Here is a 135567-nt window from a genome sequence, read left to right as displayed (position 1 = left end):
CAAAACAAATATTTTCTCCTCTTTTTAGTCTTTCTGAACTGTCTCTACCCCTAAGGAGAATTAACTTAGCCCTCATCTGTGTTCCCACAGCAGTTAAGGAACAAGTACTTTGTACTTCTCTGATATCACAGATATCAGATATCTCAGATATCAGCTATCTATCTTCTCATATATGTCTCATATATCTTCTAATATTGAATTATGGCTATTGGTCTGACTATCTCTCCTACTAGACTGTAAGTTCCTCAAGGCCAGAAGGACTTATTAATTCATGGTTATTGTCCCAGCATGCACGATTAGCACATAGTAGATGTTCTTTTTTTAAGTTTTTTATTTTTTTGAGACAGGATCTCACTTTGTCTCCCAGGCTGGAGCACAGTGGCACAATCATGGCTCACTCCAGCCTCAACTTCTTGGGTTCAAGCAGTCCTTATGTCTCAGCCTCCTGAGTAGCTGCAACCATAGATGCCCACCACCGTGCCTAGCTAATTAAAAAAAATTTTTTGTAGGGATAGGGTCTCCTATGTTGCCTAGGCTGGTCTCAAATGCCTGGCTTCAAGCAATCCTCCCACCTTGACCTCCCAAAGTGTTGGGATTATAGGTGTGAACCACCACACCTGGCCAGTAGATGTTCTTTAAATGCTCATTGAGTTGAAATGAACTATGTTAACCATAGTTGCGTATGACCTTGAACTTTTATATGTGCCGTCTGCACACAACCTCATGAGCTTTACGACTCATTTGATTAATGTTATGATTATGAAAATGTGCCTTTGAATAATTCATGGAAGAATTTAATTTTAAGTATATTTGTATTATGCATGCTGGGTATAAATACTTTAATATTTTAATTAAAAATATTATGTTATATTTGTGTTTATAAAAGTTTAAGCTTAAAAAATAAGGCAAATCGGCCGGGCGCGGTGGCTCAAGCCTGTAATCCCAGCACTTTGGGAGGCCGAGACAGGCGGATCATGAGGTCAGGAGATCGAGACCATCCTGGCTAACACGGTGAAACCCTGTCTCTACTAAAAATACAAAAAACTAGCCGGGCGAGGTGGCAGCGCCTGTAGTCGCAGCTACTCGGGAGGCTGAGGCAGGAGAATGGCGTGAACCCGGGAGGCGGAGCTTGCAGTGAGCTGAGATCCGGCCACTGCATTCCAGCCTGGGTGACAGAGCGAGACTCCGTCTCAAAAAAAAAAAAAAAAAAAAAAAAAATAAGGCAAGTAGGGCACATTTAAGAAACCTAGTGAAGCTATTACTCAGGAAATTCTGCTTTAATATGTTTTCTTTAAGAAGAAAGTGAAAATGGCTGGGTGTGGTGGCTCATGCTTGTAATCCTAACACTCTGGTGGGTCAAGGCAGTAAGATTGCTTGAGCACAGGAGTTTGAGACCAGCCTGGGCAACATAGTGAGACCTCATCTCCGTAAAAACCTTAAAAAGACTGGATGTGGTGGCTCATGCCTATAATTCCAGCACTTTGGGAGGCCGAGATGGGCAGATCATGAGGTCAGGAGATTGAGACCATCCTGGCTAACACAGTGAAACCCTGTCTCTACTAAAAATACAAAAAAATTAGCTGGGTGTGGTGGCATGTGCCTGTGGTCCCAGCTACTCCAGAGGCTGAGGCAGGAGAATTGCTTGAACCCGGGAGGCGGAGGTTGCAGTGAGCCGATATTGCGCCACTATGCTCCAGCCTAAGAGACAGAGTGAGACTCTGTCTCAAAAAAACAAACAAACAAACAAAAACCCAAAAACAAAAGACAAAAACAAAACCAACGAAACAAATAAAAACTCAGAAAACTAAAGTGAAACTTGAGAAGTACTGGAGAGCAGGATCGGGCTTCTTTTTGTTGTACAAAGCCCTGGACCAGGAGCTGGGAGACCCGGGTTCTTGTCCAAGCATTGCCACTACCTTTGGGAAAATTCTGACAAATCACTTACTCTCTCTGGGTCTCTGTTTCCTCATCTGGACACTAAAAAGATTGAGCTACAACTGAAAGGGTTGAGTGTTTTTCAAAATGAGAGTTGTTTATTTCTGCTATGCTTTCTGAAGGCTAAAGAAAGCCCCCAAAATACAAAAATAGCCAGCCATGGCAGTGTGCGCCTGTAAGCCCAGCTACTTGGGAGGCTGAGGCAGGAGAATCGCTTGAACCCCGGAGTCAGAGGTTGTGGTGAGCCAAGATTGCGCCATTGCACTCCAGCCTGGGCAACAAGAGCAGAACTCTGCAAAAGAAAAAAAAAAAGGCCGGGCGCGGTGGCTCAAGCCTGTAATCCCAGCACTTTGGGAGGCCGAGACGGGCGGATCACGAGGTCAGGAGATCGAGACCATCCCGGCTAACACGGTGAAACCCCGTCTCTGCTAAAAATACAAAAACTAGCCGGGCGAGGTGGCCGGCGCCTGTAGTCCCAGCTACTCGGGAGGCTGAGGCAGGAGAATGGCGTAAACCCGGGAGGCGGAGCTTGTAGTGAGCTGAGATCTGGCCACTGCACTCCAGTCCGGGCGACAGAGCGAGACTCTGCCTCAAAAAAAAAAAAGAAAAAAAAAAGAAAAAAAAAAAAGCCCCCCAAATCAAACAAAATAACAAAGATAAGAAAGGGGAATTGTAGAATCAATTTGGTGAGTAACCACCAAAATTCAAAACAAAACATCAAGGTGCATCATAATAAATATATTTTGTAGATTTTATGTGTTTGTTTGAGACAGAGCCTTTCTCTCTTGCCCAGGCAGGAGTGCAGTGGCACGATCACAGCTCACTGTAGCTTTGAACTCCTGGGTTCAAGTGCTCTTCCCACCTCAACCTCCCAAGTAGCTGGGACTACCGATGCACGCTGCTGAGCCTGGCTTATTATTATTATTTTTTGTAGAGACAGGATCTCCCTTTGTTGTGCAGACTTGTCTCAACTCCAGGCTTCAAGCAATTCTCCTGACTCAGCCTCTCAAAGTGCTGGGATTACAGGTATAAGCCACTGCGCCTGGCCTGTTTCATAACATTTTTGTTTCATTACTATGTGTGTTTGTGTGAATGTGTGTGTATGTATGTACACATGTGTGTGTCATGTCAATAAATAAAATGTATTTATTTTGGATCAAACTAAACAAATGTCAAAACCCAGTGAGCTAGATGATCTCAAATGCATCTTCTGGTTCTGAGATTCCCTTAAAATGCTCAGAAATTATCCATGTGCTCTGTGATTGCTGACACTCATTACCTCTTGAGTCTCATCTTTTACCTTCCCTTTAGTGTCTCCTCAATAACCATACTGGCTTCCTTGATGGTCCTTAAGCATCTAAGAAGGCTACCACCTCTAAGCCTCAGCAATTGCTATTCCCTCTGGAGCAACTCCTCCCCTTCATCTTTACATGGCTTGCTCCCTTACCTCATTCACCCTGCACTCAAATATCTCCATGAAGCCTTCCCTTCTGACTCTATGTAAAATTGCGCCTTCATGGCCAGGCGTGGTGGCTCATGCTTGTAATCCCAGAACTTTGGGAGGCCCAGGTGGTGGATCATCTAAGGTCAGGAGTTCGAGACCAGCCTGGCCAACATAGTGAAATCCCGTCTATACTAAAAGTACAAAATTAGCTGGGTGTGGTGGCATGCGCCTGTAGTCCCAGCTAATTCAGAGGCTGAGGCAGGAGAATCGCTTGAACCAAGGAGGTGGAGGTTGCAGTGAGCCAAGAAGAGTGAAACGCCGTGTCAAAAAAAAAAAAATTGCACCTTCATGCCCTTCTTTGCTTTATTTTTCTCCTTAGCACTTATCATCATGTAATGTAGTATGTATTTTGCCTATTAATTTTGTTCACTGTCTGCCTCCACCAAGATACTGTGAGCTCCATGAGTCTAATTTTTATTTTGGTTTGTTTTATTCACAAATGTATCCACCTGGAATATAGTAGACACACAAGAAAATTTGTTGAAAATAAATTTAAAGTTTCCATAAGTTTCCTTCTAGAAGACAAAATCAGGATAACTGACCTTTAAATTAAAAAGATAATGATATTTTATTTCAGACATGAAGACTAAAGATTTTGGATGAGAATTAAAGAAAAAAAAATGTAGGCTGGGGTGCAGTGGCTTAGGCCTGTAATCCCAGCACTTTAGGAGGCTGAGGCAGGTGGATCATTTGAAACCAGAAGTTTAAGACCAGCCTGGCCAACATGACAAAACCGCATCTCTGCTAAAAATACAAAAATTAGCTGGGCCTGGTTGTGTGCACCTGTAGTCCCAGCTGCTTGGGAGGCTGAGGCACAAAACTCACTTGAACCCAGAAGGCAGAGTTTGCAGTGAGCCGAGATTTTGCCACTGCGCTGCAGCCTGGGTGACAGAGAAAGACTCTGTCCCCGTGCCCAAAAAATAAAATAAAATAAATAAATATGTAAAAATTTCTGATTTATGGAGAGTGAAGAATGGGTGTTATCAGCTACAATTTTGTACACTGTTTATTAACTGAATGTTTTATAACTTTTTTTTCTACCTACCAAGGGTTACTTTTAATAATAAATTTGATGTCAGAACTGGATATTTTCCTAATGGCTCTACCTGAGAATCATGAGCTAGACTATTGAGGGTCCATATGGAGTGATTAATATCTTCACTATCCTTAATCCCTCCATTCTCACAATCGGGCTGATTAAACTGGAACCAAAGTTGCGATTTGAACTGATTAGCTTGTCTCATCTATCTAATGGGACTGCTTGAGAAGGAAAATTTTCCAGAGTTTATGAATAGAGTGAACTGATATGTAATTTCATAAAATTAGATGTCATTTTGGAATATATGTTCATGCCATTCTTTTTTTTTTTTTTTTTTTTGAGATGGGGTCTCAGTCTGTGGTGCAGGCTAGAGTGCAGCAGTGAGATCATGGCTCACTGCAGCCTCAACCTCCCCAGGCTCAGGTGATTCTGTCACCTCAGCCTCCTGAGTAGCTGGGACCACAGGTACACACCACCATGCCTGGCTAATTTTTTATATTTTTGATACAGACAGGATGTCACCGTGTTGCCCAGGCTAGTCTCGAACTCCTGGGCTCAAGCGATCCGCCTGCCTCTGAAACTGGAGGAGTTCCCTTATCCACCTCACAGGGCATGCGACAGGAATGTGGCTCACTTCTTCAGTGCCCGGCTGCTCAAATCCCTAGGGGAAGCATGTAGATGGGTAGGTACTGGGGAGTGTTTTTGGGCTCCAACCCCACAGGAGCATCTAAGATTGAGTATTTACAGCTTCTGAAGCCCCAGTGGGCATGTGTTACACTGTGCTCTTTCAGTTTTGCTGTCTGCAGGTGGCTTGTGTTGAGCAGCTCAATTAGACTCTTTGCCTTATCACAAGGGCTTTTCTGTATCCCAGGTTCTTGCCCTAGTGTACTGGAAAAATCGGATCACATGTGGGCTTGGAGGATGAATGCGAAGTTTTATTGAGTGGGGGAAGTAGCTCTCAGTGAGATGGATGGGGAACCAGAAGAAGGATGGAGTGGGAAGGTGGTCTTCCCCTGGAGCTGGGCCACCTAGCGGCTGGGCTCTCCTCCGACCACCTCTGACCGAATTCTACATTGTCCTGATGTCGATGGCTGTCAGTGTCTGCTGGTGTCTGTCGGTGTGTTCTTCTGCTCCTCTGCTCCTCTCAACATCCAGCCCCTTGTGTGTGTGCCTGCTGTGGTCTTGGGTTTTTATGGGCACGGGATGGGGGGTATGGTGGGCCAGAGTGGTCTTGGAAAATTCAACATCTGGGCGCGAAAACAGGAGTACCTGTTCTCACTTAGGTCTGTAGGTACAGACCCGAGGGTGGAGCCCTTGCCAGGGACCCCACCTTTCTCTACCCAGCACTTCCCTGCCCCTCTCCTGTATCACCTCGGCCTCCCAAAGTGCTGGGATTATAGGTGTGAACCACCTTGCCTGGCCATGCCATTCTTAACACTTTAAAATGTCATCATTTATGTCTTCACAATTATTTTCTGAGTAGGACAGGCTATCAGAAGTGAATTAGAAGGGGTAAAGGGAATCAGAAGTCAATTTACACTTTAAAAATGTAATAATAATTTTCTAACTTGTGTAGCCATTATTTTATTTTGTCGTATTTGCAGTGAGGGGCATCTGAGTGGTTGTATTTTCTCTATATACTCTTCTATACTTAAAACATAAAACCCAGGATGGGCATGGTGGGTCACGCCTGTAATCCCAGCACTTTGAGAGGCCAAGGAGGGAGGACAACTTGAGATCAACCTGGGCATCATAACAAGACCTTCCCTTAACAACAACAACAAAAAAACCCTGTTGCTATTGCGTTAGTGAAGTCCTTTGTCATCTCTCAATTGGACCAATCGTCAATTCCACTCCCTACAATCCAGTTGTTACCCCCACAATAGGGGAGTTTGGATGCTTGGGGAGTGATAGGCCAATGACCACAACCAAGGAGGATTTAGCAAGGGGATTTTCTTACTTGCAACAAGTAAGGAAAGCACTGGGGATAGCTCCCAAAGCAGTGTCTCTCCAGGCTGGGGATTGGGTCAGGTTTTACAGGCATAAGGTAAGGAGATGGGATCTGACTGAATCTGGCAATAAGGTGGTGCTGGGAGGCATGATCTGACTAGATCCTTCCACAGGGTGACACCAAGGCTTGATCCGATTGGATCCTGCCATGTGGTTTCCAGTTCTCAATTCAGTCCCTGCTTCTTGATTTGAGCACTTAGGTTCTCCATGTGGCTGCCTGCTTTCTTCATGTGGGCATGTTCAGGTTACAGTGGCGTGAGGGTCCATGGCAACTGAAAAACAACTCACAACTTTGAACCAGGCCCGGCACGGTGACTCATGCCTGTAATCCCAAAACTCTGGGAGGTCGAGGCAGGCAGATTCCTTGAGTCCAGGAGTCGGAGACCAGCCTGGGCAACGTGGAGAAACCCTGTCTCTACTAAAAGTACAAAAAATTAGCCAGGTGTGGTGTGGGCTCCTGAGGTCCCAGCTACTCAGGGGGCTGAGGTGGGAGAATCACTTGAACCCAGGAGGGAGAGGTTGCTGTGAGCTGAGATCCTGCCACTGCATTCCAGTCTGGGTGACAGAGTGAGATCCCGTCTCGAAAAAAAAAAAAAAAGGGCAGGGTGCAGTGGCTCATGCCTGTAATCTCAGCACTTTGGGAGACGGAGGTGGGTGGATCACCTGAGACCAGGAGTTTGAGAACAGACTGGCCAACGTGACGAAACCTTGTCTCTACTAAAAATACAAAAAATTAGCAGGGGGTGGTAGTGGGTGCCTGTAATCCCAGCTACTCGGGAAGCTGAGGCAGGAGAATTGCTTGAACCTGCGAGTCGGAGGCTGCAGTGAGCCGAGATTGTGCCATTGCACTCCAGCCAGGGCAACAAGAGCAAAACTCTGTCTCAAAAAAAAAAAAAAGTGGTTGAACCAGAACCAGAATGGTCTGGTGCAGCTACACAATGAGCTCCTATAAACATCCAGCTGTTTAAATGACCTGAACAAATATGGAAAGAGGGAAAAAAATACCTTGAATTGACAGAGTTTAAATCTATAATGACTGGAAAAAAGGTCTTAAATAGCTAAATGTCTTAAATAACTCTAACCACTTATGTCATCAAGTGGAATGGGGGCTGTAGGTAAAAACGAAGTTGAGTTGTAGAAAGATAAAGTTACAGTTCAGTTGCGTGCCTGAGGCAGCAGATTGAAGCTATCTTGCTTGCTACAAGAGGAAGAACTGATCCAAATGATAACTGACATGTAATAGTGATTTAAATATATGTACACTCCAATAAACTGTGCCCATTCATTCAGACAACATGCATGTGAATGTCAGAACTTTTGTGAGAACTATATATGAAAAATAGTAAATAAAAAATTATACAGCATAGATATCTGCATTTAAAAAAATATCATCTCTCTGCAATGCTACTTCTAGTATCAGCTGTGGTATTCTTATAATAGGATCTATCTGCCTCTGTCACTTCAGAAGTCGTTCAGACTGGCCACATTTTGGCCAATTCTGCCTCCTATATATCTTTCAAATCTGTCTCCTTTTTGCCTTCTCCAGTACTGTTGCCCTGAGTCTGACCTTTATTGTCTCTTGCTAGAGTTGTTGCAAACTCAGTTCCCCTGGTCTTCCCCACTTCCAAAATATCCATTGAAGCACATGAAGAATCTTTCTAACATATAAACAATCTAATCATTAACTTCTAGCTCAAAATATTTCAACCCTCTCCACCCCTTGTACGTACACACATATTGCTTAAAGAATAAAATTGATTAAGGTGGTGTAAAAGATGGTTTGGTCACCACTAAACTTTCTTTCATCTTCTACTTATTAAAGTTTGCTCTTACATTATAACACAGTACATGGCTCCTAGGATGCCATCGTCTATCTTGATACATGCACTTGGCATTCATCAGGATTAGATTAGGTTGTGAGTGACAGAAAAAAATAAAATAAAAGTGGCTTAAACAAGAAGGAAATTTTTTTCTCTTTCATGTAAAAAGAAGTATAAAGTTGAGCCCTCCAGGACTAATAAAGCAGCTGTCTATATTGCTAGACTCTGTCTATATTGCTGCACTGCTGTGTTCTACAAGTGGCTTTTACCTCAAAATTGCTGCTTAAACATCAGCCATTGTATCCACATTCTAGCAAGACAGGGAAGGAGGGGATGATGTGCACATCATCTTTATGATTCTTAGTGAATCTCAGGACTTTTATAAAAACTCTCTAAAAAAGGGAGTCTCTCTTGTGGTTGGATCTAGGGTTGTGAGGCTAAAGAATGCAACCTCCTTGGCATGACGGAAGGAAAGCCTGCCTGAGAATGGAACCAACCTAGAGGAAGCACTGCTCTTAAACCCAGGAAAAAAACTGGGTTCTTGTGACATCGTTTCATCCTCTGCATCAAAATATAGCCAAAGCAAGAAGTACTGTTGGATTTTTAACATTACATGAGTGGTTATAAATTGAGGCCTTGACACAGAAAGACAAGTATCACATGTTCTCACTTATTTGTGGGATCTAAAAATCAAAACAATTGAAGTCATGGAGACAGAGAATAGAGGATGGTTACCAGAGGCTGGAAGGGTAGTAAGGGGGCAGTGATGGTGGGGAGGTGGGGATGGTTAATGGAAACCAAAAAAATAGGGGCCTGGTGCGGTGGCTCACACCTGTAATCCCAGCACTTTGGGAGGCTGAGGTGGACAGATCACTTGAGGTCAGGAGTTCAAGACCAACTTGGCCAATATGGTGAAACCCTGTCTATACTAAAAACACAAAAATTAGCTGGGCGTGGTGGCACATGCCTGTAGTCCCAGCTACTTGGGAGGCTGAGGTAGGAGAATCACTTGAACCCGGGAGGCAGAGATTGCAGTGAGCTGAGATCACGCCGCTGCACTCCAGCCTGGGTGACAGAGCAAGACTCCATCTCCAAAAAAAAAGTAGTAAGAAAGAATGAATAAGACCAGTATTGGATAGCACAACACGAGGACTATAGTTAATTACAATTTAATTGTACATTTAAAAATAACTAAAAATATAACTGGATTGTTTATAACACAAAGGATAAATGCCTGAGGGGATGGTTGGATACTCAATTTTCTATGCTGTGATTATTACGCATTGTATGCCTATACCAAAATATCTGATGTACCCTATAAACATATACACCTACTATGCACCCACAAAAATTAAAAATAAAAAAAAATTTTAGAAGATGAAAAAAATAAGTCTGAGCACTATGGCTCACACCTTTAATTCTGGCACTTTGGGAGGCTGAGGTGGGCAGATTGCTTGAGTTCAGGAATTCAAGACCAGCCTGGCCAGCATAGCAAAACTCTGTCTCTACAAAATATACAAAAATTAGCTGGGAGTGATGGTGTGTGCCGGTAGTCCCAGCTACTCAGTAGGCTGAGGTGGGAGGATTGTTTGGAGCCCAGGAGGTTGTGGCTGCAGTGAGCCATGATCACACCACTGCACTCTAGCGTGGGTGTGTGGGTGACACAGCGAGATCCTATCTTCAAAAAAAAAAAAAAAAAAAGCTGACAAAAAATTTAGGCATTAGTACCTAAAGTGGATAAGGAAGGAAGTGGGCTGGGCACGGTGGCTCACGCCTGTAATCCCAGCACTTTGGGAGGCCAAGGTGGGCGGATCACCTGAGGTCGGGAGTTTGAGACCAGCCTGACCAACATGGAGAAACCCATTCTCTACTAATACAAAATTAGCCGGGCGTGGTGGCAGGTGCCTGTAATCCCAGCTACTCGGGAGGGTGAGGTAGGAGAATTGCTTGAACCTGGGAGGTTGAGTTTGTGGTGAGCTGAGATCCAGCCATTGCAATCCAACCTGGGCAGCAAGAGCGAAACTCCATCAAAAAAAAAAAGGAAGGAAGTGAAGATAGGAAAACCCTGATAGACTGAAAGTGGTAGTGTCAATGTGTCAATGGATCGGCACTCTTTTTGAGACCGAGTTGTGGCATTGGGCTACTTGAGCAAAGGAGCTGCGTGGACAACAAGGAGGCTGAGATCTCAGATTTGTGATTTTGGAAGTAGTACCATTTCTGGTGATGACAATTCCAGGATGTCACTCTAGAAAGTGAGTACCTCAGATGGTGTAGATGAAAAATGTCTATGAAGATGAGGATGTCAAGAAACTGAGAGGCCAGTAGGTTTTATAGTTTCATGTAAATGCCCTTCAGTGTAAATCAATGGCATCATGTCTGAGCATAATTTAGCAAGAGAGATAAGAGGCTGGGGCCTAGCTAGCTCTCTTCTGGTTTGGTCTTTCCTAGGGATAGATCTTGGCATATGCTAGGGGTGTAGACCACTCAGTCAAACTTCCATAAATACTATTTGTCTTACTTTGGATGAGGATTGTGAGTTCAATGTTATTCTCAGCGCCCGGCACCTGGAGTATAATCCCAGCACTCAAAAAGGTAGGGTCCTAAATTTTTATTTTTATGTATTTATTTATTTATTTATTTATTTTTGAGAAGGAGTCTCACTCTCATCACCCAGGCTGGAGTACAGTGGCACAATCTTGGCTCACTACAACCTCTACCTCCTGGGCTCAAGCGATTCTCGTGCTTCAGCCTCCCAAGTAGGTGGGATTACAGGTGCCCGCCACCCCACCCAGCTAATTTTTGTCTTTTTAGTAGAGATGGGGTTTCCCCATGTTGGCCAGGCTGGTCTCAAAACTCCTAACCTCAAGTGATCCACCCTGCTTTGCCTCTCAAAGTGTTGGGATTATAGGCGGGAGCCACTGCGACTGGCAGGGTCCTAAATTTTAATAGTAAGCTGGGTTGGAGAGAGGATTGACAACCTCATTTGAAGGCTGGCATAGAAGGGCATAAAGGCAGGCAAAGGAAGCACCCTTGGGCAGGGCCTAGCCCCTCCTCAGGAAGTACTTTGGGATTCACTATAGCACACAGATGACATAGACCTTAAAGTTTTATATAGTGGAGGATTACTTCAGTAACTTACCCTGAGAAAATTTTAAATCAGGTAAAACTAAATACCTATGTCCATCACTCAACATGAAAACACATGTAGGGCTGGGCGAGGTGGCTCACTCCTGTAATCCCAACACTTTGGATGGCCGAGCGGGCAGATCACCTGAGGTCAGGAGTTTGAGACCAGTCTGGGCAACATGGTAAAACCCCATCTCTGCTTAAAATACAAAAATTAGCCAGGCATGGTGGCATATGCCTGTTATCCCAGCTACTAGGGAGGCTGAGGCAGGAGAATTGCTTGAACCAGGGAGGCAGAGATTGCAGTGAGCTGAGATCGTGCCACTGCACTCCAGCCTGGGCGATTGAGGGAGATTCTATCTTAAAAAAAAAAAAAAAAAGGAAAATACATGTAGGTAACCCAGTGAATTAACTTGCATAATTGATAAGCAAGTTAAACTTTGGTTGGTGTCTGTCCTTCAAAAGTAAGGATTTATTTTTAGAACAATTAACTTTTTGTTGGTCTGAGACAGAGTCTCACTCTGTTGCCCAGGCTGGAGTTCAGTGGCATGATCTCAGCTCGCTGCAGGCTCTGCCTCCCAGGTTTAAGCGATTCTCCTGCCTCTGCCTCCTGAGTAGCTGGGGTTACAGGCATGTGCCATCAGACCTGGCTAATTTTAGTATTTTTAGTAGAGATGGGGTTTCACTATGTTGGTCAGGCTGGTTTCGAACTCCTGACCTCAAGTGATCCACCTGCCTCAGCTTCCCAAAGTGCTGGGATTAGAGGTGTGAGCCACCACACCCTGCCCAATTGACTTTTTAGATGCATTTCCTGTCTGAAAACAGAGATCAGATCAGTGATGGCAGAAACATTAATAGTGATTCACATTTGAGATGATAGTTGTTTTTTGTTGGTTTGTTTTTGTTTTGCGTTATGTCTAGGGGTCTGTAATCTATTCAATTAAAATGAGTATCATGTCATTAAGGTGCAAATTAAAAACTAGTGGGGACAGAACATAGTGTGTTTACCTCACTGAAAATTGCTACCTGATTTATCAAAAGACACTCTCTACCTATCAAAAGGTTATTCACACAAAAAAATACATAAATGGCCATTAATCACTAAAAAAAAGCCCAACCTCACTAGTAATCAAATAGAGGCAAATTAAATAAATGACATGTAATTTTTACCTATCAAATGGACAGTTTTGCTGCGGGCGACTAACTTGATGATTCATCTCTCTAATTTTTCCTTACCTCATGTTTCCCACCACTGAAAATTAAATGACTTAAAGGCTAGAGTATAAATTATCGCAGTGAATTTCAAGATCATTAAAGAAAGCCATTTTGTTTGAATTTTGGAACTGTGAAAGTTTTGAAATTTTCCTCTGATCCCAAACCTAAAACACTCAGAAAATTTTACTTTACAAAGATGCTAAAAAATCAATATTATTGAGGGAGAGGAAAGAGAAAGAATTGGCTCTCTTCCAATTCTAAGCCCTCTCAGACACCAGTTATTTCTGATTGGAAATCTACCAAAGAGTGTTTGGGATCTATTCACCTTATCAGAGCTAAATGCTTGGACTCTGACTATTCCTTAAGAAATGGCTTAGCTCTTACTACATTTTCTATCAAGCAACATTTCATTAGTAATAGGCAGCCTGAATGTAGCCTTCATTCTTCAATAATGCATCCATGGAGTTACTGAAGAAGAATGCCATCTATTTTTATTAAAAAACATACAGACATGGTATATTATAAAAGAGTCACTATTATTGTCCTCCTGAGAGTTTAATATATTGAACTGTATTTCCCTACCATCCTAAAGATCTCAAAATGGAGAAGAAAAATTTTTTTTTTTTCCGAACCACTTCCTTTCTTCAGGTCTCTTCAAATGATGGTATCTGGCCACTAGTTCTTTGAAGTCTTGTGTGGTTATCCTTGCAGCTAGCTCCTCTTGTCCTCCAAAGCTTTTGGGAACAGTAGTGGGGAATGCATCATGGCCAGCCGCTATACCCTTACCTGACCACATCACGCCACACAGGTGCATAAATTCTCTTCTCAGTGTCACCATTGTTAGCATTTTGCTCTTCTCTTCAACTATACCTCTCCCTACCCACACAATACAATTTTTGGAGCTGTAGGAGAACTTACAGATGATGCAGTTTAGTGACAGCCTATCATTTTAATTTTTGTCAAAGAATAACAAAATATAATGGAAATCACAACTGAATCCCCTGCACAATGGAGAACATATTCCAAAGTAAGGGTTCAGACACAAAGATTTCAAAGGAGACATCTCAAACTGTCCATTCAACTCATAAACCCATAACTATATACAGAACATAAAAAATCACCTAGATTGGGTGCAGTGGCTCAGGTCTGTAATCCCAGCACTTTGAAAGGCTGAGGCAGGTGGATTGATTGAGCTCAGGAGTTCAAGACCAGCCTGGGCAACATGGTGAAAACTGGTCTCTACAAAAAATACAAAAATTAGTCGGGTGTGGTGGTGAGTGCCTGTAATCCCAGCTACTCAGGAGGCTGAGGTAGGAGGATGGCTTGAGCCTGGGAGGTGGAGGTTACAGTGAGCTAAAATCGCACCACTATACTCCAGCCTAAGTGACAGAGTGAGACTCTGCGTCAAAATAAATAAATAAATAATCACTTATAAAAAGTAATGGGTTGCAATATAAAAAGGCATGAGGCCAGGCGTGGTGGCTCACACCTATAATCCCAGCACTTTGGGAGTCTGAGGCAGGTGGATCACCTGAGGTCAGGAGTTCGAGACCAGCCTGGCCAATATGGCGAAACCCCGTCTCTACTAAAAATACAAAAAAGTTAGCTGGGCATGGTGGGGGGGCGCCTATAATCCCAGCTACTGGGGAGGTTGAGGCGGGAGAATTGCTTGAGCCTGGGAGACGGAGGTTGCGGTGAGCAGAGATTGCACCACTTCACTCCAGCCTGAGTGAAAGAGCGAAACTCCATCTCAAACAAACAAACAAACAAACAAAAAGGCATGGGTTGCCGGTGATGAGGAGGAAATTTTGCAGAGAGCTGGTAGTGTTCTGCATGTTCTTTCTCTCCTCCCCAAGGGTACATGCTTCCCATCTCAAGTCCAGGGAAAGAGCCTCAATGGGACCACTCACCAAGGTCAATATGTACCCCCTGCAGTCGCGGGGCGTGTTTAGCTCCACTTAGGAGATCTAAAAAGTGAGCACCTTGCTGGTTATCCCTCCTAATGGAGGAGCCAAGAAGAGATTGCCTACGTGTTGGAACTAACCTGCATTTTTTGTTCGTTGGGCAAAGGATGAGTGAGTGTTTTCTATGGATAGAAGAAAGTCGTGCATGTAAAAGAGCCAGCATGGAACTGACTAAAATTCTGAAAGCATTTCCTAGAGCTGTACCACTGGATTCCTGTGGATGACTGCAGATAGGGATGCAAGCAACCAGCCAGAATACAGGACAGAAAATATCTCCTTCTGCTGGGCGTGGGGGCTCACGCCTGTAATCCCAGCACTTTAGGAGGCCGAGGTGGGTGGATCGCCTGAAGTCATGAGTTTGAGACTAGCCTGACCAATATGGTGAAACCCCATCTCTACTAAAAGTACAAAACACTTTGGTAGGCTGAGGCGGGCAGATCACGAAGTCAAGAGATGGAGACCATCCTGGCCAACGCAGTGAAACCCCATCTCTAAAATACAAAAATTAGCTAGGTGTGGTGGCGCATGCCTGTAGTCCCAGCTACTCAGGAGCCTGAGACAGCAGAAACGCTTGAACCTGGGAGGTGGAGGTTGCAGTGAGCCGAGATCGCGCTACTGCACTCCAGCCTTGTTACAGAGTGAAATTTTGTCTCAAAAAAAAAAAAAAAAAAAAAAGAACTGGTCATGGTGGCGGGCGCCTGTAGTCCTAGCTACTTGGGAGGATGAGGCAGGAGAATCACTTGAACCCCAGAGGCGGAGGTTGCAGTGAGCAAAAATCCCGCCACTGCACTCCAGCCTGGGTGACAGAGCGACACTCCGTCTCAAAAAAAAAAAAAAAGAAAATTTATCCTTCTTGGCCGAGCGGTGGCTCATGCCTGTAATCCCAGCACTTTAGGGGGCTGAGGTGGGCGGATGGTGATGTCAGGAGATTGAGACAGTCCTGGCTAACACAGTGAAACCTCATCTGTATTCAAAATAAAAAAACTAAAAATAAAATTAGCTGGGCATGGTGGCATGTGCCTGTAGTCCCAGCTACTTGGGAGCCTGAGGCAGGAGAATTACTTGAACCCAGGAGGCAAAGGCTGCAGTGAGCCGAGATGATGCCATTGCACTCCAGCCTGGGCGACAGAGAGAGACTCCATCTCAAAAAAAAGAAAAAAAAAAAAAGTCTCCTTCTTTCTTGATAAACTTTCAGTTTGGTGTACGACATTCTCCAATAGTTTCCCACCAAAAGAATACATAGCAAGTCATTTTTTGAGAACTTTTGTGCTCACAAAAAGTCTTTATTTTACTCTTATATTTACTTAACACTTTTCCTGGCCATAGTGTTATGATTGAAAATAATTTTTATCTGAATTTTGAAGACATCCTTGTATTGTCTCCTAGATTCCCGTGTTGTGATTGAAAATTTCAATGCCATTCTCATTCTTACATGTTTGTTTGTAATCTACTTGCTTTTTTTCCTCTCTGGAAGCTTTTAGGATCCTTTTAAAATTTTTCATAAAATTTTACAATGTGTGCCTTTCCTTTTTATTGTGGGCTCTTTTATCATGGAGACTCTCACTTTTAAATTCTGGGATGTCTTGTATTGTTTTTTCTTTGAGAATTTCCTTTTATTTCTTTTTTTTTTCCTTGAGACAGGGTCTCACTCTGTTGCCCAGGCTGAGTGCAGTGGTGTGATTATAGCTCAATCTCCTGGGCTCAAGCAATCCTCCCACCTCAGCCTCCTGAGTAGCTGAAATCACAGGTGTGCACCACCACACCTGGGTAATTTTTTTTTTTTTTTTTTTTGTAGAGATGGGGCTTCTGCATGTTGGCCAGGCTGGTCTTAAACTCCTGGGCTCAAGTGATCCTCTTGCCTCAGCCTCCCAAAGTGCTGGGATTACATGTGTGAGCCACCATGACTCCATGACTGGACCCATTTCTTATTCTTTTTTTTTTTTTTTTTTTGAGACGGAGTCTGGCACTGTCACCTAGGCTGGAGTGCAATGGTGCGATCTCAGCTCACTGCAACCTCCGCCTCCCGGGTTCAAGCAATTCTGCCTCAGCCTCCTGAGTAGCTGGGATTACAGGCACCTGCTACTATGCCCGGCCAATTTTTGTATTTTTAGTAGAGACGGGGTTTCACCATGTTAGTCAGGCTGGTCTCGAACTCCTGACCTCAGGTGATCCACTGGTCTTGGCCTCCCTAAGTGCTGGGATTACAGGGGTGAGCCACCACGTCTGGCCCCATTTCTTATTCTTTTCTCTAAATGCCTAAAAGTTGGATGTAATATTTTTTGGATATATATTCTGATTTTCTTATTATCTCCTATTTTCTTTTTTTCTTTTTTTAAATAGAATTACTTTATTAATCTTAGAAATCAGTAATTCCAAGGGGTTTCTTAACCCTGGCTCATGCTATCAGCAGTACATTGACTTCTCTCTTCTCTCTGGGAAACTAGTGATGAATGCTGCTTCTCCTCCACAGACCTTCCAAAAAGAAAAGAGCAACTTTGGTAGATGATTATGTTGTATCTCCCATTTTCTGTCTCTCTGTGTTCTTGTTTTACTTTTTGATAGAGTTCCTCAACTTTATCTTCCAATCTTTCAGTTGAATTTTTAATTTTTGCTGTCATGCTTTAATTTCCAAGAGTTTGTGGGTTTTTTTTTTTTTTTTTTTTTTGATAGGGTCTGGGTCTGTCACCCAGATAGGAGTTCAGTGGCACCATCACAGCTCTCTGCAGCTTCAAGCTCTTGGGCTTAAATGATCCACCCACCTCAGCCTCCCAGAGTAGCTGGGACTACAGGTGTGTGCCACCATGCCTGGCTGATTTATTGTTATTATTTTTTTAGAGATGGGTCTTTCTATGTTGCCCAGGCTGGTCTTTAACTCCTGGGCTCAAGCAATCTTCCCACTTTGGCCTCACAAAGTGCGGGGATTACAGATGTAAAACACCACACCCAGCCAGTTTTTTGTTGTTTTTGTTGTTGCTCTCTGATTATTTTCTTTTACACTATGCTCTTCTTGTTTCATGATATTAATTATTGTCTTCGAAGTTTTCCTTTAGTTCCTGCTTAGTCTATGTTTGCTCTGAGTTCGTTTTGCTCTTTCTGGTGGATGGTTTTGGCTTCTGACTTTCCGCAGAAGGCTTCAGCTTCCTCAATTCCATGGTCAGTTGCCATGTGTTTGATGACTTTTCTCTTCCAAAATGTGGTTGACATCCTTGTCTACTGTTGTCTTTTCTCCTGTTGTCCTTGTGGGCTTAAGTCTCCCCCCCCCCTTTTTTTTTTTAATTTGTTTACTGTTACTCACTGAGGTTTTGGAAAGGAACAAATATAAATACATATGCTCAGTACATTATGTTTCAAAATGACTTTTATTTGATGTGTGATGAACTTAGATCTAAGGGAGTGAGGTGAATTGCCCAAGTACCAAACTCTAGTGTGTGGCAAAGCTAAGCTAGTACTTAGTGCTTCTGATTTCAAGTTCAGGGTTATTATTATCAATTTCTGCTTTCCCACTCCTCCCTTTCTACCACTAGCACTTATAACTATCAGGTAGTCTTCCTATGTATTGTTTATTTGCTCATTTCCCCACCCCATGTTCCATGCTATATGTTATATAGTACTGAGACAGTGCCTGACACAGAGTGTACACTCAGAATTTAATGATTGAATGAATGAATGAAAAGGTAAGTGACCTGTACCTTAGATTTCCCCTCACTTAGGATTTTGCTTTTGAGAAAAACAGCTTCTCCAGGTGATGGCTGGTGGAAGAAGTACAGACATTTTTTCTTGTGGTTTTGGAAGATTATGCCTAATCTTCTTAATTGAAAAGCAGAGGCCGGGCGTGGTGGCTCAAGCTTGTAATCCCAGCACTTTGGGAGGCCGAGATGGGCGGATCACGAGGTCAGGAGATCGAGACCATCCTGGCTAACACGGTGAAACCCCGTCTCTACTAAAAAATACAAAAAAGCTAGCCGGATGAGGTGGCGGGCGCCTGTAGTCCCAGCTACTCGGGAGGCTGAGGCAGGAGAATGGCGTAAACCCGGGAGGCAGAGCTTGCAGTGAGCTGAGATCCGGCCACTGCACTCCAGCCTGGGCGACAGAGCGAGACTCCGTCTCAAAAAAAAAAAAAAGAAAAAGAAAAAAAGAAAAGCAGAAATTGAAATAACTTAATTGAAAAAAAGTTTTGAACAGTTTCTCAAAAAGTTTCATAAACCTAAGGGTGATTAACAGAATGAAATTAAATATATACACCTATTATATACCCACAAAAATAAGAAAAAAAGAATATAAGATTTGAAGACAGAGGTGGGTTTTAGTACTTGGGTTCAAATCCCAGTTACCTCACAATTTGTGCAACCTCTTCCTCCTTTTCAAGTATAAGAAGGTAAAGTATCTGATTTGTAAAGCCCTAGATCAGTGCATTCTCTCTATTTCTGTCTTTTCCCCTCTCATAATTATTCTCCCCTTTTGGAGTTCTGTGGTGTCTGTTTTTAAAGAAAGGAGGTGGCTGGGCATGTTGGCTCACACCTGTGATCCCAACACTTTGGGAGGCCAGGGTGAACAGGATCACTTGAGGTCAGGAGTTTGAGACCAGCCTGGCCAACATGTCGAAACCCTGTCTCTATTAAAACTACAAAATTAGCTGGGTGTGGTGGTGCATGCCCGTAATCCCAGCTACTCGGGAGGCGGAGGCTTGAAAATCACTCGAACCTGGGAGACAGAGGTTGTAGTGAGCCGAGATCAGGCCACTCCACTCCAGCCTGGGCAACAGAGCGAGACTCCATCTCAGAAAAAAAAAAAAAGTCAGGTGTGGTGGCCCACGCCCGCAATCCTAGCACTTTGGGAAGTTGAGGCCAGCAGACCACTTGAGGTCAGGAGTTCAAAACCAGCTTGGCCAACATGGTGAAAACCCTGTCTCTATTAAAAATATAAAAGAATTAGCCAGGCATGGTGGTGGGTGCCTGTAATCCCAGCTACTCGGGAGGCTGAGGCAGGAGGATCGCTTGAGCCAGGGAAGTGGAGGTTACAGTGAGCTGAGATTGAGCCACAGCACTCTTGCCTGGGCGACAGGTAAGAAAAAAAAAAAAAAAAAAGAAAGCAAGGAGGCTTTTCTTTGTTTGTCTGAATGGGTAAGTGCTAATTACATTTTGCAAAACTTCTATGAGTCTACTTCTCCAAAGTTTAGAAAGATCATAATTGTCTTGGTGTTTTTCCCTAATCTTCAGAGTATGCTGACTATAACGCTTAACGGTGCTTTCATTTTTATTCATACCAGAAAAATTCAGACCTTTAGTGTTTTTGACTAAAGACCATGGGAAGATGGTATAGGAAGTAATTACATTTTACTTTTAGCCCTTGTTTCCAACTGGTCCATTTCTTCTTGATAACTTAATAAAGCTAAGAATAAAGTTCTTTCAGTTTATTGAATAACTATTTTTTCTTTTAAGAGTCAAAGTCTTACTCCATCACCCAGGCTGGAGGGCAGTAGCGCATTCACAGCTCACTGCAACTTTGAACTCCTGGGCTCAAGCCATCCTCCTGCCTCGGCCCCACAAAATACTGGGATTAAAGGCATGAACCACCATGCTTGGCCTAAAAAACTATTTTTTTCTGTCCTACAGAAATTATTATAGTTAGTTGAGGTTTTGTTCTGGGAAATACCAGACTATGGTAGAGCTCCCAAAAAGTTTCTCAAAGTTTCATAAACCTAAGAATCTGTTCCATTGGGTTGCTTTTGGCCTTCAAATGTTTGAATTCATACAGAGCTGTCTAAAGCAGAGAAGTAGGTGACTTAATTTTCCTTCTGCTATTGCAGAAGGATACACATGGAGGCAGTACAGTCTAATGGAGTCTGAGATTTCGAGTCAGCCTGGCATTCACCAGCAGGATCTGTTGCGGATTAGCTGTATGATTATGTCCACTGATGCAAGCTGTTAAATCTATACCTCTGTTTTTGCCTATATAAAACAATGTTTTGTGAATTAATAAAAGAATATTGTACATTTTGAAGGGCTAAATTAATTTTATATTAGTAAATATTAATAAATCACTTCTGAGTGGCAGACGCTTGCTATATATCTCCATCCAGATGTCTTAGAGGTACCCAAACACAAAAAGTTCAATGTAAAATTTGTTATTTTCCATTTTAGATCTGCTCCTCTCCCTACAGTCTCTTTTTTTTTTTTTTTTTGAGATGCAGTCTCGCTTATCATCTAGGCTGGAGTGCAGTGGCACGATCTCGGCTCACCACAACCTCTTTCTCTGGGATTCAAGCCATTCTCTTGCCTCAGCCCCCCGAGTAGTTGGGCTTACAGGTACCTACCACCACACCCAGCTAATTTTTGTATTTTTAGTAGAGATGGGATTTCACCATGTTGGCCAGGCTGGTTTCTAACTCCTGACCTCAAGTAATTCATCCACCTCGGCCTCCCAAAGTGCTGGGATTACAGGTGTGAGCCACTGCAGTCTTTAAAAGGAATAATTCATCCTTCATGCAGTTGCCTTAGTCAGAAGCCAGAGACTTAGCCTAGATGCCTCCATCCTCTCTACCCATGACATCAGTCAGCAGTAAACTGTGTTGATTCTACTTCCTACATATGTTCAAACTGTGTCCCCTTCACTTCATTCTTAATTCAGGCTCTCATCATCTTTTGCCTGGACTATTACAGTTGCCTCCTAATTAGTGTTTCTGCCCCCTCCTGTGTATCACACACATTAGTGACAGAATGATCATGGCATTCCCATGCTTCCAGGTGCTGCAGCTCCTCAGGAGGCATCAAGTGCTCTATTGCATGTGCCTGCGACTTCTATGACCTCTTCTTTCACTGCATCTCCATGTGCCCTCTGTGAGCCAGCCACATCCCGTGTGTTTGAAGTTCCTCTCCTTTTGGCCTGTAATGTCCTTTCTATCTCCTTGGCTGTCTACCAAATTCCTACCTTTTTTTTTTTTTTTTTTTTTTTCCCTGAGATGGAGTCTCGTTCTGTTGCCCAGGCTGGAGGGCAGTGACACGATCTTGGCTCACTGCAAACTCCACCTCCTGGATTCAGGCAATTCTGTCTCAGCCTCCTGAGTAGCTGGAATTACAGGCACCTGCCACCACTCCCGGCTAATTGTTGTATTTTTAGTAGAGACAGGGTTTCGCCATATTGGTCAGGCTGGTCTCGAACTCCTGACCAGGTGATTTGCTCACCTTGGTCTCTCAAAGTGCTGGGATTACAGGTGTGAGCCACCAAGTCCGGCCTCAAATTTCTACTTTTTAAGGAGCTGCCTTTGCCATCTTGTCAGTAAAGTCATTCTTGATCCCCTTTCACTCACTCTATACTGTCTCTTGCCAGTCCGCCTCAAGAGCTTCTTCTCCTTCTCCTTCTTCTTTTTTTGAGACAGAGTCTCACTCTGTCACCCAGGCCGGAGTGAGATGTCATGATCTCAGCTCACTGCAAACTCTGCCTTCTGGGTTCAAGTGATTCTCATGCCTCACCCTCTCGAGTAGCTGGGATTACAGGTGTGTGCCACCATGCTTGGCTAATTTTTGTATTTTTAGTAGAGATGGGATTTCACCATGTTGGCCAGGCTGGTCTCGAAATCCTGGCCTCACATGATCCATTTTATTAAACTTAGGCTCCCAAAGTGCAGGATTACAGGTATGAGCCACTGCACGCAGCCAAAGATTCTTCTTTTCTACTTCCATAGCACCTTCTATTCAACTCTACCTGGAGACTGTACATGTCTGCATTTAAGAGCCCAGACTCTGGAGTTAGCAAATGTGGGTTTGAATCTATCACTTATTAACTATGTAAATTTTTTTCTTTTTTTTGAGAGAGTCTCACTCTGTTGCTCAGGCTGGAATGCAGTGGTGCAGTCTCAGCTCACTGCAACCTCCACCTCCTGGGTTCAAACAGTTCTCTGCCTCAGCCTCCCAAGTAGCTGGGATTACAGGCACCTGCCACCATGCCCAGCTAATTTTTGTATTTTTAGTAGAGACCAGGTTTCGCCATCTTGGCCAGGCTGGTCTTGAACTCCTGACTTAGTGATCTACCCACCTCGGCCTCCCAAGGTGCTGGAATTACAGGCATGAGCTGCCATGCCCAGCCTTAAATTTTTTTCTTAAAAAAAATTTTTTTTTTACTGCTCACCATCCCCCATTATATGAATGACCTCTTTAAGCCTCAATTTCCTGTTCTATAAATGGAGATAATATTTGACACATGGTAAGTACTTAATATAGTAATAATAATAAGCATTTTTATTATTGTATTATTTAACTTTATTTTAATTGGCAATTTGTATGTATGGCTTCCTCTGCTGTCCATGCACATCTGAAGTCAGAACTTTGTTAACTAATTATTTAACAACATTAACTAAGTCCTTATTATGATGTGCATATGTAATACATATGTGCACTTACGTGACCCTCTCAATGTTCTATCTGGGTCTAAGTTTGCTTGACTCCTAAATTCTTGCTATTTTACTATACAGCCTTCTGGTTTTAATATTAACCTCTTGTTTTCTTTTTTCCTTTTCCTTTTTTTTTTGAGACAGAGTCTCACTCCCATCATCCAGGCTGGAGTGCAGTAACATGATCTTGGCTCACTGTCACCTCTGCCTCCCTGTTCAAGCAATTCTCCTGCCTCATCTGGGATTACAGGTAAGTGCCACCGTATCCGGCTAATTTTTTTTTTTTGGTATGTTTAGTAGAGATGAGGTTTCACCATGTTGGCCAGGCTGGTCTCGAACTCCTGACCTCAGGTGATCCACCCACCTTGGCCTCCCAAAGTGCTGAGATTACATGCATGAGCCATTGTGCCCAGTCAATATTAACCTCTTTAGAGTCTTCTTACAATTCTGTGGTTCCATAAAAGTTAACCAACAATAGTTTCATGCTTATACAAGGCAATTATTTCTTTTTCTTTTTTCTTTTTTTTGAGACGGAGTCTCGCTCTGTCGCCCAGGCTGGAGTGCAGTTGCGGGATCTTGGCTCACTACAAGCTCTGCCTCCCGTGTTCACGCCATTCTCCTGCCTCAGCCTCCCCGGAGTAGCTGGGACTACAGGCGCCCGCCACCGCGCCAGGCTAATTTTTTGTATTTTTTGTAGAGATGGGGTTTCACCGTGTTAGCCAGGATGGTCTCGATCTCCTGACCTTGTGATCTGCTCACCTCAGCCTCCCAAAGTGCTGGGATTACAGGCGTGAGCCACCGTGCCCGGCCACAAGGCAATTATTTCTAAATATTACTTTATTGCTTGACATAATGTAGAAAGGGGATCAATCCAGTTAGAATTCAGGGACCTAACCATTGAGTTGGTTACAGGACTGTCTACAATATGTTAGCGAGTAATCAGGATTTAACCATAGATTTGAATATGTTTGGCTTCATCTGCATGATCATCATGATCATGATTCTAAACAGTCAATCAAATATCTTAGTTCAATCAACTTGTTAATTTATTTTAAAAAATGCAACTAGTTAAGTGACTCGGGTAGCTAGCTAGCACAGGTGATTTATTTTCCCCGTGTGTGTGTGTGTGTGATTATTATGGATAATTTCATCTTCTTCCTAGAAATTTTGTAGTTTTTATTAACTCAAATATTTGTATTCATATACTTTATTAGCCTTCATCTTACTTAAATGAGCGATACACACTTAATTTGAAACACCGCAACATTTATCTGTCTCTTTTTTTTTTCTGACAGGGTCTTGCTCTGTCACCCAAGCTGGAGTACAGTGGTACAATCTTGACCTCCTGGGTCCTAAGTGATCCTCCCACCTCAGCCTCCCAACTAGCTGGGACTACAGGTGCACAACACTGCGCTTGGCTAATCTGTGTGTGTGCATGTGTGTAAAATTGTAGGCTGGTCTTGAACTCCTGGGCTCAATGATCCTCCTGCCTTGGCCTCCAAAAGTGCTAATTACAGGTGAGTCACAGTGCCTGGTCATCTCTGTCTCTTAAAATGTTATAATTTCTTTTTTTTTTTTTTTTTACTTGTATTTATTTATTTGTTTTAGAGATGGGTGTGGTCTCACTATGTTGCCCAGGCTGGTCTTGAACTCCTGAGCTCAAGTGATCCTCTGGCCTTAGCCTCCCAGAGTGCTAGGATTACAGGTGTGAGCCACTATGCATGGCCTGTTATAATTTCTAGTTTCAGAATTCCTGAAAAACAGTTTTGGTATCCCTATTACCTTTTGATTATTCTTTTTTTTTTCTTTTCTTTCCTTTTTCTTTTTTTTTTTTTTTTTTTGAATTTCCGCTCTTGTTTCCCAGGCTGGAGTGCAATGTCGTGATTTGGGCTCACTGCAACCTCCGCCTCCCAGGTTCAAGCGATTCTGCTGCCTCAGCCTCTCCGGTAGCTGAGATTACAGGCATGTACCACCAAGCCCAGCTAATTCTTTATTTTTAGTAGAAATGGGATTTCACCATGTTGGTCAGACTGGTCTCAAACTCCAGATCTCGGGCAATCCACCCACTTCGGCCTCCCAAAGTGCTGGGATTACAGGTGTGAACCACAGCACCCGGCCCCTTTTCATTATTCTTAAGTAAAATTTCAATACCTTATATTTACTTGAATAATATTAAGGACAAACTTCTAAAATAATAATCATTATCGTCACTCATGTTTCATATATCCATTTCCTGCACTGAGATCCATTAAGCGTTTTGGCCTCCACAATAACCTCTCTTCCTCTTGCATCCTGTAAATAGGGTATTTTCTAGGTTTGGTTCTGTTCTCTATTTACATTCTCATCCCGAGGGAATTTAATTCAGTTTAATCTTTTTAGCCACCGCTTCTAGGCAAAAAAACCAAAAAGCAAAACAAAAAAATCTTTCTCTCTACTATTGTCTTTTCCATGTAACAGGCCCAGACTTGACTCCCTGAAAGCTCAGCTGCTCCTTCAACTACAACATGCTTGAAAATCAAACTTGTTTTCTTCTTTACAAACGGACTCCTCCTGATTTCTCTTTCTCTGTCAATAGTACCATAAGTCTCTCAGTCACTCTCAAAACTTTCGGGTTTTATATAACACATTTTCTTTTCTTTTCTTTTCTTTTTTTTGAGATGGAGTTTCGTTCTTGTTGCCCATGTTAGAGTGCAATGGCACAGTCTGGCCTCACCGCAACCTCTGCCTCCCAGGTTCAAGTGATTCTCCTGCCTCAGCCTCCTGAGTAGCTGGGATTACAGGCATATGTCACCACACCCAGCTAATTTTGTATTTTTAGTAGAGACGGGGTTTCTCCATGTTGGTCAGGCTGGTCTCAAACTCCCAACCTCAGGTGATCTGCCCGCCTCGGTCTCCCAAAGTGCTGGGATTACAGGCATGAGCCACCACGCCCAGCCCACATTTTCTTTATTTATTCATCTTTTGATTGACATTCAGGCTGTTTCCGCATCTTGGCTTTTGTGAACAGTGCTGCAATGAATATAGGACTGCTAATATCTTTTGAGATCCAGAATTCAATTCTTTTGGATCCCAGAAGAGGGATTGCTTGATCATATGTTAGTTTTATTTTTAATTTTTTGAGAAACCTTCATACTGTTTTTTACAATGGCTGCACCATTTTGCATTTCTACCAACAGTGTCCAAACGTCCTAATTTCTCTACGTCTTGCCAGTACTTGCCATCTTTTATTTGACAATAGCCTTCCTGACCGTTGTGAGGTGGTATCTCACTGTGGTTTTGATGTGCATATTTCACATATTGGCCATTTGTGTGTCTTTTTAGGAGAAATGTCTATTCAAGTCCTTAATTTAAAAAAAAAAAAAAGGAAATTCAGCAACATGCAATAACATGGATGAAACCTGAAGACTAAGTGAAATAAGCTACTCACAGCTATTTCACGTACTAAGTGAAATATGCTAAGTGACATAAGCTACTCATAGAAAGACAAATACTTCATAATTCTACTTATATGAGGTATCTAAAAGAGTCCAATTCATAGAACCAAAGATTGGAATGGTGGTTGCCAGGGGTGGGGGTGGGGGATGTGGGAAGAGAAAATGGGGATTTACCAATTAATGGGCATAAAGTTTCAGATAAGCAAGATGAATACATTCTAGAGTTCTGCACGACATTGTGATATAATCAACAATAATGTCTTATACACTTCAAAAATATTAACAGGGCTGGGCATGGTGGTTCATGCCTGTAATCCCAGCACTTCGGGAGGCCGAGGCGAGTGCATCACCTGAGGTCAGGAGTTAGAGACCAGTCTACCAACATGGTGAAACCCTGTCTCTACCAATAATACAAAAATTAGCTGGCCCTGGTGGCACACACCTATAATCCCAGCTACTTGGGAGGCTGAGGCAGGAGACTGGCTTGAACCTGGGAGGCAGAAGTTGCAGTGAGCCAAGACCGCGCCATTGCACTCCAAAAGCAAAACTCCATCTCCAAAGAAAAAAAAAAATTAACAGAATAGGTCTTGCATCAAGTGTTCTTATCACAATACAGCAAAACAAAATAACCTCTTCAGGTTACTTTTCATCTCTTTCCTTTCCTTGGCAAGCAATCACCAAGTTCTATAGTTATTTCCTTTGTTTTGGTTCCGTCTTTGGTACTCCTGTCATCACTACTAAAGTGCACCCTGTTACCACTTGTGGTGCTGTAATAATTACCTTCTAATGGCCCTCTGTACATTCAGAATCCTTTCTAATTTATTCTACCTGAGCAACCTTCTTAGTACTCTACTGCTTAAAAAGCCTCTTAATGACTGTCCACTGTTTCATAGAAGGAAATGGAAACTTCTTGACTTACAAAGCTCAAGACTCGTAATAATCAAATTTCAATGTGCCTTTCTTTCCTTCTCTTTTCCTGTTTCCTATCATGAAACCCCCAGCCAGGCCGTTTTGCCTGTTCTTTCATGTTATACTCCACTTTTTTACCTGGCTTCCAAATTCTCCCTTACTCATAGCCTATCTAGGACCTAATCATAATTTAAAGCTCAGGGAAAGAGGTTTTTTTTTCTTCTTCTTCTTCCAAGTAAGCTTTCTTTGATTTAATTCAGAGCCATCTCATCTCGTTTGAAATTCCTGTATAATTTATCATACTAACATTTAGTGCCTTACTTTGTCAGTTAACTTTTAATGCATATGCCTTATTTCTTTAATACATTGCTAATTTCTTTTCTTTTCTTTTTTTCTTTCTTTTCTTTCTTTTTTTTTTTTGGAGACAGAGTCTCGCTCTGTTGCCCAGGCTGGAGTACAGTGGCATTATCTTGGCTCACTGCAACCTACACCTCCCAGGTTCAAGTGATTCTCCTGCCTCAGCCTCCCAAGTAGGTGGGATTACAGGCACGCACCACCACATCCGGCTAATTTTGTATTTTTAGTAGAGATGAGATTTCATCATGTTGGCCAGGCTGGTCTCAAACTCCTGACCTCAGGTGATCCACCCAGTGTGGGCCACCATGCCTGGCTGATACTGCTAATTTCTTGATGCCAAGAACACATATACCTATATATCCATTAATACATACAAGAGTGTCTTGAGCCCAAGGGTCATATATGTTAAACTAAAAATTGGGACATATGGTCTGTGAAAATTTGTCTGTACACAGGACTGCCATTTGAACTTTGAGTACTCATGACTCATGGGAAACCCACCCAAATTTCTTGATCAGTTTATAAGTCCTTTGTGTTGGTGTATTTAAGTTTGTTTTCTAACTAATGTGCCTTGCAGCACAGTAAAGGCGATGTTATTTGGCATATATGAATGAAAAGTTTAACTTTTTAAAATCTTATCTGATTTAACACAAAAACAAGTAAATCAAAGCATGGAAATCAAATACATTAAACCTCAGAATATTCTTAGCTGATTTATTTTGACAAATGTTTAAATTATTTAGCTATTCTGAATTTGATTTTAATGATTCATAACACACTGTAGTGCATTAGTAAATGTCTTAAGGAGTGTTTTGTAAAAGTAAGCAGCATCTCAGTAATGATATCACTATAACTCTGCCATTTAATTTTTGCTGACAAGTGGCTGAGCCTGTGAGGATAATTGTAAGAAACATTAAGGAACAAGGCATATGCAGTTGATACAGGATGGCGCTGTATTTGCCTTTTCAATTCTTTGTGCCACTATAGTTTTTCAATACTTTTCGAAACTGCTAGCAGTTCAATAAGACTTTTAGTTCATTCTTGAGCTTAAAATATCATCTTCATATGCACTCAATACTATATGCCCAAATTTCTCAAGTGCTTACTTACTTACTTTTTGCCAGCAGCACTTTTAAAGGGTGTTCCATTATATCCTAAATGTCCAAACCCTTTCTCTTTTTACTTCTGCCTGGAAAATGTTCAAAAGCACTTCAATTTTTAGGGACTGGGCATGGTGGCTTACACCTATAATCCAAGCATTTTGGGAGGCTGGAGCGGGTGGATCATTTGAGGTTAGGAGTTCGAGACCACCCTGGCCAACATGCTGAAACCCCGTCTCTACTAAAAATACAAAAATTAGCCAGGCATGGTGGTGGGTGCCTGTAATCCCGGCTACTTGGGAGGCTGAGGCAGGAGAACCGGTTAAACCTGAGAGGCAGAAGTTGCAGTGAGCCTAGATCTTGCCACCATACCTCAGAATGGGTGACAGAGCGAGACTCAGTCTCAAACAAAACAAAACAAAAAAGCACTTCAGGTTTTTTTGGTTTTGTTTTGTTTTTTTAGACGGAGTTTCACTCTCGTCACCCAGGCTGGAGTGCAGTGGCGTGATCTCGGCTCACTGCAACCTCTGCCTCCCAGGTTCAAGTGATTTTTGTAGCTGGGATTACAGGCACCCACTACAATGCCTGCCTAATTTTTGTATTTTTGTAGAGACGGGGTTTCACCATGTTGGCCAGGCTGGTCTTAACCACCTGAACTCAGGTGGGCCACTCACCTCAGCCTCCCAAAGTGCTGGGATTACAGGCATGAGCCACTGTGCCCAGCCAGAACTTCAGTATTTTAACAAGAATACAGTAATCTACAATGTACATTTTACATGGAATAACTCTAGATAATGTGAATAGTTTCCTTAGGCATTTTTCCTCAATTTTTTTCCCTTTGACATTCTTAACAGAGGCTACTTAGTTATTCCTCAATGAGAAGGAGATTAACATAAAGAGGGCTACAGTAAGGCATTCCCAGAATTTGTTGACTTTGAGAGCATACCCAAAGAAATCAGTGTATTCATTAACTCTTTTTTTTTTTTTTTTTTTTTGCTGGGGGACAGAGTCTCACTCTGTCGCCCAGGCTAGGGTGCAGTGGCATGATTTAGGCTTACTACAAGCTCTGCCTCCCGGGTTCACACCATTCTCCTGCCTCAGCCTCCTGAGTAGCTGGGTCTATAGGCACCCGCCACCACGCCTGGCTAATTTTTTGTATTTTTTAGTAGAGACGGGGTTTCACCATGTTAGCCAGGATGGTCTCGATCTCCTGACCTCGTGATCTGCCCACCTCAGCCTCCCAAAGTGCTGGGATTACGGGCGTTCATTAACTAACTCTTATAGTGGATAGCAGCTGCAGGAAATATCCACTCTAAGATATGTATTGCTAACAAACACTAGGACTACGCTGTAATCCTAGGGCTGGTAAATAACTCAGAAAGTTGTAACCTTCAGCATTATCCAAGTGAGGAAGACACTATATTTTACAGCTATAAATACTCTGTTTAGGCTGGGTGCAGTGGCTCGCGCCTGTAATCCCAGCACTTTGGGAGGCCACGACGGATGTATCACCTGAGATGAGAAGTTCGAGACCAGCCTGGCCAACATGGCAAAACCCTGTCTCTATTAAAACTACAAAATTGGGCTGGAAGCAGTGGCTCATGCCTGTAATCCCAGCACTTTGGGAGGCCAAAGCGGGTGGATCACGAGGTCAAGAGATCAAGACAATCCTAGCCAACATGGTAAAACCCAGTCTCTACTAAAAATACAAAAAATAGCTGGGCGTAGTGGCACACGCCTGTACTCCCAGCTACTTGGGAGGCTGGGGCAGAAGAATTGCTTGAACCCGGGAGGTGGAGGTTGCAGTGAGCCGAGGTCGTGCCACTGCACTCCAGCTTGGGACGGAGCAAGACTTTGTCTCAAAAAAAAAAAAAAAAAAAAACCGCTACAAAATTGGCCAGATTGCTTACACCTGCAATCGCTGCACTTTGGGAGGCCAAGGTGGGTAGATCACCTGAGGTCAGGAGTTTGAGACCAGCCTGGCCAACATGATGAAACCCTGTCTCTACTAAAAATATAAAAAATTAGCCGGACATGGTGATGGGCACCTGTAATCCTAGCTACCTGGGGGGGCTGAGGCAGGAGAATTGCTTGAACAGATCTGCCCCCTCAAGTGATCAAGTCAACAAATTAAGGGTTCAGTCCCACTTCATCTGCCATCACTTCAGATGTCAATTGCAAGCTGAGGGCCTCCCTTCTCTTGAATGACCAGCTATAAATCGGGAGTTCCCATGATCCCCTCCTCAGGTTCTATAATTTGCTAGAACAGCTCACAGAACTCAGGAAGACCGTTTCCTTATATTTACTGATCTAGTATAAAAAACACAACTCAGGAGCAGCCAAACAAAAGAAATGCATAGGTGAGGTATGAGGAAAAGGCATAGAGGAAATCACGGGCGGATCACGAGGTCAGAAGTTCGAGACCATCCTGGCTAACATGGTGAAACCTCGTCTCTACTAAAAAATACAAAAAGCTAGCCGGGCGAGGTGGCTGGCGCCTGTAGTCCCAGCTACTCCAGAGTATCTGGGATTACGGGCATGCACCACAACAGTCAGCTAATTTTTTTTTTTTTTTTTGAGATGGAGTTTCACTCTTGTTGCCCAGGCTAGAGTGCAGTGGCTCAATCTCAGCTCACTGCAACCTCTGCCTCTGGGGTTCAAGTCCCCAGATCACTTGATATGCCTTTTCCTCTTGATCTGAGGAGTGGTTACATGGTATTGTGATTGTTGGCAGATCACTTGAGGTCAGGAATTCGAGACCAGCTTGGCCAACATGGTGAAACTCTGTCTCTATTAATAATAAATTAGCTGGGCATGGTGGTGCATGCCTGTAATCCCAGCTATTTGGGAGGCTGAGAAAGAAGAATGGATGGAATCTGGGAGGTAGAGGTTGCAGTGAACCAAGATCATGCCACTGCACTCCAGCCTGGGCAACAGAGCGAGACTCTTTCCAAACAAGCAAACAAACAAAAGATATGAGTCATCTGGCAGATATACGTATTGTAATTTATTTTTTTTTTTCTGAGATGGAGTTTTGCTCTGTCACCCCGGCTGGAGTGCAGTGGTACGATCTCAGCTCACTGCAACCTCTGCCTCCCAGGTTCAAGCAATTCTCCTGCCTCAGCCTCCTGAGTAGCTGGGATTACAGGTGCCCATCACCACACCCAGCTAATGTTTGTTTTTTTTTTTAGACGGAGTCTCGCTCTGTCGCCCAGGCTGGAGTGCAGTGGCCGGATCTCGGCTCACTGCAAGCTCCGCCTCCCGGGTTCACGCCATTCTCCTGCCTCAGCCTCCCGAGCAGCTGGGACTACAGGCACTCACCACCACGCCCGGCTAGTTTTTTGTATTTTTTAGTAGAGACGGAGTTTCACCATGTTAGCCAGGATGGTCTCGATCTCCTGACCTCGTGATCCACCCGTCTCAGCCTCCCAAAGTGCTGGGATTACAGGCTTGAGCCACCGCGCCCGGCCAAATATTTGTATTTTTAATAGAGAAGGTGTTTCACCATATTGGCCAGGCTGGTCTCGAACTCTGACCTCGTGATTCGCCCACCTCAGACTCCCAAAGTGCTGGGATTACAGGCGTGAGCCACTGTGTCTGGCCTAATATTTTTAAATAAATAAATCTGTTGCTGGATTTTAAAAATTGTTTTAATGGTTCAACACCTTTATATTATAGATTAAGTAAATGCAAAATTCCATTTCAGGCAGTAATGTCAATTAGACACCCTGAATGACCCTTCAGACTAAACAAAATATAAGGCACATAAAATAATTTAAAATGCATTACTGAGCTGATATGAAAGTAATAATGTTATCAGCAGAACATATCCAAGTTACAGAGCACCAAAGTATGTTACTGGCAGCAAATCCATAAGGGTCTGCAGCAACCTCAATTCTTTCATACTAAGAATAATTCACCTGATGGGCATAAAGCAGAGTGAGAGAGCACTTTGGGAGGCCGAGACGGGCGATCACGAGGTCATGAGATGGAGACCATCCTGGCTAACACGGTGAAACCCCGTCTCTACTAAAAAATACAAAAAACTAGCCGGGCGAGGCAGCGGGCGCCTGTAGTCCCAGCTACTCGGGAGGCTGAGGCAGGAGAATGGCGTAAACCCGGGAGGCGGAGCTTGCAGTGAGCTGAGATCCGGCCACTGCACTCCAGCGCGGGCGACAGAGCGAGACTCCGTCTCAAAAAAAAAAAAAAAGCAGCGTGAGAGATCCAGGCAAATTTTAGAGCAGGAATTAAAGTTTATTAAAAAGGTTTAGGGCAGCAATGAAAAGAAGTAAAGTACACTTGGAAGAGGGCCCAGTGAGGGACCAGAGAGAGTGAAGTGCACAATCTGACCTTTTGACTTGGGGGTTTATGCGTTGGCATGCTTCCAGGGTCTTGCATTATTACTTCTCCCCTGATTTTTCCCTTGGGGTGGGCCGTCCACATGTGCAGTGACCCATCCACATGTGCAGTGTGGCCCACTAGCACTTGGGAGGTGAGCATGTGCAGTGTGTTTACTGGAGTTGCATGCATGCTCATTTGAGGCATTCTTCCCTTACCAGTCAAGTGTTCCTATAAGGTCATATACCAGTTAAACTCCACCATTTTGCCTCTTAGTGCACATGTGTGAGCCTACTTGTCCAACTCCTGAGATCTTATCAGGAAACTGCCGATCACCAGCTTCAGGTTTGTCTATATATTGGGAGACCGCCTTTCCCTGGTACTGGCTGCAACCAAGAGAGAAAGTTAACAACTACCTGACCATCGATGGTTGCCTAACATTCCTGGTAGGGAAAGATGCCCTCTCCTGCCCTGCTCATATCTGACTACTTACTTACTGTAACAATAACTGCAGAGTCCACCAAACAAACGAAAGCTCAGAGACCTTGAGAGGTAATACGCTAAAGACAGTATTTGCCCTGCAGATTTCTGCTAAATCTTGAAGAATGTGAGTCTTCTGCTTTGAAGACCTCTTGGAGCTACTTCTTTTTTTTTTTTTTGAGACGGAGTCTCACTGTGTCACCCAGGCTAGAGTGCAGTGGCGCAATATCAGCTCATTGCAAGCTCTACCTCCCGGGTTCATGCCATTCTGCCTCAGCCTCCCGAGTAGCTGGGACTACAGGCATCCGCCACCATGCCTGGCTAAAGAAAAGAAAAGAAGCTGGCTAAAACCCACCAAAACCAAGATGGCCACAAGAGTGAGCTCTGGTCGTCCTCACTGCTACACTCCCACCAGTGCCGTAACAGTATACGAATGCCATGACAACATCAGGAAGTTACCCTATATGGTCTAAAAAGGGGAGGCATGAATAATCTACCCCTTGTTTAGCATATCATCAAGAAATAGCCATAAAAAAGGGCAATCAGCAGCCCTCAGGGCTGCTCTGTCTGTAGAGTAACCATTCTTTTACTCGTTTACTTTCTTAATAAACTTGCTTTCACTTTACAGACAGCTCGCCCTGAGTTCTGTATTGTGTGAGAGCCAAGAACCCTCTCTTGGGGTCTGGATCGGGACCCCTTTTCTGTAACATTCTGAATAAAACTGAAGCTCCAGAGATCTATACCTGAAGTATAAAGAAAAATGAAAAAATAAATTCCACTGTGCAAAAGACATCAGAAAACAAAGTTGCCTATCTGTAACAGCCCAAGGGGTTCCCCTTGCCGGCTGCCTAGACAGAGCTGATTCATCGAGACAGGGGAATTGCAGTAGAGAGATTGGAGTTTTATTAGTACTCAAATCAGTCTCCCCAAGCATTCATGGAGCAGAGTTTGGAGACGGAGTCTCGTTCTGTTGCCCAGGATGGAGTGCAGCGGCACAATCTCAGCTCACTGCAAGCTCCACCTCCCGGGTTCACGCCATTCTCCTGCCTCAGCCTCCCAAGTAGCTGGGACTACAGGCGCCCGCCACCATGCCCAGCTAGTTTTTTGTATTTTTAGTAGAAACAGGTTTTCACCGTGTTAGCCAGGATGGTCTCGATCTCCTGACCTCGTGATCCACCTGCCTCGTCCTCCCAAAGTGTTGGGATTACAGGCGTGAGCCACCGCGGCCAGCGGAGCAGGGTTTTTAAGGAAAACTTTGTGGGTTGGGGAAAGCAGTGGGCCAGGAGTGCTGATTGGTCAGGGATGAAATAATAGGGAGTCAAAGCTGTCTTCTTATATTGAGTCCATTCCTGGGTGGGGACCACAAGATCAGAAAAGCCCGTTGATCAATCTGGGTGGTGCCAGCCGATCCAACAAGTGCAGGGTCTGCAAAATATCTCAAGCACTGATCTTAGGAGTAGCTGAGGGAGGATCAGAGTCTTGTAGCCTCCAGCGACATGACTCCTAAACCATAATTTCTAATCTTGTGGCTAATGTTATTACTATAAAGGCAATCTGGTCCCCAGGCAAGAAGGAAGTCTGCTATGAGAAAGGGGTGTTATTGTCTTTGTTTTAAACTATAAACTATAGGCCCAGGTGTGGGTTGCTCACGCCTGTAATCCCAGCACTTTGAGAGGCCAAAGTGGGTGGATCACCTGAGGTCAGGAGTTCAAGACCGCCAGGCCAACATGGTGAAACTCTGACTCTACTGAAAATACAAAAAGCTGGCCTCATGCAATGGCTCGCGCCTGTAATCCCAGCACTTTGGGAGGCTGACGTGGGCGGATCAAGAGGTCAGGAGTTTGAGACCAATCTGGCCATCATAGCGAAACTCTGTCTCTACTAAAAATACAAAAAATTAGCCGGGTATGGTGGCCTGTAATCCCAGCTACTTGGGAGCCTGAGGCAGGAGAAGCGCGTGATCCCGGGAGCAGAGGTTGCAGTGAGTGGAGATGACACCGTTGCACTCCAGCCCGCGCGACAGTACGTGACTCCATCTCAAAAAACAAAACAAAACTAAACAAAAAATTAACCAGGCAGGGGTTCCCTCTTTCGGCTTTGGAGCCCCCTCCCTCTGTCTCTGTACAGGGGAGCTTCTTCCTTCTGTCTTCTCCCTTTCTTCTTGCCTATTAAACTGTCAACTCCTTAAAACTAAAAAAAAAAAAAAAAAAAAAAAAAAAAAATTAGCCAAGCATCTGAGTGGGTGCCTGCAATCCCAGCTACTTAGGAGGCTGAGGGAGGAGAATTGCTTGAGCCTGGGAGGTGGAGTTTGCAGTGAGCTGAGGTCGCGCCATTGTGCTCCAGCCTGGGCAATGAGAGTGAAATTCCATTACAAAAACAAACACAGAAACAAAAAAGCTGTAAACTACAAACTAAGTTTCTTTCAAAGTTAGTTCACTGTACACCCAGGAATGTACAAGAACAACTTGGAGGTTAGACTCAAGATGGAGTCTGTTAAGTTAGATCTCTTTCACTGTCTCAGTCCTGCAAGTTGGTGGATTCTTGCACAGTTATCCCCAAGACCCAGGGCTTATATACAATAATAGGGAATGTGCCAAAAGGCAGGACATACAGTAAGTATGTGAAACTATAAATCCTAACAGGCATTCTCAGAACTGGAGTTAATCATAAATCAACATGGATTAGCATATGGAGTTGATTTAGCTTCCACAAATCTGTACTTTGTGGGGGAGAAGAAGCAAGCTAGAATTAAATTACTAGACAACAAAAGTATATAAGCTGGGAGAGTCATAAAGTATTCTAAGGTTCTTGCATTGTTTGGGAAAAGGATAAAACTTTTGATTAATTTTAGAATTTGCTAAGTTTGTATGTTAGAATAGCTATGACTACTATGAAAGAATAGGCATAGTGTACAAAACTTCCAAACAAGTATAAGAGAAAAAACTCAGCCAATTCAAAAGAAGGAAGAGAGAGAGACAGAAAGAAACATTAAGACAAGTTGAAAACCACATAGTAATTTGGTATAAATAAATCCAAATATGTCAGTAATCATCCTATATGTAAATAGACTAAACTGTCCAATGAAAAGGCAAAGATTAAAGTAGATTCAGCAGTTCAAGTAACAGAAAGGAAAAAAAAAAGAAAAGGCAAAGAGACTAAAAATAAAACGCAGCTGGGCATGGTAGCCCACGCTTGTAATCCCAGCACTTTGGGAGGCTGAGGTGGGTGGATCACTTGAGGTCAGGAGTTTGAGACCAGCCTGGCCAACATGGTGAAACCTTGCCTCCACTAAAAATACAAAATTTGCCGGGCATGGAGGCATACACCTGTAATCCCAGCTACTTGGGAGGCTGAGGCAGGAGAATTGCTTGAACCCGGGAGGCAGAGGTTGCAGTGAGCTGAGATTGCCATTGCATTCCAGCCTGGGCAACAAGAGCAAAACTCTGTCTCAGAAACAAAAACAAAACAAACAAAACAAAATCCAGCTATGTGCTATTTCAAGATATATATAAATATCATTATTATACAGAAATGTTGAAAAGCAATGAATAGAAAAAAAAATACGCCAGGCCAATACCAGCTAAAATGAAGCTGGAAAAGCTCTATTAGCATCAGAAAAAGTAGACTTTCACACAAAATGTATTAGGAGAGATAAAGCATGTCATGTCATAATAATAAAATAATTCAACAGAGATGTGTAACAAAAACTACTCTGTACCTAATAATAAAAATTTAAAACATATGAAGTAAATATTGACAATTGTATAAGGAGAAACTAAGTTTCTATTTCTTCCTATAATGGAAGAATAGGTTGGTTCTCAAATTTTAGTCTATCTCATGATCCCATGATGGGCTTGTTAAAACAAATTGCTAGCCGGGCACGGTGGCTCATGCCTATAATCCCAGCACTTTGGGAAGCTGAGGTGGGTGGATCACCTGAGGTTGGGAGTTCGAGACCAGCCGGACCAACATGGACAAACCCCGTCTCTACTAAAAAGTACAAAATTAGCCGGGTGTGGTGGCGGGCGTCTGTAATCCCAGCTACTAGGGAGACCAAGGCAGGAGAATCGCTTGAACCTGGGAGGCACAGGTTGCGGTGAGCCGAGATCGCACCATTGCATTCCAGCCTGGGCAACAAGAGCGAAACTCCATCTCAACAACAACAACAAAACAAAAACAAAAACAAAAACAAAACAGATTGCTAGGCTCAATTCCAGAGCTTCTGAGTAATAAGTCTAGGGTGGGGCCTGAGAATTTCCACTTCTCACAAGCACCTGAGAGAAGCACCTAGTTCTCAGGTGCTGCTGATGTTTCTGGTTCAGGCCCATGCTTTGAGAACCACTGGTTTCACAAATGTTTCAGAAATTGATAGATCAAATAGACAAAAAAATTAGTAGGAGACTGAATATTTGTTTAAATGGACATATTAAAACACTGAAGGCCGGGCACGGTGACTCATGCCTGTAATCCCAACACTTTGGGATGCCAAGGCCAACGGATCACTTGAGGTCAGGAGTTTGAGCCCAGCCTGGCCAACATGGTGAAACCCCATCTCTAGTAAAAATACAAAAATGAAGCGTGGTGGCGGGTGCCTGTAATTCCAGCTACTCGGGAGGCTAAGGCAGGAGAATCACTTGAACCTGGGAGAAGGAGGCTGCAGTAAGCTGAGATCACACCACTGCACTCCAGCCTGGGCGACAGAGTGAGGCTCCATCTCAAAAAACAAAACAAAACAAACAAACAAAGAACTAACCAAACAAACAAAAAACACATCGAGAATAAACACTCTGCCAGGCATGGTGGCTCACGCCTATAATCCCAGCACTTTGGGAGGCCAAGGCGGGTGGATCACCTGAGGTTGGGAGTTTGAGACCAATCTGACCAACATGGAGAAACCCCGTCTCTACTAAAAATACGAAATTAGTTGGGTGTGGTGATACATGCCTGTAATCCCAGCTACTCAGGAGGCTGAGGCAGGAGAATCGCTTGAATCTGGGAGGCGGAGGTTGCAGTGAGTCGAGATGGTACTATTGCACTCCAGCCTGGGCAACAAGAGCGAAATTCCGTTTCAAAAAAAAAGAAAAAACTAAACTAAACTAAACATGCTTTTACACACAGATGAAAAACATTTATCAAAATTGACCATGTACTAGGTCTTAAAATGTATCTCAATATTTTCAAAGTATTGAAAGTATCAGGTCAGGTCAGGCATGGTGGCTCAGACTTGCAATCCCAATGATTTGAGAGTCCAGGAGTTCTAGACCAGCCTGGGCAACATGGATAAAATCAGTCTCTACAAAAAATTTAAAAATTAGCCAGGTGTGGTGGCGCTCGCCTGTAGTCCCAGCTACTCTGGAATCTGAGGCAGGAGCATCCTGTGAGCCCACGAGTGTGAGGCTGCAGTGAGTTATGACTATACCACTGCACTCCAGTTTAGGTGACAGAGCGAGACCCTACCTCTGGGAAAAAAAAAGTATCATATAGCCTACATTATCATACAATTAAGTTAGAAATCAACTATAGAAAATAATTAAAAACTTGGCCAGGAGCAGTGGTCCACGCTTGTAATTCTAACACTTTGGGAGGCTGAGGCATGCGGATCACCTGAGGTCAGGAGTTCGAGACGAGACTGGCCAATATGGTGAAACCCCATCTCTACTAAAAATACAAAAATTAACTGGGCGTGGTTGCTTATGCCTGTAGTCCCAGCTACTCAGGAGACTGAGGAGAGAGAATTGCTTGAACCCAGGCGGCAGAGGTTGCAGTGAGCTGAGATCACGCCACTGCACTCCAGCCTGGTGACAGAACGAGACTCCGTCTCAAAAAAAATAAAAATAAAAATAAAAAAAAATAAAAGCTCTTATTATGCTTGGAAATTAAGGGATGTGTCTTTCCAACTCACGAGTCAAAGGAGAAATTATAATGGAAACTAGAAAATATGTAGAGATGAATGCGGGTGAAGCCATTATCAAAACTGGTGAGAGGCAGCTCAAAATTAATGAGTTTAGAATACAATTTAAGGAGTTAGGGAAAAAGCAACATAAACCCAAATAATGTAGAAGGAAGGAAATAATATAAATTGGAGCAAAAATTACTGAAGTAGGGTAAGGGTCAGTGGCTGAAACCTGAAATCTCAGCACTTTGGGAGGCTGAGACTGCCGATAGCTTGACCCCATGAGTTTGAGACCAGCCTAGGCAACCCAATCTGTACAACAGGTACAAAAAACAGCCAGGTGAGGCGGCTCGTGCCTTTGGTCCTAGCTGCTTGGGAGGCTGAGGCAGGAGGATCACCTGAGCCTGGGAGTTTGAGGCTGCAGTGAGCCATGTTCACACCACTGCACTCCAGCCTAGGGGAGACCCTATCTCAAAAATAAATAAATAAATACATAAATACATAAATAAATAAATTATAAAGAGGATTAAAAAGAGTTCCCAGAGGAAGGAATCCCTTTGCTTAGTGTTGAAGGACAAGACTTCGCCTTAATCTAAGGGAAAGGTATAGCTGTGCAAAATGGCATCTTGTAGTTCATGAGCTGTAAGTAACTTGGTCTGGCTAAAGGGATAGTTGTTGTAAGTGGGTGCAGAAGAGTGAAGAAAGGAAAAGGCGGTGAGAGAGGCACTGAAATTAATACATTAAAATTCATGCAAGATGTGTATGAAAAGATAAAAAGAAATATTTTTGTGAGGTCACTTTACCATTTAGCTTCTTTTGAGTGCTAACATGATTCTCAAGATACTTATGGGACTGTTCTCCATAGATGGGCAGGAAATGTTCTGTGGGCAGCAGAATACAATATAAGTAATCAAATAACAAGATAATTTCAGATAATTTCTGTATTAGTTTATTAGGGTTGCCATAACAAGATACAACAGACTGAGTGGCTTAAACATATTTATTTTCTCACAGTCTTGGACGTTAGAAGTCTGAAATCAAGATGGTGGCAGAACTGGTTTTATTTGTTGAGACAGTTTCGCTCTTGTGGCCCACACTGGAGCTCAATGGTGCGGTCTCCGCTCACCGCAACCTCCGCCTCCCAGGTTCAAGCGATGCTCCTGCCTTGGCCTCCCGAATAGCTAGAACTACAGGCATGCGCCACCACGCCCGGCTAATTTTGTATTTTTAGTAGAGACGGAGTTTCTCCATCTTGGTCAGGCTGGTCTTGAATTCCTGACCTCAGGTGATCCGTCCGCCTCGGCTTTCTGAAGTGCTGGGATTACAGGTGTGAGCCACCGCGCCAAGAACTGGTTTCTTTTGAAGCCAGAACTGGTTTCTTTTGAAGCATCTCTCGTGGCTTGTAGAGGGCTCTCTCTCTGTGTCTTCACACGGTCTTCCCGCTGTAACTATCTGTGTTTTAATTCCCTCTTGTTATAAGGATGCTAGTTATATTGGATTAGGGCCTACCCTAATGTCTTCATTATAACTTAATACCTCTAAAGACCTCATCACTGCAATCACATTCTGAGGCACTGGAGGTTAGGACTTCAACATATGAATTTTGGTAGAACTCATTATAGCCTTCCGTCTACCTCTCCTCCAAATTCATACGCTCACCCTGTTCTAATGGCCCCAGAAATCTTAACTCATTTCAGCATCAAGTCTAAGCACAAAATATCATCTAAATCAGGTATGGGTGAGACTCATAAGAGTTATGATTTGTCCTGAGGCAAAATTCCTTTTCAGCTGTGAATCTATAAAACCAGACAAGTTATCTGCTTCCAAAATACAATGGTGGAATAGGCATAGCATAGACTTTCCCATTCCAAAAGTCAGAAATAAAAAATAAATCCCAGTTGGGAGTGATGGCTCATGCCTATAATCCCAGCACTTTGGGTGGCTGAGGCAGGTGGATCACCTGAGGTCAGGAGTTCGAGACCAGCCTGGCCAATATGGCAAAACCCCATCTCTACTAAAAATGCAAACATTAACCAGACGTGGTAGCTTATGCCTGTAGTCTCAGCTACTCAGGAGGCTGAGGAAGGAGAATTGCTTGAACCCGGGAGGTGGAGGTTGCAGTGAGCCAAGATCATACCACTGCACTCCAGCCTGTGTGACAGAGCGAGGCTCCATCTCCAACAAACAAACAAACAAACAAACAAACAACAAACAAAGACTTTAAGGCTCCAGAATAATCTTCTTTGGCTTGATGCTTTGTCCTTGGCCCATCAGGGTGGTGATCCATCCCCTCAGCCCTGGATGACTGCAATATATGAATTTCTGGGTGGGAAGTGGTACACAGTTCAGTCCCCAACAATTCCTACAATGAAAATGTAACCTATCAATTTAATAGGGAGAGACTGGGAACCAGTGGATTAAGTCAAGGACATCTTATCTAAGGAAGCAACACTGGACCTAAGACAATGCTTAGATCTGAAGGCAGAATATTCCGGGCAGAGGAAATGAGGCAATAGAAATAAAAGGAAAGAGAAAGCACAGTGCATAGGCTGAAGAGTTAGGCAGGGCATTCAAGCTAGAGCAAGGAGCCTAAATTTCATGCTAAATACAGCAGGCAGGCATTGTAGGCTTATAAGCAGGGGAGAGTGACCTTATTTCATAGAGATATTGGGTAATGGATTGCAGGGAGGCAAGAATAGAATAAGTAAGAAGATATACCAGTCTGTTGCAGCATATAGGCCACAGAGTTCGGTGGTTTGGCCTATGGTCTTGAAGACAGAGAAAAGGGAATGGATTTCAGATATATTTTGAAAATGAAAATAAAAGACTGGGCTGGGCACGGTGGCTCATGCCTGTAATCCCAGCACTTTGGGAGGCTGAGGCTGGTGGATCACCTGAGGTCAGGAGTTTGAGATCAGCCTGACCAATATGGTGAAACCCTATCTCTATTAAAAATACAAAAATTAGCCAGGTGTGGCAGCGTGTGACTGTAGTCCCAGCTACTAGGGAGGCCGAGACAAGAGAATTGCTTGAACACAGGAGGCAGAGGTTGCAGTGAGCCGAGATGGTGCCACTGTACTCCAGCCTGGTGGACAGAGCGAGACTCTGTCTCAACAAAAAAAAAAAAAAAAAAAAAAGAAGAAAGAAAAGACTGGCTATTGGATTGAATGAGAGAGAGAGAAGAGAAAAGGAGAAACCCTGTATGATCCCTAGATTCTTTTATTTTTATTTTTTTATTTTTATTTTATTTTATTTTATTTTGAGATGGAGTCTCGCTTTGTCGTCCAGGCTGGAGTGCAGTGGCCGGATCTCAGCTCACTGCAAGCTCCGCCTCCCGGATTTACGCCATTCTCCTGCCTCAGCCTCCCGAGTAGCTGGGACTACAGGCGCCCGCCACCTCGCCCGGCTAGCTTTTTTTTGTATTTTTTAGTAGAGACGGGGTTTCACCGTGTTAGCCAGGATGGTCTCGATCGCCTGACCTCGTGATCCACCCGTCTCGGCCTCCCAAAGTGCTGGGATTACAGGCTTGAGCCACCGCGCCCGGCCCTCTTTTATTTTTAAAATTAATTTTTTTTCCCCTAGAAATGAAGTCGCCGGGCGCGGTGGCTCAAGCCTGTAATCCCAGCACTTTGGGAGGCTGAGACGGGCGGATCACGAGGTCAGGAGATCGAGACCATCCTGGCGAACACGGTGAAACCCCGTCTCTACTAAAAAATACAAAACCTAGCCGGGCGAGGTGGCAGGCGCCTGTGGTCCCAGCTACTCGGGAGGCTGAGGCAGGAGAATGGCCTAAACCCGGGAGGCGGAGCTTGCAGTGAGCTGAGATCCGGCCACTACACTCCAGCCTGGGCGACAGAGCAAGACTCCTTCTAAAAGAAAAAAAAAAGAAAAAAGAAATGAAGTCTTACTTTATTGCCCAGGCTTGTTTCAAACTCCTGGCCTCAAGTGATCCTCCCAGCTCAGCCTCCCAAAGTGCTGGGATTACAGGCATGAGCCACCATGCCTGGCAGATACCTAGTTTCTTAGTTTGAGAACAGATAGATTGAAGTGCTTTATATTGCAATGGGTGTGAGGAAAGTAAGAAATGGAGGAACAGAAAGACTTTTGTTTCGGCCATGTTTGAGATGCCTTTAAGACTTCCTAGTGGATATGGCAAGTCAGCAATTATATATACAAATCTGAAGCTCAGGGGAAGCCTGTGCTGGAGTTAAAAGTCAGGGAGTCATTAGCCTATGGTTGGTATTTTAAACCACTGCATTAGACAATAAGGGACTGCTATGGTTAATGACACAGTTTAAAAGTTCTCAAGATGCTTTTTTTGTTTTTCTCTTTTGTGTTTTTATTTTTTGTACAACCTGTATTTGTTTCCTTTTCATTTTCCTTCCAGTACTTATTTTAGAAGTTAGATGACCTCAGGAAAAGGGATTCAGGCAATGGTACCTGGAAAAGAGGTGCAGTGAAGAGAAATCTTTCAGGACTGTAAGTAAAAATAAGTGGAGAGGTGGCGGTGGCTCAAGCCTGTAATCCCAGCACTTTGGGAGGCCGAGACGGGCGGATCACGAGGGAGATCGAGACCATCCTGGCTAACACGTGAAACCCCGTCTCTACTAAAAAAATACAAAATAGCCGGGCGAATGGCGGGCGCCTGTACCCAGCTACTCGGGAGGCTGAGGAGAGAATGGCGTAAACCCGGGAGGCGGAGCTTGCAGTGAGCTGAGATCTGGCCACTGCAGCCTGGGCGACAGACCCAGACTCCGTCTCAAAAAAAAAAAAAAAAAAAAAAAGAAAATAAGTAGCTGGCTGGGACAAGGGATGATCAGGAAAAAGCTCATTTTGGAGCCTTTACTCCTCAATTAAATAATAAGGTTAGGCTGGGCACGGTGGCTCATGCTTTTTTGGGGGTTTTGGGGAACGGAGTCTTACTGTGTTACCCAGGCTGGAGTACAGTGGTGTAATCTTGGCTCACTGCAACCTCTGCCTCCCGGCTCAAGCTTTTTTTTTCTTTCTTTCTTTTTTTTTTTTTTTTTTTTTGAGACAGAGTCAGTCTCGCTCTGTCACCTGGGCTGGAGCGCAGCAGTGCGATCTCAGCTCACTGCAACCTCTGCCTCCTGGGTTCAAGCAATTCTCCTGCCTCAGCCTCCCGAGTAGCTGGGATTACAGGCGCCCACCATGACACCCTGCTAATTTTTGTATTTTTAGTAGCAACAGGGTTTCACCATGTTGGTCAGGTTGGTCTTGAACTCCTGACCTTAGGTGATCCACCCGCCTTGGCCTCCCAAAGTGCTGGGATTACAGGTGTGAGCCACCACACCCGGCCTAGCTCAAGCTCTTTTAATCCCAGCACTTTCAGAGGCCAAGGCGGGAGGACCACTTGAACCCAGGAGTTCAAGACCAGCCTGGGCAACATGGAGAAACTCCATCTCTACAAAAAATATAAGAAATTAGCTGAGCATGGTGATACACACCTGTGGTCCAAGTTACTTGGGAGGCTGAGGTGGGAGGATCACTTGAGCTTGGGGAAGTTGAGGCTGCAGTGAGCCATGATCACACCACTGCAATCCAGCCTGGGTGAGAGAGTGAGACCTTGTCTAAACAAACAAACAAACAAAAAAACAAACAAACGAGCCGGGCGCGATGGCTGACACCTGTAATCCCAGCACTTTGGGAGGCCGAGGTGGGCAGATCACTAGGTCAGGAGTTCAAGACCAACCCGGCCAACATGGTGAAACCCCATCTCTAGGAAAAATACAAAAATCAGCTGGGCGTGGTGGCAGGCGCCTGTAATCCCAGCTACTCTGGAGGCTGAGGCAGGAGAATAGCTTGAACTGGGGAAGCTGTGGCTGCAGTGAGCCTAGATCACGCTACTGCACTTCAGCCTAGGCGACAGAGCAAGACTCTGTCTCAAAAAAAAAGGGCAGTTAGGGTTGTGCAAAGAAAGTACTTTCCCCTCTATTAAATTGTAAACAATATGAATACAAGAATCAAGTCTTAATTACTCCTACATTCTTCCTGCCATCTAGCATGGGGCCCTGAACATAGTAGGTGTTCTAAAATGTTTTTGGAGGGAAAGAAGGAAGGAAGGAAAGGTGGATGGAAGAGTAAAAGTATCTTTCACATACTGAATATCAGAGATCACATCTAGAAATGTGGTCTGCACATAATTTGCATTCAACCAATATATAGTTGATTGATTTGTAATGGGTCCTATAATAAGATAATGGTAATAATGTGAATTATCTAAACAAAGTTGCCATCTAAGCAGATAGTATTATTGATTCACTCTGCTTAATGACAGGTAATTCTGACATTTTCATTTGTTTGGTACCTTGTGTACTTTAGGCCATTCAAATCGAAGACAGATTGACACTGACTAGTATTCTTCGAATACTTGTGAAAGAGAAAATAAAGAGGCTTAGCTGAGATAAAGCAGCTATTGTCCTTGTGAGCCTCAAGAATAGTAGCAATAAATGTATTTAATAGGATGCTACAAACAGAATTTTTAAAAATAAAGCTTTTTAAGTAAGGATTTTAAAATGAACTTTATAGATTATATTTGGAAAGTTCCCATTGAATGTTTATAGAAATGACTTTAGTTTAACTCCCACCAGGCCCCACCTCTAACATTGGGATCACATTTCAACATGAGATTCAGAGGGGACAAACATCCAAAACCGTCACTTAGAACTACAGTCTTATTATTTTTTTAAGTGAATGGTAATCTTAATATGGATGTGACTATCATAGCTTTTCTTATTCAGTATGTTGTATTTGGTGAGATCTAAAAAGTATATCTCTTTATAATTATTTTCACAAGCAATGAGTAAAAGATACTGGGAAAGAGGCTCATACATGCTTGTCAATTAAATTGGAAAGACAGCTTGGTGCTTTTAATGTCAGTATCAGTTATTATTCTAAAGATCTTGGACAATTTACTTAATCTTTTCTGAATTTTAGCTTACTCACCTGAAAAATAGTATTAATTATGCCTGAGAGCAATTTGCAAAGCATTTGTGGCAGACCATTGATGGCTTCAACTATATCCTCCAACCCATATGCTCTTTTCCCATGTGATGGTGACACCCTGTTCCTTTGAAAGGTGGGGTCTATATTCACTTCCTTTGAGTCTGGGTGGGTTTGGGACTATGGTGGTAATGAGACTACATGACTTTTTTGGCTAGGTCATAAAAGGAGATACTGAGAAAGAATAGGAAAATAAACAGTGTTTGTTTTGTTTTGTTTTTGTGAAACTGGTCTGGCACTTACAACTGAGTCATATTATTATTATTATTATTATTTTTTAGATGGAGTCTCATTCTGTCACGCAGGCTGGAGTGCAGTGGCACGATCTCAGCTCACTGTAACCTCTGCCCCCTGGGTTCAAGCAATTGTCCTGCTTCAGCCTCCCCAGTAGCTACCACGTCCGGCTTTTTGTATTTTTAGTAGAGATGGAGTTTTGCCATGTTGGCCAGGCTGGTCTTGAACTCCTGACCTAGGTGATCCACCTGCCTCGGCCTTCCAAAATGCTGGGATTACAGGCATGAGCTATCACGCCCAGCCTTCATATTATTCTTTTATAGGACATAATCTAACAGAATATCATTCTCAGATGAGATTATCCTGAGACCATGATAAAACAAAATAAAGCAAGGCTAGCTCATAATCTTCTCTAAGCACAAAAACAATGTCATTGTGCCACCCATAAAATACCAACTCTGGACTTTTTGACAAAATGAGTGACTGCTAGTTCTTTACCAATTACAGTTTTTTCCTCACCCAAGTCTGCCCTCCATATAGATGTCTTGAGATGCCAGTAAGAACTGCATCCAAACAGCCTCCAATCTAGAGTGAACTCCTGCTTCCTTAAATCCTTCTTTGAATCACTCAACAAGCTAATAGCCTATATATATTTAGTTCTTTCTAACTCGCTGTTACTGAGAATCTATGGTTCCCCCATCACATGAATTCTCTCTCACAGCAAGGAGTAATAAGTTCAACTTGTTGAACTACATATACATTTACAGTGGTCTTTGGTTGGAGGATACTGAATATAAGCTCTGGCTTTTTTCTCTTAGGGCACTTGCTTGGGGTAAGAACTGGCTGCCAGCTGCTAGGTAAGCAGACCAATTATTCTGAAATCACCTGGCTATGAGGAAGCCCAAATTAGCAAATTAGCCCACAAACAGAGACCACATAGAAAGCCCCTGAAACTAAATGGAGAGAGAGAGAGAGAGAGAGATGCTGGTCAGGTTCTCGATGCTCCAGCCCAAACCTCCCAGTCTACCCCTTGCCTTCTCACTTCAGCTACCTTCTGACAGCAACCACAAGAGACATCTCAAGCCAGAACCACTTGGCCCACACCTTCCTAAATTCCTGACCCACAGAAACCTCAAGCGATAGTAAAATGATTGCTGTTTGAAGCCTCTATGATTTGGGGTGATTTGATACATACAATAGAAAATATAAATTATCTGGCACACAGTAGGCGCTCAATAAGTGGCAGCTGTTATTTTGTAATTGTAAGAAGTAAAGTTACTATGTGCAAAACCCCCAACACCTAAATTATTTTTCCAGTAAATTTCCATCGACATAAACTTGTGGATCGGTGCCCGTAGATCCACTCAATGTATTTTAATCCTGATACCAAAATAAGGTAGACTGATCAATACTCCTCAGTAGGGATGAGCTCATTTTGGAGCAATGCTAGAGTAGTACTACTGTTGCCACTTTTTGAGGAGGATTTTGTATTTAACAAATACATATAATTTTGTCCATAACTTTATAATCCATGTCAGTGGTTAATTATATTTTCTGGCCCCATTGTCTCCTGGGGGTGACATGTTGAGCTTTATATGTTTTTTTTTTTTTTTTTTTGAGATGGAGTTTTGCTCTCGTTGCCCAGTCTGGAGTGTAATGGCACAATCTCAGCTCACTGCAACCTCTGCCTTCTGGGTTCAAGCAATTCTCCTGCCTCAGCTACTGCCCAAGTAGCTGGAATTACAGTCATGTGCCACCATGCCAGGCTAATTTTTTTTGTATTTAGTAGAGATGGGGTTTCACCATGTTGGTGGGGCTGGTCTTGAACTCCTGACTTCAGGTGATCCACCTGCCTTGGCCTCTCAAAGTGCTGGGATTACAGGCATGAGCCACCGGGCCCAGCTGAGCCTGTTTTAAATTAATATTAATGTGATCTATTGAAAAATGCCTTAATTGTATATTTTTTAAATTGCAAAGGCAGTATATGCTCATAGTACGAGCACAAAATGAAGATACATATGGCAATCTCTCAATCCCTTATTCATTCCCTGACCCCATCCCCAACCACTCACATGATTTAACCATCATCAATAACCTGTTATGTATTCTTCCAAATCCTTTTTCTTGCTCATATAAACACAGAAAACATAAATATATGTCTATCAGTGTATTAATATATGTATGTATATATAAAGATATTTAGTTGGTAGCTTTTATTAAAATGGAATCACATTATACAATTACCCTAAAATTTGCTTTCTTCACTTGACAGTGCACCCTGATTTCTATAAATCAGTGTATATACCTTTGCATTTGTTTCCTGTGGCCACCGTAATAAATCACCAATTTAGTGGCTTAAAACAACGTAGATTTATTCTCTTACAGTTCTGGAGGTCAGAAGTCTGAAATCAGTTTCACCAGCCTATAGTCAAGGCTAAGGTTGTCAGGGCTACTTCCTTCTGGAGCCTCTGAGCTTCCGGTGGCTGCGTGTATTCCTTGGGTTGTGTTAGCCTTTCTCTGTCTTCAAAGTGCATCACTTCAACCTCTGCTTCCATTATATCATTTTCTTTTCTTTCTGTTTCCCTCCTATTTTTTTTTCAGGACAGAGTCTTGCTATGTTACCCAGGCTGGAGTGCAATGGCATGATCTCGGCTCACTGCAACCTCTGCCTCCCAGGTTCAAGCAATTCTCCTGCCTCAGCCTTCTGAGTAGCTGCGGTTACAGGTGTGCATCACCATGCCCGGGTAATTTTTGTATTTTTATAGAGATGGGATTTCGCCGTGTTGGCAAAGCTGATGTCGAACTCCTGACCTTGTGATCCACCCGCTTCGGCCTTCCAAAGTGCTGGGATTACAGGCGTGATCCTCCATGCCCGGCCTGTTTCCCTCCTATGACAATATGATTACATTATGGCCCACAGGATAATCTCTCCATCTCACGTTGTGTTACTTTTTTTTGAGACGAAGTCTCATTGTGTCGCCCAGGCTGGAGTACAGTGGCATCATCTCGGCTCACTGCAACCTCCGCCCTCTGAATTCAAGTGATTCTCCTGCTTCAGCCTCCCGAGTAGCTGGGATTACATGCGCCTGCCACTGTGCCCGGCTAATTTTGTTTGTTTGTTTGTTTTAGACGGGGTTTCACCATCTTGGCCAGGCTGGTATTGAACTCCTGATCTCGTGATCCACCCGCCTCGGCCTCCCAAAATGCTGGGATTACAGGAGTGAGTCACCGCGACTGGCCACACAGTGTGTAACTTAATCACATCTGCAAAGTCCATTTTGCTACTCAAGGCAACATTCACAGGTTCTAGGATTAGGACCTGGATATTTTGGGGGACATTATTCAGCTTGCTACAATGTATAAATCCATCTTTTAATCTTATGTATTTATACAAAAGCATCCATTTTTACATAATAGGGACTCTTTTGGCGGGGCGTGGTGGCTCACACCTGTAATCACGGCAGTTTGGGAGGCCGAGCAAGTGGATCATGAGGTCAGGAGATCGAGACCATCCTGGCCAACAACAAACCCTGTCTCTACTAAAAATACAATAATTAGCCAGACATGGGCACGTGCCTGTAGTCCCAGCTACTTGGGAGGCTGAGGCAGGAGAATCGTTTGAACCAGGGAGTTGGTGGTTGCAGTGAGCCGAGATAGGGCCACTGTATTCCAGCCTGAGGACAGAGAGACTCCATCAAAAAAAAAAAAAAAAAAAAAAAAAAGGGACTCTATTATATGTGCCAGAGATTTTTATTTTTTATTTTTTAGACGGTCTCACTATGTTGCCCAGGCTGGTCTGAAACTCCTGAGCTCAAACAATCCTCCTGCCTTAGCCTCCTGAAGTGCTGGGATTACAGGCATGAGCTACCGCACCTGGCCCCGCACCCTCTTTTAAAGTTACTTGTGTTGATGTGTATCTTGTATTTTTCTTCATATTCACATAATCAAACATAGTAGTCCTCCCTTATGTTTCAAGACCCCCGGTGGATGTCTGAAACTGCAGATAGTATTCAGTCCTATACAGTATATATTTTTTTCCTATACATACCTATAATAAAATTTAATTTATAAAATTGGCACAGTAAGAAATTAACAACTCATAATAAAATAGAACAATTATAACAATATACTGTAATAAAAGTTATGTGAATGTGGTCGCTCTCTCAAAATATCTTAACTACAGTCATCTATTTTCAGAGGGTAATTGGATGTGGTACCTAAAACCGTGGAAATCAAAACCTCAGGTAAGGGGGTAACTACTGCATATATTGCAAATAAAAAACAAATCAAATTTGGTTAAGGAGAGACTTTATTTGAAGGGATTATTGCAAATGGGGATGGGTGGGGACTATGGGGAAGGGTTCCTGCAGTAGGAGGAAAGGGTCTATTCTCTACCGGCAGGAAGTGGAATGAAAAGATGGCTCCGTTGGATAGTAGATCATGGAATGTTTCACCCTGAGGCCAGCTTCTCAGGAGGGGCTACTAAGGAGGGGTTACCTGGGCTCAGGGTCAGGGTGGGTGAAAGTTCAGAGGTATGAGGAAGAGAAATTCAACCAAAATCTTTGATTAAAAAAAAAGGTGGGAGGTTTATTTTCTTCTTTCTCTTTCTCTCTCTGTCTCTTTCTTTCTTTCTTTCTTTTTTTTTTGAGACCAAGTTTCGCTCTTTTTGCCCAGGCTGGAGTGCAATGGTGCGATCTCGGCTCACCGCAACCTCTGCCTCCCAGGTTCAAACGATTCTCCTGCCTCAGCCTCCCGAGTAGCTGGGATTACAGGTGTGCGCCACCACTCCAGCTAATTTTGTATTTTTAGTAGAGATGGAGTTTCTCCATGTTGGTCAGGATGGTCTTGAACTCCCGACTTCAGGTGATCCACCTGCCTCGGCCTCCCGAAGTACTGGGATTATAGGCGTGAGCCACTGCGCATGGCCTCTGTCTTTTTCTTTTTTTTTTTTTTGAGACAGTCTTACTCTGTTGCCCAGGCTGAAGTGCAGTGGCACCATTTTGGCTCACTGCAACCTCTGCCTCCCAGGTTCAAGCGGTTCTCCTGCCTCAGCCTCCCAAGTAGCTGGGATTACAGGCACATACCAAAACGCCTGGCTAATTTTTGTAGTTTTAGTAGAGACAGGATTTCGCCATGTTGGCCAGGCTGGTCTCGAACTCCTGACCTCAGGTAATCCGCCCGCCTCGGTCTCCCAAAGCACTGGGATTACAGGCGTGAGCCACCGCGCCCAGTGTAGGAAGGTTTAATAATTGTCATTATTTTCTAGGAGCACAGGGCTCAGGTAGAATTCAACGTTGTCAATGTGCAGGGTTAAATGAGTTGTTTACTTTACAAAAGTGAGATCTTAAATGTGCTTCTAATGTCCTCTTGTTTCATGATATGCTTGTATTATAATAATTAGTCCTCTACGGATAACCATGTTCTTAGTTTCAAAGGTTTTTTTGAGGTTCCTGCAGCTGCTAAACTTGGGGTTCCTGAAGCCATATTTCATTTTCGAAAGCTGTTCTTTATTCTTAGACTCCTTTTACAGAATTGCCAGCTTGTCTGCATAGCCTGTCTATTTGAACATAACGTTATTTCGCCTCACCCCAATCCCCAAAGCAGGTGGCCAGGAAAAAAAAAAAAAAGGTCCCAACACCTTTTCTTTTGTTTTCTGGATTTCCTCCTTTCCGGAAGCAGGGGGTCAGTGACGGGAACTTTTCGACCCCAGCTTAGTGTCTCTTAATCCCTCTTTGGCCCGTGGAAGCCTCGGAAGGCGTGGCCAGGGCAGGACATCCCAGCCGAGCGTGGGGGGTTGGCACCGTCTCCCCCCCTGGCACGGCGGAGACAATTGAATACGGAAAGACAAAACCAACACACCGCGAGGAAGGAGACACGCCTCCATCCACGCCACAAAGGCACGTTTCCAAGATCTTTTTAGGATCTCACCCATGTTTTGTAGGAAAAGCGACACAGACCTGAAGCGCCTTCAGGTTTTTTTTTTTTTTTTTTTTTTTGAGACGACGTCTCACTCAGTTGCCCAGGCTGGAGTGCAAAGGCGCGATCTCGGCTCACAACCTCCGCCTCCCGGGTTCAAACGTTTCTCCTGCCTCAGCCTCTCGAGTGGCTGGGACTACAGGCACCCGTCACCCTGCCCGGCTAATTTATGTATTTTTAGTAGAGACGGGGTTTCACCATGTTTTCCAGGCTGGTCTCGAACTCCTGACCTCAGGTGATCCACCCGCCTCGGCCTCCCAAAGCGCTGGGATTACAGGCGTTCCAAAGCGCCCTGCCAGCCTTCAGCTATTTTAATGAAGCGATCTTGTACAAATCAGCCAGAGGGAGGGAGAGTGGGAGGGAGGAGGAGGGGTCAGCCAGTCCTTCCAGTTAGCTCACTCACTAGTTAGCTCACTCACTGTCCCGGCTCACTCACCGCTTCTTAGCTTAGGAATCACCTACAATAACCTAGTGTCACCGTATCTTGTGATTTCAAACAAGGAACCCTAAAAACCTGAAAGACACATTGGGTGTCGCTCAACAATGAGGCTCAGCTGCCAGTACGAAAAAAAAAATTGCCCTTTCTCCTCCTGCCACCCTGAAGGTGCCAGGTTGTAATCTGCAAATGTATTGTTTGGCCCTTAGGGCTTGACAGTTCATGATTGGTCGCTGAAGGAGCCGGGCGGAGGAGCGAGAGGGACGCGGGCGGAGGAGCGAGAGGGACGCGAGCGGGCGAGCGAGGGAGGGAGCGCAGGGCCAGAGCGGAGCCCCAGCCGACCGCACAGGCGCCGCCTCCCGTCTTCCGGGACCCAGCACTTCGGGGGTTTTGGGCGCTGGAGACGCGTAAGGGCGCCCATGGAGGCAGACTCGCCGGCGAGTCCCGGCGCCCCAGAGCCCCTCGCGGAGGGAGCAGGGGGCGAGTTCTACAGCCTGCTGCGCAGGATAAAAGGCAAACTCTTCACTTGGTGAGTGGAAGGCGCGCGCTGCAGCTCCGCTGGGGCGCGGGGGCGGCTGCGGGCCCGACGCGCACGTGGACACTGAGCACAAGCTCTGAGGCTCCCAGCAGGGAGGCAGAGGGGAAGACCACACGGACTTCGGTTCGGGGCTCAACACGTGCGCCAGGAATGGTGCGTTTTACCTGGCCTCGGGAAGCACTTGGTGCGTCTCCCTCGGCTCCCGTTTCGAAATCGTGGCAATGTATTTTAGAGGATTTGGGGGGAAATCCACACTGTTGGCACTGTTAGGTCGGTCCTCTGGGGCGTTCCGCCGGGGAGGGACGAGGTCCCTGGGGATGCTGTGAAGGAGGAGTGCCCACCTCGGGCTGGGCAGGTGGGTGAGCGCCACTTCCTGACGCCGGCGCCCTCATTCTGTCTGCTGCCGAGCCCTCCAGACTGGGCGCGGTGATCCGAGAGTTGACCCAAGTGAGAAATCCTGGTTAAGTTTTGTGCTACTGCCGGGCGGGAAACCAGAGCCGGCCCTGCCTTCCTCGGCCTAAGGGAAGTGACATGGCCACCCCCAGGACTGGGGTCCAGGGAGACCTCCTTGTGGTATCACTATGCTCGTGGGACGCAGGGACCCTAGAAAGCGTTTCTGTGGTTGCTGGAGGACTTGCACTCTGGAAATGAGAGAACCCAGGACCTAAATAGTGAAAGACATTTATTGGGCATTCGCTGTGTGTCAGGTACAGTGCATAACAATTTATGTGGATAATACCAGCTAATCCTCACCACTTTAGGAGATGGTACTATTGTTATGTCCACTTTGCCGCTGGAGAACAAAGAAGGCTAAGCAATTTGCCCAAGGCCACAAGATGATCTTTTAAGAGGTGATGCCTGCAAGCCCTATTCTAAGCAACTTGGGCCTCTGACAACTCATGAAACAGGCCTTTGATTTTTTTTTCATATTAACAAAGCGAATTTCCCTTTAACGATTGTGAAAGATATGTCCTGAAAAGCCATACCATTTTAAAAACGAGATCGATAAAGCTGTAAGCATTTTTTATCATACAAATATAGTTTGAAATTGATGCATGTGTTTAAAGGGGGAAGTTGGCCCAAAACCACCTTGTAGCATCCAGTTGTGTATGTCCTGATACATTTGTTGAAAGTTCCCAGCTGGGAGGCAATTCAGTGTAATGGCTAAGGGCATTCACATTCTGGACTCAAATCCTGGCTGGGTGACCTTGGACAAGTCAGTCCTCCCCTCCCCTCCCCTTCCTTCCCTTCCTTCCCTTCCTTCCCTTCCTTCCCTTCCTTCCTTCCTTCCCTTCCTTCCCTTCCTTCCTTCCTTCCTTCCTTCCTTCCTTCCTTCCTTGACAAGTCACTTATCTGTGCTCCAGGCTCCCTCCCTTCCTTTCCCTCCCTCCCTCCCTCCCTCCCTTCCTTCCTTCCCTTCCTTCCTTCCTTCCTCCTTCCTTCCTTCCTTCCTGATGGAGTCTCGTTCTGTCACCCAGGCCTGAGTGCAGTGGCTCGATCTCAGCTAACTGCAACCTAAACCTTTCGGGTTCAAGCGATTATCCTACCTCAGCCTTTGAAGTAACTGGGATTACAGATATGTACCACCATGCCTGGCTAATTTTTTTCGTACTTTTAGTAGAGATGGGATTTCCCCATGTTGACCAGGCTGGTCTTGAACTCCTGACCTCAAGTGAACCACCTGCCTCCACCTCCCAAAGTAGTGGGATTACAGGTGTGAGCCACTGCGCCTGGCCTGTGCTCCAGTTTTCTTATTTGTAAAATGGAGATAATAACAGTACCTACCTTGTAGGGCTGTTACAAGAATTAATTGGGTGACTGCGCAGGAGAGGGCAGACAAAGCCTGGCTCCTTTCAGTGCTCTGTATGGGTTAGTTGTCACCATTAGCTCTCTCTATTCTTGGGTGATGGGAACATGTGGTGATTACTTCAGGAGATGCCAGTGGCCTTGAGGCTGGGGCAGATGATATGGCAAGATGTCTGTTTAACAAGATGTGATAAGAATTAACAATGATTTTTTTTTTGTCTTTTTCTTTTTTTTTTTTGAGACAGAGTTTTGCTCTTGTTGTCCAGGCTGGAATGCAGTGGCGCAATCTTGGCTCACCGCAGCCTCCGCCTCCTGGGTTCAAGTGATTCTCCTGCCTCAGCCTCCTGAGTAGCTGGGATTACAGACGCCCGCCACCACACTCGGCTAATTTTTGTATTTTTAGTAGAGACAGGGTTTCACCATGTTGGCCAGGCTGGTCTTGAACTCCTGACCTCAGGTGATCTATCTACCTCAGCCTCCCAAAGTGCTGGGATTACAGGCATGAGCCACGGCACCTGGCCTGATTTTTTTTTTTTTTTTCCTCTCCTAATGTTCTGATACTTTTGGAATCCGGGTATGTTTTATAATCAGTCTAGTAGCCTACTAAATATGATATTTCTTTTGTCTATGAATGTCCTTTTTATGTATCTCTTTGAGGGCTTTTTGCTTTCTTGTGGAATAGCGGTTCTGTGCATTTTTTTTTTAGACGGAGTTTCTTGTTGCCCAGGCTGGATGTCAGCTCACTGCAACCTCTACCTCCCAGGTTCAAGCTGTTCTTCCGCTCAGCCTCCCGAGTAGCTGGGATTACAGGCGTGTGCCACCACACCTGGCTAATTTTGTATTTTTAGTAGAGACGAGATTTCTCCATGTTGGTCAGGCTGTTCTCGAACTCCCAGCCTCAGGTGGTCTGCCTGCCTTGGCCTCCCAAAGTGCTGGGATTACAGGTGTGAGCCACCATACCCAGCCATGGATGAAGTTCTTTAACAGCAGAAATGGTGTCTTTTTCTTTTTTATGTCTACCACAACCCTTAGCACGTGAATGAATGAATGAATGAGTGAATGACTGAGCGATGACAAAAGTTCTTAAGGCTTCCTTTCCATTCTGCCTCCCTCCCTGAACTCTTCCCTTTATTGGTCTTTATTCCAAGGGTCTTGGGCTGAGCTTCTTGTTTGGTTGGCTGGGCTCTTTTGTTAATTAAAGTTTCCATTCCTACCTCTGGCAGCCATCCAAGCACTTGGATTTTGGATTGCAGTTTCTCTTTATCCGACCCAGCAATCAGAAAATAGTGGTTTACCAGATATCCAGTACTCCTAATACTCAATATTTTAAACTTTGTTGTCAAAACTCATGTCCCAAGTTTGAGTTTAGCTTTGTGAATCCCCACCTGTGGCCAGGGAACCAAGGGTGGGAGAGTGTAGAAAGAGGTTGGTGAATGGATGTGATGTGTTATCACCATATGGGCAAGATACAGAGAGAGATTTATAACCACATAGCTCATTTCTTCTCCTTTTACCAAAAAGGGACAAGAAGAGCCTTTTTGGGCAACTGGGTACTAAATATAGGGAAAATGTTGGGGCCTAGAGCTTGTTATGTTTTTATTATGAGGAGGATATGTTCTAAGTGACCCCAGCTCTTTTTTTTTTTTTTTTTTTTGAGACGGAGTCTCGCTCTGTCGCCCAGGCTGGAGTGCAGTAGCTGGATCTCAGCTCACTGCAAGCTCCGCCTCCCAGGTTTACGCCATTCTCCTGCCTCAGCCTCCCGAGTAGCTGGGACTACAGGCGCCCGCCACCTTGCCCAGCTAGTTTTTTGTATTTTTTAGTAGAGACGGGGTTTCACAGTGTTAGCCAGGATGGTCTCGATCTCCTGACCTCGTGATCCGCCTGTCTCGGCCTCCCAAAGTGCTGGGATTACAGGCTTGAGCCACCACGCCCGGCCGACCCCAGCTCTTAATATACCTGCCCCCATAGGGTACAGACAACTTTTCTCTATAATTAGGAATATCAGATCACTCATTCAATAAAAGTTTATTGAACACTTACTGTGTTCCAGGCATTCATGATAGTGAGAAGCATATATTCCTTAGTGGACTTTGTAATTTTGGCTTTTGTCGTTGCTGTCAACTCAAGTGAAAAGTATTCTGATACAAGACCGTGGACTTCCAGGAGTATCTGAGAATACTTCTTATTTAATTGTTTATTATTATTATTATTATTTTTGAGACAGGGTCTCGCTTTGTTGGCGAGGCTGGAGTGCAGTGGCTGATCATGGCTTACTGCAGCCTCGACCTCCGTGGCTCAGGTAATCCTCCCACTTCAGCCTCCTGAGTAGCTGGGACTATGGCATGCACTGCCATGCACTACTAATTTTTTTTTTTCATAGAGACAGGGTTTCATCATGTTGCCCAGGCTGGTCTCAAACTCATGGGCTCAGGTGATCCACCTGCCTCGGCTTTCCAAAGTGTTGGGATTACAAGTGTGGGCCCCTGCACCTGGTATTATTATTTAATGGTATACTGTCAGTTTACATTCTGACACATAGATCCTAATTTATTCATATATATGTTTTTAATTTTTAATTTCAGTTTTTGTAGGGACAAAATCTTACTATGTTACTCGGGCTGATCTTGAACTCCTGGGCTCAAGCAGTCCTCCCGTCTTGGCCTCCCCGAATGCTGGGGTCACAGGCATGAGTCACTGCACCAAGCCTATTCACATATTTTAAAAATGTGTATTCCTTATAACAATCATCAACTTTGTATCTCTAAAAAAAAAACCTTTAATTATTGTTTTATATATTTATCCTTTTTCCCATCAAACGATGGTAAACTTTTCGAGGGCATGGATTTTATCATATTCCTTTTGTAGCAGAGTGCCAGACATGGTTTATTCATTGATTCTTTCATTCACTAAGCCTTGGACATCTGTAATGTTCTAGGCTTCAGACTAGTCTCTTTGGCCATAATGAACAGGACTAAGTTCCTGCTCTAGAGAAAGCTCATAATCAAATTATGGTAAAAAGTTATATTAAGTGCTATAAAGGTAAGTGCAAGGTTCAGCAATGGCACAAAAGAGGGCAGAGACCAAGTTTACCAGGGTGAGGTAGGGTTGGGGAGCTTGAGAGGGAAGGTGATCGGGATTATGAAGACTGAATGAGTTTTCCAGGTAGCCTAGGTGAGGAAGGGTAGTCGAGGCCTGAAAGTGCCAGAAAGTGTTTTGCTTAAGGAACTTCAAGTGGCTTGGTGTGAAGGGGCATGGGCTGGAAGAGGGAAGGATAATAGGTGGTCAGTCTACACCCACATTCCTTTGTTTTATTTGAGATGGAGTCTAGCCTAGGCTGGAGTGCAGTGGCGTGATCTCCTGAGTTCACGCGAGTCTCTTATCTCAGCCTCCCGAGTAGCTGGGATTGTAAGCATGGGTCACCATGCCTGGCTAATTTTTTTTTTGAGATGGAGTCTTGCTCTGTTGTCCAGGCTGCAGTGCAGTGGTGTGATCTCAGCTCACTGCAATCTCCGCCTCCCGGGTTCAAGCGATTCTCCTGCCTCAGCCTCTCTGGTAGTAGCTGGGATTACAGGCGCATGCCACCATGCCCAGCTAATTTTTGTATTTTCAGTAGAGACAGGGTTTTGCCATGTTGGCTAGGCTGGTCTTGAACTCCTGACCTCAGGTAATCGGCTCATCTCTGCCCCCTCCAAAGTGCTGGGATTACAGGCGTGAGCCACTGTGCCCAGCCAATTTAATTTTTTTTTTTTTTTTTTGAGATGGAGTCTCGCACTGTCGCCCCAGCTGGAATGCAGTGGCGTGATCTCGGCTTACTGCAGCCTCTGCCTCCTGGGTTCAAGCGATTCTCCTGCCTCAGCCTCCTGATTAGCTGGGATTACAGTGCCTGTCACCACACCCAGCTAATTTTTTCTATTTTTAGTAGAGACAGGGTTTCACCATGTCGGCCAGGCTGGTCTCAAACTCCTGACCTCGTGATTCCCCAACCTCAACCTCCCAAAGTGCTGGGATTACAGGCGTGAGCCACTGTGCCCAGCCAATTCTGTATTTTTAGCAGAGATGAGGTTTCACCGTGTTGGCCGAACTGGTCTTGAACTCCTGGTCTCAGGTGATCCACCTGCCATGACCTCCCAAAGTGCTGGGATTACAGGCCTGGGCCACCACGCCCGGCCAACACCCACACTCCTTGTTATTGTCTAGCAACAGGTCTGGGGTACACCTGTGCTTTCTCCTTTCATTTGGGTTTCTGCCTTCCAAAGGGTAAAGTCCCAGACATTTTTGAAGGAGTCGTTTAGTTGTGCTTAAGTGTGCAGACTTATCCAGTCAACAGACATCTATTGAGCACTCACTGTGTATGCAGCATAAATCCTAAGCTGGTATGTCGCCCTGCATAAAAACATATTGTTTTATAGTGTTATTTAAACAAAGATGTAAGGTTAGGAATCTTTTGTGGCTTGTGCAATTCCGTGGGAAATTGGGAAACTCTGGATTCTACTAATCTCCATAAATTCTCCTCCCTTCCCCCTTTTTACTATGAAATTATTTAGTATCTTCCCATTCTACTAGACTCCAGGAATCAGGAATCATCTAGTTATGGCCATTCTATATTCTGATTGTAACATTACTGACCTTGCAATAGATTCCCAATAAATATGTGATACATGGCTGAGAATGAATCCTTAATACCAATAAATAGGCGTTGTATAAAAGATTACATCCCTTTTTTTAGAAAACATTTTGACTGTGCACAAACATTATATGTCTGTCAAACATTATATGACTGTCACAAACATTGTATGTTTGTGACCCAGTCATGTTATTTTGTTCATCTAGTGTGTTTTTCAACCTCAGCCTTCTTTTTTTTTTTTTAATTTATTTTTATTTTTATTTTTCTTGAGACGGAGTTTCGCTCTTGTCACCCAGGCTGAAGTGCAATGGTGCAATCTCCAGTCACTGCAACCTCCGTCTCCTGGGTTCAAGCCTTTCTCCAGCCTCAGCCTCCCAAGTAGCTGGGATTACAGGCATCTGCCACCATGTCTAGCTAATTTTTGTATTTTTAGTAGAGACAGGGTTTCACCATGTTGGCTAGGCTGGTCTTGAATTCCCGACCTCAGGTGATCCACCCTCCTCAGCCTCCCAAAGTACTGGGATTACAGGCGTGAGACACGGCACCTGGCCAACCTCAGCCTTCTTGACATTTTGAGTTGACTAATTCTTTTTTTTCTGGAGATGGAGTCTCACTCCAGGCTGGAGTGCAGTGGCATGATCTCGGGTCACTGCAACTCCCCCTCCTGATTCAAATGAATCTCCTGCCTCAGCCTCCCGAGCAGCTGAGATTACAGACACCTGCCACCATGTTTGGCTAATTTTTGTATCTTTAGTAGAGATGAGGTTTCACCATGTTGGCCAGGCTGGTCTCGAACTCCTGACCTTAAGTGATCCACCCGCCTCGGCCTCCCAGTGTGCTGGGTTTATAGAATTGAGCCACCACGCCCGGCCTTGAGTTGACTAATTATTTATTGGGGCTGTTCTGCAAGATGTAGATCCCTGACCCCAGCCAATAAGTGCCAGTATAGCACCCTCACCTCCACTCCCAGTTGTGATATTCGAAAATGTCTCCAGAAATTACCAAATGTCTTCTGGGGGACAAAAATCATCCCTGGTTGAGAACCACTGATCTAGTCTATTGTTTTACCTGCTACAGAGTATTCTGTGGTTCCACGGTCCATCCACCAGTGTTAGACAACCAGACAGTTTCCAACTCCCAGCCTCCACAAACATCACTGTGATGACCATTCTCATACATGTCCCCTATGTGCTGAAGAAAGAGATGATAGCTAGGCTTGGGTCTGAGTCCCTCTAGGTAGAGGGGAGGGGATGCACCCTAGGATGGAGAAATCTTGGGCACCACAGAATCACTGTTGATTTCTGTTGTTCAGTGACCATCTGTTAAGCTATTCCTATCAGCTGCTCTGAAAGGAGGAGGAGGCAGTCTCTCTAGATTACAGCCCATTAGCCCAAGGAGCTTGGAGAGGGTAGGTGAGGAATGATTGCTGGCTGGACAGCCTGAACCTGTTTTATTGATTTTTCAACACTGGAGGGAGTTGTTAAACGGGCAGGCATGCACTGTAGGGAGAGGGAAGACTGGAATTGAAAAGCTGTTCTCCAGCATGCCCTCCACTGGGCCTCTTGCCCCTCTCTCTGCCCCAGGGTGTAGTCTCCTTCTTCTCCTAGACCACTTCTAGACAACCTTTGGGTTGTTCCATCTTTTCTTTGCCTCTTTCTTCTGGTTGACTTGAAGGAAGTTAGTGCTTATTCCCTGTCTTGACAGCACTTCCAGAATAGTCCCAGAGTCCACCTCCCCCTTCAATCTCTACTGTCTTTCCCCCCCCGGCCCCGAGACGGAGTCTTGCTCTGTCACCCAGGCTGGAATGCAGTGGTGCAATCTCCGCTCACTGCAACCTTTGCCTCCTGGGTTCAAGCGATTCTCCTGCCTTAGCCTCCCGAGTAGCTGGAATTACAGGTGCCTGCTGCCATGCCTGGCTAATTTTTGTATTTTTAGTAGAGATGGGGTTTCACCATGTTGGCCAGGCTGGTCTCGAACTCCTGACCTCAGGTTATCCGCCCATCTCAGCCTCCCAAAGTGCCGGGATTACAGACTTGAGCCACCGCGCCCAGCCTCAAATCCCTGTTGTCACTAATTCAGTTCAAGCCTTTATCGTCTCTCACTTAGTAATAGCTTCCATCCATGCCTCCATCTACCCCCAACCCCAATCATCTTGCTACACAGAAGTCAGAGTGATGCCTAATAAAATGAAGGAGTATTAATAGCTGTCATCAAATGAGAATTCGCTGTGTATCAGGCACCCTACTTACATTTCATCAATCCTCATGACGCTCCTATAAAAATAGTTTTTTTATTCTGTTTTGATAGACAAAGCAGGTAAGTAATTTGCCCAGGACAGTTGGCTAGTGAGAGGCAGAGCTGAGATAGTTTCATTTGATTCTAAAACCCAGACCTGCTTTACTCTTTCAGAAATCTCAGGTGATATGACCAGTGTACCCAAGAAAATTAAAAAAAGAAAGAAAGCTCACTGCATTATGCTCAGGCTGAAAACCTTTTGGGATTCTTCTCATCACCTACCCCAGTGATTTGCAAACTGGAGGAGCTCTTGGGGTTCCCTGGAGGTTCCTTAGGGTTCACCATGGGAGACAAGTAGGGAATAGGAGCTGGTGGGCTTCTAGGCTGGCCTCTGGCACCCACCAGGGTGTGCTGCTATTGCTTGTTTTATAGTTGGGCTTTTATGCCCGATTAATAACAATAATACTGTACAATGGATAACTTATAAGCCAAAGAAACTTATTTCATAGAGTCTGGAGTCTGGGAGCTCTGAGACCAAGGTGCCTGCAGGCTTGGTGTCCCCTGGTTCATCATCAGCTGTTTTCTTGCTGTGTCCTCACATGGTAAAAAGGGTTTGGGAGCTCTCTGGAGTCCCTTTTGTGAGGACACTAATCCCATTTATGTAGACTCCACCTTCATGACCTAATCATCTCCCAGAGGCCCCACCTCCAAGTAATATCACATTAGGGATTAAGTTTCAACATATGAATTTTGAGGAGACACAAATATTAAGTCTATACCAATGCTGTTTGAAGAAAGGGTTCTGCAGCTAAAACAAATCTGAAAGCCACTGTTTATTGGTTAGAGCTCAAACTACTGTCCCTCCTCCTCTCCTCTTTCTTCTTCCTCGTTACCTGAACATAATAATTCCTTTTTTAAGTTTTTTTTTTTATTGTGGTAAAATATGCATAGCATAAAATGTACTATTTTAGCCATGTTTACGTGTACCGTTCAGGGGGATTAAGTACATTTGTAATACTGTGCCACCATCACCATATCTGTTTCCAGAACTTGTTTATTATCCCAAACTCTGTACATTTCAAATAATAACTCTGCACTCGCCCTCCCCAGCCCCTGGCAACTACGGTTCTACTTTCTGTCTCTATGAATCTGACTTCTCTAGATACCTCATATAAATAGAATCATTTAGCACTTGTCGTCTTGTGAGAGTTCAGGCTTCTCGACATGAACTATGAGGCTTTCCATCACTGGCCCACTTCCCTCTCCAGGTTCACCTCCCAGAATGTCCCTCTCTCACTTGGCACTCGGTCCAGCGACACTGACCTGCCCTTGTGCACGCCATACCTGCGCCTTTGCACCTGTAGTTCCCTCCTGGGATTGCTTTCGCTGTTAGCACCAAGTAGGAAATCTTCCCTGTTTCCTCTCTCTGTCCCTCCTGACTCACATCTTCGGTTGGGTGCCCCTCTGTGTACCTGTTTCCACCTCATCATTGCACTTCTCGTATTGTAATGCTGAGTATAATTATCACTTGCCTAGGAGAGTGCCTTTTTAAGGACAGAGATGATAATTCATCTTTGAAGTTCCTGCAGTACTTTATGCCTGGCACAGAACTGAAATGGTAGCAGTGTCTCCCATGAGATGTATGAGTTAAGACTGAAATAAAAGTTAGGCTATTTCTGAATAGCTTTCAGAGATTATTTTTGAAGGTAGCCACATTTTTGGAAGAAGTGAATTGCCTCCCCAGGAAATTGCCTGTGTAGGTAGGTTTTGGTAGCTTTATTAAAAAGCTGTAGTAGACTTGCTCATGCCTGTGGTCCCAGCACTTTGGGACACTGAGACAGGAAGCTTTCTGGAGCTTAGGAGTTCGAGACCAGCCTGGGCAACAAAACGAGAGTCCTGTCTCTACAAAAAAAATAAAAAATAGAATATTAGCCATGTGCAGTGGTTTAGGCCTACAATCCTAGCTACTCAGAAGGCTGAAGCAGGAGGATTGCTTGAGCTTGTGAGTCCAGTATTTCAAAGTCACTCCACTGCACTCTAATCTGAGCAACAGGGTAAGTCCCTATCTGTAAAAGAAAAGCTATAAAAACTTCCTTATGTTATTTACTGAAGACAATCAGAGAGAACGAATCATTTCACACAGGCTAATTTTCCAGATAATTTAAAACTCATTCTTTCAAGCATTAAAATTCACTTTTTTTTTTTTTTTGAGAGAGTCTTGCTCTGCTGCTGAGACTGTAGTGTAGTGGCATGATCTTGGCTCACTGCAACCTCCGCCTCCCGGGTTCAAGCGATTCTCCTGCCTCAGCCTTCTGAGTAGCTGAGATTACAGGTGCCCGCCACCATGTCCAGCTAAATTTTGTATTTTCGTAGAGATTGGGTTTCACCGTTTTGGCCAGGCTGGCCTTAAACTCTTGACCTCAAGTGATCCACCTACCTTAGCCTCCCAAGGTGCTGGTATTACATGCGTGAGCCACTGTGCCCAGCCTAAAATTCACTTTTAAATCCAGTTGAGTGACACTGTGTAATGGATTGTTAACGTTTGCTAATTCATTTATTCATAATTTTGGCAGCAATTCTTTGAGGATTAATTGGTTTGTACTGAACAACTGTCTTAGGGTAGGCCAAGCCATTTAGTTACTTAGTGTGTCCATTTGCAACTAATCCTGGAGATTTTACCAAGAAAAAAACCATTATTTAAAAATTTTCATGGCATATTTAAGACAAATATGTGAGACTACTCTTTTGATAAACAGTACATTTATTGTGGTATCACGTTTTCTTCATGATTCAGGATCATCATCGTTAACTTTTTTCTGCTGAGAGGCAACAGTATGTTCATAGGCATTGGTATGAATCATTTGTCTGATTCTTTTCAGCCTTTTTTCTCCCAGGTTGTCACATGTGACTTTTTTTTTTTTTCTATTACCAGTCATATCGCTGGAACCCTGTGTTCTTTCTAAATTATGATTTCTACCATCTTAACACTGTTGAAACCAGATGACTCAGTTTCTTAGAATTGCTTGTAGTCAAAGTATAAATAGATCCCAAATAAAGATTTGAATGGTTTTCATTTTAATAAGTTATAAAAGCTTTCAATCCAGATATTTTGAGCTGTTTATTTTGGATGGTGACAGGAGCTTATGTTATTATTTTTTTATTTTTTATTTTTTTGAGACAGAGTCTCGCTCTGTCACCAAGGCTGGAGTGCAATGGCACGATCTCGACTCACTGCAACCTCCGCCTCTAGGGTTCAAGCAATTCTCCTGCCTCAACCTCCTGAGTAGTGTGGATTACAGGCGCACACCACCATGCCCAGCAAATTTTTGTATTTTTTAGTAGAGATGGGGTTTTACCATGTTGGCCAGGCTGGTCTTGAACTCCTGACCTCAAGTGATCTGCCCGCCTCAGCCTCCCAAAGTGTTTGGGATTACAGGTGTGAGCCACGGTACCCAGCCAGGGCCCATGTTATTTAAAGCCATCAGACAAGTAATGTGTCACAAAAACTTGGTTATTTATGTTAATGATACACAGAGAGATTCCATGAAAAACCACAGGTAAATCCAAAATTTCTTTCTAGTAATTTCTTTTTCCTTTCTTTTTTTTTTTGGAGATGGCATCTCACTGTATCACCCAGGCTGGAGTGCAGTGGCACAAACATGGCTCCCTGCAGCCTCGACTTCCTAGGCTCAAGCAATCCTCCAGCCTCAGCCTCCCGAATAGCTGAGTTTTGTCAGGTTGCCCAGGCTGGTCTTGAACTCCTGGGCTCAGGCGATCTGCCTGCCTTGGCCTCCCAAAGTGCTGGGATTACAGGCGTGAACCTTCTAGTCATTTCTTAAAAATGTAAGAGTACTTAAGGAAAAAACAGATTTTGTTTCTTCAGTCTAACATAGCCTTACTAAGGAGAATGGTGTTGTGCTGGGTGGATGCAGTAGATCTTCCCAGAGAATTGTGGGGATATTCCTGCTCCAGAAGTGTTTAGGATATACTTGGGGGAAGAGCATTTCCTAAGCTTTTCACTGTGATATCAAGCAAGAAATAACAATAATAACATTTGTTGAGTAAGGCTTACTTTGTGTACTGAGAGCAACCACACTATTCTGAGACCTCAGGGTGAATTAACTCATGTAATTCTTACAATAACTTTATTGATTGATTGATTGATTGATTGATTGTTTATTGGAGAAGGAGTCTGGCTCTGTCACCCAGCCTGGAGTGCAGTAGCACGATCTCAGTTCACTGAACCTCTGCCTCCCGGGTTCAAGCGATTCTCCTGCTTCCGCCTCCTGAGTAGCTGGGATTACAGGTGTGTGCCTCCAGGCCCAACTAATTTTTGTATTTTTAGTAGAGAGGAGATTTCACCACGTTGGCCTGACTGATCTCAAACTCCTGACCTTAGGTGATCTGTCTGCCTCGGCTTCCCAAAGTGCTGGCATTATAGGTGGGAGCCGCTGCGCCTGGTCCGTATAATAACTTTCTACAACAGGTATTATAATACTATTATTGCTAGCGCCATTTCACAGATGTGAAAGTTGGAGCACGGAGGGGTGAGGTGATTTTTCCTAACAGTATTAGTCACACAGTGGTAAGGAATGCAACCAGGCTTCCCCCTCAGGCAGTCTGGCCCCCAGAGCCTGTGCTCTTACTCACTGTACCATTCTGCCTCTTGTGATAGGTCAAAAACAAAAAACAGACCTTGGGCAGTCTATCTCCGGGCTTATTCTGGATTATTTGGATCTCTAGGGATGGCAAAGAGTATATAAAGTCAGGATAAATAGAATGCATCTTCTGGGAGCATTATTTATTTATTTATTTATTTTTTTTATTTTTTTTTTGAGACGGAGTCTCGCTCTGTCCCCCTGGCTGGAGTGCAGTGGCGCAATCTTGGCTCACTGCAAGCTCCGCCTCCCTGGTTCACGCCATTCTCCTGCCTCAGCCTCCCGAGTAGCTGGGACTACGGGTGCTCACCACCGCACCCGGCTAATTTTTTGTATTTTTAGTAGAGACGGGGTTTCACCGTGGTCTCAATCTCCTGACCTTGTGATCCGCCCGCCTCAGCCTCCCAAAGTGCTGGGATTACAGGCGTGAGCCACCACGCCCGGCCGCATTATTTATTTTTTAGACCCTAGTTGCATGGAAATGAATTAATCATAATCACTGGCCTATGACACACTGTCATTGTGGGCCCATAAATGGCTTAATATATATATACACATTTTTATATATATACATATACATATATACACATATATACATATATACACATATATATACACACACATTTTTTAAGAGACAGAGTGTCACTTTGTCACCCAGGCTAGAGTGCCATGGTATGATCATAGTTCACTGCAGCCTTGAACTCAAGTGATCCTCCTGCCTTGGCCTCCAGAGTAGCTAGGACTACAGCGGTGCATCACTAGACTTAATTTTAAAAAAAATTTTTGTAGAAATGGAGTCTTGCTATTTTGCCCAGTCTGATCTTGAACACCTGGCTCAAATGATCCTCCCGCCTTAGCCTCCCAAAGTGCTAGGATTATAGGCGTGAGCCACTCTGCTCAGCCTCAATTAATTTTTTTTTTTTTTTTTGAGACAGAGTTTTGCTCTTGTTGCCCAGGCTGGAGTGCGATGGTGTGATCTCGGTTCACTGTAACCTCCGCCTCCTGGGTTCAAGTGATTCTCCTGCTTCCGCCTCTCGAGTAGCTGGGATTAGCCCAGCTAATTTTGTATTTTTAGCAGAGACGGGGTTTCTCCCTGTTGGTCAGTCTGTTCTTGAATTCCCGACCTCAGGTGATCTGCCCACCTCGGCCTCCCAAAGTGCTGGGATTACAGGTGTCAGCCACTGCGCCCGGTCGGCCTCAATTGATTTTTTAATATAGTAAGTTCCCATAAACCCATCTAGCCCTAAAGCTAGAATTTACATGTACCTAGACCAGAGATAGTCACAATCTGGAATTTTCCTTTCACTATTCTTTTGCTCTCATTTTAATATTGCTTTGTACCTCTGTATTTCTTTTTTTTTTTTTTTTTTTTGAGACAGAGTCTGGCTCTGTTGCCCAGGCTGGAGTGCAGTGGCCGGATCTCAGCTCACTGCAAGCTCCACCTCCCAGGTTTATGCCATTCTCCTGCCTCAGCCTTCTAGGTAGCTGGGACTACAGGCGCCCGCCACCTCGCCCGGCTAGTTTTTTGTATTTTTTAGTAGAGATGGGGTTTCACCGTGTTAGCCAGGATGGTCTCGATCTCCTGACCTCGTGATCTGCCCGTCTCGGCCTCCCAAAGTGCTGGGATTACAGGCTTGAGCCACCGCGCCTGGCTGTACCTCTGTATTTCTAAAAAGTATGCTTTTATTACCATGTTTGACTTTATAAAAAGGATATCATGCTCTATAATCTGGTGAGATTTATATTCCCTTATATCACGTTGCTAAAATTAATTCATATTGTTGCAGATGCTGATGCTGTATACAAACACTTACTTTGACTCTATATAATATTCTTTCCTGTGAATATACCACACTTTATTCATTCATGCTGTTGATGGGCATTTGGGTTTTTTCCAGGTTTTTTGCTATTGTGTACAGACTTCTAGAAACATTCTTCTGTCGATCTTCTATTGATCATGTATAAAGGGCTTCTTTCATTCACAGACATACACATATACATGTATCTAGGAACAGAACTGCTGGTTTATGGGGAATGTGATTGTTAGACTTCATAGAATAATGCCAAACTGTTTTCCAAAGCAGTCGTACCAATTTCCACTCCTAAATTAGCCAGGTATGGTGGTACACACCTGTAATCCCAGCTACTGGGGAGGCTGAGGTGGGAGGATTGCTTGAGCCCAAGAGGTGGAGGCTGTAGTGAGCTGAGATTGCGCCACTGCATTCCAGCTTGGGTGACATGTCGAGTGAGGCTGTATTAAAAAAAATTTAATTTAATTAGAGGGGTGTGGTGGCACATTGCTTGTAATCCCAGCTACTTGGGAGGCCGAGGCATGAGAATTGCTTGAACCCAGGAGGCGGAGGTTGCAGTGAGCCCACATCATGCTACTGCACTCAGCCCACATCATGCTACTGCACTCCAGCCTGGGCAACATAGTGAGACTCTGGCTCAAAAAAATAAAAAAATTAATTTTTTTTTTACTCCCACTAGCTGTATATGAGAAATCCTATAAAACAACTTCTAGTCAAGCTTTAATTTTTTTTTTTTTTTTGAGACAGAGTCTCACTCTGTCACCCAGGCTGGAGTGTAGTGGCGTGATCTTGGCTCACTGCCTCCCAGTTTCAAATGATTCTCGTGCCTCAGCCTCCTGAGTAGCTGGGGTTACAGGCACACCACCACGGCCAGCTAATTTTTGTATTTTTAGTAGAGATGGTTTTACCATGTTGGCTGGACTGGTCTTGAACTTCTGGCTTCAACTGATCCACCTACCTCATCCTCCCAAAATGCTGGGATTACAAGTGTGAGCCACTGCACCCGGCCAGGCTTTAAAATTTTTGATGGTCAAATGAATGTAAAGTAACATCTTAATTTACATATGCCTGATCACTAATGAAGTTGGGTCTGTGTGTGTGTTTATTGGCTTTAGTGCACTTTTTTTTTTGAGATGGAGTCTCTTTCGTCCAGGCTGGAGTGCAGTGGCACAGTCTCGGCTCACTGCGACCTCCGCCTCCTAGATTCAAGCAATTCTCCTGTGTCAGCCTCCGGAGGAGTTGGGATTACAGGTCTGCACCACCACACTTGGCTAAGTTTTGTATTTTTAGTAGAGACAGGGTTTCACCATGTTGGTCAGGCTGGTCTTGAACCCCTGGCCTCAGGTGATTCACCCGCCTTGGCCTCCCAAAGTGCTGGGATTACAGGCGTGAGCCACCATACCTGGCCGGCCTTAGTGTACTTCTGTGAAGGGCTGCTGTTTTGTGAAATACCCACCTTTTCCATATTATTTTCCTGTTAAACAGATTGCTCTATACATATTGCAACTTACCTGGATTTAAAGATCCCACATGAGACTGACAGAGTTTTGGCTTCTGGCAGGTTCCCCAGTAATCCTCATTTAGTTCTTGTGTGGTAGTGGAAGTTGAAAACCTTTTGAGCATATTCAGAGTTGTCTGGATTAAATTAGGAGAAGTTGAAGCTGGTTTAAGGGAGGAGTATGACAGTTTTTCTGGTTTAGGGCCTGTGGGGTGTTGAAACGCTGGAAAGGATGACATGACTCACAGGAAATCTCCCCGCTGCCTCCCCTTCCCTCATGGGCCAGGTCTCCACGAGCTTTCTAGATTAGTCACCGACTCCTGTTTTTCTTCAGGTGCCTGATTGGTGTGTGATGAGTGTAGTAGGTCAGTTGTTAGAGGTATTGGTGGTGTCCAGCTCACCACTTTCATAGGGAGAAAAAAAAGAGGATTTATTACTTGACAGAATCATGGAGGGTTACACTGCCAAACCACAGAGAGACCAGAGAAGCAGCAGGAGCCAGGAGTCCAAACCACACACAGCAGGATTCTGTGTAAGCCTTTGTGCATTGCGTTTGCTTTTGGCTTCATTCTTCCAGCTGCACGCTAGTTGATGATCTTCATCTGAGGATTGCATTGGATAATTTAGATCACACAAAACACAAAATGAACAAACCCCTCAAGTGTTGAAAGCAATTTTTGTTTTGATAATCTGCAATGAGGGAAATTTAGCTTTTACAATAGTTAAAGAGAATCGTCCTTCAGAACCTTCTGTTCCACCCTAATGGGCAGGTGGTGTTAAGAATTGAACGTTTTATGTGGCTTCTTGGCTGCCTGTTGAGAACAGGGTTTGTTTGTGCTCAGTCCCTGTGCCAGACTGGGATGGACAGAGGGAGGGTTGCATGTCTGTCTGAGGGATGTACTCTCTTGCAATCCAGACTCGTGAAACGGCAGCACGTTTATTGCCAATGCTAATCCCATGCTTCCTGATCCTACCTGCCGGCCACCCCAGCACCCACCTTTTCAGCCCCGCTGGAGCTCCTGTGTGTCTTTTGGAGTGTGTCCACGTTTGTGCTCCTCTTAGAACTTTTTTCCCAGAAGAGTTGTGGGAAGGGAGGATCCTGGAGGCAGAGGCCACATACTCCATGTATTGCCCACTGTTGAATACTGCCCTCTTCATTTTGCCCCTTGCCCCTAATCTAGGCAGTAGACTTAAGTTCCTCTGACCCATATCCAAAGAGAATAGGTGATTTGAAAATGTGTTTCAGGTTGGGTGTGGTGGCTCACGCCTGTAATCCCAGCATTTTAGGAGGCCAAGGCAGGGGGATCACCTGAGGTTGGGGAGTTCCAGACCAGCCTGACCAACATGGAGAAACCCGGTCTGTACTAAAAATACAAAATTAGCCAGGCGTGGTGGCGCATGCCTGTAATCCCAGCTACTTGGGAGGCTGAGGCAGGAGAATCGCTTGAACCCAGGAGGCGGAGGTTGCAGTGAGCCGAGATGGCACCATTGCGCTCCAACCTGGGCTACAAGGGCAAAACTCCGTCTCAAAAAAAAAAAAAATGTGTTTCACACTTTCTCATTTGAGCCAATGAAAGCCAGAGGACAAAGAGAAGGACATCATGAATGGATTTTATAGTTTCCCTTATTTTTATCAGAACACCTCTTATGAAAATAATTGTGGGCCGGGCGCGGTGGCTCAAGCCTGTAATCCCAGCACTTTGGGAGGCCGAGACGGGCGGATCACGAGGTCAGGAGATCGAGACCATCCTGGCTAACATGATGAAACCCCGTCTCTACTAAAACAATACAAAAAATTAGCCGGGCGAGGTGGCGGGCGCCTGTAGTCCCAGCTACTCGGGAGGCTGAGGCAGGAGAATGGCGTGAACCCGGGAGGCGGAGCTTGCAGTGAGCTGAGAACCGGCCACTGCACTCCAGCCTGGGCGACAGAGCGAGACTCCGTCTCAAAAAAAAAAAATAATAATAATTGTAGAACATATAACCATATGAGTTTGACTAATCAGTGCCCATTGTTATAGAGGCAGGGTAGTATGTTTTCTTGTTTTTCTTTTTTTGGGACAGTGTCTTGCCCCGTTATCCAGGCTGGAGTGCACTGGTATGATCTCTACTCACTGTAACCTCTGCCCCGCGGGTTCAGGTGATCCTCCCACCTCAGCCTCTCAAGTAGCTGGGATTACAGGCATGTGCCATGATGCTCAGCTAATTTTTGTATTTTTAGTAGAGATGAGGTTTCACTATGTTGGCCAGGCTGGTCTCGAACTCCTGACCTCAAGTGATCCCCATATCTTGGCCTCCCAAAGTGCTGGGAATACAGGAGTGAGCCACTGCATCCAGCCAGAGTCAGGGTAATTTGTACCAATTGATCTCCCTGTATGGTATCATAATCGTCAATATTACATGTAGTATATTTTATTATTATTATCAGGGAAGTAATGTATGGAATGGGAAAAATATAGACTTACTAATTTTCTGATCTTGCACAAGTTACTTCTCTAAACAGCTGAAACTGTTACAACTGTTTTTCAACAGTATAATTGTACTAATAATCTCTATCTTACAAGAGTTTTTGTAATATTTAAGAGAAACATATTGACTGGGTATGGTGACTCACACCCGTAATCCCAGCACTTTGGGAGGCCGAGGTGGGCAGATCACCTGCGGTCAGGAGTTTGAGACCAGTTTGGGCAATATGGCGAAACCCCATCTCTACTAAAGATACAAAAATAAGCCAGGCATGGAGGTGCACGCCTATAGTCCCAACTACTTGGGAGACTGAGGCAGGAGAATTGCTTGAAGCCAGGAGGCAGAGGTTGCAGTGAGATGAGATAGCGCCACTGTACTCCAACCTGGGGTACAGAGCGAGACTGTCTCAAAAAAAAAAAAAAAAGGCTGGGCGCTGTGGCCCATGCCTGTAATCCCAGCACTTTGGGAGGCTGAGGCAGGCGGATCACCTGAGGTTAGGAGTTCGAGACCAACCTTGCCAACATGGTAAAACCCCGACTCTACTAAAAATACAAAAATTATCTGGGTGTGGTGGCGGGAGCCTGTAATCCCAGCTACTTGGGAGGCTGAGGCAGGAGAATCACTTGAACCCAGGAGACGGAGGTTGCAGTGAGCCGAGATCACACCATTGTACCCCAGCCTGGGTGACAAAAGCGAAACTCCATCTCAGAAAAAAAAAAAAAAGAAAAGAAACATCATATGTAAGTACTTAGTATGTTACCCGCACACATTTATTTTTATTAAGCCACCTCACTTTTGTTGAGATAAGAAAGGTTTTATGAATCCCTAATAGATGCACGTAGTGTACTTGCAATATAACAGTGGTTATAAGCTCAGCCTCTGGAGCCACACTGCTTGGGTTGGTCTCCAGGTTCTGCCATTTGCTAGCTGTGTGATATTGGGCAAGTTACTTAACATCTCTGTGCCTCCATTTCTGTATCTATAAATAGCAATAATAATGGTACCTGCCTCATAGGATTGTTGGGAGGATTAAATAAATTAGTGTTTGGTATATAGTATACACTCAATAAGTATTAGATGTCATAATTATTATTACTATTACTATTACTAGATATTGTGAGACTATGTTTATATAAGGTGGGGGTGGGTGGGTGGCAAAAATATCCATAACACGATGTCTGCATTTAGAATCTAGTAAAGGAAGTGGAACATATAAAACACTACAGGCAAAATATAGAAAATGAAAAAATAGGATTACAACCACAATGTCATAGGAATTTAGAGGTCATCATTCTGGTAGTGGGTGCCTTTCTCACTATCTTTATTCACACAATTATTTCAATTTACTTTTTTATTTTTATTTTGAGACGAAGTCTCACTCTGTCACCCAGGCTGGAGTGCAGTGGCGCGATCCCAGCTCACTGCTACCTCTGCCTCCCAGGTTCAACTGATTCTCCTATGTCAGCCTCCCAAGTAGCTGAGATTACAGGTCCGTGCAACCACGCCCAGCTAATTTTTTGTGTGTTTTTTTTTTAGTAGAAACGGGGCTTCACCATGTTGGCCAGGCTGGTCTCGAACTCCTGACCTCAAGTGATCCCCATATCTTGGCCTCCCAAAGTGCTGGGAATACAGGAGTGAGCCACTGCATCCAGCCAGAGTCAGGGTAATTTGTACCAATTGATCTCCCTGTATGGTATCATAATCGTCAATATTACATGTAGTATATTTTATTATTATTATCAGGGAAGTAATGTATGGAATGGGAAAAATATAGACTTACTAATTTTCTGATCTTGCACAAGTTACTTCTCTAAACAGCTGAAACTGTTACAACTGTTTTTCAACAGTATAATTGTACTAATAATCTCTATCTTACAAGAGTTTTTGTAATATTTAAGAGAAACATATTGACTGGGTATGGTGACTCACACCCGTAATCCCAGCACTTTGGGAGGCCGAGGTGGGCAGATCACCTGCGGTCAGGAGTTGAGACCAGTTTGGGCAATATGGCGAAACCCCATCTCTACTAAAGATACAAAAATAAGCCAGGCATGGAGGTGCACGCCTATAGTCCCAACTACTTGGGAGACTGAGGCAGGAGAATTGCTTGAAGCCAGGAGGCAGAGGTTGCAGTGAGATGAGATAGCGCCACTGTACTCCAACCTGGGGTACAGAGCGAGACTGTCTCAAAAAAAAAAAAAAAGGCTGGGCGCTGTGGCCCATGCCTGTAATCCCAGCACTTTGGGAGGCTGAGGCAGGCGGATCACCTGAGGTTAGGAGTTCGAGACCAACCTTGCCAACATGGTAAAACCCCGACTCTACTAAAAATACAAAAATTATCTGGGTGTGGTGGCGGGAGCCTGTAATCCCAGCTACTTGGGAGGCTGAGGCAGGAGAATCACTTGAACCCAGGAGACGGAGGTTGCAGTGAGCCGAGATCACACCATTGTACCCCAGCCTGGGTGACAAAAGCGAAACTCCATCTCAGAAAAAAAAAAAAAAAAAAAGAAAAGAAACATCATATGTAAGTACTTAGTATGTTACCCGCACACATTTATTTTTATTAAGCCACCTCACTTTTGTTGAGATAAGAAAGGTTTTATGAATCCCTAATAGATGCACGTAGTGTACTTGCAATATAACAGTGGTTATAAGCTCAGCCTCTGGAGCCACACTGCTTGGGTTGGTCTCCAGGTTCTGCCATTTGCTAGCTGTGTGATATTGGGCAAGTTACTTAACATCTCTGTGCCTCCATTTCTGTATCTATAAATAGCAATAATAATGGTACCTGCCTCATAGGATTGTTGGGAGGATTAAATAAATTAGTGTTTGGTATATAGTATACACTCAATAAGTATTAGATGTCATAATTATTATTACTATTACTATTACTAGATATTGTGAGACTATGTTATATAAGGTGGGGGTGGGTGGGTGGCAAAAATATCCATAACACGATGTCTGCATTTAGAATCTAGTAAAGGAAGTGGAACATATAAAACACTACAGGCAAAATATAGAAAATGAAAAAATAGGATTACAACCACAATGTCATAGGAATTTAGAGGTCATCATTCTGGTAGTGGGTGCCTTTCTCACTATCTTTATTCACACAATTATTTCAATTTACTTTTTTATTTTTATTTTGAGACGAAGTCTCACTCTGTCACCCAGGCTGGAGTGCAGTGGCGCGATCCCAGCTCACTGCTACCTCTGCCTCCCAGGTTCAACTGATTCTCCTATGTCAGCCTCCCAAGTAGCTGAGATTACAGGTCCGTGCAACCACGCCCAGCTAATTTTTTGTGTTTTTTTTTTTAGTAGAAACGGGGCTTCACCATGTTGGCCAGGCTGGTCTCGAACTCCTGACCTCAAGTGATCCACCTGCCTCGGCCTCCCAAAGTGCTGGGATTACAGGCATGAGCTGCTGCTCCTGGTCTTATTTCAGTTTTTTGGTGTGGCAAAATGTAAAGAACACAGGCTTTGGAATCATATTTGGATTTTAATGTAGTGCTGCTATTTATTTGGCACATAAACTTGGTTAAAAGACTTAAATGCTAGCAAAATGATACATATATAGTATTGTATGAACATGCAGTATGTTAATATACGTAAGAGCTCAGTCAGTGGCTAGCACTTCCCCGTCTTTTATTATGTAGGGAGTGGGACAGTACTGATGTGTCCCCTGTATTCTTCACTAAGAGTCACATGGGACATAATACAGAAGAATAAATCACTGGATTTATACTTTCAATTTTTGTTGGTTTGCATGGAACTAGTTCAGCAGTTTCTGGCTTGATGGCATGGTTTTATTTTCTCCCTGGCAAACGATGAAAGTGTTTTAATCCAAGGTGGCTCCTGATCAGCTTTGCCTGCAGTTTTTTAATAGACTCTTTATTCGATGTGATTATTTTGTTGCTAAGGAAATTCGCTGAGATGAATGTAAATAGTTATAACATTATAATTCAAGTGTTGTTTTAAAGTATCACATGCATTGTTGACTTAGAATATTCATTTTCTATTGCTGTCATAAATTACCACCAATTTAGCGGCTTAAAACAACACCAATTTATTATCTTACTGTTCTGTAAGTCAGAAGGCCAACACTGGTCTTCCCGGGCTAACAATCAAAGTGTTGCAGGTGTTGCATTCTTTTCTGTAGGGTCTAGGGGAGAATCAATTCCTTGCCTTTTCCACCTTCTGGAAGCCGCCTGCCTTCCTTGGCTTGTGATTTCAAAGCTAGCAACGTTGCATCTCTCTGAGCCTTGTGTTGTTATACCTCCCTTTGACTACAGCTGGGAAAGGTTCTCCCTTTTGAAGTCTCATATGATTAGATTGGGGCTACCTGGTTAATCCACATCTGCGAAGTCCCTTTCGCCCTGTAAGGTAACCTATTCGCAGGTTTGGGGTGAAGGAGAGAGAGTGTGGACACTTTTGGAGGGCCAATATTCTTCCACCTACATTTAGTGGTAGAACCTAGAAGTGATGCCCCCCACCAGAAAAAAAAAAAAAAAAAGCTTTAGAGCACAAAGAAATAAGAACACCTAGATGTTCGTGAAAATGTAAGCAATAGTTCTACAGCTCATGAACAGCAGGGAAACAAGAAAGAAAAATAAAAGATGTAAGTGATAATTCATAAAATGTCAAGGAAACCTTAACTCTTCCACCCACAACCTTTTACACATACTCGGTGATTGAAAGAATGAACCAATAATTGCTACTGACTGTTTAAGTAATACCATGGATTAGAAAACTACTGATTCCTTTGGATGAGCTGCATCTTCAGGCTCCATTCATGCTGGGGAGTTTACAATGCTGTCCCCTTTGCCGGGATGACAGTTCTTATAGCCCTTTTATTGACCCAAACAACTTGTCTTTATTCTGGAAGTCTAGATGAAATATCACCCTATGAGTAAGGCCTTCCATGAATCCCAGATTTGGTTAGATCTCATCCTACCTTATACATCTCTTTGTTCATCCTCACCACATTGGAATTGTTGCTTTACTGTTCTTCACTGCTGTATTGTGAATTCCATGAGGACAGGGGCACCATTTCTCTGTGTTCCCATAGCTTGACACAGTGTTAGGATCTTAAAAAACAAGTGCTGAATTGAATTGGGTACCATTAAGGAGATGGTAATAAGAGTCATTGTGTTTGGGAGGCCGAGGCAGGCAGATCACTTGAGTCCAGGAGTTCCAGACCAGTGTGGGCAACATGGTGAAACCCTGTCTCTACTAAAAATACAAAAAATTAGCTGGGCATGGTGGTGTCCGCCTGTAGTCCCAGCTACTTGGGGGCTGAGGTGGGAAAATCACTTGAGCCCACGAGGTTGAGGCTGCAGTGAACCCTGATTATGCCACTGCGCTCCAGTTTGGGCGGCAGAGTGAGATCTGACGCTGTCTCGAAAAAAGGAAAAAAAAAAAAGTCACTGTGGGCTATTGAAGTTGCCTTCCAGGTTTGGACTATTTCTGCTAAGCAGGCAGGGAAAATTCGCACACATTCCAGTCTCTAGGTAAAAGTCTTAAAGTGGTGTGCCACTGCAAAGGCCTGTCTTGAAAAAAGACACAGGTATAACCTCTGATTTGATTGTTTTGAGCTAGATGACCTCCCGCAGACAAGGCTGCAGTTTAGCAGGTGTGCTGTGTTCAGTCCGTACGTGCAATTACCTTCAAATACCTTAAGTGGCTGTTTGCTCTTGCTCCACACTTTTCTGTTTTTGCATGTGAGTGTGCATGTTAATGATTTAAGGCATTGAATGTTGGCCTCTTTAGTACCCATTTGATTTCCAGCATAACTCTCATTTTCTACAGGACTTGATATTGGTAGCTTTTATCTTATTGGCTATGGGATGATATTATGATGGTTTACAGTTGTCAGGTATTACAGGAGTTGTATATATCGGTAGTGTGGACAATATGATTGGAGTGTATTAGGATATTTTTGCATGCAAAATTCCAAGTTAAATGTAAAATAATTATAATTCTATAATAACTGAATCTGTAGTCATGCAATATGTTATCTGTTATAAAATGTATGGGAAATATACTCAAATATGAGTATATATGATATGAGTATATATGATCAGATAAAAGGTTGGGCATTTATAGACAGAAATCGCATTAACCTGTATTTTTACAGCTGTGGAAATCTAGCCTGTGTTTTTCTGGCTTCATTCATTTTCTTTTTCTTTGAGATGGAGTTTCACTCTTGTTGCCCTGGCTCGAGTGCAATAGCGCGATCTCGGCTCACTGCAACCTGCACCTCCTGGGTTCAAGTGATTCTCCTGCCTCAGCCTCCTGAGTAGGTGGGATTACAGACATATGCCACCACACCTGGCTAATTTTGGATTTTTAGTAGAGATGGGGTTTCACCATGCTGGCCAGGCTGTTCTCGAACTCCTGATGACCTCAGGTGATCCACCTACCTCAGCCTCCCAAAGTGCTGGGATTACAGGCGTGAGCCACCGCGCCTGGCCACTTCATTCATTTTCATCAACGTTTGGATGCATCCTCTATTTGGAATTTATTTTAGCAAGAGTCATGTAGGAGGGAACATGGTTAGTAAAAGCACTCTACTTACGCCAGTAGGTTTGTATTTTGAACCTGATTCTGATACTTTTGAACAGCATCAGTTAGGCAACCCATTTCACCTCTTTTTTTTTTTTGAGACAGAGTCTCACTCTGTCGCCCAGGCTGGAGTGCAGTGGCGTGATCTTGGCTCACTGCAACCTCCGCCTCCCAGGTTCAAGTGATTCTCCTGCCTCCGCTTCCTGAGTAGCTGGGATTACAGGCACGTGCCAGCGCGCCTGGCTAATTTTTGTAATTTTAGTACAGACAGGGTTTCACCATGTTGGCAGGATGGTCTCAATCTCTTGACCTTGTGACCCGCCCACTTCAGCCTCCCAAAGTGCTGGGATTACAGGCGTGAGCCACTGCACCTGGCCGTTTCACCTCTCTTAGCTTCAGTTTCTTCATCTGTAACCACACAGCATTGGCAAATGGATCAAAAATAAAATAAGATAGGGTGTAGAAGAGTTTTTGTAAACTGGGAGTCACTATAGAAAACATAGGCAAGGTATTCTGATGGGGTCCATTAGCATGAATATAATAAATACTTGATGATGATGGGTACCCCACTGGCAAGTGCAGGGAGCTTTAAGTCAGCAGTTTGGAAATCTGTTCTAATCACAGACCAGAAAAGGTTGGGAGAGAAACAAAAGATGGAATGTGAGCTGCAAGTCCAAATCAGCCACAAGGATTAAACATGAGGAGTCAAGGGGAAGCCTTCCAATGTTATAATTAGTGTTTTCTTCTAGTCCCTGTACTTTCCTAGTTCTTTTAAGATGGAATGTAGATTTTTTTTTGAGACAAGGTCTCACTCTGTCCCCCAGGCTGGAGTGCAGTGGTGTGATCGTGGCTCACTGCAGCCTTGAACTCCCTGGAGTCAGGTGATCCTTTCACCTCAACCTTCTAAATAGCTGGGACTATAGGTGCATGCCATCATGCCCAGCTAATTTTTGCATTTTTTTTCTGTAGAGAAGTCATTTGATCATGTTTCCCAGGCTGGTCTCACACTCTTGGGCTTCAGCGGTCTGCCCACCTTGGCCTCTCAAAGTGCTGGGATTACAGGCGTGAGCCACCACATTTGGCTGTAAATAGATTTCTCATTGTTTGAAAACTAGTATGTACAAAATAAAAAAGAAAGTAACAAAAAAATTCCACAATCCCACCCAAATTATCTGGTTCTTTTAAGGTTTAATCAATCAGGCAATTTGATCCATCAATCAGTTCATCAAATCGTTGACTTCTAAACCCTTCCACTACTATCTTTTGGCTCCAGGCCTTCTCTTGTTCAGAACAGAATGAACCAGTTCTGGGAACTAACAACATTGGGAATGCTCGAGGTAGACGTTGTCTTGATTGGAAATATCCTGAGTTACAAGTAAAGTGACTGGATATAACCTAGTGGGTTACTTGCCTTATCTAGACCCATACTAAACTTGCTCTGCTCTAAACTTCTGTTGTATTGCTATAGAATACTGCAAATTAGCTCACCCACCCCCTCCTTTAGTCTAAGAAATGCAGTATAACATTTGGTGAAGATCAGCAGAAAAAAAAAATATTTTGCCAATTTCAGAAATGTCCTACTCCATAAGAAAATATAACTGGTGTTATAATTTATAGGGTAGTTTTTGAAAAAGCTTGCTTTATTGCTTTATTAAGTAGCAAGACTGTGGTTTTGGCAAAACTTTATGAACATATTTCTAGAGTGGTAGATAAGAAGGCTGACACCTGAACCTCTCGATTCCTGTTCTTTGCCAGAATTTTCCAGTTCTCTTTGTCTGGAACATCATGATCAGTTCATTTGGTAGTAACCAGTCTCTGGAGACAGTAGCTCTTGCTGTTTTACTTACACTTATACTTGAAAATAAAGGTGGTAGTTTTTAATGAGAATTGTCACTGCTAACTTTGACAGATGGTCACAAGGTGACCATCTCAAAAGAAAAACCTATCTGGGAAATATAGAATTAAAGTTGTGTCTAGAACAATGGCAAATAAATTACATGTCCCCCCACTTCATGAAGATACTTTTGTATCTGCCTTGCAACCAGATAAGATTGTCTTGTTGGTTGGGTGCGGTGATGCATGCCTATAATCCCAGTGCTTTGAGAGGCCTAGGCATGAGGATCGCCTGAGGCCAGGAGTTTGAGACCAGCCTGGGCAACATAGTGAGGCCTTGTCTCTACCAAAATTTTTAAAATTAGCTGGGTGTGGTGGCATGTGCCTGTAGTCCCAGCTACCTGGTAGGCGGAGGTGGGAGCAGATACTATCACTCTGTCCCATTCCAATGAGTTTTGCAACTTATTTTACATTTTTATTTTTAAGTTGAATGCTTTCTGATAGTCACATTTGGGTTGACACATTTCCAAGTTAAACTGTAGACTGATTTCTTCTTGTAATCCATTTGTTCCTACTTGTTCCAGTTGCACTAACAGAGGTTTCAGAAAGGTCAGCTTTCTCTGGTGGCATTTTTTACCTTTGCAGCAATTCTGCCAGCCCATATTGATTCATATCCTGGATAAACAAAGATGAATATGATGCTGTTTCTGCCTTTTGGGAGCTTGTGACCTACCTGGGGAGCCATACACATAGTAAGTAGAATACCGTGTGAGACATTTTATATTAGATTAGCAATCTTCAGGTTTTTCTTACATGATGAACCCCTTTTATTATTATTTTTTTGCCAGGAATCTTATGTTTTGAAAGATTTTGACACCCTTTCCCCAATACTCATTTGTTAAGTAATAATGAGTTTATTTTTTTCTCTCTCTTTTAACTAATCAGACACTAGAACTTCTGGTTAGCAAGAGAAAATGACTGTTACCACACTTGGTTGATATAATTAGAGCTGAAAGCAAATATAAGTGATGTTTTGGTTTGTCTGAACAGCCTTGGCATGGGTACATGTAGGGTTTCTGTTGACTTAAAAAAAAAGTTTTATGGGAACATTCAAATAAAAGTAGAGACTATTCTCTACTGTGATGACAACCCAGTTTCCTTCTTTTTTTTTTTCTTTTGCAATGGAGTCTTGCTGTGTCGCCCAGGCTGGAGTACAGTGGTGTATTCTCGGATCACTGCAACCTCTGCCTCCTGGGCTCAAGTGACCCTCCTGCCTCCGCCTCCCAAATGGGCTACAGGCATGCGCCACCACGCCCTGCTAATCTTTGTGTTGTTAGTAGAGATGAGGTTTTGCCATGTTGGCAGGCTGGTCTTGAACTCCTGGCTTCAAGTGATCCACCCGCCTCGGCCTCCAAAGTGCTAGAATTACAGGCATAAGCCACTGCAACTTGTCCCTTATCACCCAGTTTCAGTGAATGTCAGCAGTTCATTCTTGTTCCATTTATACACTTCCACTTTCTTCCTCCTGGATGATCTTAAAGTAAATCTCAGGCATCACGTAATGTAATGCACAGATCAATATTAATCTCTAACAGATAAGAACTTAAAAACAATTATAATACCATCATTCCATCTAAAAATATACAATAATTCCTTAATATAAAATACCCAGTTCATATTAAAATTTTCTCAGTTATCACATAATTAAAAAAAATAGTTTGTTAAAATCACAGTGCAAATAAGGCCCATATATTTTAATGGGTTGTTATGTTTATATCTTTTTCTGTCTTAGGCTTACCTTCCTCTCTTTATTTTTAAAGAAACAGTTCATTTATCATGTGGTTTTCCACATTTTGGTTTTTGTTGATTGTGTCTTTCTGATAAGTTAACAATATTTTCTTTTTTTTTTTCTTTTTTTTTTTTTTTGAGATGGAGTCTCACTCTGTTGCCAGGCTGGAGTGCAGTGGAGTGATCTCGGCTCACTACAAGCTCCGCCTCCCGGGTTCAGGTGATTCTCCTGCCTCAGCCTTCCGAGTAGCTGGGACTACAGGGACCCACCACCACACCCGACTAGTTTTTGTATTTTTAGTAGAGATGGGGTTTCACTATGTTTGCCAGGATGGTCTCGATCTCTTGACCTCGTGATCCGCCCACCTCGGCCTCACACAGTGTTGGCATTACAGGTGTGAGCCTCTGTGCCCGGCCAACAGTATTTTCTTCTTAGGATAATGTTTTTAAATGCATAAATATATAAGATTATAATGGAAACCAATTGCAAAGATTTAGTTGTTAAATTATTAAAAAGCAAATTGGGATATATGTTAATATAGAGGGTTCTTTTCTTTAAAATTTACTAAGTAACAAAATACCACAATGAGTTTTTAACTATGATTTTTTTTTTTTTTTTAAGAGATGGCATTTTGCTCTGTTGCCCAGGCTGGAATGCAGTGGTGCCATCATAGCCCACTGCAGCCTCAAACTCCTCGGCTGAAGCAATTCTGCCTCCTCAGCCTCCCAGGTAGCTGGGACTACAAGCATGCACGATCATACTATCACACCCAGCCTTTTTTTTTTTTTTTTTTTTAAACTTACTTCTATAGAGATGAGGTCTTGCTATTTTGCCCAGGCTGGTCTCCAACTTGTGGCCTTAGGTGATCCTCCCGCCTTGGCCTTCCCAACATGCTAGGATTACAGATGTGAGCCAGTGTGCCTGGTTTACCATGATTTTGGAGTAGCGATGAATATAAATTTTATTTGAAATTTTAGCTGTAGTTGCCATATGAAATGAAAATATCTGAATTCTTTTGGCAGCAAAGTCTTAGGTATTGCTAGCACCACTATAGTTTGTTGCCAACATTTATAATTGAAGGATTTATTAAATTTTAGTTCAATGTTACTGAAAATGAGGATATATATATTTTTTTCTACTGAAATTCATGGACCCTAGAATATTTTCATGGACTTGGTCCATGTGCCCCAGGTTTAAAAAATGTGTGGTCCTATTTTTTTTTTTTTTTTGGTAAGATTTCATAGGTATTGTGTACTACCATCAAGAGATGTCTTAGTTTGTTTTTTGTTGCTGTAAAAATATCCAAGGTTGGTAATTTATACAGAAAAGAAGTTTATTTCATACAGCTCTAAAGGCTGGGAAGTTCAAAGATTGGGCAGCTGCATCTCTTTGGCTTCTGGTGAGGGCCTCGTACTGTGTCATAGCATGGTGGAAGGCATCACAGGGCGAGAAGGGTGCACTGAGAGTCAAACAGGCTTTTTTTTTTTTTTTTAGATGTAATCTCACTCTGTCACCCAGGCTGGAGTGCGGTGGCACGATCTCTGTTTACTGCAGCCTCTGCCTCCTGTGTTCAAATGATTCTCCTGCTTCAGTCTCCCAAGTAGCTGGGATCGCAGGCACCTGCCACCACACCTGGCTAATTTTTGTATTTTTAGTAGAGACGGGATTTCACCATGTTGACTAGGCTGGTCTCGAACTCCTGACCTCAGGTGATTGGCCCACCTCAGCCTCCCAAAGTGCTGGGATTACAAGCGTGAGCTTTTTTTTTTCTTTTCTTTTCTCTTTTTTTCCTACCAACCTCCTGCTCTGAGACAGAGTCTCGCTCTGTCGCCCAGGCTGGAGTGCAGTGGCGCAATCTTGGCTCACTGCTCCGCCTGCCGGGTTCAAGCAGTTCTCCTGCCTCAGCCTCCTGAGTAGCTGTGACTACAGGCGTGCGCCACCACGCCCAGCTAATTTTTTGTATTTTTAGTAGAGACAGGGTTTCACCATGTTGGCCAGGCTGGTCTCAAACTTCTGGCCTCAAGTGATCCGCCTGCCTCGGCCTTCCAAAGTGCTGTGATTACAGGCAGGAACCACCGTGCCTGGCCAGGATTCAGCATGAGTTTTAGAGGGGACAGATATTCAAATCATGACAGGAGATATATAATGTTTTCTTGTCTCTTTCTTTTTTGGTATGTTAGGAGCTATTGATGTTTTGTCTAGATCCATTATTAGGATTCCTAAAGTGATATTTTATTTGTCATCCCCTCTTAATTTATTGTACAGACTATTTCCACAAGGACAAACTCCTTGTCATCAACTCTTTGATTACTCTGAGGTATAATTTGTATAAGAAGGGCAGGATAAACATTGATTGATTTCTTTTATTCACCAGTCTTCAGAATAATAAGTTCATTCCCTAGCATCCTCCAAAGAAGACCAGCAAGTTAAAAAAATTTTTTAGTATTGCTATTTTTTTTTTTTTTGAGACGGAGTTTCGGTCTTTAACCTAGGCTGGAGTGCAGTGGTGCGATCTCAGCTCACTGCCACCTCCGCCTTCCGGTTTCAAGCGATTCTCCTGCTTCAGCCTCCTGAGTAGCTGGGATTACAGGCACTGCCACCTGCGCAGCTAATTTTTGTATTTTTAATAGAGATGTGGCTTCACTATGTTGGCCAGGCTGTTCTTGAACTCCTGACCTCGTGATCCGCCCGCCTCAGCCTCCCAAAGTGCTGGGATTACAGACCTGAGCCACTGTGCCCAGCCAGTATTGCTATTAACTCATGGGTTTAAACATTTGAGGTGTTTCATTCCATTGCAGTTATTCTTCCCAGTGCTAAGAATTTATTTTTGTCATAGATTCAATCCTTAGTTTTCTTGCTATTTCGTGTGACAAGATGTTCCAGGCTTATTTTGTACATTTCCTGCCCCAGGTCTGAAATCAGGCATTCTCCAAAAAGCCCTAGTTCTTTTTATTTTTATTTACTTACTTTATTTATTTTGAGACGGAGTCTTACTATGTCGTCCAGGCTGGAGTGCAATGATGTAATCTCAGCTCACTGCAACCTGCGCTTCCTGGGTTCAAGTGATTCTCCTCCCTCAGCTTCCTGGATAGTTGGGATTACAGGTGCGCCACCACGCCCAGCTAATTTTTTTTTTTTTTTTTTTTTTTTTTTTTTTTGAGATGGAGTCTTGCTCTGTCGCCCAGGCTGGAGTGCAGTGGTACAATCTCGGCTCACTGCAACCACCGCCTCCTGGGTTCTAGTGATTCTCCTGCCTCAGCCTTCTGAGTAGCTGGGATTACAGGTGCACGCCACCACACCTGGCTGATTTTTCTATTTGTAGTAGAGACGGGGTTTCGCCATGTTGGCCAGGCTTGTCTCGAACTCCTGAGCTCAGGTGATCCTCCCGCCCTGGCCTCCTAAAGTGCTGGGATTACAGGCGTGAGCCGCCACATCCAGCCATTTTTGTATTTTTAGTAGAGACGGGGTTTCACCCTGTTGGCCAGGCTAGTCTTGTACACCTGACCTCAAGTGATCCACCCACCTTAGCCTCGCAAAGTGCTGGTATTACAGGTGTGAGCCACCGTGCCTGGTTCCTAGTATTTTTAGTGGGAGGTCGTATTTAGTTGCTGTTATCTAGACACTAGAGGTGTTTGTAATTAATGGATTAGTCATTGTTTCAGAGTTTTTTAGGGGAGATAGGATATCTATATGTATATACTATGAAATACTCATGACATACTATGAAGTACTCATGAGTCAATTGTACCTTTCAATAAAGTTCAAAACTATAAGGTTTTTAACTCAACCTCTTCAATCTTACATCTTCATCTTCTTTTTTCTATATATCCCAAATGAATACATCAATATTCATATTGTATGTGTATGTATATACAGTATTCATATATCAGTATGTGTATACAATATTCATATTGTAGAGGGACACGGCCCTCAAAGCCAGAAGAGGTTAAAGGGGCTGCCATCAATATAATTTCTTATCTTCTGTATTCCACAGTATTTGTACATACTCCCAAAATAATATCAACACTGTATCCAAACCGTTTAAGCTATTGTACTGTTCTTTTTGATCCTGTGGTATATTTTATTAGGAGTGTACTGTCAAACTAGTGTGTTTCAAAGTCTCTTGAAATAATTCCTGTTTGGTTTTGCTACCACCTTTTAAAACATCAAGTTTATTTTAAATTTTGTTTATTTTAGATGTGGCTTTTTTTCAATTTAATTTTTGTTTTACATAATTATAAGTTATGTAACATACTTACATGGCCTCAAAGGCAAATCTATAAAACAAAGTATCTTCAGACATACACCTTTTACTTTGCTCCCTCTGCTGCCCTGTATACAACTTTTAAAAAGTTTTGTTTTGGCCGGGCACGGTGGTTCACGTCTGTAATCCCAGCACTTTGGGAGGCCAAGGAGAATGGATCACCTGAGGTCAGGAGTTTGAGACCAGCCTGACCAACCTGGAGAAACCCTGTCTCTACTAAAAATACAAAATTAGTCGGGCGTGGTGGTGCATGCCAGTAATCCCAGCTACTTGGGAGGCAGAGGTTGCAGTGAGATTGAGCTATTGCACTCCAGCCTGGACAACAAGAGCAAAATTCCATCTCAAAAAAAAAAAAAAAAAAAAGTTTTGTTTTGTCTTTCCTTTTAAAAAATTAACAAATTATAGAAAAATATTTGCATTCCATACCCATTTTTCTCCACATTTGCTTCTCCTTTTTTAAAAAGGTATATCTGGCAGTCACTTTATAACAGTATATATAAATATGTGCCTTGCTTTTTATAGCTGTACAGTAGTAATCCTGTGTTTATTCAGCTAGTCTCCCATTGTTAGACATTTTGTTTTTTTCCTTTAGTCTTTTGCTAGTATAAATAGTGCTGCAGTGAATAGCTTTGTAGACACACCTTTTTGTATTTTTGTGAGTTGCCTTGGGGTAGATTCCTTGAGACAAAATTGCTAGAAATTGTCAAATCAGCACCCCCAAACTCTCCCGCTGAAATAGAGATTTATTATTTTGCACTTTCACCAGCAACAGTCAGAAGTACTATTAAGTTTTTGAAGTGTCAAAAACAGATCCTGAACAGCCCACGGGGATTGCATTCACTTATTCCACGCGTTCCTAAAAGTTGACAGACCTCAGAATCAGAAGCATTGCTGTAGACCTTTGCTCACTCAAGGTCTGGTCCATGGATCAGCAGTATGAGTATCTCCTGAGAGCTTGTTAGGAATGCGGAATCTCAGGCCAGGCGCAGTGGCTCACGCCTGTAATCCCAGCATTTTGGGGGGGCCGAGGCGTGTGGATCACGAGGTCAGGAGTTCAAGACCAGCCTGACCAACAGGGTGAAACCCGTCTCTACTAAAACTACAAAAATTAGCTGGATGTGGTGGCAGGTGTCTGTAATCCCAGCTACTCAAGAGGCTGAGACAGGAGAATTGCTTGAACCTAGTTGGCGGAGGTTGCGGTGAGCCGCGATCGTGCCCCTGAACTTCAGCCTAGGCGACAGAGCAAGACTCCATCTCAAAAAAGAAGCGGAAACTCAGGCCTCTCTCCAAACCTACTGAATCAGAAGCTGCGATTTAACAGGAGCCTTAGATGATTCATATCACATGAAAGTTTGAGAAGCACCAGGCTAGAACTGTGTTCTTCAGTGCTATAACTCCCGGCCTCATGCGGTTATTTAAATGAAAATGAATCCAAATAGAATAAATAGAATAAATAAAATAGAATAAAACGAAACATTCAGTTCCTCATTTATACTAGCCACATTTCAAGTGCTCAAGAGCTACTTTTCAAACATGTCCATCACTGTGGTGACATCTACAGTGTGGCACAATGCTGATCCCTGGCTTCACTGTCTAATTTGGTAGCCATTCTCCATATATGGCCATTTTATTTAAGTTGAAATGAAATAACATTAAACATTCAATTCCTTATTCACATTAGCCATGTTTCAAACACTCAATAGCTGCATATGGGTAGAGGCTACTCTATTGGACGTTGCATATATAGAATAGACAGGTATGGTCAAGAGGTTACCAAAGGTTGGGCAAGCCAGAGGAAGGAAGGAAATAAAATGCACTCAGTGCCTCAGGTGGGTGGATGTGCCAGGCACTTTGATAGGTTATATCAGTTAACCCTTAGGTGCATAAAGGTGGTATTACACTCACTTAAAAAAAATGTAAGAGAACTACCTAACACTAATAAAGAGTAGATTTAGATCTTCAGATTCAAAGACTAGGAGTCTTTCTACTATGTTCAGAAGGAATAATCTTTTCCTGAAGGCCACATCTAAATTGCACTCTCTGCTAGTGTTTTCCAGAACAAGACATGGTGTGAACTGGTTTTCACTTGCCTCTACCTGTTTCTCTTCTCTTTCATGCTTCAAATTTAAATCCAGACCCCAGTTTTATCTAATTCTGCAGCTTGTATTTGTCCCACTGTAACATTCATTGAGTTCACTTTTGAGGGCCTCTTGTCTACAGTATTGTCTGTCTTGCATTTTAACATGATGCCATCTTCATAATAGTAGCATTTTTTGTTAACTTAATAAACATTTACTGAGCACCTATTCTGAGTAAGACATAATCCAGTGAGCAGAAAGAAAACACTGATTTTCTTTCTTTTACTTACTGTCTTTGTGAGGTGATCATATATGCCACTACATTATCTATTTTTTAAAATTTGACTTTTTAAGCTACTTTGAGTTTTGAATATGACTTTAACAGAATGTGAGTTCTTCAAAATTGCAAGCTACTTACGCTTATTAGAATTGGATGATACATTAATGGCTAAACTTTTGAATCATAGGAATGTGGAGATGGAAAGAAAACAGTTCATCTTGGCTGCTACTTACTGTGTAAAGAAAAGCTACTTATAATTCCTCCCTCCCTCCCTCCCTCCCTCCCTTCCTTCCTTTTTTCCGTCTTGTTGTGTCCACCAGGCTAGAATGAAGTGGCGCGATCTTGGCTCACTGCATACTCTGGCTCCTGGGTTCCGGTGATTCTCATGCCTCAGCCTCCTGAGTAGCTGGGACTATAGGCACACACCAGCACAACTTGCTAATATTTGTACTTTACTTAGTAGAGATGGGATTTTGCCATGTTGACCAGGCTGTTCTCAAACTCCTGGCCTCAAGAGATCTGCCCACTTCTGCTTCCCAAAGTGCTGGAATTACAGGTGTGAGTCACAGTGCCTGGCCAAAAACTCTTTATAATTTATTTCTAAACATGCTTCCAATATAATTTAAAATGCTTTAGAAATAGAAACTAGGTAGCTTATGTGCAGAGTGCGAGAACTTGGTCTAAATGAGTATTTCTTTTTGGGTTCCTAATAGGATTCTTATAGATGTACTGAAAGTTGTTATTCTTTACCAGGTATTTACAGGTGGCAGATGTAATGGATTTAAAAATCTCCCCCAAGTAACTGTGTTCCATAGGAGTCTTAGCACTAATATGAAATCCTGCCTTTAGCTGACAACATGCAACCTAGCAGCACAGATTTATTGAGACATAAAGTGAAGGGAATGCATAATTTGCATTCAAACAATGCATCTTATCCATCATTTGGAACTCTTTTTTCTTCAAATAAAAAGGAAAGAATAATTTAGTGATTTGCCATCCTGATTGTGTCCTAGACTCATCTAGGAGACTTAAAATAGGCTGATATTTGGAATCTACCCCCTGAGAATCTGATCCAATTGGTTTGGGCTGGGGTCTTGGTGTCAGTGTTATTTTAAAGCCCAGTATTTTTTAATATATAATCAGTAGAGGACTGCCTATCTAATTTGAAAGAGTAAATAAAGAGAGCTAAAGAAATGAATGCATTCCATCACTGAATCTCATATATATATTATGTATGTGTATATGAATGCATCCCATCACTGTGTCTCATATATATATTATATATGTGTGTATATGAATGCATCCCATCACTGTGTCTCATATATATTATATATATGTGTATATGAATGCATCCCATCACTGTGTCTCATATATATATTATATATGTGTGTATATGAATGCATCCCATCACTGTGTCTCATATATATATATATATGTGTGTATATGAATGCATCCCATCACTGTGTCTCATATATATATTATATATGTGTGTATATGATGCATCCCATCACTGTGTCTCATATATATATTATTATGTGTGTATATGAATGCTTCCCATCACTGTGTCTCTATATATATTATATATATGTGTGTATATAATGCATCCCATCACTGTGTCTCATATATATATTATATATGTGTGTATATGAATGCATCCATCACTGTGTCTCATATATATATTATATATGTGTGTATATGAATGCATCCCATCACTGTGTCTCATATATATATTATATATGTGTGTATATGAATGCATCCCATCACTGTGTCTCATATATATTATATATGTGTATATGAATGCATCCATCACTGTGTCTCATATATATATTATATAGTGTGTATATGAATGCATCCCATCACTGTGTCTCATATATATATTATATATGTGTGTATATGAATGCATCCCATCACTGTGTCTCATATATATTATATATGTGTGTATATGAATGCATCCCATCACTGTGTCTCATATATATATTATATATGTGTGTATATGAATGCATCCCATCACTGTGTCTCATATATATATTATATATGTGTGTATATGAATGCATCCCATCACTGTGTCTCATATATATTATATATGTGTATATGAATGCATCCCATCACTGTGTCTCATATATATATATATATGTGTGTATATGAATGCATCCCATCACTGTGTCTCATATATATTATATATGTGTATATGAATGCATCCCATCACTGTGTCTCATATATATTATGTATGTGTATATATGAATGCATCCCATCACTGTGTCTCATATATATATTATGTATGTGTATATGAATGCATCCCATCACTGTGTCTCATATATATATTATGTATGTGTGTATATGAATGCTTCCCATCACTGTGTCTCATATATATATTATATATGTGTATATGAATGCATCCCATCACTGTGTCTCATATATATATATATTGTGTATATGAATGCATCCCATCACTGTGTCTCATATATATATTATATATGTGTGTATATGAATGCATCCCATCACTGTGTCTCATATATATATTATATATGTGTGTATATGAATGCATCCCATCACTGTGTCTCATATATATATATATATGTGTGTATATGAATGCATCCCATCACTGTGTCTCATATATATATTATATATGTGTGTATATGAATGCATCCCATCACTGTGTCTCATATATATTTTATATATGTGTATATGAATGCATCCCATCACTGTGTCTCATATATATATTATATATGTGTGTATATGAATGCATCCCATCACTGTGTCTCATATATATATATATATGTGTGTATGAATGCATCCCATCACTGTGTCTCATATATATATTATATATTGTGTATATGAATGCATCCCATCACTGTGTCTCATATATATATTATATTGTGTATATGAATGCATCCCATCACTGTGTCTCATATATATATTATGTATGTGTATATATGAATGCATCCCATCACTGTGTCTCATATATATATTATATATGTGTATATGAATGCATCCCATCACTGTGTCTCATATATATGTGTGTATATGAATGCATCCCATCACTGTGTCTCATATATATATTATATATGTGTGTATATGAATGCATCCCATCACTGTGTCTCATATATATTATATATGTGTATATGAATGCATCCCATCACTGTGTCTCATATATATATTATATATGTGTGTATATGAATGCATCCCATCACTGTGTCTCATATATATTATATATTGTGTATATGAATGCATCCCATCACTGTGTCTCATAATATATTATATATGTGTGTATATGAATGCATCCCATCACTGTGTCTCATATTATTATATATGTGTATATGAATGCATCCCATCACTGTCTTATATATATATTATATTGTGTGTATATGAATGCATCCCATCACTGTGTCTCATATATATGTGTGTATATGAATGCATCCCATCACTGTGTCTCTATATATATTATATATGTGTGTATATGAATGCATCCCATCACTGTGTCTCATATATATATTATATATGTGTGTATATGAATGCATCCCATCACTGTGTCTCATATATATTATATATGTGTATATGAATGCATCCCATCACTGTGTCTCATATATATATTATATATGTGTATATGAATGCATCCCATCACTGTATCTCATATATATATTATATATGTGTATATGAATGCATCCCATCACTGTCTTATATATATATTATATGTATGTGTATATGAATGCATCCCATCACTGTGTCTCATATATATATGTGTGTATATGAATGCACCCCATCACTGTGTCTCATATATATATTATATGTGTGTATATGAATGCATCCCATCACTGTGTCTCATATATATATTATATATGTGTGTATATGAATGCATCCCATCACTGTGTCTCATATATATTATATGTGTATATGAATGCATCCCATCACTGTGTCTCTCATATATATATATATGTGTGTATATGAATGCACCCCATCACTGTGTCTCATGTGTATATATAATGTAAAACTAGTGTTTAAATTAGGCACACACTCGTATTATGGCCTTTCCTCCATTCCTCAATCTTCCTGAAATACCTTTCGGGTGTGTGATTGTTTTGACTCCTCTGTGAACCTTTCCCAGGACGTCTTGAGCTTTGCTTCTCCTTGGCTGCGTGCACAACTCTTATTTTAACCTTTTCTCATTTTATTGTGGTTTTGTGTTGTGAGGTGTGTCTGACTCCTCACACAGAAAACTCCTGAGGTTGTTCAACAATAGCACATACCCTATGTGCCAGGCACTATTAATCATGGAGAATATAATGTCACTTTCCTCCTGGAGCTTAGAGTTTTGGGGAAAGAACAGTCATAAGCGGTGTGGTTGGTACTATGATAGAGGGGTGTGGTATTTTGTAGAGGCACAAAGTGGAGCTTCCTGATCTTCTGGGGAGAAGAAAGAGAGTCTGAGACTAGAAAATAGATGAGTCATAATTCTAAATTCCTTGTGCTTGGCACATATTAACAACCATTGAACTCTGGTGAATATATGGCTGAGGAGCTTAGTGACTGAAGACACGAATATAAGTATATTTTCATTGGAAATCAGGTACATGAGTATGTATTTTGGAATGGAAGGGAGGTTACAATATAGATTTTAGGTTTCCTCGAAGAAAGAAGGGGGGAAATAAAGTGCCTCATGATCTTTTCTTCTTTCATTCCTTGAATTTTTTTTTTTTTTTTTGAGATGGAGTCTTGCTTTGTCGCCCAGGCTGGAGTGCAGTGGTGTGATCTGCAACCTCTGCCTCCTGGGTTCAAGTGATTCTCCTGCCTCAGCCTCCCAAGTAGCTGGAATTACAGGCACGCACCACCATACCCGGTTAATTTTTTTTTTTTTTTTTGTATTTTTACAAAAAATACGGGGTTTCACCATGTTGGCCAGGCTGGTCTCGAACTCCTGACTCAAGTGATCCACCCGTCTTGGCCTCCCAAAGTGCTGGGATTACAGGCGTGAGCCACGGTGCCTGGCCTCATTCCTTAAATTCTTAAAGTTATAAAATAGATTCTAACAATAATGTGGTTGGAAGTGACCTTACTCAGCCCATCTTCTACCTGTTTGTCCACTCCTGCCCTCAGTGATCCATAACTCTTGTTTGCTGTGTATTCTGGAAGGCTGGCTCCCCCGGTATGAAGCTGCCTTGGGGGAAATTTGTCTTGGAATTGGATCATATCCTGCCATTGAAGTTCATTTTAGTGGAGGTTCTGTTAGAAAAACCGGGACAGGATATATCCGAAGGTCGGATGCATGTTTCTTCTGGCAACTTTGCTTAGACAGGAACAGGTTTTGTTATGGTATAGAGAGTTCCTCTGTTCAGAATTCACATGAACCAGGACCTTGTACAAATTTTATACAAACATGAATGTGGAGCTGTAAGTAACAAAAATTGTTTTGAGGCCTTCAGTGTCTATACGTCTGAGTGTTTTTGTCTTCTTTCTTCCTTTGTTCAATTTCCTACTCCCTCTCACCCCAGCTTTTCTCTCTCACTCTTCTATTATAGATGAGGTCATTATGATTTGGAGCCAAGAAAGTGCATTTCTGTAACTTTAAATCTCCATACTCAATTTGTGACTCTCCTTTTTTTAGAAGATGGTTACAGTTTATAGTAGTCGGAGGACAGCTTGCTTAATTGTGCTATTTTAGAATGCAGATATGAGCTTACTGTAGGAATCCTGTCAATTTGTGAAGAGGGCTTAATGCTTCCACACTTTTTATTCTCACTTATTTCAGATTTACAATTGCTTTCAAGTCCATTATGAGATGTGAAAAATGTTCTCAATTTGATTAGGTTATCAGCCACTTGGTTAGAGTTTCTGTGCCTGGTACTTTGGACGTCCAACTCCCCCATGATGTACAGGGAAGCAGTGTGACTACTGGGAGGAGAGAGACGAGGCCAGGCTCCCTCTTTCTTGACAGCAAGGTGAGGTACAGGGATGCTTTGAAGAAGGGTGTTTTGTCTTGCTTTGAGACAGAATCTTGCTCTGTTGCCCAGGCTGGAGTGCAGTAGCGCCATCTCGGCTCACTGCAACCTCTGCCTTCCAGGTTCAAGCGATTCTCCTGTCTCAGCCTCCTGAGTAGCTGGGATTACAGGTGCCCGCCACCACGCCCAGCTAATTTTTGTATTTTTAGTAGAGACGGGATTTCACTATGTTGGCCAGATTGGTCTTGAACTCCTGACCTCAAGTGATCCGCCCGTCTCAGCCTCCCAAAGTGCTGGGATTACAGGCGTGAGCCACCGCGCCCAGCCTGAAGGGGTTTTCTAATATAAACTCTGTTACAAAATCATAATGGAGAGAGGATGGAGGGGAAGAGAGGGATGAGGGGAAAGAGAGGAAGGAGAAAGAGATAGAACATCGGAAGATACCAACTGTGAGGGATGACCCACTTGTTATCCCAAGACTGTGTGCTGTAGGAGGGACAGCAGATGTTTAATGGCCAGGAAATTCGGGCATTAGCTCTGCTCCTGTGTGATCTGAGACAAAACACTACTCTTTTCTGGGCCCCAGTTTCCTTGATTAAAGTGGGTTAGTGCTAAGATTCTGCAATTCTGAGCCTTCCTTCCAGGGAAGAGAGGAAGTTTCCTTAGAATCCTTCCTCCCTTCCTTCCTCCCTCCCTCCCTCCTTCCCTCCCTTCTTCCCTCCCTCCTTCCCTCCCTCCTTCCCTCCCTCTCTCCCTCTCTTTTCTCTCTCTCCCATCCTTTTTTTTTTTTTTGGCAAACTCTCACTCTGTCGCCCAGGCTGGAGTGCAGTGGTACGATCTTGGCTTACTGCAACCTGCTTCTCAGGTTCAAGTGATCCTCCTCCCTCAGCCTCCCGAGAAGCTGGGATTACAGGTGCACACCACCATGCCCAGCTAAATTTTGTATTTTTGGTAGAGACGGGGTTTCACCATGTTGACCAAGCTGATCTCAAACTCCTGACCTTGGGTAATCCACCCGCCTCGGCCTCCCAGAGTGCTGGGATTACAGATGTGAGCCACCTTTAAGCAAATTTGAACTCTGTGATCTGGTCTTTTAATAGTTAGGAGCACTGATCTCTTCTGCCTTTTACAGACAGTATGACGATGGGTGAATTCTGGACCTGCTCTGAGTCTCATCTTCTCCATCTGTAGCATGAGTGCAATAGGACTTTTCTCAGGGCTGTTGTCAGGATCATGTTATTGAGATTGTGAACTGTGATAGGTACTAGTTGAACAATGAAATATAGGAAAATTGGAATCATTTCCTCAGCCGGGTACCTCTCCCCACATGGTTCCCGAGAGAAGCATATGGCTGGGAATAATGACATAAAATAAACGAACTTTTTCATCCTTTGGCTTTGGCCCCACGTTCTCGGAGACTCCTGGTGCCCTATACCGGACTAAGTGGTGAATTTCCTTTGTCTAGGATAGGGCAGCCTAGGACCTGAATCAATGCAAACCATGCCTCCTTCAAGAGGAAGTGTGCACAAGAGAAGGAGATAGCAACTCCTGGATCTGGTTTAGCTTATCAGCCAGTGCTGGGTAGAGCGTGCCTAGAAAGAATGCTACCTGTAGGGGAGCAAATCCTTAACTTTTGGCTCATCTTGGTGTACATTTCCTCCAGTAGCCTAAAATAATGTCCTTGGATTTGGCCAGTTCTTGACATCATCACCTTCCCCTTAGAGAATGGAGATTCCTTCCTTTTGAGAGTACCAGACTCAGCTACATGAAGTAGTATAACCCTGTGGAGAGCAATCTAGGAAAACAAAACTGAAGATGCTCATGCCCTAAGAACAAACACCATCTTGTCCAATTCCGTTCTTGGATATGTCCAGAGCAAGTGATTCCTTTAAACTTTATTGTAGAAATAGAAAGTAATTATATTTGTAGGACACTCTGAGTTTCCTGCTCTCAGCAGAATGCAACTGGCTGGATCTCTCCAGATGCCTTAGATGGCTCCCATCAGGCCATCCTGAGTACTGAGGAGATTAAATCTTAGCATATCTATAACCCTTTTTTTTTTTTTTTTTTTTTTAAAATAGAGACAGGGTCTCACTTTGTTGCCCAGGCTCTTTTGAACTCCTGGACTCAAGAAATCCTCCCTTTTTTCTTTTTTTTTTTTTTTTGAGGCGGAGTCTCGCTCTGTCGCCCAGGCTGGAGTGGAGTGACGCAATCTCGGCTCACTGCAAGCTCCGCCTCCCGGGTTCACGCCATTCTCCTGCCTCAGCCTCCTGAGTAGCTGGGACTACAGGCACCCGCCACCGCGCCTGGCTAATTTTTTGTATTTTTAATAGAGACGGGGTTTCACCGTGGTCTCGATCTCCTGACCTTGTGATTCGCCCGCCTCGGCCTCCCAAAGTGTTTTTTTTTTTTTTTTAATAGAGATGGGGTCTCACTATGTTGCCCAGTTTTGAACTCTTGGGCTCAAGCAATCCTGCTTCCTGGGCTTCCCAAAGTGCTGGGATTACAGGTGTGAGCCACCACGCCTCGCCATCTGTAACCCATTTGTACCACCTGGCTAAAAACTAGAAAAAAACTCTTAGAAAATTACATCAAAAGACATATGAAAACAAAAAGAAAAAGGAATATAACCAAAATACTCATCAATGATGGAATGGATTAATAAAGCATGATGTAGTCATGTGGTAGAGTACTATACAGTACTGAAAAGGAAGAACAAGAACTCATATGGATGGCTCTCTCAAACCCTGTTGCTCAAAACCACAGTTGCAGAAGTATATACAGTATGATGCCGTCTATTTAAAATTTTGAAACAATGCTATTTGTTGCTTAGGGATACTTACATAAATATTAAAATATGTAGAAAAGCATGAAAATAATAAATACTAAGTTCTCATTAGTTACCTCAGGAGGCCTAAGAGATTAGAGAGAACACACGTGGGATACTTTGATGTTGCCAAATCTTTCTTTCTTTTCTTTTTTTCTTTTTTGTAGTGGTGTGATCTCAGCTCACTCTAACCTCCACCTCTCAGGTTCAAGCTATTCTTGTGCCTCAGCCTCCCTACTAGCTGGGATTACAGGCATGCACTACCACGCCCGGCTAATTTTTGTGTTTTTAGTAGAGATGGGGTTTTGGCATGTTGCCCAGGCTGGTCTCGAACTCCTGGGCTCAAGTAATTCACCCACCTCGGCCTCCCAAAGTGCTGGGATTACAGGCATTAGCCTCTATGCCCAGCTGACAATTGTTTCTTTCTTTATCTTTCTTTTTTTTTTTTTTGAGACGGAGTCTTGCTCTGTCACCCAGGCTGGAGTGCAGTGGCGTGATCTCGGCTCACTGCAACCTCCACCTCCCAGGTTCAAGCGATTCTCCTGCCTCAGCCTCCTGAGTAGCTGGGACTACAGGCGCACGCCACCACGCCCAACTAATTTTGTATTTTTAGTAGAGATGGGGTTTCACCACGTTGGTCAGGCTGGTGTCGAACTCCTGACTTCGTGATCCTCCTGTCTCAGCCTCCCAAAGTTGCTGGGATTACAGGCATGAGCTACTGTGCCCGGCAAATTGTTTATTTTTTGAGGTGATAGATACATAGATACATGTTGATTATACATTATACATACTTTGTTATTTTTTAGAAGAATTATTAAAAATTAAAAATGAAACATGCTGTGAGAGAGTAGTTCAAGGTGAGGCTGGAGATTCAGATGGTGGGTTGCCTGTAGGGCCATTTTAAAGTGTGGCTTTCACCTAAGGCCAGAGGGGAACCAGCCAGTGAAAGGTTTTATTTTTATTTTTATTTTATTTTATGTTTTAGACATGAGAAATAATCTCATCATATTAACACTCAAAACATCACTCCTGCTGCAGTGTGGAGACTGGATTTGGGTAGAATGGCAGTAGGACAGGAAGAATACTTAGAAAAAGTTTCCTCTTTGAAACACCATCTTCTCTAGGCCTCCAGATTGTTTCTTCCTTCCTAGTTCTCCCCTTACCTCTCTGGCCATGCCCCTTTATCTCCATCTCTAATGAGTCTCCCTCCCTCCCTCCCTCCCTCCCTTCCTTCCTTCCGTCCTTCCTTCCGTCCTTCCTTCCTTCCGTCCTTCCTTCCTTCCGTCCTTCCTTCCTTCCTCTCATTCTGTCACCCAGGCTGGAGTGCAGTGGTGCAATCTCAGCTCACTGCAACCTCTGCCTCCTGGGTTCAAGCGATTCTCATGCGTCAGCCTCCTGAGTAGCTGGGATTACAGGTGCCCGCCACCACACCCCGCTAATGTTTGTATTTTTACTAGAGACGGGGTTTCACCATGTTGGCCAGGCTGGTCTCAAACTCCTGACCTCAAGTGATCTGCCTGCCTTGGCCTCCCAAAGTACTGGGATTACAGGCATAAGCCACCGCATCCAGCCTCTCCAGCCCTTTAAATATTGCTGTTTCCCACAGTATTTCTTTTTTGCTCTCTTTTCTTCCCAATTTTTAGTTATATGCCTTAGTGATCTCATTATGTCCCCCTTTCAGCCACCACCTTTATGCTCATGATTCTCAAGTTTATTTCTCCAATCCAATCCTTTCTTCCAGCTCCAAGCTGCCTACTGGACATTTCTTCTTGGCTGTCTCGTCATTAAATAAAATCCAGCATGTCCAAAATGGAGTTATTATCCTTTCTAAATATGCCTTTTCCTTCTGCCTTTAGGATCTTGGTTAACCATATTGCTATCTCTCCAATTGTCTGATCCAGAAAATAGGTATTATTGTAGACTCTTCTGTCTCGACTTGCTTCTTTAATTAGTTTCCATGTTAGAAATGCAGGGTAAGGGCCAGTCACAGTGGCTCACACTTGAAATCCTAGCACTTTGGGAGGCTGAGGTGGGAGGATCCCTTGAGCCTAGGAGTTTGAGACCAACCTGAGCAACATAGTGAAACCCCATCTTTACCAAAAAAAAAAAAAAAATTAGCTGGGCATGGTGGCATATGCCCATAGTCCTAGTTATTTGGGAGGCTGAAGTGGGAGGATTGCTTGAGTCTGGGAGGTTAAGGCTGCAGTGAGCTGCAATTGCACTACTGCACTGCTGAGCAATAGAACAAGACCCTGTCTCAAAAAAAAAAAAAAAAAAGACACACACACACGTGCTTTACAAAGTATGTTATAGTCAAGTAATCAAAATGATCTCTAAATGGATGTTCAGTGAAATGGGGGACTATGCCTTTGTGGGAATGGAGGGGATCAGAAAGATAAAAGAGAATAAAAATGTAGTCCTTCAATAACTAACATTTAAATATTTATTTCATAAAATGAAGAATCACCTGGAATAATTAGCATTTCCGTTTGTGTTTAGCTGTGTGTGTGTGTGTGTGTGTGTGTGTGTGTGTAAGGTATATAACTTATTTGCAAGCTATTCTGATTTCTTCCCTTATTTTCCAGGAATATTTTGAAAACAATTGCTCTGGGTCAGATGTTGTCCTTGTGTATATGTGGGACAGCCATCACCAGCCAGTATTTGGCAGAAAGATACAAAGTAAACACCCCCATGCTTCAGAGCTTTATCAATTATTGCTTGCTGTTCCTAATTTATACAACGATGCTGGCATTTCGATCAGGTATGTCAAATGTGGAAATTACCTTTTCAACAAAATTATCTTCATAAAAATTACTAGAAAAGTATGACACCTCTGAATTCTGTGAAAGTAGTGACTAGAGACTTATGCATAATTCTCTGAAACTGTTGATTAAAGTAGCACCATACTGTTTGTAACAGAGAAGTTGTCCAAAAAAAGTGTTTGTTGTTGTTGTTGTTGTTTGTTCTTGAGCCAGGGTCTCACTCTGTCACCCAGGCTGGAGTGCAGAGATGCAATCTTGGCTCACTGTAGCCCTGATCTCCCAGGCTCAAGTGATCCACTCACCTCAGCCTCCCTAGTAAGATGGGACTACAGGCGTGTGCCACCGTGCCTAATTTTTTTTTTTTGGTAGAGAAGGGTTTTTGCCATGTTGCCCTGGCTAGTCTCTTAAGTCCTGGGCTCAAGTGATCTGCCCACCTCAGCCTCCCAAACTGCTAGGATTTCAGGCGTGAGCCATTGGACCCGACCTAAAAAGTATAAATGTCATTACAAGTTAGGTCCCCCCCAATTTAAAAAATATTTTAAAATATTAAGAGGATATTAAAAACACTTAAAGTCAAGAACCTTACTCTCCAAAATATTTACTTACAACTAAATAAAGATGGTAAATGGAACATTAGTTGATTGTGTAGATCAGGTCTCTGGGTTTTTTTTTTGTTTTTGTTTTTGTTTGTTTTTGTGTGTGTGTGCAGTGGCATAATCTTGGCTCACTGCAACCTCCACCTCCTGGGCTCAAGTGATTCTTGTGTCTCAGCCTCCTGTGTAGCTGGGACTACAGGCGCACACCACCACGCCCGGCTAATTTTTGTATTTTTAGCAGAGACAGGGTCTCACCGTGCTCCTGACCTCAAGTGATTCACCTGCCTTGGCCTCCCAGAGTACTGGGATTATAGGCGTGAGCCACTGTGCCCAGCTAATTTTTGTATTTTTTATAGAGACAGGGTTTCACCATGTTGCTCAGGCTGGTCTTGAATTCCTGAGCTCAAGCAGTCCTCCTACCTCGGCTTCCCAAAGTGCTGAGATTACAGGTGTGAGCCACTGGGCCCAGCCAGATACATTATTATTAACCAAAATCAATAATTTACCTTAGGGGTCACTCTTGGTATTGTGCATTCTATAGGTTTTGACAAATGTATAATGGCATACATTTACCATTACAGTATCAAACAGAACAGCTCCACTGCCCTAAAAATCCCTCTGCTCCACCTATTCATTCCTCCTTCCCTCCCCACAAACTCCTGGTAGCTACAGCTTTAGTGTTGCTTTGTCACCCAGGTGGAGTACAGTGCAGTGGCGTGATCTTGGCTCACTGCAACCTCTGCCCCCTGGGTTCAAGCGATTCTCCTGCCTCACCCTCCCTAGTAGTTGGGATTACAGGCACGTGCCACTACACCCGACTAATTTTTGTATTTTTAATGGAGATGTTGGCCAGATTGGTCTCGAACTCCTGACCTTACGTGATCTGTCTGCCACGGCCTTCCGAAATGTGGGGATTACAGATGCCCGTCCAGCTTCATTATTTTTTAAAACTTTAGTTTAACCCTTCGTTGTAAAGGGGTTTGAAGGTCTGATTCTAAATTTACTACTTGCTTTTGAATCATGTGGCCGACACAGCAGAAGAAAAAGCCTCACAAAGGTTAGTGAATCCAGTGAAGAAGGACAGCACTGTGCACATTCAGGAAATTACAGTAATTTATTTCATCCCATGCACCAGCTATCTAAAGGTTTTTATTGAAATTTAGGGCTGGGTGTGATGGCTCACACCTGTAACCCCAGCACTTAGGCAGCTGGAGGTGGGAGGATCACCTGAGGCCCGGAGTTCAAGACAAGCCTGGGCAACATGATGAAACTCTTTCTCTACAAAAAATATAAAAATTACCTGGGTATGATGGCATGTCCCTGTAGTCCCAGCTACTTGGGAGGCTGAGGTGGAGGATGGCTTGATCCCAGGAGGCTGAGGTTGCAGGGAGCCAAGATGGCACCACTGCACTCAAGCCCAAATGACAGACCAAGACCCTGTCTCCAAAAGAAGAAAAAAAAAAAGAGCTGGGAGTGGAACTATACATGGTTAATAACCCTATACTTTGCTCTTTGTGGAAGCATTGGCCTTCAGGAATTCGGTGAGACTCCCAAATATATCAGTGCAGTTAGTCTCCCTAAGGGATGGTTGTTAGGTACTTCCTATGCCATTTGATGCTAGGAAGACTTAATTCTGTGTTGTTGTGTTTTTTTTTTTTTTTTTTTTTTTTCTTCTGAGACGGAGTTTTGCTCTTGTTGCCCAGGCTGGAAGGCAATGGCATGATCTCGGCTCAGTGGCACAATCTCAGCTCAGTGCAACCTCTGCCTCCCAGATTCAAGTGATTCTTTTGCCTCAGCCTCCCTAGTAGCTGGAATTACAGGCACCTGCCACCATGTCCGGCTAATTTTTTTATTTTTAATAGAGACAGGGTTTCTCCATGTTGCCCAGGCTGGTCTCAAACTTCTGACCTCAGGTGATCTGCCCACCTCGGCCTCCCAAAGTGCTGGGATTACAGGTGTGAGCCACCGCACCCGGCCTATTTATGTGTTTTCAAAATGTTCCTGCTAATTGGATTTTACTGATAATTATTTGGTTATGATTCTTACTACTTTTATTTGTGAGTTATCTTGCCATAAAGCCTTCTCATATATGTGCCAACTCTGCATCTCCTGTGATTCCAGATTCTCCAAAGTAGTGAATCCAATTAATTTGATAAATTTGGGGGAATAAAATGTGTTTCTTCAGTGTGCCACTAAGTCTTTTCTCAAACTTATCATGGACTTATTTTTTACTTGCAAGCACATCTCTTCCAAAAGAATGATCACATGCAGTCTTTTCTTTGAAGAAGCCCATAGATAGAAGTTAAATAACCAATTAATTTCTAGGAAAACATTTCATTTCCTAGGATAGTCCGTGGCTTGTCAGAAATGGCGACATGCAAGCTCATATCCAGAAATTGTATTTCTGTTATGATAGGAAAGGGATTTTTTAAAAAGTTATTATTTTTTTTAAGTTCTGGGGTACATGTGCAGAATTTGCAGGTTTGTTACATAGGTAAACATGTGCCATGGTGGTTTGCTGAAGCTATCAACCCATCACCTAAGTATTAAGTCCAGCATGCATTAGCTCTTTTCCTTAAGGCTCTCCTCCCGCCCTGCCCTCCCCCGCTTTTTTTTCTTAAAGAGGTGGAGTCTCATTATGTAAGCCCAGCTGGTCTTGAACTCTTGGGCTCCAGCTGTCCTCCACCCTTACCTCAACCTCCTGAGTAGCTGGGGTTACAGGTGCACACCACCATGCCCACCTAGGAAAGGAAATTTAACCACTTTTCTCTTACTTTCATTCTGGTGCTTTTATTGAACACTTGGTCTCTGATGACATTTTAACTAGGGTTTCATACTAGAAAAAAATCTAACTCTGGTGAGCTGTTGCAGGAGTTTGGGTTATGAAGAATGGAAACTGGGAGGGACCACGTTGGAAATACACAATAGCCAGGCGTGGTAGCTCACGCCTGTAATCCCAGCAGTTTGGGAAGCTGAGGCAGGCAGATCGCTTGAGCTCAGGAGTTCGAGACCAGCCTGGGCAACATGGTGAGACCCCATCTCTGCTAAAAATACAAAAATAATTAGCTGCGTATGGTGGCGTATGCCTGTGGTCCCAGCTACTCAGGAGGCTGAGGTGGGAGGCTGGCTTGAACCCAGGAGGCAGAGGTTGCAGTTAGCTGAGATTGCGCCACTGCACTCCAGCCTGGGCAACAGAATGAGACCCTATCTCAAAAAGAAGAAGGCCGGGCGCGGTGGCTCAAGCCTGTAATCCCAGCACTTTGGGAGGCCGAGACGGGCGGATCACGAGGTCAGGAGATCGAGACCATCCTGGCTAACATGGTGAAACCCCGTCTCTACTAAAAAATACAAAAAACTAGCCGGGCGACATGGCGGGCGCCTGTAGTCCCAGCTGCTTGGGAGGCTGAGGCAGGAGAATGGCGTAAACCCAGGAGGCGGAGCTTGCAGTGAACTGAGACCCGGCCACTGCACTCCAGCCTGGGCGGCAGAGCGAGACTCCGTCTCAAAAAAAAAAAAAAAAAGAAGAAGAAGAAGAAAAAGAAATTCTTGCTTCTACTCTTTTATCTTCAAATCAACACGTATGGTATCATTTGCAAATAACATGTACTGACCCAGATTTCTTTCAACCAGGCAGTGATAACCTTCTAGTAATCTTGAAAAGAAAATGGTGGAAGTACATGCTGCTGGGACTAGCAGATGTGGAAGCTAATTATATGATTGTCAGAGCCTACCAGTACACAACTCTAACCAGTGTCCAGGTAAGAGGGAGCCCTCTGACCACTTTGGATTTTATAGCTTCAAAAGGAGAACACGAAGTCATACGTGTTGACCTAATTTTATTGAAAATCTGTTCAGTTGAAAAAAACCTAAACACAAGTGGGTGCTGTTTTCTAGTAGAGCATATGCTCTAATGAGTAATGTTTCCTAGAATTAGTGAAAATGTATACAAGTTAAGCTGCCCCCAAACTGCTAATGCTGTGGCAGAGCAGTTCCTACCACAGTAAGCATAAATATTTAGTTGGCAGTTGATGCTGTGGTGTTGACATGTGTTCTGTTTTATATGCTGCTGAAACATGGCATATGAAAGTAGATATACCTTTGTTCTGTAGGAAAGTTGGAGCTTTGCAAGCATAGTAGATATTCATGACAAAGGAACCATTGGAAGAAACCCATTAGACATTTTTGGGAGAGGTGGTAGCCAGAGTTAAAACTCCCATCCCTGTTTCTTTGTTAGGTTTATTCTTGCTGCATTGAAAGAAAAATATTCATTCCTACATTGCAGAGGTTTTTAACTTTGTAAAGTTGAAGACAACTGATTTCATTTGTCTTAATGTTAGCAAACTATGGGATGTGTCATAACATTAACTCGCCATTACTAACTACAAAATGTTTTATAAATGGAGGTGAAAGTGAGATAGACTCAAATGCCAGGTTTAGAGGTCACAGTTTAATAAGTTTATAACTTTTTTTTTTCATTTTCTTTTTTTTTTTTTTTTTTTTTTTGAGACGGAGTCTCGCAGTTGCCCAGGCTGGAGTGCAGTGGCCGGATCTCAGCTCACTGCAAGCTCCGCCTCCCGGGTTTACGCCATTCTCCTGCCTCAGCCTCCCGAGTAGCTGGAACTACAGGCGCCTGCCAACTCGCCCGGCTAGTTTTTTCTATTTTTTAGTAGAGACGGGGTTTCGACGTGTTAGCCAGGATGGTCTCGATCTCCTGACCTCGCGATCCACCCGTCTAGGCCTCCCAAAGTGCTGGGATTACAGGCTTGAGCCACCGCGCCCGGCCTCATTTTCTTAAATAATTAAAAAAAGTTTTTATCAGATGTGGGATTTGAAGTTTATAACTTTTTGATATATCCCTTTCTCACTATACAAAATACAGAGATGTTCTTACTTGACTCTAAATTTTAGGGACTGGAAAAATTGAAATTAGACTTATTTTGCATAGAAAATATAAGGATTGTTGAGAACTCAGTATTTTTCCAATGCGAACCTACATTAAATGTTATTGCCAGAGTGCCTTATATTAAATACTTTGTTGTCTGTAACATTTTGCTAAGCATTGTTCTCAGCAAACCTCTTGGACTTTGACCAGTATGGGTTAAAAAGCTGAGAGAGGAAATGATTTATTAAGACAGACACCACAGGAGGCACACAAAGAACCTAAGGTTTCGCAAAAATTAAACCCAGCAGTTACCTAGAGAATGAAGCATGAGAATGAAGTTACCTAGTATCACTAATAGGAGTAAGTGCACTTTTAGCATTGGTTAATGAAGTATACGTAAGTATGCAGAAAATGGCATTTTCTTTTTTTTTTGAGACGGAGTCTTGCTCTGTCGCCCAGGCTGGAGTGCGGTGGCCGGATCTCAGCTCACTGCAAGCTCCGCCTCCCGGGTTCACGCCATTCTCCTGCCTCAGCCACCCGAGTAGCTGGGACTACAGGCGCCCGCCACCTCGCCCGGCTAGTTTTTTGTATTTTTAGTAGAGACGGGGTTTCACCGTGTTAGCCAGGATGGTCTCGAGCTCCTGACCTCGTGATCCGCCCGTCTCGGCCTCCCAAAGTGCTGGGATTACAGGCTTGAGCCACCGCGCCTGGCCGAAAATGGCATTTTCTTGTCACATCTACTCTCATAATCTCACATTTTAATTACTTGATTACAATTCCCAGGAACTTTGATCTCTAATAATGATAAAAGGTTTTGAATTGGTGCAAAGCCTAAACACAGTTAAACAGAACACTTACAGTTGGATATTTGCGACTGAAGTTCATGCCTTCTTTCAATTTCAAAGAAATTGGAAACAATTTCTTTCACGCTAGCTTCTTAGAAAAACCTAAGCATTTGGTTGCTAAAAGTCATGCACTTACGGCCCTAGTGAGGAATATATTATAAAAAAGGCATCTGCCAAGGTCATGTTTTCTCCAGCAGCAGAGACGGCTGTAACAGGACTGATTCAAGCTTGTTCTCCACCTGAGTAAATCTCTGGCCTGGGTAGTCCAAAAGGATAGAAATTTGGATTAGATGGTCTTTGAACCTTCTTCTTAAGGATTCCTTAGAAGGTTCTGTAATTACCAACAGTCATGGAATAGTTCACGTGAAGATCATGATGTGGCCTAGGTTTCTGCTCATGTCCCTTCCCACTTTACTGCCACATCAACCCATTTCCCACTCATGGCCTGCTCCTTCTCTCCTGTGCTGCTCTGTTCTTCCTAGAATGCAGTCCTTTTTGAAGCCTGCTCCCCTCATTGTCAAAGGCTAATTCAATTTTCATTTTCTCTTCTATACTCTATTGTACCTCTAATATGGTCTAACTCATTTTTATACTAACCACGTGGCAGGGTCTGTCTTAGTACCCTGCTTACTGTGACTATACAATAATTTTTAAAAATTAAATTGATACTCTTAGAACTGAAACAATCAGAGAAGACATCCATCACCAAGAATACTTTTTTTTTTTTCTGAGGAGGAGTCTTGCTCTCTCACCCAGGCTGGAACACAATGGCATGATCTCGGCTCACTGCAGCCTCCGCCTCCCAGGTTCAAGTGATTCTCCTGCCTTTTCCTCCTGAGCAGCTGGGATTACAGGCGTGCGCCACTACACCTGGCTTTTTTTTTTTTTTTTTTTTAAGATGGAGTCTCCTTCTGTAGCCCCACTGGAGTGCAGTGGGGTAATCTTGGTTCACTGCAGCCTCGGCCTCCTAAGTAGCTGGGATTACAGGCACGTGCCACCACGCCCAGCTAATTTTTTTTGTATTTTGAGTAGATATAAGGTTTTGCCATGTTGGCCAGGCTGGTCTCAAACTCCTGACCTCAAGTGATCTTCCTGCCTTGGCCCCCATAGTGCTGGGATTACAGGCATGAGCCACCACTCCCGGCCACCAAGAATGCATTTTGAAAAGGTTCACATGTCTGAAGGTGATAGATATCAGATGAGAAGTCATGGAATGTTGGAGTCGGAGGGAACCTGTGTGATCATTTCATCTGATCTTTTTATTTTATATTTTGACTTGGAGAGTGACTGGCTGGGGACCACACATCTAGCTGGTCAGTGTGGGGCTGGGGCCTGAGGTCTCTGGAGCTCTGACCATGACATAGGCAGCTCCCTCATTGCCCAACAAAAATTGCTAAAGACAGAGCAAATTTAAGTTTGATTTTAAGACATAAGGATAAGGGAATCTTCTGTGGTAGTTCTTAGAATGTCTTTTTCTACTTTTTTTGTTTAAGGAATGTAGTTGAGATTTTGTTAAGCCATATGGCTGGATTCTGCTGGTGTCTTCAGGGACAGGGTATTATCATTTGCATCGTTTAATGTTTTGTTATTCAGGCAGGCTCAATAAAGCACTTAGGAGATTAGAGTTCTGCAGCTGGAATAAATAACAAGGCAAGATGCCATTCCGACACATGATGCGTTGGACTCCACTGATGCTACTGCAGTGAAAGGCAATCAGTAAACAACTGTGGACAGGATTGAATGGGCTGCTGGAGATTAGGGGCCTGTCTTGTTCAGGACTCACCAGATAGGGAGAGAATCAGGGACAAGGTTTGAAACAACAGGGTGAGCAATAAAACAGCAGTTTCAGGACTATTATTGGTATAAGGAATATATTTCTTCCTTGAAAGAAATACATTGGAATGCATCAAGAATCTCTTGAATATATTTTATCCTTGAATGCACATTAAATTTGTGAAGTTAAGAATTGAGTGAATTCACTCTCTTTTTTATCTTTTATCTTGCAAACAACTTTGGGCCTGCTATAATTTTGGCATGCTTAATCCCTCTGCCTTCCAGATGAGCAATATCAGGTGTAGAGCTAGTGTTTTCTGGACCTATGATCAACAGGTGATGGAGAAGCACCTGAGGAAGATGAGCAAGAATATTTGCCGTGAGCATGAGTGTGTCTCACGTGGTGGGGTTGGATGCTTTGTCAGGGAGATGGTCTGTTCTCTCATAGTAACCGGTGCTGCTTTGTAGCACTTAGCCCAATTCCAGTGAAATATCTGGTGTGATTATTTATTCCATGTCCTTTCTAGCTTTGTGTGCTCCTGAGAGCACAGCTTGCTCTGTCCTGTTCACCTCTATTTCTAGCTGCTTTCACAGTGTCTCACACATGCAAGGTGTTTAGCAAGTATTTGTTGGCTGAGTAAATGGTTGCATACAGGAAGGAATGTTTGTCTACCGAACTTAAAGATACACACAGGGCCAGGCATGGTGGCTCATGCCTGTAATCCCAGCACTTTGGGAGGCTGAGGCAGGCAGATCACCTGAGGTCAGGAGTTTGAGACCAGCCTTGCCAACATGACGAAACCCCATCTCTACTAAAAAATGCAAAAATTAGCTGGGCGTGGTGGCAGACGGCTGTAATCCCAGCTCCTCAGGAGGCTGAGGCAGGAAGAATTGCTTGAAACCAGGAGGGGGAGGTTGCAGTGAGTCGAGATTGTGCCACTGCACTCCAGCCTGGGTGACAGAGCGAGACTCCATCTCAAAAAAATAAAATAAAATAAAGATATACACAGGTGGGAGCATAGAGGTAAAGAGCACAGGCCCTCAGCAGAATTCTTATGTTCAGCAGCTGACTCTTCCATTGTATTTTATTATTTTATTTATTCATTTATTTTGAGACAGGGTCTCTCTGTATTGTACAGGCTGGAGTGCAGTGGCACCATCATAGCTCACTGCAGCCTTGAACTCCCAGGCTCAAGTGATCCTCTCACCTTAGCCTCCCAAGTAGCTGGGACTACAGGCGTGCAACACCACACCCAACTATTTTTTTTTTTTTTTTTGTAGAGACAGCGTTTCACCATGTTGCCCAGGCTGATCTCGAACTTCTGGGCTCAAGCAATTACCACCACAGCCTCCCAAAGTGCTAAGATTACAGGCCTGAGCCACTGTGCCCAGCTGTCATCCCATTTTTAACTATGGCAACTCATTTCACCTGTCTGTACCTTCATTTTCTCATGTATAAAATTGGATTGTAATTTCAGTCTCATAGAGTTGTTGTGAGGATTACATGAGTGAATCCAGGCAAAGCTCTTAGTATAGGGCTGGCAATAATAAATGCTCAATAAATACTGACTCCTATTATAAATACTGACTCCTATTATTTTTTAATTACCCATCTTTTAGCTAATGAGAGATATGTTTTAAACTGTTGATTCCCTTTCCATGCAGCTTTTGGATTGCTTTGGGATTCCTGTGTTGATGGCTCTGTCGTGGTTTATTCTTTATGCAAGATACAGAGTGATCCACTTCGTTGCTGTGGCTGTCTGTCTGTTGGGTGTAGGAACCATGGTTGGTGCAGACATACTAGCAGGGAGGGAAGACAATTCAGGTAAGATGGTGTCACATGTTTGTGCTTCAGGCACAGAATTTTGTTTATGTTTTCACTTTTATTCTGCAAACTATATCTTTTTATAGTAAAAAGCAGAAAATACATTCTGGTTAACTACATTTGAAATTATATTTTTAGATTTACTTGTATCTGGTATTTTGTAACTACCTCCACAAAACAATCTGTATGTTCCTACCAGCCTACAGTTTTTCTTCCTTTTTGTTGCATTAAATAGTTTTGTGTGTCTCTTGAGAGCAAAGTTTCTTTCTACATTTGCAATCATCTTTTGTCTCATACATTTAAGATTGGTCACTGGGAAACCCACTGTCAATTCTTTTTTTCTTTTTTTCTTTAATCAGCGAAGAAACTTGTTCACTGGAGTATTTCTTTTTAAGTCACTGTGGAGGTGAGAACACTTTGCCTCACTTTGTGTTGAATTCAGTTGATAGTATAAAATGTAATTAAGCTCTCTTAATTCATCCAAGCTTCAAGTGAGTTAAATGTCTCCTTGGATTGAGAGAGAAAATTACAGTTGATACTATAAAATCTAATTAAGGTCTATGATTCACCCAATCTACAAGTGAGTGAAGTGTCTCCTTGGATTGAGAGGGAAAATTACTTTGAAAGCCGGTTCCCATTTTTCAAATTGACCCAACTCTTCAGTGAACTCCATTAATTTGTCATGTCATGGAATCATTTTCTGAGGCCTTACATTATAATATATACCGTCAATTTCTAGCCTGTTAGACTTCTGAGGAGTTAAATTATGAAAAATCACAGCAGAATTGAACCAGAAAGTGAGAAGAGAACCAGAAAGTTTAAAGAAGAGACTTTAAACATCTAGTAACCAGGTTGGGTGCAGTGGCTCACACCTGTAATCCCGCGTTTTGGAAGGCCAAGGTCGGTAGATCACCTGAGGTCAGGAGTTCGAGACCAGCCTGGCCAACATGGTGAACCCTCCGTCTCTACCAAAAATACAAAAATTAGGCCAGGCACAGTCACTCACACCTGTAATCCCAGTACTTTGGGAGGCCAAGGTGAGCAGATCACTTGAGTTCAGGAGTTCAAGACCAGTACAAATACAAAAATCAGCCAGACCTGACAGAGGGTGCCTGTAATCCCAGCTACGCGGGAGGCTGAGGCAGGAGAATCACTTGAACCCAGAGGTGTAGGTTGCAGTGAGCCGAGACTGAGCCACTGCACTCCGCACTCCAGCCTGAGCGACAGAGCAAGACTGTCTCAAACACATGCGTGCGCGCGCGCGCACACACACACACACACTCACACATAAACTTCTAGTAACCAGTTTCTTCTTCCTTAGCGTCATTTAAATGAACACGAGTCAGATGACCGCCTGGAGGCAAGCTGTAGAGGTTCACCTGTTGACAGTGTTTTGCTTTTTGTGGTTTATCTTCCTGCAGGGAGTGATGTATTGATTGGCGACATCTTGGTCCTTCTTGGGGCTTCCCTCTATGCCATTTCGAATGTTTGTGAGGAATACATCGTGAAGAAGCTGAGCAGACAGGAATTTTTAGGAATGGTGGGCCTGTTTGGAACAATTATCAGTGGTATACAGCTGTAAGATTCTACAATTTTTTCTAAAAACAAAATAAGCAAATATATTATAGATGATAACTAATATTCATTATTTATTTGTCCCAAATTCACATCTGAAATTAGTATTAGGTGGATGCAAGAGTAATTGTGGTTTTGCCATTACCTAATAACTTACTGAGTGTCTATTAGAGGATTGTTAAAATATCAGGAATTACTTCCTATTTTCTTAAACATGTGTGGTGCTTAGGATTCCTGATTAGCATGTGGTAGAGGCATTTAGCAGTAAGGAGTTTTCTTTTTTAGTTATTTCCAGAAAATATTAACACATTAACTTCCTAAGCTTATTCAAAAACAAAGCATAATATCACGTTTCTCTCCTATACTTGACTATTATTGCAGAGCACCTTTGGTTTTATTGTCATTTTTATTGAAGATAGTTATTTTTATATTCTAAGACAAATTCAAAAGTCCGTGTAATTCCGCACTTTAGCTGAAGTATAGTGACTCAAATGCTTATAAAATAGTGAAAATTAGTATGTGGACCTCTCTGTGACCTCTTGTTTTAATCTCAGATTGATTGTGGAATATAAGGATATTGCCAGCATTCACTGGGACTGGAAAACTGGTATGTAAAGAAAGAAATCCTTTTAGTCAGCATTCTTTCCTTTAACTAACAAATGAACATCTAGAGGATTATATTGTGCTCTATTTTAATATTTAGACACCTTTGTAAAATCCCAGAGTGATTTAATACATATCAGCTATAGTGGTTTACATTGAGCTTTCTCTGAAAATTGGTAGATAAACTTCCATAAAAGTTAATTCTTAATCTTTACCTGCAGGAATAGCCTTTGGTTACTAGGGATCCTGAACAAGACTGGAGACTGACCTTTGGTCAAACCAGCTTTCAAGTAGACCTGTATCTTGGATCCTCAGATTTCTTGCGAAGGTTATCTGCTTGATATAATTTGTGAAGCATTAACCTGAATCGTCAATGGTGTGAAATCTCCCTCACCTCCCATTGCTCCTGTCATCTGATATTCCTAGGCATCTGCATAAATAAATAAAGGAAAAGAAAGTGGTGATGGGACAGTCAGAAAAGATTTTTAACCAGGTTTAATGATGGGGTGGGGAAAAGTTAAATATTACATAGGTGTCATTGAAGATTGTCTACCATGCTTGATAATTTAATTTAATTAAATAACTTAGATTGCGGGCTGGCCGTGGTGGCCCACACCTGTAATCTCAGCACTTTGAGAGGCCAAGATGGGCGGATCACCTGAGGTCAGGAGTTCGAGACCAGCCTGGCCAACATGGAGAACCCCATCTCTACTAAAAATACACACACACACACACACACACACACACACACACACACACAAAAATCTGGGCATGGTGGCGGGTGCCTGTACTCTCAGCTACCCGGGAGGCTGAGGCAGAAGAATCACTTCAACCTGGAAGGTGAAGGTTGCAGTGCGCTGAGATTGCGCCACTGCACTCCAGCCTGGGCAACAGTGTGAGACTCCGTCTCGAAAAAAATAAAAATAACTTAGATTGCCAGAAAGTGTGTGTGTGTGTGTGTGTGTGTGTGTGTGTGTGTGCTGCGTATGGGATAAGATTAAAGAAGTGGTTGCAAAGCAGAGATAATTGCTAATGTAGTCAACATCCACATGGCAAGCACTGTCCTAAAGAGGATAATTATGTTGTGCTGCCTTGGAGCACTTAATTTAATGAGATGAGCAAAATACAGTGGACCTAATAACTGTCTTTGATGTCTTTAAAGATACTTTATTCTGAATCCAGTTATACGAATCATGTCCAACCAAACAAAAGCGAAGAAAAGATAATGATTTTTCTTGACGCGAGATGTTGATTCTTCCTTTACTGGCCTTTTATTGCAGGCATCACTGTGTCCTGGCAGGGTGCATAGCAAGGGGTGGTAAGAGCAATGGACTCAGTCACACTATAAGCAGGATTTTCTGACCTTGATCATCCAATACCTTGTTGGACTTTTGAGGTCCTTTATCTACATCACAACTTGCTGTTAATATTCTTTTTTCCAGAGAGCTTTGTGGTCTCATTTGCAATGCCGACTGTTAACAAGAGGCTTTTTAGATAATATGCTAAAGGATTAGGGAGTTTTATATGGCAGCCAAGCCTCAAACTCCTTTGTCTTATGATTTCTTGCCCTAATATTCAATATTCCATGTTTTCTTCCACAGCCCTGCTGTTTGTGGCATTTGCCCTGTGTATGTTTTGCCTTTATAGCTTCATGCCATTGGTGATTAAAGTCACTAGTGCCACTTCCGTCAACCTAGGCATCCTGACAGCGGACCTCTACAGCCTTTTCGTTGGACTCTTTCTGTTTGGCTATAAGGTAAACAAATAGAGCATGTTCAAATAAGAATACTTGCTTGGATCCAAAAAACGCAGCAGGTTTCTTCAAGACTCTAGATCAAAAAATAAAACCCCATCCTCTTGGCAAGAATTTCATTGGTCAGGCCTCCCTTTACTACTACTGAATTAGAAAATGGGTTCACATAAGAATTGCCCTTCTAGGGTTATTCTAAAGAGTGAAATACGGCCGGGCGCGGTGGCTCACACCTGTAATCCTGGCACTTTGGGAGGCTGAGGCGGGTGGATCACAAAGTCAAGAGATCGAGACCATCCTGGCTAACACGGTGAAACCCCGTCTCTACTAAAAATACAAAAAATTAGCCGGGCGTGGTGGCGGGAGCCTGTAGTCCCAGCTACTCCAGAGGCTGAGGCAGGAGAATGGCATGAACCCGGGAGGCGGAGCTTGCAGTGAGCCAAGATTGCGCCACTGCACTCCAGCCTGGGCGACAGAGCGAGACTCCGTCTCAAAAAAAAAAAAAAAAAAAAAAGAAATACATGGATTTCACCTTCGATGATATGGCCCAGGGCACTAGGTTATGGAATTGTTGACGCATGTTGCCAGGTGATAAGCTGACCCAGAGCTGCTGTTGACCTTGAGGGACAGTGTAACTTAGCCTGAGCACTAGGAACTTTTTCATTCATTCTTTTTGCCTTGGTACACAGACAAAACGTCTGGAGTACCTGATGGAAAGGAAAGAGAGATGGCCAGCTTATCATGCATGCATAATTGGGATGGTTCTGTCTTTGATAGTAATTTTATTTCTTTTTTTCTTTTTTTTGAGACAGAGTCTCGCTCTGTCGCCCAGGCTGGAGTGCAGTGGCCGGATCTCAGCTCACTGCAAGCTCCGCCTCCCGGGTTTACGCCATTCTCCTGCCTCAGCCTCCCGAGTAGCTGGGACTACAGGCGCCTGCCACCTCGCCCGGCTAGTTTTTTGTATTTTGTAGTAGAGACGGGGTTTCACCGGGTTAGCCAGGATGGTCTCGATCTCCTGACCTCGTGATCCGCCCAGCTCGGCCTCCCAAAGTGCTGGGATTACAGGCTTGAGCCACCTCACCTGGCCGTAATTTTATATCTTAAAGGTAATTCAGTCCAGTGGTTTTTCAGACTTTTTCTATCCACATCATCACAGCCTTTACAAGCGTAACCTGCTGCCATCAGCAGTGGGTCCTATTACATGCACTAATTCTCAAGGTAGGTGGGGTGGGAGGGAATATATCAATATCTCCAGGGGAAGCAAGAGAGCAAATATGAAGTTTGAAAAAATAACATCCTCAGAGAGTCTGATACACCTTTCCTTGAGAACTGATTGAGCCATTCATTTTATTTTATTTTATTATTTATTTTTTTATTAATTTAATTTATTTATTTGAGATGGAGTCTCACTCTATTGCCCAGGCTGGAGTGCAATGGTGTGATCTTGGCTCACTGCAACCTCTGTCTCCCGGGTTCAAACGATTCTCCTACCTCAGCCTCCTGAGTAGCTGGGATTACAGGCACCCTCCATCATGCCCAGTTAATTTTTGTATTTTCCTAGAGATGGGGTTTCACCATGTTGGACAGGCTGGTCTTGAACTCCTGACCTCAGGTGATCTGCCCGCCTCAGCCTAAGTGCTGGGATTATAGGCATGAGCCACTAATACCTGGTGGAGCCATTTATTTTAGACATGGAGGAACAAAGGCCTGGGGAGGTGATGTGCAGCTCAGTGACTTACCCTTAGTCAGCAGCTGGTTAGTGGTAAAACCACTACTAAGTCTTAGTTGTCAGTCTTCCATCAGTCCAGGCTTCTTGCCACTGCACTTTCCACCTTAATTTCATTGTTAAGATGAGAATCTCAAGCTTATGATTACATCATGTTAAAGTCTCATAATCAGAGAGAACCAAGTATATAGATTTTTTTTTTCAACTTCACAGCTACTTGGAAAATTCCTAGGGCAGCAGTTTAGCAGTTCTCATCTCTTTTTTTCTTAGATCCAGGGCTTGCTGATCATTCTTTTTAAAATCTGAAGCCCCTTTTAAATGCTTAAAAATTCAGAACCCCAGTCATTTGTACCTATTATTTACCATATTATAAATGAAAACGGATAAATTAAAAAATACTTATTAATTCATTAAGAAAATAATAAATTCATCATGTTAACATTTTATGAAAAAATGTATTTTTCAAAATAAAAAAATAGAAGAATGTCATTGATTTATATTTTAAAAATCTCTTTACTGTGTGGCTTACAAGAAAACACCTGGATTCTCACCTCTGCTTCTTCCTTCTGCTTCTATATCACATGTCATATAGCTTCTAGAACATTTCATTGTGCATTTGCAAGATGATAAAAGTGAAAAGGGCATATAGCATTTTAGTATTATGGTAATGATAGTTTTGAGGGCCAGGCGTGATGGCTTATGCCAATAATCCCAGCACTTTGGGAGGCTGAGGTGAGTGAATCACCTGAGGTCAAGAGTTCGAGACCAGCCATGGCCAACATGGTGAAACCCCCCCCCCCCACTAAAAGTACAAAAATTAGCAGGGCGTGGTGGCCCATGCCTGTAATCCCAGGTACTTGGGAGGCTGAGGCAGGAGAATCGCTTGAACCTGGGAGGCAGAGGTTGCAGTGAGCCGAGATTGCACCATTGCACTCCAGCCTGGGTAACAAGAGCAAAACTCTGTCTCAAAAAAAAAAAAAAAAGGTAATAATAGCTTTGACTGTATAGATTCCTCCCCAGCGTTTTAGGTTTTAGGATTTTGGATTATACTTTGAGAACCCCTACTTTAGAAATATCTCTTTTCAGCCTGGACAACATGGCAAAACCCCATCTCTACAAAAAAAAAATACAAAAATAATTAGCCAGACATGGTAGTGTGTACCTGTAGTCCCAGCTACTGGAGAGAGAGGCTGAAGTGGGAGGGTCACTTGGGCCCAGGGAGGTTGAGGCTGCAGTGAGTCATCATCTGACACCACCACTGCACTCCAGCCTGGCTGACAGAGCGAGACCTGTCTTCTCTCAGCGTGCCTTCAGTGAAGGATTATTGACCTGCTTCCTATTTTCCTCACAGTCATTTGAGCAGATAGTTAGGATGCTGGCCATTACCTGATAGTTTTAGTTTCAGTAGAGGCTATCAACTATATTTCTTTGTCATTGTAAAATTTTGTATCCAGACAAATCCTTATTTATGCTATTCCCAGAAGTCAACCGTGAACTCACAACACTTAACTGAATTATTGATACATTAAGCTCAGTGGATTCTCAGAAATTTCTACTTAAGGAATGTAAACCTTTTTGCATTGCAAGGTTACATGTCAAGAAACCAGCTGTTATCTTTGCAGACTTGCTGGTTAAGGTATACCTGAACTAAGACTGAAGGAATGTTTATAGCTTATTGGTACCATCATTTTAAAAAAAGCCAGGCCTGGCATGGTGGCTCACGCCTGTAATCCCAGCACTTTGGGAGGCTGAGGTGGGTGGATGATGAGGTCAGGAGATCGAGACCATCCTGGCTAACATGGTGAAACCCTATCTCTACTAAAAATATAAAAAATTAGCCGGGCGTGGTGGCACATACCTGTAATCCCAGCTGCTCAGGAGGCTGAGGCAGGAGAATGGCATGAACCCAGGAGGCAGAGCTTGCAGTGAGCCAAGATCACGCCACTGCACTCCAGCCTGGGCAACAGAGCAAGACTCTGTCTCAAAAAAAAAAAAAAAAGCCAAAGTGTGCTGGGCACAGTGGGTCACACCTGCACTTTGGGAGGCCAAGGCGAGTGGAGCACGAGGTCAGGAGATTGAGACCATCCTGGCCAACATGATGAAACCCCATCTCTACTAAAAATACAAAAATTAGCTGGGCGTGGTGGCACTCATCTGTAGTCCCAGCAGGAGAATTGCTTGAACCCGGGAGGTAGAGGTTGCAGTGAGCCGAGATCATGCCATTGCACTCCAGCCTGGGCGACAGGGTGAGACTCCATCTTAAAAAAAATAAAAAAAGTAAGATAAATAAATAAAGTCAAAGTGAATCAGAGAAGTCATCATGATGGGCCCAGATTTTTTTTTCTGAGAGCTAAATTGTCATGGACTACAATGTCAGCCTTGTTTTTCTGTGATGCTGGGCTGCATTTCATCTGGCCATCACTAGGAGTGCTGGTGTTTCTATATAGCAGTTGCAGGCCAGTTGGTGGCTGGCTATAGCTTCAACTGCTTTTAACTTTAAAATGAAAAAATCCCTTTCTTATGTCATTTTTTGGCCACATAACTTCACTATTCTCAGAATCGGAGCATGCAGTTGATAAATTCCTTTCCAGTTATTTTGTGTTCCTTTGTCCCTGAATGTCTAATAGTTCATTCTTAGATCAGATTTTTACTATTTTTGGTCAAATGTTTCAAGACTGATAGAGCAAAGAGCAGGTCTTCTGAAATCTTCAGAATAAATTACAGAGGTAGAAAAAACTCAGAGCATAATGAAGACACCTAGCACTTTAGAAGCAGTTTTTTTGTTTTGTTTGTGACAGAGTCTCGCTCTGTCGCCCAGGCTGGAGTACAGTGGTGTGATCTCAGCTCACTGCAACCCCTGCATTCTGGGTTCAAGCGATTCTTGTGCTTCAGCTTCTCGAGTAGCTAGGATTACAGTCACCTGCTAACAAACCCGGCTAATTTGTGTATTTTTAGTAGAGACGGGGTTTCACCATGTTGGCCAGGCTGGTCTCGAACTCCTGACCTCAGGTAATCCACTCGCCTTGGCCTCCCAGAGTGCTGGGACTACAGGGCATGAGCCACTGAGCCTGGCCAAGAAGTAGGTTTTAAAGGCAGATTGTAAGCTTAATATACTACAAGTTTTAAAAACTGTGTCTAACTTTGACTCTAATTTTTTGAAGCAGACAGTTGAAAAAGAGGCTCAGAATTTTTTACACTCATCTGTGTCAGACCTTAAGCACTCTGCCTCTCCTGAAATTGATCTTGAGTGAATATTTGCTGAATAAAGTAACTGCAAGAAACTTCCTGCATAGATCCAGACACAAAGAATTTTACAAGACAAAAAAGTAAGCATCTCTAGTTCAGGAGACTTACTCAATCTCTTTATTAGTCTCTCCATGCTAATAAAAGTGACTCAATTTAATCACCTGCCTTCTTAAGAGAGACATAATAGTTTTTCTTCTGAACATTTAAAAGCCACCAAACCAAATATAACAGATTTTGAACAAGTTATATAGGTTTTTTCACAGGTAACAGTGAACACTTTATGGGACAGCATGATTACCTTTCAAAATACCAACTTCAGGCTGGGCGCAAGTGGCTCACACCTGTAATCCCAACACTTTGAGAGACTGAGGTGGGTGGGTCACTTCAGTTCAGGAGTTTGAGACCAGCCTGGCTAACATGGTGAAACCCCATCTCTACCAAAAATACAAAACTTAGCCAGGCATGGTGGTGAGTGCTTGTAGTCCCAGCTACTCGGGAGGGTGAGGCAGAAGAATCGCTTGAACCCAGGAGACAGAGGTTGCAGTGAGCTGAGATTGCACCATTGCACTCCAGGCTGGGAGACAGAGTTAGACTCTATTTAAAAAAGAAAAAAAGAAAAAAATACAGACTGATTTCTTTAATACTTCAACTTTTGTGTGGATTTTCAGCTGAAAGAAGAGGAAATATACAAAGTTCTTAATAGAATTTATTTAGACTTTTGGGGTATATCATTTTTCCATACATATACCCAATGAATTCGTGCTCTGTCCTCATTGCATTTTGCTCTGGGTGGTGGTTTTCAGTCTTAGGAGGGGGAAAGTTAGGGAAGGTCACCAAAAACTCCATCCATACTTGTAAAATGTCTGTCAGAATGGGCTTCTACTCTATTTGGTCCTTCTAGGAACAGAGAGCCTATGAGATGCCTCTCACAGGGCTCTGTTCCCTGTGATTGTCCTCACTAGACCTTACACCAGTCACCTCTCTTTGGGCTTCGGATTCTTCTGGTATCTTAGACTCTTTCTAGCTCTAAAATTCTGAATCTGCTCAGTCCACCATAAATTTTACTATATAATACTTGCCTACAGAGACAAGATAATGTATTACATTTTAGCAAAATGAATTTCATTGAATAGCACACATTGAGAGGCTGTAGAGCAGATGCCACTTCTGTACTTCCACATTTCATCATAGTCTTATGTTCCTCTGTTTCATACCAATATTGTAGGCTGTGTCTAGGGTCTGAACGGGGCTCTCTGTGGTATCCATGATGACCTTTTATTTTCTCCACTAAGTGGGATTATATGCAGAGTGGGGGTGTAGCTCAGTTATGACAGAGAGAAGCAAAGATCCATTTCTCCTAAAGATCCAAGGATCCAGGTGGCTTATGTGCCGGGTGCTGTTGGCAGAGTCCCATCATTCACCAGCAAACAAAGGAAGGTTTTGTGCATTAGCATCTCTTTAGGCAACTTTCAGAAAAAAGATCATGAGACCAGGCATGGTGGCTCATGCCTGTAATCCCCCACACTTTGGGAGCCTGAGGCGGGCGGATTGCTTGAGCTCAGGTGTTCGAGACCAGCCTGGGCAACATGGAAAAACCCCGTCTCTACAGAAAACACAAAAATTGGCCAGGTGTGGTGGTGAGTGCCTGTGGTCTCAGCTACTCTGGAGGTTGAGGCGGGAGGATCACTGGAGCCTGGGAGGCAGAGGTTGCAGTGAGCTGAGATCGCGCCACTGCACTCCATCCAGCCTGGGCCACAGAGTGAGACCCTGTCTTTAAAAAAACAGAAGAAGAAAAAAAAGAAAAAGATTATGAGAAGGTAATCCTCAAAGCACAGTTGGCAAAAGCCAACAGCAGAGATGTGTATGTGAGGGGCACAATTCACTACCTGTTCTTCTTTTCTAGTTTTCAGGACTCTACATCCTGTCCTTCACCGTCATCATGGTGGGGTTTATCCTGTACTGCTCCACCCCGATTCGCACGGCAGAGCCGGCTGAAAGCAGCGTGCCTCCGGTCACCAGCATTGGGATTGACAACCTGGGGATGAAGCTGGAGGAGAACCTCCATGAGACCCACTCTGCTGTCTTGTAGCTGGAGAAGACGGCGCACCCATCCCCCACCAGGATAAAGCAGAGCCTGCTGTTTGCTGAGGGGACACTTGGGGAAAAATAGCAGACTCAGAGTGGACACTCTACAACCCTGGCTTGGATCCAGTGGTTAGGTTTTAGAAAGGAACACTGAACAAAGTTCAAAAGTAGAAATACCAAACTAGAGCAGAAACCAAGCTAAGAGCGTGTTTCTGTGTTTGAGGACCAATACCTGTTCGTGTCAGGGACATGAGGTGCGGACCCCACACTGGGGTCTTAGAGGCACCAGTGGGAAAGCAGGACTGGGGAGAGATCCAGGAGTGAGCCAGCCTCAAGCCAGGGCGGGAAAGCAGGCTGTCCAGGCTGGGCTTGGTGGTCAGGAAGAGGGACAGCGACAGCTCACGGTGACTCTGGAGTACGTTTCCTCTGTCAGAGGCTTCGAGTTTTTTTTGTTGTTGTTGTTGGGGCAGTTATTGTCCACAGGTCTTTGGGTACAGATGAGGCCTTGGGGCTGACTGCATGTGGCAGAAAATGGGTGGGTCAGCCCTTGAAAACTCCTGAGCTATAAGTGTGAGTACTGTACAAGCATTAAACTGGAGTGCAGAAAACCTAGGAATCCTCCCACAATTGTTTTTTTATTTGTTTGTTGGAGATGCAGAGTCTAGAGTGCAGTGGCGCAATCTCAGCTCACTGTAACTTCTGCCTCCTGGGTTCAAGTGTGAGTAGCTGGGATTACAAGCATGTGGCCCCACGCCCAGCTAAGTTTTGTATTTTTTAGTAGACATGGGGTTTCACCATGTTGCCCAGGCTGAGTCTTGACCTCCTGACCTCAAGTGATCCACCTGCCCCGACCTCCCAAAGTGCTGGGATTACAGGCATGAGCCACCATGCTCGGCCTGTTTTGTTTGTTTGTTTTTATAGAGAGGTGGGGTTTCGCCATGTTGCCCAGGCTAGTCTCAAATTCCTGAGCTAAAGCGATCTGCCCACCTCGGCCTCCCAAAGTGCTAGGATTACAGATGTGAGCCACTGTGCCTGGCCTATTTGTTTGTTTGTTTAAAACATTTCTCCATCACTCATTCCAGGTCCCAGAGCAAACTCTGCTCTCAGAGCCTGTGACACTGGATATGTGTTCCACAGTTTCAGTCCCAGGTCATACTCTCCAACATTTTTCAGAGCTCCATATATATGTAGATGCCATCCTTTCTAAGAACTTCTCACGACCTCCTGGAATATTCCTATTGATCTCATTTTATTTAGCATTAGCTCAAGAAACTAAGTCTTAGTGCACATTATCACAACAAAGAAAAAGCTTTGTTTTTATAACTGGTAAAAACAAGAAAAGATTATCATCAAAATATAAATGAAAATATAAAATTAATGATTTCTCTCCGAAGAGTATGCCTGGGAGCCTCCAGTTGTTAAAAGAGGATACTATTACTACTTCTTATCAAAAATTTGTAATGCCCTGTGATTTTTATGATACTTCAATACAAAGTGTTAATATGTATCATCAGTATAATAACCAACAAAATGCCACTTTAAGAAAACTCTGTTATGTAAATTTTTTTGTAACAATGTAAGAAAGAAATGGGGAGTAAGTGCTCACATCATTCAAAGGCTTTGAATTCATGGAAATAAATCAACTGTGTGGTTTCTTTGATTAACCAGTTCCCCTTGTGGACTTTTTTTCTCAGTAAAACCTTCCTTTAAAACCCTTGTGGATTTTTCTTTTCTTTTTTTTTTTTTTTGAGACAGTCTCACCGTGTCACCTAGGCTGGAGTGCAATGGTGCCATCTCAACTCACTGCAACCTCTGCCTCCTGGGTTCTGCAACTCTCCTACCTGGACTTTAGGCACACGCCACCATGCCCAGCTAATTTTTGTATTTTTAGTAGAGATGAGGTATCACCGTGTTGGCCAGGCTGGTCTCGAACTGCCCTCAAGTGATCACCCACCTCAGCCTCCCAAAGTGCCGGCATTACAGGCATGAGCCACCATGCCCGGCTCCCTTGTGGATTTTGAATGACTTCATATTCAATATCTCTTCATATTCAATTTTTCAGGGTCATATCCTCTGTGGGGTGAGGCAAGCCTGTCTATGTGGGGACTATGCTGGGATTCAAGGGAATTCAGAGCAAGCTCACCGACCATTTGCAGGAATAAACGTTTTCCACTTCGGAATTACCACAATGAGTTTTTTACTTTTTTGAGTGAAGTAACCTTTCATTTTCTGCAACCAATTAAAACTGCCTTTTCAATTGACATTTAGTTTTCACTCCCTAACATTAACAACTATGAGAGTGGGAAGGGTTATGTTAAAATGTTTGGCTCTTTTAGGAAGACTTTCAGTTTGATTAGCACACTGATGGTTTATTTTTAAATTTGTGCTATTTTGCTCATTGTTTCGTTTTATTTACACCAGTGACAGCTGCAGTCAGAACTACAGTTGCTGATCCTCCAAGATTGCTGTTTGGTGAGCAGGGTCATTCACAAAGTCTTTGGTTACATATTTGGGTGTTTAGGATACATACACACGGTGATGGACTTTAGAAAAAGGAGGTAGGCCAGGTACAGTGACTCAAGCCTGTAATCCCAGCACTGTTACGGGCAGGTCTTTGTTCTTAGAGCTCCCAAGATAGGGCGGGCCACTCCCAAGATGGTGGCAAGCCTTTTGTTCTCTCACCTGGGGTTCTTGGCCTCACAGATTCCAAGGAATGGAACCTTGGGCCATGCGCTGGGTGTTATAGCTCTATTAGAAGCTGTGGGTCTAGTGTTCAGCTCGATTAGGACCAATCTGGGCAGTTAACCCTGCAGGAACAGTGGCGAGCCTTTAGCCCCATCAGGAGTGGCAATGGGCGCGTCGCTGGATCAGGAGCATAGCGGACACCCTGCCGGATCCGGACAGGTTGAAGTCAATGGTGGGTCTGCAATGGCCTCAAACAGCAGTGGTGGATGGCTCGGCTTGAGCCGTAACAAACACGGACCAGAAGAGTGTGCAGTTGCAAGATTGAAGAGTGAAAACAGAGCTCCCATACAATGGGAGGGGACCCAAAGCAGGTTACCTGATCCGGCTCAAATACCTGGGTTTATATCCTGATCATTGTCCCCTCCCCTTGCTCTTGGGCGATATATGATTTGACTATTTCTTTATCTCCTGCTTTTAGCCTAATTTGTATTTTAGTGAGCCCTCTTTACTACCTGATTGGTCGGGTGTGAGCTGAGTTACTAGCCCTGTGTTTAAAGGTGGGTGAGGTCACCTTCCCCAGCTAGACTTAGGAATTCCTAGCCTAGGAAATCCAGCTAGTCCTGTCTCTCAGCACTTTGGGAAGCTGAGGCAGGCAGATTACTTGAGGTCATGAGTTGGAGACCAGCTGGATTAATAAACATGGTGAAACCCTGTCTCTAAAAAACACAAAAATTAGCTGGGTGTGTTGGCATGCACCTGTGGTCCCATCTACTCGGGAGGCCGAGGCTGGAGGATCACTTGATCCTGGGAGGTTGAGGCCCCAGTGAGCTGAGATCACACCACTGCACTCCAGCCTGGGCAATAGACCCTGTATCAGAAAAAAAAAAGAAAAGAAAAGAAAAGAAAAAGGAGGTAGCATTTTTTGAACCCTAGGAAACAATCCAAATCTCAACTTATCTCTATTAACTTTTTTTTTTTTTTTTGAGATGGAGTCTCACTATGTTGCCCAGCCTGGGATGCACTGTCCCGATCTCGGCTCACTGCAACCTCCGCCTCCTGGGTTCCAGCAATGCTCCTGCCTCAGCCTCCCAAGTAGCTGAGACTACAGGCATGCGCCACCATGTCCTGCTAAGTTTTGTATTTTTAGTAGAGACAGGGTTTCAAGATATTGGTCAGGCTGGTCTCGAACTCCTGACCTCGTGATCTGCCCTGCCTCGGCCTCCCAAAGTGCTGGGATTATAGGTGTGAGTCACCATGCCTGGCCATCTCTGTTAACTTTTAGAGATATACTTTGTTTACATATTCAAAAACATAAAATTAAACATTTTTAGAGAATGATCTTCGATGTATGTATTATATCAGAAAATATACCACCATAAAGGTTAATATTTTAACATAATTGAGTTACCTCACTTGAATCTGAGTGTTCAGATTCAAAACCTGAAGTCACCCCTTACGACCAATATGATTTGTGTCCCTCCTCACTAAACAGATATTGAATGTTTATCATGTCTAAGTAGTTTTTTATGTATGTGTACCAGTTTATTATAAAGGATACAGATGAAGAGATGTGTAGGGTTAGGCATGGGAGAAGGGGCGAGGGGCTTCCATCCTCTCCCTGGGCACACCACTTTCCAGAAACCTTCATGGCTTCAGCTATCCAGAAGCTCCCTGAACTCAGTTCTCTTGGATTATGTTTTGCTGAAGAGAGTCTGGCTCTGTCACCCAGGCTGGAGTGCAGTGGCTTGATCTCAGCTCACTGCAACCTCCACCTCCCGGGTTCAAGGAATTCTCGTGCCTCAGCCTCAGGCATGAGCCACCATGCCCAGCCTCTTTTTGTTGTTGTTGTTATTTTTGGTAGATATGGGGTTTCACCACGTTGGCCAGGCTGGTCTCAAACTCCTGCGCTCCAGTGAGCTGTCCGTCTTGGCCTTGGAAAGTGCTGGGATTATAGGTGTGAGCCACTGCACCTGGCCCTCTTGTGTTTTTATGGAAGTTTCCTTATTCAGCATTCCTTCCTCCAGGGTATAGGACTCTCTCTGGGGAGGGTCTGAAGACCCACAATCAGAAAAGTGGGCAAGGTTAGAGTCCTGCCTTGGGGCAGGTGAACGGAGGGCAGGAGAAACATTCTGTTTCCTGAGGCCCTACCAAACATAACAAAAGACTGTAATGGAGCTATGGGAGTTAGGAACCAGGAACTGGATGCAAACTAATATATATCATGACACCATAGGCCACCTCTGGTTTTCAACCATGGATCCCTTACAGCAAAATAAATATACACAATCTTTAATAATTACTTTAGTCCATCGTATTGTGTGACTGTCTCCCAGGCAGAGGTCACTCAAGTTTGCAAGCTTCCTTTTAATCTTGTCAGACTCCAAAAGCAGGAGCAGTCTTGATAGGCACACTGCTTTGCCCTTTCAGGCACCTGGGATCATCGAGCTAAGAGACAGCTCTGAGCCTCTTTAGAGTCATCATTAATATGATATTGGATTTTCCTCAATTTATAACCCACTTTTAAATTTATTTATTCTTGGCTATTCCTCCTGTTTTCCATTTGTCATTTAATTTTACCCCAATTTTTCCACTTTTGGAAGGGACATTAGGTTTGGCCACTGTGCTGATTCATGTCGCTGGTAGCAGTACCTGTCTAGCGAGTGCCTCCCCCTCAGTCCATGCCCATTCATAGAAGGAAGGGTCACATAGATTCTGAACTAGTGAGCCTTTTTTTTTTTTTTTTTTTTAGAGACAGAGTCTCCCTCACTCTGTCACCCAGGCTGGAGTGCAATGGTATGATCTCAGCTCACTGCAACCTATACCTCCCAAGTTCAAGTGATTCTCCCGCCTCAGCCTCACGAGTAGCTGGGACTACAGGCACACACCACCATGCCCAGTTAATTTTTGTATTTTTTTAGTAGACACGGGGTTTTATCATGTTGGCCAGGCTGGTCTCGAACTCTTGACCTCAGGTGATCAACCCACCTCAGCCTCCCAAAGTACTGGGATTACAGGCCTGAGCCACTGTGCCCAGCCTATATTTATTCTTAATCCCAATTTTTCCAGATGGGGTGAAGGCACAACCAACCCCTCATCAGGCCCGTAGGAATTCTGACAAAGTTTAAAAACATAGTGACAATTTCCTGCTTAGAAATCATTCCTGCTTCCAGCTCTTGTAGTTACAGCCCTGGCCCTAGGACCACTGCGTTAGGTAGTAGAGAGAAAAAAAAATTTTTGAGGTGATTTTGAAACCACCTTTGCAAAATTATAACTGAGACAATGAAAGAGCTCTAACCTAACCAACTCTATCTTGCTTCTAACCTCCAAGCTGTCCTTGTTTATTCCTGGGCATAGGCTGAACTAACTTTGGGAAGAACTTAGTTTATAAGTTATAGTTTTAAAACAAAGATGAGGCCAGGCATGGTGGCTCACACCTATAATTCCAGCACTTTGGGAGGTGGAGGTGGGCAGAACAACTAAGATCGGGATTTCAAGACAAGCATGGCCAACATGGTGAAATCCTATCTCTACTAAAATATAAAAATTAGCAGGGCATGGTGGTGGGTACCTGTAATCCCAGCTACTCAGGAGGCTGAGGCAGGAGAATCTCTTGAACCCAGGAGGCGGAGATTGCAGTGAGCCAAGATCATGTCATTGCATCTAACCTGGGTGACAGAATGAGACTTTGTCTCAAAAAATAAAAATAAATACATAAATGAAAAATGATAACAGCCCTTTCCCCAAAAGAAGCCTCCTTGCCTGGAGACTGAACTACTAACATCAGCCACAAGATTAGAAATTATGGTTTAGGAGTCATGCAGCTGGAGGCTACAACATTCTGACCCTTTCTAAGCTGCTCCTATGATCGGTGCTTGAGATATTTTGCAGACCCTGTACTTGATGGTTCAGCTGGCACCACCTAGATTGACTAACTGGTTCATCTGATCTGTGGCCCTCACCCAGGAACAGATTCAGTGCAAGAGGACAGCTTCCATTCCCTATGATGTCATCTCTTACCTAACCAACTAGCACTCCTGGCTCACTGACTTCTCCCCACCTACCAAGTTGTCCTTAAAAACTCTGCTCTCCAGAAAGAAACTTAGTGAAAAAAAAAAAGTCAAGCCCCTCTCCTCCTTTCTCCGTCAACGTGATATGTGTTTGACTTCGCTTCTCGCCATTCTTTCCCCTTGCCTGCTCGCAAGTCTTTCCCCTTGCCTGCTCCTCATCTGGAGAGGGGCAGTCTTCTCATAAGACTTTCAGATTAAGCTAGTCCTGGCCAAGAAACAAAAGCAAAATTGTCCCATTTCCCAGTGGATTCACAAGAAAACTGGTAACAAGGTCACAATCACATTACCATATCAAGCTGAGAATGTCACCACTATCTGGAGAGATACACATGTTTTATTGGGAATATATTTTTTATGTCTGAATCGGTTATGAATGCATCTGTTGGCTGGCTTCAGTAATAAATATGTGAAACATTTTATTTCAAAAAACAAAACAAAAAACAACAAAAAAAACCCTCTGCTCCCCGAATGCTTGGGGAGACTGATTTGAGTCATAATAAAACTCTGCTCTCCCGCACAGCTGGGACTGCGTGAATTGCTCTTTGTCTATCGCAATTTCCCTGTGTTGATAAATCACCTCTGTCTAGGCAATAGGCAAGGTGAACCCACTGGGCAGTTACAATTTGGGGAAGAAAGAAAAAGTTATAATCATTATACCAGTGGATCCCTCCCTTGGCAAGAATTGTATAGTCATTACCGACATCCTCCCAAGCCCCCCTTCCCCAGATCAACCAGAAGGAGACAAAAAATCTAGCGGGGGAGATTCTAGTTCCATTCATTTTGAGTGTGAGTACACACTCAGGAAGGTATGTAAGCCAGCCGTTCATAATTTTAGGCAACCAATGTTTCAATTGTCCATTCTTTCTCTATTACTCTAAGAAGGATATTTCTCTGCCTATTGTTGGACGTTATGAGTTGTGTACAAGCAGTTTCAACTTTCCCAATAATGTAAATAATCAAGGAATTTGAAAACCTTGACCTCTGACTGTAGTTATCATTTAGTCCAATTCCCTTTTTAAAGATAAATAAGGGAAGGCATAGGAAAGTGATGTGATTTGCCTAAGTTTTGTGCCAAATAAAAATGGACTTCTAGTTCATTACTGGATTCCTAGTTCATTGCTAATTCTCAGACTTAGCAGAATGTCAGAAACACTGGAGATGCTTTTAAAAACAGAGATTATCGTGTGGCCAGGCGCGGTGGCTCAAGCCTGTAATTCCAGCACTTTGGGAGGCCGAGACGGGCGGATCACGAGGTCAGGAGATCGAGACCATCCTGGCTAACATGGTGAAACCCCGTCTCTACTAAAAAATACAAAAAACTAGCCGGGCGAGGTGGTGGGCGCCTGTAGTCCCAGCTACTCGGGAGGCTGAGGCAGGAGAATGGCATAAACCTAGGAGGCAGAGCTTGCAGTGAGCTGAGATCCAGCCACTGCACTCCAGCCTGGGCAACAGAGCGAGACTCCATCTCAAAAACAAAAACAAAAACAAAAAAACAGAGATTATCAAGTCCTATCCCAGAACTACTGAGTCAGTCTCTAGGGGTGGAGGCCAGGGATCTCTGAGCACACATTTCCTAAAACATTTTGCTTAAGAATAAACCTGGGCTTGGTGTGGTAGCTCACACCTTTAAACCCAGCACTTTGGGACGCCAAGGCGGGAAGATCACTTGAGGCCAAGAAGCCAGAAGTTTAAGGTCAGCCTGGGTAACACACTGATACCTTGTCTCTACAAAAAAGAAGAAAAAAGAAAATTAGTCAGGCATGGTGGCACTCATCTGTAGTCCCAGCTCTACTCAGGAGATTGAGATAGGGGATTCACTTGAGCCCAGACATTTGAGGTTGCAGTGAGCTATGATTGCCACCACTGCACTCCAGCCTAGGTGACAGCAAGACCCTGTCTCAAAAATAATACTAATAAGAATAAATAAACCTGTATCTTTATAGGGATAATGGTGTAGTAAAGAATCTCAGGTGACAAAAATCCCATCTGTCCATCAAGGTTGATCTCAAATGTAGTCTCTTAGGAACGCTTTCTCAATCTGGGTCCTACCCACCTTTAAGCTTCCATAGTCTTTGCTCATATCTTCCTTTTAGCACTTAGCACACAGTGCTTGCGGTTTACATACCTCCCCTTCCTCACCCCAGCTGGAACTCTTGCAGGTCAATAGTGGCCGTTTTTCCTTTTTTTTTTTTTTGAGATGGGAGTCTCACTCTGCACCAGGCTAGAGCGCAGTGGCATGATCTCCGCTCACTGCAACCTCCGCCTCCCAGGTTCAAGCAGTTCTCCTGCCTCAGCCTCCCGAGTAGCTGGGACTACAGGCACCTACCACCATGCCTGGCTAATTTCTGTATTTTTTAGTAGAGACAGGGTTTCATCATGTTGGCCAGGCTGGTCTTGAACTCCTGACCTCAGTTGATCCTCCCACCTCGGCCTCCTTAAGTGCTGGGATTACAGGCGTGAGCCACCGCACCCAGCCCCTTTCATCTTTCTAGCCCATTGGTCAGCTTACCTCTTGGGTTAAATAAACTTTACCTTTGGTCCCAGTACAGAACACTGAATGGGACACTGACCTAAAGTAAAGCCTTCCATGCAGACACATGTGGTTAGCAAGTTGTCCTACCCTGCTCTCTTTCCTCCTGTGCCTTTTAGTCCTAGTCTTTCCCCTTGCCTGCTCCTCATCTGGAGAGGGGCAGAGGAGTTCCAATCTAGGCATCCCAAGGTAAAAAACAGTGTCCCAGAGAAGCAATGGTATGAATGATAGCTATTAAATCATAATACTGTGCAAGGCTATGCGTCCTGGTTTAAAGAAATTTGTGAGAACTGGGAGTTTAACCAGCCGATATAACACTGAAAAATTTATTTTCAAACATCTGGTTTACATGAGATCTTAAATTTAAAAAATATATATTTTAATTAATCCAATATACTTAAAATATTATTTCAGTATGTGTCACTAGCCACATTTCATGTATCCAATAGCCACATGTGGCTGGTGACTACCCTGTTGTACAATGAAGTCTTGATTTCTTCAAATTAGACTGTTAGAATAGGTGGACAGGCAAACATGAACACCAAAGGAGAGGGCTCTCACTAAGGAACATCAGGCAACCATCCGGCAATGGTCAGGCGGTTTTTAAACTCTGTAAAATAATAACTGGTCACAGCCGGCACCAGGGAAAGGCAGTCTCCCAACAGATAGAAAACACCTGAAGCTGGTTATCAGCCACTTCCCAACAGGATCTTAGGAGCTGAGTGCGCGCGCTCACCTATGCACAGTAAGATGCAAAATGGCGGAGTTTAACTGGTATATGTGAAAGTGACACCAGCAAAATCCTCTCTTCTTACAGTGTTACCCCAGTCCAGTTACACAATATACTTCATCTATACAACACTATGGAAAATGTAGCAACTCTGTTATACTATTCATCAGTAGGGTTTGGGCTTTGTTCTTGTTTTTGTTTTGAGATGGAGTCTCGCTCTGTCCCCCAGACTGGAGCACAGTGGCACCATCTCGGCTCACTGCAAGTTCCGCCTCCCGGGTTCATGCCATTCTCCTGCCTCAACCTCCGAGTAGCTGGGACTACAGGCGCGCACCACCATGCCCGGCTAATTTTTTGTATTTTTAGTAGAGACGGGGTTTCACCGTGTTAGCCAGGATGGTCTCGATCTCCTGACCTCGTGATCAGCCCGCCTCGGCCTCCCAAAGTGCTGGGATTACAGGCGTGAGCCACCGCGCCCGGCGGGTTTGGGCTTTTTTAAAATGCTTTTTTTCCTAATTTAATGGGGGTGGGGGGAGGGGTGGGGGAAGCGGCGGCTATGTTGCAACTATGTTGCCCAGGCTGGTCTCCAACTGTTGGGCTCAAACAATCCTCCCACCTCAGCCTCCCAAAGTGCTGTGATTACAGGTGCGAGCCACCAGCAGTGCTTTTTTGTTTGTTTGTTTTTTCTTTTTCTTTTTTGAGACAGAGTTTTGCTCTTGTTGCCCAGACTGGAATGCGATGGCACAATCTCGGCTCACTGCAACCTCTGCCTCCCAGGTTCAAGCGATTCTCCGCCTCAGCCTCCCAAGTAGCTGGGATTACAGGCATACGCCACCATGCCTGGCTAATTTTGTAATTTTAGTAGAGCAGGATTTCTCCATATTGGTCAGGCTGGTCTTGAACTCCTCACCACAGGTGATCCTCCTGTCTCAGCCTCCCAAAGTGCTGGAATTACAAACCAAGGCCGGCTGGGTTTTTGGTTTTTTTTTTTAATGGCATGAATGTCTACAAAAAATATTTTAAAATCAATAAATACTATTCTAATAGGCTAAAAAAGCATTTAGAGGAGGTTTTCTTTTTTCTTTTTTCGAGACAAGAGTCTCACTCTGTCGCCCAGGCTGGACTGCAGTGGTGCGATCTCAATTGTTCAAATGGCCTTTTAAAATTGGTACGAATTATTTCATTTCCTTCTCCAAAAGTGTTTGCATTTTAAATTAAGATTGCTGGAAGAAGCTGGGTGCAGTGGCTCACGCCTGTAATCCCAGCACTTTGGGAGGCCGAGGCAGGTGGATCATGAGGTCAGGAGTTCAAGACCAGCCTGACCAATATAGTGAAACCCTGTCTCTACTAAAAATACAAAAATTAGCTGAAGACAAAGTTGTCTTCAGCCTCTTAAGGAATTGGTACGTATTTATGGGTAGACCTTCCAGCAGGTGGCGCTTTAACTATCTCGTAACAACCTAAAGACCGTTTGCATAAACAATAGTGTTGTCATTTTATAGTACTTCCATAATGTCCCGTAAATCAAAGCGCTGTGGTTTTTTTTTTTGTTTGTTTGTTTGTTTTTTTTTGAGACAGAGTCTCGCTCTGTCGCCCAGGCTGGAGTGCTGTGGCCGGATCTCAGCTCACTGCAAGCTCCGCCTCCCGGGTTTACGCCATTCTCCTGCCTCAGCCTCCCGAGTAGCTGGGACTACAGGCGCCCGCCACCTCGCCCGGCTAGATTTTTGTATTTTTTAGTAGCGACGGGGTTTCACCGTGTTAGCCGGGATGATCTCGATCTCCTGATCTCGTGATCCGCCCGTCTCGGCCTCCCAAAGTGCTGGGATTACAGGCTTGAGCCACCGCGCCCGGCCTGTGTTTTGTTTTAAAAAGGGTATTATAAAGACTGTCCTCATCAGGGGCTGCCTTTGGTTAACAGATGAATAATTGTTGGAAGCTAAACAATGGGTACACGTGGACACTCAGAGTGGAATAATAGATATTGGGGACTCCAAAAAGTGTCAGGGTGGGAGGGAGGTGAGGGTTGAAAAATTACCTGTTGGGTACAGTGTTCATTATTTGGGTGATAGGTACACTAAAAGCCCAGACTTTACCGCTACCCAACATACACATGTAAGAAACCTGCACTTGTACACACATACATATGTAATAAATATATATAATATATATAAATTTTTATATTATTTTTTCTTGTTTTTTTTTTTTTTTTTTTTTTTTTCCTTTTGTTTTAAGCCTCTGCGGCACTGGTATGTCAGGCCAGGTTTCCATTACCAACCAGAACAGTCAGTTTCCAGTAACCCTTTTCTGATGAATGTGTAAGTTAAACATTAAAGAACTGAAGAAACTGATGCCTGAGTGTGAGCACTGGAATGCGAAAACAAACCCATTAAGACCTGGCCTGAGTTTTCTCCAGCCCTAAAGTCTGATCAAATAATAAAAACATTCTTACACATATAACTCGTGCCAGATCTCATTCAAGATGAAGAAATTTCCCAAGACTCTAGAGAAAGCTTTCCAGACCCTAGACCCTAAAGATTAGATATAGATCGAATGAAACACTGCTGCTTGTAGGTGCACTCCCACATATAGGCATATAACTTAGAATATGTATAAGCACTGAAAAAAAGACCTTGTAAATTTGATTTGGTCCGATGAGTTACTCCGACCTCCTCCCTGAAACTGGTTGCAGAAATAAACTCCCTTCTTTCTCACTCTGTCTGCATCTCATTATTGAACTATGAGAACAAGCAGCTGGACCCCTCGTTCTGCCTGGGTACGCTGGCAGAGGAACAGACATATAGATCAATTGGACGTAGGAAGAAACTCACACAAATATGCTGAAATTCATTTTTGACAAAAGTGCAAAAGCAGTTCAATGGAGGAAAGATAGTCTTTTCAACAAGTGGTGCTGGAGCAATTGGACATCTACTGGGAAAAAAATAAACATTGACTACATTGGTTAGAAAAAAACTGTTGAAGAACTGAGGTCCCAGCCGGGTGTGGTAGCTCACACCTGTAATCCCAGTACTTTGGGAGGCTGAGGCAGGTGGATCACCTGAAGTCAGGAGTTCGAGACCAGCCTGGCCAACATGGTGAAACCACATCTCTACTAAAAGTACAAAAATTAGCTGGGCGTGGTAGCTCATGCCTGTAATCCCAGCTACTTGGGAGGCTGAGGCAGGAGAATTGCTTGAACCTGGGAGATGGAGGTTGCAGTGAGCCAACACAGTGCCACTGCACTCCAGCCTCAGCGACAGAGTGAGACTCTGCCTCAAAAAAACAACAAACAAACAAAACAACAACAAAAAAGAATTGGAGTCTCAGAAACGTTGAAACATCTGTCTCAGGTCACACAGAGTTTGGTGGCTAAGGTAAAAACAGAAACCAGGATTTTAACCTTTCCGTTTAGTCAGCAGCCAAAGTCTCTGCTCTGTAAATTCTGAAGGGGTCATGGTTCCTGTGGAACTGCTGAGACAGCAAATGCAAATGCATCTCTAATGAGAGCTGCTA

General features: G+C 43.3%; 1 protein-coding gene across 3 annotated transcripts; it reads left to right on the top strand.

Annotated features, from left to right (window-relative positions):
- The first annotated feature begins 53440 nt into the window (after window positions 1–53440).
- SLC35F2 (solute carrier family 35 member F2) lies at window positions 53441–123684 on the top strand. 3 transcript variants are annotated; one of them, XM_033205356.1, is made up of 9 exons: window positions 81788–81958; window positions 95419–95550; window positions 100963–101138; window positions 105366–105493; window positions 110901–111060; window positions 112482–112638; window positions 113190–113242; window positions 114840–114994; window positions 121864–122393. In XM_033205356.1, exons 3-9 carry the CDS (start codon window positions 100994–100996, stop codon window positions 122047–122049), a joined length of 984 nt encoding a protein of 327 aa, XP_033061247.1. In that variant the 5' UTR covers window positions 81788–81958; window positions 95419–95550; window positions 100963–100993; the 3' UTR covers window positions 122050–122393. The 3 variants fall into 3 exon arrangements, with proteins under 3 accessions (XP_033061245.1, XP_033061247.1, XP_033061246.1); XM_033205354.1 differs by lacking the exons at window positions 81788–81958; window positions 95419–95550 and adding an exon at window positions 53441–53705 and having other exon boundaries at window positions 121864–123684; XM_033205355.1 differs by lacking the exon at window positions 95419–95550.
- Window positions 123685–135567: the final 11883 nt, after the last annotated feature.

This window comes from Trachypithecus francoisi, unplaced genomic scaffold (assembly GCF_009764315.1).
Source record: "Trachypithecus francoisi isolate TF-2019V2 unplaced genomic scaffold, Tfra_2.0 Lachesis_group8, whole genome shotgun sequence".
NCBI classification, from domain to species: domain Eukaryota; kingdom Metazoa; phylum Chordata; class Mammalia; order Primates; family Cercopithecidae; genus Trachypithecus; species Trachypithecus francoisi.
The sequence above is the reverse complement of the archived record's forward strand: the minus strand, read 5'-3'. Positions and strand labels throughout refer to the sequence as shown.

Bases quoted from the DNA above. Each gene is read 5' to 3' on its own strand.
- SLC35F2 (XM_033205354.1), top strand. From the start codon at position 53,596: ATGGAGGCAGACTCGCCGGCGAGTCCCGGCGCCCCAGAGCCCCTCGCG. The intron at 101,139-105,365 runs GTATGTCAAATG...TCTTTCAACCAG, and splicing joins GATGCTGGCATTTCGATCAG to GCAGTGATAACCTTCTAGTA. The intron at 113,243-114,839 runs GTATGTAAAGAA...TTTCTTCCACAG, and splicing joins TCACTGGGACTGGAAAACTG to CCCTGCTGTTTGTGGCATTT.